General features: G+C 57.2%; 34 protein-coding genes across 34 annotated transcripts; 14 read left to right on the top strand and 20 right to left on the bottom strand.

The window, feature by feature from the left end:
• Window positions 1-989: 989 nt before the first annotated feature.
• Window positions 990-4442, bottom strand: E0L32_011658 (uncharacterized protein; the record flags this gene model as incomplete). The annotated part of the gene is made up of 1 exon (XM_031134411.1): window positions 990-4442. The coding sequence occupies one exon, from the start codon at window positions 4440-4442 to the stop codon at window positions 990-992; it is 3453 nt and encodes a 1150-aa protein (XP_031000184.1).
• A 4179-nt stretch (window positions 4443-8621) lies between these two features.
• Window positions 8622-10514, top strand: E0L32_011657 (uncharacterized protein; the record flags this gene model as incomplete). The annotated part of the gene is made up of 1 exon (XM_031134410.1): window positions 8622-10514. The coding sequence occupies one exon, from the start codon at window positions 8622-8624 to the stop codon at window positions 10512-10514; it is 1893 nt and encodes a 630-aa protein (XP_031000183.1).
• Window positions 10515-11486: 972 nt separating this feature from the next.
• E0L32_011656 (uncharacterized protein) lies at window positions 11487-18470 on the bottom strand (the record flags this gene model as incomplete). The annotated part of the gene is made up of 4 exons (XM_031134409.1): window positions 11487-12761; window positions 12826-16902; window positions 17534-18165; window positions 18230-18470. 4 exons carry the CDS (start codon window positions 18468-18470, stop codon window positions 11487-11489), a joined length of 6225 nt encoding a protein of 2074 aa, XP_031000182.1.
• Window positions 18471-21517: 3047 nt separating this feature from the next.
• On the top strand, window positions 21518-23295 carry E0L32_011655 (uncharacterized protein; the record flags this gene model as incomplete). The annotated part of the gene is made up of 4 exons (XM_031134408.1): window positions 21518-21618; window positions 21663-21675; window positions 21849-21928; window positions 21999-23295. The coding sequence occupies 4 exons, from the start codon at window positions 21518-21520 to the stop codon at window positions 23293-23295; spliced, it is 1491 nt and encodes a 496-aa protein (XP_031000181.1).
• A 1503-nt stretch (window positions 23296-24798) lies between these two features.
• On the bottom strand, window positions 24799-25611 carry E0L32_011654 (uncharacterized protein; the record flags this gene model as incomplete). Its single annotated transcript, XM_031134407.1, has 2 exons — window positions 24799-25283; window positions 25377-25611. 2 exons carry the CDS (start codon window positions 25609-25611, stop codon window positions 24799-24801), a joined length of 720 nt encoding a protein of 239 aa, XP_031000180.1.
• A 5441-nt stretch (window positions 25612-31052) lies between these two features.
• Window positions 31053-32422, top strand: E0L32_011653 (uncharacterized protein; the record flags this gene model as incomplete). Its single annotated transcript, XM_031134406.1, has 2 exons — window positions 31053-31899; window positions 31950-32422. 2 exons carry the CDS (start codon window positions 31053-31055, stop codon window positions 32420-32422), a joined length of 1320 nt encoding a protein of 439 aa, XP_031000179.1.
• A 264-nt stretch (window positions 32423-32686) lies between these two features.
• On the bottom strand, window positions 32687-35183 carry E0L32_011652 (uncharacterized protein; the record flags this gene model as incomplete). Its single annotated transcript, XM_031134405.1, has 6 exons — window positions 32687-32815; window positions 32893-32998; window positions 33051-33309; window positions 33402-34765; window positions 34858-35027; window positions 35082-35183. 6 exons carry the CDS (start codon window positions 35181-35183, stop codon window positions 32687-32689), a joined length of 2130 nt encoding a protein of 709 aa, XP_031000178.1.
• A 665-nt stretch (window positions 35184-35848) lies between these two features.
• On the bottom strand, window positions 35849-36645 carry E0L32_011651 (uncharacterized protein; the record flags this gene model as incomplete). Its single annotated transcript, XM_031134404.1, has 3 exons — window positions 35849-36127; window positions 36234-36425; window positions 36520-36645. The coding sequence occupies 3 exons, from the start codon at window positions 36643-36645 to the stop codon at window positions 35849-35851; spliced, it is 597 nt and encodes a 198-aa protein (XP_031000177.1).
• A 557-nt stretch (window positions 36646-37202) lies between these two features.
• On the bottom strand, window positions 37203-38883 carry E0L32_011650 (uncharacterized protein; the record flags this gene model as incomplete). Its single annotated transcript, XM_031134402.1, has 5 exons — window positions 37203-37289; window positions 37361-38326; window positions 38390-38554; window positions 38623-38713; window positions 38780-38883. 5 exons carry the CDS (start codon window positions 38881-38883, stop codon window positions 37203-37205), a joined length of 1413 nt encoding a protein of 470 aa, XP_031000176.1.
• A 944-nt stretch (window positions 38884-39827) lies between these two features.
• On the bottom strand, window positions 39828-40599 carry E0L32_011649 (uncharacterized protein; the record flags this gene model as incomplete). Its single annotated transcript, XM_031134401.1, has 3 exons — window positions 39828-40043; window positions 40118-40426; window positions 40543-40599. The coding sequence occupies 3 exons, from the start codon at window positions 40597-40599 to the stop codon at window positions 39828-39830; spliced, it is 582 nt and encodes a 193-aa protein (XP_031000175.1).
• A 1377-nt stretch (window positions 40600-41976) lies between these two features.
• On the top strand, window positions 41977-42843 carry E0L32_011648 (uncharacterized protein; the record flags this gene model as incomplete). Its single annotated transcript, XM_031134400.1, has 3 exons — window positions 41977-42029; window positions 42123-42334; window positions 42416-42843. The coding sequence occupies 3 exons, from the start codon at window positions 41977-41979 to the stop codon at window positions 42841-42843; spliced, it is 693 nt and encodes a 230-aa protein (XP_031000174.1).
• A 174-nt stretch (window positions 42844-43017) lies between these two features.
• On the bottom strand, window positions 43018-43758 carry E0L32_011647 (uncharacterized protein; the record flags this gene model as incomplete). The annotated part of the gene is made up of 3 exons (XM_031134399.1): window positions 43018-43452; window positions 43590-43665; window positions 43727-43758. 3 exons carry the CDS (start codon window positions 43756-43758, stop codon window positions 43018-43020), a joined length of 543 nt encoding a protein of 180 aa, XP_031000173.1.
• Window positions 43759-44465: 707 nt separating this feature from the next.
• On the top strand, window positions 44466-45399 carry E0L32_011646 (uncharacterized protein; the record flags this gene model as incomplete). Its single annotated transcript, XM_031134398.1, has 3 exons — window positions 44466-44534; window positions 44575-45197; window positions 45282-45399. The coding sequence occupies 3 exons, from the start codon at window positions 44466-44468 to the stop codon at window positions 45397-45399; spliced, it is 810 nt and encodes a 269-aa protein (XP_031000172.1).
• A 273-nt stretch (window positions 45400-45672) lies between these two features.
• Window positions 45673-47248, bottom strand: E0L32_011645 (uncharacterized protein; the record flags this gene model as incomplete). The annotated part of the gene is made up of 3 exons (XM_031134397.1): window positions 45673-46400; window positions 46487-46703; window positions 46955-47248. The coding sequence occupies 3 exons, from the start codon at window positions 47246-47248 to the stop codon at window positions 45673-45675; spliced, it is 1239 nt and encodes a 412-aa protein (XP_031000171.1).
• Window positions 47249-47836: 588 nt separating this feature from the next.
• E0L32_011644 (uncharacterized protein) lies at window positions 47837-49507 on the bottom strand (the record flags this gene model as incomplete). Its single annotated transcript, XM_031134396.1, has 2 exons — window positions 47837-48942; window positions 49009-49507. 2 exons carry the CDS (start codon window positions 49505-49507, stop codon window positions 47837-47839), a joined length of 1605 nt encoding a protein of 534 aa, XP_031000170.1.
• A 732-nt stretch (window positions 49508-50239) lies between these two features.
• E0L32_011643 (uncharacterized protein) lies at window positions 50240-51647 on the bottom strand (the record flags this gene model as incomplete). The annotated part of the gene is made up of 3 exons (XM_031134395.1): window positions 50240-51436; window positions 51498-51557; window positions 51609-51647. The coding sequence occupies 3 exons, from the start codon at window positions 51645-51647 to the stop codon at window positions 50240-50242; spliced, it is 1296 nt and encodes a 431-aa protein (XP_031000169.1).
• A 694-nt stretch (window positions 51648-52341) lies between these two features.
• E0L32_011642 (uncharacterized protein) lies at window positions 52342-52644 on the top strand (the record flags this gene model as incomplete). Its single annotated transcript, XM_031134394.1, has 1 exon — window positions 52342-52644. The coding sequence occupies one exon, from the start codon at window positions 52342-52344 to the stop codon at window positions 52642-52644; it is 303 nt and encodes a 100-aa protein (XP_031000168.1).
• A 1495-nt stretch (window positions 52645-54139) lies between these two features.
• E0L32_011641 (uncharacterized protein) lies at window positions 54140-60623 on the bottom strand (the record flags this gene model as incomplete). The annotated part of the gene is made up of 5 exons (XM_031134393.1): window positions 54140-55345; window positions 55404-56792; window positions 57385-57815; window positions 57876-59198; window positions 59258-60623. 5 exons carry the CDS (start codon window positions 60621-60623, stop codon window positions 54140-54142), a joined length of 5715 nt encoding a protein of 1904 aa, XP_031000167.1.
• A 1909-nt stretch (window positions 60624-62532) lies between these two features.
• On the top strand, window positions 62533-64419 carry E0L32_011640 (uncharacterized protein; the record flags this gene model as incomplete). Its single annotated transcript, XM_031134391.1, has 2 exons — window positions 62533-62796; window positions 62851-64419. The coding sequence occupies 2 exons, from the start codon at window positions 62533-62535 to the stop codon at window positions 64417-64419; spliced, it is 1833 nt and encodes a 610-aa protein (XP_031000166.1).
• Window positions 64420-65308: 889 nt separating this feature from the next.
• E0L32_011639 (uncharacterized protein) lies at window positions 65309-65791 on the top strand (the record flags this gene model as incomplete). The annotated part of the gene is made up of 2 exons (XM_031134390.1): window positions 65309-65488; window positions 65597-65791. 2 exons carry the CDS (start codon window positions 65309-65311, stop codon window positions 65789-65791), a joined length of 375 nt encoding a protein of 124 aa, XP_031000165.1.
• Window positions 65792-66011: 220 nt separating this feature from the next.
• On the bottom strand, window positions 66012-67151 carry E0L32_011638 (uncharacterized protein; the record flags this gene model as incomplete). The annotated part of the gene is made up of 1 exon (XM_031134389.1): window positions 66012-67151. The coding sequence occupies one exon, from the start codon at window positions 67149-67151 to the stop codon at window positions 66012-66014; it is 1140 nt and encodes a 379-aa protein (XP_031000164.1).
• Window positions 67152-67959: 808 nt separating this feature from the next.
• On the top strand, window positions 67960-69246 carry E0L32_011637 (uncharacterized protein; the record flags this gene model as incomplete). The annotated part of the gene is made up of 1 exon (XM_031134388.1): window positions 67960-69246. The coding sequence occupies one exon, from the start codon at window positions 67960-67962 to the stop codon at window positions 69244-69246; it is 1287 nt and encodes a 428-aa protein (XP_031000163.1).
• Window positions 69247-69981: 735 nt separating this feature from the next.
• Window positions 69982-70330, bottom strand: E0L32_011636 (uncharacterized protein; the record flags this gene model as incomplete). The annotated part of the gene is made up of 3 exons (XM_031134387.1): window positions 69982-70068; window positions 70170-70224; window positions 70320-70330. The coding sequence occupies 3 exons, from the start codon at window positions 70328-70330 to the stop codon at window positions 69982-69984; spliced, it is 153 nt and encodes a 50-aa protein (XP_031000162.1).
• A 636-nt stretch (window positions 70331-70966) lies between these two features.
• Window positions 70967-72014, bottom strand: E0L32_011635 (uncharacterized protein; the record flags this gene model as incomplete). The annotated part of the gene is made up of 3 exons (XM_031134386.1): window positions 70967-71290; window positions 71349-71704; window positions 71774-72014. 3 exons carry the CDS (start codon window positions 72012-72014, stop codon window positions 70967-70969), a joined length of 921 nt encoding a protein of 306 aa, XP_031000161.1.
• Window positions 72015-72660: 646 nt separating this feature from the next.
• Window positions 72661-73680, top strand: E0L32_011634 (uncharacterized protein; the record flags this gene model as incomplete). The annotated part of the gene is made up of 3 exons (XM_031134385.1): window positions 72661-72712; window positions 72768-72893; window positions 72968-73680. 3 exons carry the CDS (start codon window positions 72661-72663, stop codon window positions 73678-73680), a joined length of 891 nt encoding a protein of 296 aa, XP_031000160.1.
• A 594-nt stretch (window positions 73681-74274) lies between these two features.
• On the bottom strand, window positions 74275-76476 carry E0L32_011633 (uncharacterized protein; the record flags this gene model as incomplete). Its single annotated transcript, XM_031134384.1, has 1 exon — window positions 74275-76476. The coding sequence occupies one exon, from the start codon at window positions 76474-76476 to the stop codon at window positions 74275-74277; it is 2202 nt and encodes a 733-aa protein (XP_031000159.1).
• Window positions 76477-78270: 1794 nt separating this feature from the next.
• Window positions 78271-78987, top strand: E0L32_011632 (uncharacterized protein; the record flags this gene model as incomplete). The annotated part of the gene is made up of 3 exons (XM_031134383.1): window positions 78271-78309; window positions 78443-78767; window positions 78848-78987. The coding sequence occupies 3 exons, from the start codon at window positions 78271-78273 to the stop codon at window positions 78985-78987; spliced, it is 504 nt and encodes a 167-aa protein (XP_031000158.1).
• Window positions 78988-79458: 471 nt separating this feature from the next.
• E0L32_011631 (uncharacterized protein) lies at window positions 79459-80897 on the bottom strand (the record flags this gene model as incomplete). The annotated part of the gene is made up of 4 exons (XM_031134382.1): window positions 79459-80002; window positions 80076-80187; window positions 80247-80614; window positions 80671-80897. 4 exons carry the CDS (start codon window positions 80895-80897, stop codon window positions 79459-79461), a joined length of 1251 nt encoding a protein of 416 aa, XP_031000157.1.
• A 1477-nt stretch (window positions 80898-82374) lies between these two features.
• E0L32_011630 (uncharacterized protein) lies at window positions 82375-83714 on the top strand (the record flags this gene model as incomplete). Its single annotated transcript, XM_031134380.1, has 2 exons — window positions 82375-82629; window positions 82728-83714. 2 exons carry the CDS (start codon window positions 82375-82377, stop codon window positions 83712-83714), a joined length of 1242 nt encoding a protein of 413 aa, XP_031000156.1.
• Window positions 83715-83978: 264 nt separating this feature from the next.
• E0L32_011629 (uncharacterized protein) lies at window positions 83979-85457 on the top strand (the record flags this gene model as incomplete). The annotated part of the gene is made up of 3 exons (XM_031134379.1): window positions 83979-84036; window positions 84107-84218; window positions 84269-85457. 3 exons carry the CDS (start codon window positions 83979-83981, stop codon window positions 85455-85457), a joined length of 1359 nt encoding a protein of 452 aa, XP_031000155.1.
• A 1410-nt stretch (window positions 85458-86867) lies between these two features.
• Window positions 86868-87533, bottom strand: E0L32_011628 (uncharacterized protein; the record flags this gene model as incomplete). Its single annotated transcript, XM_031134378.1, has 1 exon — window positions 86868-87533. The coding sequence occupies one exon, from the start codon at window positions 87531-87533 to the stop codon at window positions 86868-86870; it is 666 nt and encodes a 221-aa protein (XP_031000154.1).
• Window positions 87534-91252: 3719 nt separating this feature from the next.
• E0L32_011627 (uncharacterized protein) lies at window positions 91253-93753 on the bottom strand (the record flags this gene model as incomplete). The annotated part of the gene is made up of 5 exons (XM_031134377.1): window positions 91253-92080; window positions 92145-93030; window positions 93085-93215; window positions 93278-93651; window positions 93714-93753. The coding sequence occupies 5 exons, from the start codon at window positions 93751-93753 to the stop codon at window positions 91253-91255; spliced, it is 2259 nt and encodes a 752-aa protein (XP_031000153.1).
• Window positions 93754-94215: 462 nt separating this feature from the next.
• On the bottom strand, window positions 94216-97451 carry E0L32_011626 (uncharacterized protein; the record flags this gene model as incomplete). Its single annotated transcript, XM_031134376.1, has 2 exons — window positions 94216-96576; window positions 97347-97451. The coding sequence occupies 2 exons, from the start codon at window positions 97449-97451 to the stop codon at window positions 94216-94218; spliced, it is 2466 nt and encodes an 821-aa protein (XP_031000152.1).
• Window positions 97452-97913: 462 nt separating this feature from the next.
• Window positions 97914-102259, top strand: E0L32_011625 (uncharacterized protein; the record flags this gene model as incomplete). Its single annotated transcript, XM_031134375.1, has 7 exons — window positions 97914-97928; window positions 98025-98264; window positions 98345-98380; window positions 98455-98796; window positions 98858-98958; window positions 99033-99137; window positions 100390-102259. Coding segments are annotated over 7 exons (2709 nt in total), but the record flags the coding sequence as incomplete, so codon positions are not given.

The following is a 102259-nucleotide window of genomic DNA, read 5'->3' as shown; positions in this document are numbered from 1 at the left end:
CGAGGAGAGGGTGCAAAAGAAGACTTGGACGGCGAGGTCGGGTGCGGTCTTGTCTTCTACTATTCTTATATATATATATATATATATGTATCTATATTGTATATATATCTATATATAATACCCCAAGAGGCCTGTGGCGTTTCGGTGCTTTGCTAGGTAGCTCCCAATATAAGCCTCTATCTGGCGACCCTGCGAACAACATGTAGAGGGAGACGGGGTGTCCGTGGAGTAGTAGCATGTGCTGCTGTAATGGTGTCGTAGTCATTGACATATATACCCTTGGATAGTCTCCTAAAGAAGCGAGTTACATCTGTACCGACTCGGGAAATTGAAGTTTATAGAGCAATAATATTCTTCCAAGATTGATTCGCTGGGGGTATTCATGTTCCTACAACTAACACTCCACGGCAGAGCAGAGTAGTACGAATAACAAAAGTAAAAAGAGTTGGCCCAGAAGCCCTCCATGTCTTCCGCACCTGCCCTCCTGTTTCCTACCCATTCATTCCTCTTGGGCCTGCCGATATGCCCAATGATCCTGGAGAAACCTTTCCTCCTCCACCCGCATACACAGCAGAATATGACAGCAAGGAGAAGTCGGCTTCGGTAGCGACGTCACAATCTATGTGGATCAAGAGAAGACATTAGAGAATGATAACAAGCAACTATCATTGATGGATGGTATAAAAGAAACAGTGCAGCGCTTGTCGCTATCAGGTAGAATAAACAAAGTAGAAACGCCAGGTCATGCGTGATACGAGTGCCAGACAGGACAAGAGGCTGCAATAAGAGGGGGCTGTACGCATATTTGCGACAGACAAATTCAAGCACGTCGTGTATTGGCCCGTCGTAAAGACAATAATCCCGAGATTGGAAAAAAGAGGACGAGGAAGCGACAGTCATGAAGATGAAAGGACACGAGGTCATAGCCGACATGACGTAAAAGCAGCCAACACGGGCGTTTCACTCTTGATAAAAGGTCATCATGGGCATCAGCCCCGCCAGCGCGGCCTATTATCCTTGGCCTTGGAGTCCCCTGCAAGCGAGGCACTGCCAGTCGTCCTGCGCATAGCCATCCGAGCACCAGCGATTGCCTGTGGCGACTCTCTGCCCGCAACACTGCTCTCTCGGGACGCACGAGGCGTGGGGAGCATGCTGCTCCTCCTCGACGATGCCATCGAGCTCGCTGGCCGCGGTGTCATGCCACCGGTTGCTGCTTGGTTCGGCCTCGGGGGCTGTAATGATGCTCGCCGATTGCTTAGGGAGGACATAGAGGATTGGTTGGTGAGGCGAGGAGCAGGTTTGCTAGATGCAAGACCCTGCTGGGAATAGGGGCCGGGTGTAGAGGAGATACGGTCGCGGAAGGAAGGGAGGCGGTTGGTAGCGGTGCTGTGTGGCAGTTTGGTGATGGGTGCAGGACTCTTGGAAGGAGTGCCTTCCGGGATCGGAGAGGATGAGCTGGCGCGGCCCAGGGGGCTGCGCATAGGCAACTTTGAGGATCCCGCCGAGGTTGGAGTGAGGGCGGACGTTGTTCGGGTGACGGTTGGCGTATTCCTGGCGTAAGGGCTGGGTGATGTAAGGGTAAGGGGTTTGAAGTTGTGCCCTGTGTCGATGCCGACCGTGGAGGTGTTCCAACGAGGGCGGTTGTTGAGAGCCGACGTTGGTCGAGGGATATTGCGGGCGCCGGTCGGCGTTGCGGAACCCTCTCTATTCGGGATGGACGTGCCGGGCATCGTCGACAGGCGAGAGACAGGCTTCCGCGGCAGATGAGAGCCGGGTGGGCCCGTCGCCGAGACGCTCCTTCGAGCCGTCGCTGGCTGAGGTAGATGGCTGTGGACGCTCGAGGAGCGGCGCTTTGCCTTGTTTGTGGGTGTCGCGACATCTATGCCCAGGCTCGACATAATGATCGAGGACGGCGGCGAGCTCTGCGGCGTCTCTTGGCCGCTCGCAAGGGTCGAACGGTCGTTCGATAGCATACTTGATATCGAATCGCGCAGCTGCTGGCCCTTGTCGGCTTGCACTTCCTCAAGAACAATATCGAGCTCAGCCATGCGCTGCTTGAGCTCGTCCCATTTGGCTTGCGTCTCGGCATGCACCCGCAGGATCTCGCCGTTGACCGTAAACCGCTCCTTGACACCCTTGTCGATGATGTTCAGGATCCGCTCCATGGCGGGCGCGTAATGGACCTTCTTGGCCTCGTAGCTCTCGATCTTCTTGGCCATCATGGGCTGGTTGGTCAGGTGCATGCCCGAGTCCACGGCTTCCCGGAGCTTGACCGTGCTGCGCTCGACAGACTCGTAGAGCTTCTGGGCCTGCCTGCCGGCGTTGCGGAAGACGGCCACCCATCGGTCCTCGCCGAGCTCCTTGCGCAGGGATTCGGCATCCTTTTGCAGCTTTTGGTAACTCGCGTCAAGCCCTGTCCGGCGCATATCCAGCTCTTCGCATGCGGTGGGAAATGATTTTTCGGCCCGAGCTTCGAAAACCGATAACCTCATGGGCAGGAAGTCCAGCGAAGCCCTCAACGGCTGCATACGGGCGAATAGTGCCAACAGGCTGGCGTCGTCCTGGGTGACGGTCGGCGTGCCTGGCGAGCTGGGGCTCACAGGGAAGGGCGGCAGACTAAACCGCGGGTTTGCTTGCAGCTTGACCGCGGGCGGAGGGGTCTCCTCGACGATGGTCTCCAGGTCGCCGATGTCCACTCCATCGCCAGTGCCGAGGGCGAGCACGGACTTGTGCCGCCGCTCCTCCATTTCGAAGACTAGCCTGCTAAGTTCGTCCATTTCGTTCTGTATCTCCCCCAAGACCACGTTCCAAAGCTCTTCCCACTCCATGGCAATCTCTACTTGCACCTTGACAGTCTGCAGGGTTTCTCGGATATTGGCCCATTCCGTCACAATTGCCTCCATCTGGACAACGGCCTGATTCAAATCATCGGTCGATACGCTGGCGATGTCACCTCGTAGCTGAAGCTCCTCTATAGCCCCGACGTAGACGTTGATCAACTCCTCGAACCGAGTGATGGCGCTCTCGACCTCCTCGAGGCCTTCGCGGCCACCAGCGGCAGCCCATTCCACATCGTCCTCACAGTCGAGCCCGCTGATTACTTCAGAGGCTTTGTGAATCCATATACGGATCTGGTCGGCAGCTCCTATCAATGCCCTCGCCGCAGCCTGTGCCGTGGGGATGGCCGAGACCTTGCTCGACAGCGACTCGGCATCGGGGAGTTGCAAGGACGTCAGCTGGGCTATTTGGTTGGCCAGTGAAGCTCTGGAGATGGTGTAGATGGAGCCGGCCCTCTGCAGCCCCAACGGATTGAAGTATATGGGTGCGTCTTGGCTGAAATCGAGCACACCGCCCGGTGTGCCTGTGCCGGGTGTGGAGGGGAGAGGGGGAGAGTCCTTGGGAGGGAGGGGAGGCGGAGGTAGGTCAGAAGACGAGGAAGCGGATGGGAGGCGGGAATCGCGGTCGAGGTGTTGTTGCCGCGTGTCTAACTGGACTTTGGTGCCGTTTCCATTGGTGTGGTCCGGCAGCCGATATTTGTTTGTGTCCATTTCCAACGGCGGAGCGGTCTCGATGACGGGGAGAAAGTCAGACGTCGTGCTGGCGACAGTGTCGGTCGCTTCTTCGACAGCGGCCGAGGCTTGCTTCCCGTCGCTTTCGTGGTTGGCGTTTTCCGACCTGCTGGAACCTCGCAGGCTGGCGACGGAAGGGATGCGGGCGATGGCACCCTTCCAAGGGCGCCCACGCCGCTCGACGACAGGATCTGCGGAGCCGGCCAGGTGCTTCTGGTCAAACTCTCGTAATTGGTCCTCGGGCAGGCGGCCGACGCGTTCGTGCGAGTGGTGAGCACTGGGAGGCGGGGAGGACGACTTTCGGGACGCGCCGAAGCCTAGCGCTTTGAGCCGGGCGGCGAGTCCAGGAGAGGGTTTGCGATGACTAGGGCGGGAAGGAGAGCGAGAATTGCCTCGTGATGTGGCAGAGAAGTCGTCGGCGGGGCCGAGCTGGGCGGAGGTCGAAGAGGAAAAGGAAGAGCGGAGTCTGTTGCTGCTGGTGCGTCTGGAGAGGTGGTTATTATTGTTGTTGTTGGTGTGGTGAATGGCGGTGGTATTCTGGTTCTGGTTCTGGCCGCGCTGGTTTTGGTGGTCGTGGCTAGCGTCGCCAGAATTCAGGGTTTGGCTGTGGATGTGGGTGTGCGAGGAGTGAGAGTGGAGGGTGTCAAAGGAGAGCTGGGCCAGGTCGGTGGGCAGATCAGCAAAGGTTAGCACGGTCGACGACGCGGGTTCCAGATGGCCATTTTGGCGGGATTGCTGGAACTCTTCAGGCTGGACTCGGTCCTGTTGCTGAGATGTGGTGAAGTTGGTGGTGTGCTGCTGGGTGGAGGAAGCATTGGCTGGAAATTGGCTGGCCTCGCTCCTGCCAGAGACAGCAGTCACCGGGCCGCTCATTTACCCCAGACAGCACGGGTGAAGTGCCGCCGGCTACGAGCGCGCGAGAGGGCGAGAGAAAGGGGTGCGGCGGCGGCGGTGAATGAATGGATGTCCTGTCCGCGAGCGCCCGAGAAGTGAATGTCCACAGCGTTACGCGCGCACTCTAAAAGTCGCCTGCCTGCTTCATGGACGCAATCCTATCCAAGCATGCTTGCATACGTGCACAGGCAGCAAGATAGTTAGTTATGGGATAGGCAGTGAATGGCGATCCACTGGCAAGTCGGTGCCGCCTTTTTTCGTGTCCCTCGTGGGCGCAGACAGAAGCAGCTCCCCCTGTGAAGCTCGCAGTAGCTCTGCAGGCTTCCTGGCCAGGTGGATGCGATTCAACGCACCGTCGGATCCCTCCAGGGCTGGCTGTGGGGCGTGCTGCGCCGGGATTGCTGGCTGGCTTTTGCAGAGGATTGACAGAGCGATGTTGGGTATGGGAAATGTCTGTGTGCAGCTCTGCTCTGCTAGGTATGCAATGTGTTTCGAGGCGAGAAGGCTGGGAAGTAGAAAGTGCTCCAGAAATAGGGCTTTTTGATCCGATTGCCGAGAAGATCCAGCTATGACACGAACCATTGAGCCAAGGAAAGTAAAGGAGTGGAAAAAGGAACGAAGAAAATAAAAAAAAAGAGACGATCGAGGGCTAGAGTACGAAGTACGAAGTCTGGCGGGCAGCGAGGCAAGGGCGGGCAGCTTAGACTGGCGTAATTTAGATTGGCCTGGTCTCCCTGCGAGTTTGGTCCGCTCAACTTGTTCGCCTCGTGCATCCGTCACGGAGCACATCAATTGACCAATTGACCAATTGACCTCGTTCTTCTTCCTTCTCGGAAGATACTCCGTACTTGTAGTCAGGTAGGTTGGAATGCGGGCGGACGGGCAGGGATGAGACAGGCTCTTTGGCTGGTTGCCGTGAGTTTAGTTGGTCGTCGTCGAGGGCCAATTTCCAGAGCTGTGCCTTGACCCCCCCCGTCTTTCCCGTGCGTCTCGTTGCCTTTGTTACGTACAAAGGCTCACGTCTCTTGGGCTCCTCACTCCACCACAGGCCGGGAGAAGAAGAAAAGGGCCCTGGGAGATGCCGCGTGTGCTCTTTCAACGCCGTCCAGGTCAGGCTCTGCAGAGTTGCGATTCCAGGCGTGAAAAGGGAAAGGATTCGAGCTGAGTACTTGGAGGTAGTTATGTTTCTTGGTGAAACACATGTTGAACACTTTCCATACAGCAGCATCCACCAAAAGCAGTGCCCAATGCAACAGTCCTCGACGCCACTCCCCTCACTGTCACGTACCACTCACGGTATTACACACTCTCCGGCTCGGGAACGTTGGTGTCCAACGTGGCACTGATCCATGATCCATCGCCATGCTGTGGCGCCCTGCACTACCAGGTGTGCCGCAAGATGTGATCGAGGCAAATTACTTGTACGGAGTATCTACTTGTACAAGTAGCTGCAGCCCCTGGTGCCTTGCGTATCACCTCCAAAGTAGTTAACTAGTTGTACGTACATCTCTCCCGAACCCGAATCCCCTTTTCTTGGCATTCGACGCCCTGTCAGCCGGATCCCCTTCTCCAGCAAGTGACAGGTTGAGCAAGTTCGCAAGGGCAGCAAATCGTTCGTATCACAATCACAGGCCGACGGTCGTCTTCCAGGACCCAGCGTAGAATGGTTCCACGCGGGTTCTTGCAGTGGAGGTTGGCAGGGATCGCGGACAGGGTTGTGGGCTCGGGGTCAATAACTCGGTAATTAAGCCAAGGTTCAGTTGCGAAGCTCTTCTGCCAGCCCCGCCTGCTCAGACCAAGTCTGTCCAGACCATCCATTCTGGTTGCAACCGCACTTGACGTTTAACGAGATAAGGTCACAGTGGTGCCGCTGCTCGACGTGCTAGCCTTGCTAGTCCGCCACACCGAATGGGGTCTCCCTCGATCCTTGGGTCACACCCACGTTACCTACATACTTTACTCCGTACGGAGTAAGCTCTATTGCGAAAAGGGGAAAAAGAAAACGCTCCTGTCTGTGCTTTGCGGGCGCCGGGCGCGCGGCGCACGGGGATCGAACCGACCAGATCGCTGGTAGCGAGGGGGGGGGGAAAGTAAAGAGGATGGAAACAACAACGACATCGACGACGACGACAACAACACCCATTGCTATGTGTTGATAGGTGCGGAGCTACCCCTAACTAGCGGAGGGAGAAGGACAGGTAGGAATCTCTGCCGTCATTCTTGTAACTACTGTAAGCGAGCTTTTGTTCTCTCTGGACGGTCTGGGGGTTGCACATCATCATCAAAGGTGCCGCAATCAAGCGCGGACGGGCACCCCAAGGAAGGAAAGGCGTAATTGACGATGCACCCAGGGTCAAGGCCACGTTTTTGGGGGAATCTTTCCCATCTTCAAGGCTTGGTCCAAGCCTTGCTTGAAACAGAAACACTTTCCAAGCTGTCGACGAGGCACACATGTGTCAAGTCTGGAAGCGCATGGATCCGACAGATGGCTCTAACAGTATCGAAACACACACCGTTGCCCCGCCTTGGAACGTCAATGCAACGCATCTAGAACGCTTCTATAGCGTCTGTAGGAGGAATAAATGCTGGTCAGGGTCAAGCGAAGCTTCGATTGTTCGGGATGCAAACCTGCACGGCGGCCCGTCTTGCTTGATTGATTGCTTCCTTGGCTTGGGCGCTGCTGCAGTGAATATTGGATATGCATGCAGGTACTGCGTTGTTGGGGAGAGAGCCTTTTAGCTGCCGTTCCATCTCCACTCACACCCGTCGCAGGATGGGGTTTTGGTGGCGGCGAACCGTCCGAACTACCTAGGTAGTCGCCCTCCCACTCTCGAGCTTCAGTCCAATAGGTGAGTCGCAAGTAGGTACCAAAACTGCACTCTTACGTAGTTAATTGCCAACTTACACGCGGCACGCGTTGTCGCGTCTCGACTAATCAGCTTCATGAATTATTAAATTAAACAAAGTGCATCTTTGTTGGAGCGCACCGCACCTTCAACCCCGTCGAGCCCACAGTCAAAGAACGAATGCTGCTGAGGAAGTCCAAGGCAATAGTTACCTTCCCGAGACGAGAGGTCGGTGGTGGAAAAACGTTTCATCTCCAATGCTTGGAAAGTCGAAAAAGGGAGTCTGAGATCAAGTGTCAAGTCAACAATGCAAAGATGTTGAGCGTGTCTCCCGGGTGACAGCAGTCGCTCATGGTGGGAAAGGTGGCATTCGGGATACTCGGTTGGAAGGGGCAAACACTTGTGAAACATGCGCTATGCAGTAGTGAGATTACAGAAGCCGAAGTGCCAATGGACTGCATTCTTTAGTGGAGTGGACCTTCTGTACCGGCCGCAACTAGTGACAGTAGCAGCCTCTAGTACCTGACAGCATGGGCCCAACGACTCTGATCTGATCTTCCTCATTTCATTCCTGTGAAAATCAACAAGTCAGAATAAGTATGGAGGCAGATTAGGTACTAGCTACAGATTTCTCTTCCTTATGAAGAACAAGACCAGACCATAGACCACATCATGCAAAGTATTCAAAACAAGCAAAGGTGCGGGGAGCGGGCAGCCGTTCAGTAAGTGGCCATGCCGGCCGTCAAAGCACTCCAGACAAAGTAAAGGAGGTCAGTCCTCCACGGGTCACATGAATCCACGGAGTAGTTGGCGATGATTTCCTCTGTCAGCACCGCTTCTGGCTCTCATGGCAAACCCCAATTCTTGCAAAGCCTTGTTACTTCGTACACGTACCTACAAACACACGTCCAGCCCTTTTGCTGCAGCTCAAGGGAGCCAAAACCCCACACGCAGGCCGGGGTCTCCTCCCCATCACCACCAGTCGGAAGCTGGCAAATGGCATCTGGCAACCTCCACTGTTGCAGCAGCCAAAACACCCCTGGCAACACTCTCGACTTCCAGACACTCCGGCCCCAGAAGTGATTGTTCCGACAACACGGGCCCGTGCTGCTGCTGCTGCTGTTGATCTTCCTCATCTCTGCCTGCCACATCGTGCATCTTCTGCCCGCCCTCGAAGCTGCTGTGCGGCTCTGCAACTCGAACTGCTCGGACAACCAAACATCACATCATATAAGTGCACACTGCCAGATAATCACTAATCAAAACCCCGCTCGCTTCACCCACCGATACACTACGAGAGCGATACTCGACGATGGCTACCTCGCATGACGATGCGCCGCTGGGCCTGCGAGCCTCCTCGCCGGGCCCGGACGTCGTGCCTACCCCCGCCATCGGTGCATCTGGGGACATGGCGCGCTGCCTGTCCACCGCCTCCTCCATGTCCCACGGCTCCGCCACCACAGACGCCTCCCACGCCCGGGAATCCCTCGGCAGCGACAGCTCCGGCTTCAGCCGCCACTCCTCTGCCAGCTTCGCCGCCGCCGGTTCCTCAGCTACCTCCCGTCGCGACCCGAGCCACCGGCTGTCCGCCATGAGCACCATGAGCACCATGAGCGTCGACCGCCCCGTCAAGAGGAGGGGATACATGCGGCCGCAGCCCACCGACTTCGCCGCCAGCGCCCGCTCCCGCGAGAGCGTCCTCAGCCTCGGCAGCATCGCCCACCTGCAGTACTACTTTGCGCGGACGGGCCTGCTCGACGGCAAGGGCGGCCAGCTCGCCCGCAAGAGGCAGCAAAAGGCGCAGACCCTGGACCTGTCGCAGCTCGACACGTCCAGCTTCCTCGGCGCCAAGAGCATGGGCTCCGACGTCGACTCGTCGTACGCCTCCATGGGCAGCAGCCCGGACCTCGTGGCGCACGGATTCGGGGGCAGCAACGGGCTGGTCGAGTCTCCGATCCAGGAGGAGCAGCCGGACGACGAGTGGTACGTGGACGACTTTGAGGAGCCAGACCCCAACATGCTGCCGCCCACGGCGAGCACGTACAATTACCGGGAGAAGCCGCTCCCCAAGCCCCCGTCAATAGAAGAGCTCAAGGCGGACCTCCGGAGCGCGCTCGACGCAGCGAGCAAGGCAGTCGAGAGCACCAAACACGCCGCGACGCCCCCAGACAGCCCGGTCACGCCGGCGATCCAGACCACAGACGGCCAGAATAACAAGCCGCTGGGCACCACCTGGTACGAGGTGCAGGGGATGCACATCCTCGACGTCATGACGCTCGCCATCCGCGCCGCCAAGATGTACTACACCTCGCACGAGCACCCGGACCGCCTCGACGCCATCAAGCCGGAGAAGGAGGTCCGCGCCGAGCTCCTCTCCGTCATGGACGTGCTCAAGCGCATGGCCACCCGCCTCTTCGGCGGCGGCATGCGGCCCGACGAGGTGCGCACCATGGAGTCCTGGATCGCGGGGCTGTACGACATGCTGCGGCGGGAGGAGGAGCTCGAGGCGGCCGAGAAGGCCGAGCGCGCCTCGTGGACGTGGCTGCACGACGACCAGTGGCCCGCCGGCACGGGCCGCGACCACGAGCGCGAGTACGCCTTCATCCTCTCCATGTTCGCCGAGGAGGGCCCGGCTCCCGCCCCCTCGACGACCACCTCTACTACTTCTACAGGTGGTGCCACCACCACCGCCGCCGCCGCCTCCGCCGCCGCGACCCCGGCCGCCGACGAGCTGCCGCCGCCCTGGACCCCGCTCGACCGGGACCGGTACGCCGGGCCGACGCCCTTCCTGCGCTACATGCAGAGCGGCGTGCGCCTCGTGCAGCTGCACAACGCCGCCGTGCGCAAGTCGCGCCGGCGCTTCGGCGCCATCCCGAGCTACCACACCGACACGCAGAAGCCGTACCGCTGCGCCGAGAACCTGCGCTACTGGGTCAAGGCCGCCGAGCTGCGCTGGGAGGTGCTGCTGCGCGTCGACGCCCTCGGCGTCGGCACCCTGGCCGCCGCCGCCGAGGAGGGGAGGCGCGCCTCGTCCAGGTCGTCTCCGGCCCCGGCGGCGGGTGGCTCCCATGACGATAATGACCCGGCTACCGCTGCCGCCGCTGCCGCCACCGCCCACGCGGCGCTGTACGCCGAGTTCGAGGACGCGATCCTCAAGTGGTGCCGGCGCGTGCGGGAGGAAATCGCCGGCGACGTGCGGGACTAGGACGTCCCGTGGCTGCTTTGGCGCGACATGACCTCGCTGGGTGACGGTGCGTGGTGGTGAATGGGGCACCCCGATTGTTGGGGACTCTACGCGTATGACTTGGATAACATTGAGAGAGGTGTGCAAGCCTTTCTTCGGTTCTTTTTCTTTTTTGGGCGGTCTGGTGGAGAGTGTGCCATGTCATGTCATGCAGACATGGACAGCCCGGAGCGGGAGATAAAAAAAACATAGGAGGCACACAGAAAGAGACACGAGAGAAGAGGGACACGAGGATCACGACTTTGACGTTGCTACACATACACACACTCATACAGATATCGACACACCCGCACGCATCTGCATTTGCTTTACTTTCTTTTCTGGCTTATTTCGGAGTTTTCATGGAGGCATCGCCCATTCTTTCTTTTTTCATCACGCCTCCCCTTATCTGACTTTTCATTCCTCCCCAGGCCATACTCAGCCATCAACGTCGCTGGGATGTTTTTTCGTCAAGGACGTCTCGTCCATGAATACTAGTTTAACATATTAGTTCTCTTGAAACGATATACCCCCCCGTTTAGCATACTCTTTTCTACTTTAGGAGGAAGAATTCATTTACAATTCATATTCATATTCTCTCCCATTCCGTTATGCTTGCCATTGTCTAATAAGAGATAGATTGATGCGTCCCAAGCCAAGCAACAAGAGAATAGCCACGCCCGCCAATGTATGCACGTGTCAAGTTTCGTGATAAATGATATAAACAGAAGTTGAGCACAGGGAGAGGTAGTGTGCACACGCATCTTCCCTCCCCAATATACTCATGCCAACCCATAACGAACAAACTCCGTTCCGTGACCCATTCAATGCAAAGTTAACAAGATGAGAAGCGCCTCTTCGCTATGGCGGAGCTTTCCATCTCCTTTCTCTTGCTGCTTGTCGATCGATGACCACACTTGCCCGATGTTAGAAAAAGCGAAACCCCCTGTTCTCTCACATGGGCATCATCCCGATGCCGCTCACACCTCGCGACGCAGACGTGCCGGCGGCCCTCCCACCGCTCCTGCCACCCCTGGCCCCCCGACCAGTGCTCGCGGCGCTGCTCTTTCGAGACCCGGACGCCTTGCGCTTCGTCACGCCGCCGGCGCCGCCGCCGGAAGCAGACCGGTACGACCCACCTCCGGACCGACCGCCGCGACGTGCAAACGGCCTCTTGCCGCCTCGCCAGTTGCCGCCAGACTTGCCGTTGCCGTTGCCGCCGCCGCCAGTGCCCCCTCCAGAATTGGAGCGCGAAGGCGCGCCCTGGCTCAGCTGCGCCATCCGCTCGTGCCACTCGCGAGCCTCGCGGTCCTGCGCCGCCGACCCCGTGTTTGGAGCAAAGTACTTGGACGACTCCAGGTCATCATCGTCTTCTTCTTCGTCTTCTTCGTCATTGCCCCGACCCATCAGGTCTAGGTCGTCGTCGTCGTCGTCGAATAGCCCGTCTTCGTCTGAACTGATCAGGTCGACAATCTCCTGCATGGACACGGCAGCAGCGTCGCCGCCTCGACGAGCCCCTGCCGCTGCGGTGTTGCCGCCCCTCCTGTCTTCCGCCTCGCCCATCATCTCCCGGTAGTTGCTGTGGTATTTCTTCACCAGGGGCACAAACTTGGAGCCGAACCTGTCGATGCTCTCGAGGTTGACCTCGGGGATCTGGCGCATCTGGTCCACCGTCGTGGTCCAGCCGATGGCCATCTCGCGGAACTGCTTCTCGGTGAAGAGCACCCGCCGGAGCCCCCTCTCGTTCCTCAGGTTCTCCTCCAGCTGCTTGGCCTCCTCGACGAAAGCCAAGATGATGTCGGCGTGCACCTCGTTGATGTTGGCCTCGTCGAAGCGCGAGTCCCTCGAGATGGGCCCGCCGAGCTCGTGCAGCGTCTGCTGACGTCGCTTTGGGGGCGGCCGGCGCATTGGCGCGAAGCCGTCGTCCTCGGAGTCTTCCTCGACATCCGACACGACAAAGTTGTCCTTCTCGTATCCGTTGGCGTGGAGGGGCCCGCTTGGCTCCACGTCGCTCTCCTCGTCCTCCTCGTCCAGCAGCAGGGACCTTCCCTTTCGTTTCTTGCTCGATCCTCTGACGGGAGAGGATACGTTGGTGGACGGCGGAAGAGCCGTTGCTTTCTTGGCTCGCTTCTTCGGCTTGGCTGCTGCGGCGTCCGCGTCGCTGACAATCTTAGTAACGAGCTCGAGTTTCCGCCGCCCGGACAAGAAATCCGCAGACGTGCGCCCAAGCTAGATGGTGCTTCTATTAGTTTCTCGCACCCACTTCAGGATCAGGACAAGTGAGTCAACTTACACTAAAGTATTGGATGGCAATTCCAACAGATCTGTTGACCTTGTTTTCTTCATCCAATGCGTCTTCAGCCAAGAGGCGATAGATCATGCCGTGCACCTCGTGCTTCTTGAGCTTTTTAGCCAAGCCATGGTAGGGAGCGAGGCAGTCGAACTCGGGGCGTTTCTTGCCCATGAGGACCTCGGCACACTGCACAAGCGTCATGCGCCGGTACGCCCTGATGATCTCGAGCGCGGCAACGGCGTATTCGCTGTAGTCTTTGAGATGGAAGGTCCCGCCGTTCTTGCAGTTGTCACACGTTCCCTTGCAGTCGGCCTTGTCAAACTTCTCGCCAAAGTACCGGAGTATCTCGACGCGGCGGCAATCTCGTTTATCCTCGCAGAAGGTGACAACGCGGTTGAGCATCTCCCTCTGGCGGTCTTTCTGATCCTCACTTCCATCCGAATCCGAGATGAGATTCCGCAGAGACTTGATGTCGCCGTAGTTGAAGAAAAGAATGCATTCAGAGCGCTTGCCATCTCTGCCAGCACGGCCAGTCTCTTGGTAGTAGCCCTCGAGACTCTTGGGTAGGTAATGGTGTATGACAAAGCGAACGTCTGCCTTGTCAATGCCCATGCCAAAGGCAATAGTGGCCACGACAACTTTGAGCTTGCCGCTCTGCCAATTTCGCTGGATCTGGGCCTTGTCTACACTCTCAATCGAGGCGTGATAGTGATGCGCAGCGACGCCGTGATCCTCACGAAGCTTCTTGGCTATCGTCTCTGCCGACTTCCTCGAGAGCGTGTACACAATGCCCGTCTGGCCCGAGAATTTTGTCTTGATTAGATCGGCGATGTCCTCAATGGCCCCCTTTTCCTTCTGTCGAATTTCGTAGTAGAGATTGGGCCGGTTGAAGCTCTGCGAGAAGACTTTGCAGCCGTCGATACTCAGATTGTGTTTGATATCGACAATGACATTGGGCGTCGCCGTCGCCGTCAAGGCCATCACCGGCACCTGTGGGAACTGGCAGCGTACTTCGCCGAGCGCCTTGTAGTCTGGCCTGAAGTCGTGACCCCACTGGCTGACACAGTGCGCTTCGTCAATCACGAGTCTGGCGAGCTTCTTATTTCGGTAAAGATTCATCAGACCGTTGATAAAGGTCTTGCTCTTGTTGATCATCTCCGGGGTGACGTAGAGGAGCTGGAGAGTGTGCTCGGGGAATGGGCGCTTGAAGAGATCCAAAACGTGATTGCGGGCCTCGGACGGCATCTCGCCGTTGAAAGAGCTAGCTCTGATGTTCAGGGCCTCTAGATGGTCGACCTGGTCCTGCATCAGACTGAGCAGGGGGCTGATCACGATGGTGACTCCATGGGTTTTGCCGCTATTGACCACGGCGGGGAGTTGATAGCAGAGAGACTTGCCACCCCCCGTCGGCATGAGCACAAAGGCATCCTTGCCATCCAGAGTCGCGTTGATGGCCTCGAGCTGGTTGTGCCGAAAGCCGGACATTCTAAAGCGGTCCTTCAGTGCCCGCCGCACATCCGGAGACCACGGGTGACGCATCAGTTCCGGCGGTATAGCCGCCTTCGGCTGTGATGACGGCACCTTTCTCGCCACGCTTCGAGCACGAGGGGTGATAACTGCATTTCCGGATGTCTCGGTGAACACTGCTCGTGCTGGGTGGGCGGCTACCGTCTCCCCAGATGACTGTCTCTGCTCAAAGTCCTCGGCGAATTGAAGCATCTCGATATCGTCGCTAAAGTCGTCAAAGCATTCTTGTGGACGCGACAGCGTCTTAACAGGGCTTCGTTTACGAGCAGATGATACGCGAGCTGGCGGGAGCGGATGGGTCCGCGGCTGTGGATTATCTAAATCTGGGAAAAGGTCATCTTCGTCGAACAAGTCCGGCTCGGCTCTGGCAGGTCTGGACTGGCTCTGTCGTGACTCCCGATGGCTGCCGCTGACAGCATGAGAGGCAGACCCTCTCAGCTCTCGGGGGAACTCAGGCGACGCCGTCGGTACGTCTTCCTCCCAGGCATCGACGCTTGCCGGCGGCTGCGACCTTGGGTGGATCTGCGTCTGCAGTATAACTTGAGAGTGGCACTCAGGTATCAGAATGCTGCCTCGCTGCTGTGAGGAGTTTGGTGCTCGCTGAGACATCTGGGTTGCGAGCACCTCAGGGTGTATCTGCTCTGTGACCTCCGCCTCACTACTCCCATCCGCGAAAAAAGCAGCGTCTATACCGGCCTTCACAAGGCATCGTTGTATCGCTCTTTCCCGTTCCTGCAAGTCCAAGCCGAGCTTGTCCAAGCGCTTCTCATCCTGCTCCGTGTCGAGACCCTTCTCATAGGCCTCGGCAAGTTGACCAAGCAATGCTTCCTGCTCACCATGTAGTTCCCGGTGGGCGTTGAACTCGGTAGATAGGAGGTCCAGAGCCTCTCGTTGCTTAAGCAAGGGGTCCTTTTCCTTCTTAACTTGTTCGCGTCGTTGAGCAGGCCATTTTTCCCGCAGGGACCTCAGGTAGTCGGCATTATTCTTCGACAAAGCGGCGTCCACGACCCTTCGCCTCCGCTGTATGACCGAAGGATTCGATAAAAACAGATCCATGTCCAGGGTGACACCATCTGTATGGGAACTCGGGACGGACCCGTATGAGTTCGAAGTGGGCGCTGCGGTCTCGCACGGCTCATCGAGATCCATGTTTCCGTCTTCCATCATGGATAAGATCTCATGGTCCACATTTGAGCCCGTTTCCCTTGTTCCATATTGTTTCTTGGTTGGTGTATCGGCAGCAAGAACGACGTTGCCGTGGTCATCCGCGGGGTTTGTTTCGTCCTTGCCAGAACCCGGATGAGACTGACAGGTAACAAAAGAGGCGTTGCGCGTAGGTGGAGTAAGGAACTCGTCTTCAGAATCTTGAATTATTTGGCTTTGGCCGGATTTGCGGTGCAACCTGCGTTCCCGTTGCGGTACGTTACCGCTGGCTTGGTCCATCAATTCTTTGGTTTGTATCTGCGAATTGATCTTGCGACCTGATCCTGCACAGATGTCGCGAGAGCTCCTTCGCGGCGGAGTTGTCGCGAATGGTTCCCTTGGAGTAGCATCTGGTATAGCTTCTGTATGGCCAATCGGTCGCTTTGAAGGACTCCGTCTCTCTATAACAGTGTTTTGTGAGGATATGGGCGGAGGCACTGTTCTTGGTGAGGGTGCCTTCGAACTGTGGCGCGAAATCTTTGCCGGAGGGGAGTCCAGGTCAACGAGGTCGTGCACATCGGGAAACTCGTCGTCGTCCAGCTCGTCGAATTTGGCAGGTGTCCTACTGAGATCATTGCTCTTCCTTTTCTTCCCCCTGCCAGAAAGAACATCGGTTCGTACCGCGGACCCTCGGGGCTTCGGCGTCTCCTTGACCTGTACCCTGCCTGATGGAGAGAGTCCGATAATGTCGTCAGAGGTCAAGTCTACCGACTCGTACTCGTCATCTAGGTCTAGGTGAGCCCGTGACACCGGTGTCTTCAATTTCCTAGACCCAGGCGTCACAGCCGCCGGCCTCGGGGTAGACGCTGAAACTCGAGCCCTCGCATCTTCACCACCGAGCGATGCGGAGTAGGCCTGTTGCAGCGGGCCAACGCCTTTGGTCGATGCGGGCGTAGGGAGCGGGGCCTGGGCCTGTGATTGTTGCTTGACGACAAGCGACGGCTTCTTAGACTTCGTACTGGATGTAAGCCTGGCCATCTCCTCCACCCTCGTTGCTACCTGTGGGATCCCGACTGGATTTCTCGGCCCATTAGGAACGGCAGATGGTAGCCTACCCTCTGGGATCGGTGGTCGTGGAGTTGGTCTGCCGGAGGTATCAGAGGGCTGCGTTATGGCCGGCGTCAGGTAAATCTCCGAATTTGGATTGCTCTGATCTCGGTGTGCGGTAGGCAGGGAGGGGCCCTTCGGCGCAGAGAGCTCGACGTTTCGTAATAACCAGGAAAGGTGGTCGCCGAGGTTGTTTCGAGTCATGAATCCAGGGTGGAACGAGCGTTCCACAGCTCGTCCATGTGCATTGAAAGGGTTGGGGTTGTGACGAGTGCTGTGAGTGAAGGCCTTTGGCGATATCTGGAATCGCTTGTGTTATGGCGGGCCGAGCTCGTCGGTGCAAGTCGCGTCGCCGCCTAGAGTGGGATCGCGTCCCTGGGAAAACGCCACACGTCTCGCTGGAAGCTCGTGGCGCCAGGTCACGCGACCCACCAACGACAGCCACAAAGCCAACCTTGGAACCAACTGTGGCTGACCCGTCTCCAACATCGACAATACAGGTATTCTGTATTTCTATCCCCCAAGCACGGAGCAGAATGTCATCAGCTCCTGTTGGATATACTACCGGGATTTATCAAAAATACAACTGAGAAAGATATTAGCCATATGTTCCATCCTCTCATTCTATCATAGCAAGTGGGTCTCGGCCGGCCAGCCAAGCCAGACGGATTACCACATCATAGGCATATCAAAGTCTACAGAAACTACCCGCAATATACCGCGATGAGGATTAATATTATTCTAGTCTATTTCCCTTTTTATTACCTGGACCTTATACTCTAAGTTTTCTCCAAGTCCAAACCTTTGGACGTAATTTCAATACTCCGGCTCCCTAAGATGCGCTCCAAAACCAATCAGAAAACAAGTCGTTACTTGCCCGGATCCGGGGCTTATATCACGGTCCTCAAGTCGTTATCCTCCATCCTCAAACCTCCCCAGCCTGTGGCTTCTTGGGCTTTTCAGCAGGAGTGAAAAAGTACATGATGGTGACGAGCATTTTGCCAGCGGCGGACACCATGAGGGCGGCAGCGGAGCCTACCCGCTTCCAGATGAGCGCACCAAGGAGTGACCCCACGATGAGAGCCAAGAGGAACATGACCCGCCTGTTGCGGGGTCTATTCTTGAGGCCGAGGATGTTTGGATCAATGACCAGATCGACTAGAGCGGCAGTGGCCATGGCTGTCGAGATTTCGGTCATGGCTAGGGAACGCGACTGCACGACCTGGCTCCCGGCAGCGAATGCCAAGAGGCCAATGACGGCCAGGGTGATCCCGCCCTGCAGCTCAACGCCGTACCGGTACTGGATCGCTCCCGCGCCAAAGACAAGTGCGGTCTGGACAAAGTTGCAAAAGATCAGCCACAGCCGGCACCGAGGGCCGATAACGTGGCTGAGCTGCCCGGTAAGCCATCCCGCGCCAAGAAACAGGCCTAGGGCCATCCCGATATTGGCAGTTATGAACATCTCGCCGTTTAACTCGGGCAGCACAATGGCTAGTGTCAGGAAGACGGTGTTGCCGGTCTGGTTGGAGGCGAAACAGTGATAGTCTGGGAAGGAGATGGCGTCTGCGCGGATGCGTTATAGGATTAGCGACGCCGTGCTGGAAAGATGTCAAGACAAGGGACGAACCTTGGAGACCAGTGCAAAAGGTCAAAATGATCAGCTGGAGTTCAGCAAACCCTGAGGGTCGAATTGGCTCGGTAAGGCGATACCATATGCCCTGCCATCGCGTCGGGTTCTTCGGCCGAGCAGAAACCTGCGAGTTTCTTCTCTGGCGTGCAGCTCGAACGTTTTGTTCTGGTAGAGGCAACTCATACTCCGAGTCGCTTCTTGATGAGCTCCTCGTGTCTTCGTGTACGGCGCTGTCCATGGTGACGGGATTAGAAGTTCCTTCCATGACGCTTGAGCTGTCGAAGCGGTCTTTTGGAATACAGGATACAAGCAATCACATTGACAAGCGATGATGGTGAAGATCCGGAAGAGGGCCAAGCATTGTGGCGGCAGGAGGCCAAGACACTTAAGAGCTGCCAAGGATACGGACTGCCGATGCCGAAGCGATCACCTCCCTGCTGGCGCCTGGGCATCGATGAGGCAGAGTTTTCGTTCCTTTTCTTGGGCCGTGATGGCACTCCACTCCGACACCCGGCATCGCCACCGGGATCCCCCGGCAGCGAGATTGCAACCCCTTGACAAGGTCAGCTACGGCCCAATCTCACAGGGTCGTGAAATTAAATTTACTGCGAGCATTGGCTCAACCCTGGCCATCATTCTCGATGCTGAAGAAGGTTTTCATGTTAGCTGACCTTGTAGGCGGACAAACGCAGAGCGGGTGTCGATTTGCGGTAAACATTAGTGCAAAGCCGGAGGACCCAGCTCTTCGGTCCGGCCAGGTGGAGGGAGATCCGGCATTCGGGACTAGCGCCGTCAACCCCAGCCCGTCCTCCACGGAGACCGACAGCCGCCGAGTGCCGTGGGCCACACCAAACATGGGGATGGATGACATTGAGGAGCTGAGAGCAAGGCCTCTGGGTTAGGGGAGTTGCATCAACGTGATTGATATACAGACCTTAAATGGTAGATTCTCAGATTCTGCCAAGAAATGTCCTGGTCGAACCCCAATGGAAGGTCAACCGGGAAGCAATACTAAGCAACGCCGAGCAACACAACGCGCACTGAAAACTACTAATGTTCTTCACAAAGCGCTCTTGATGCTGCAGCATGTTCCATATCCTGGCACGTTGGGCATCAACTGGCCGAGATTACATGCTGCAGAGAAACGATGAACAGCTACGTCACTGCTGGCCGGGGGAAGAAGGTTGCCAGGCCCGGCTCGCGGCGGCCGCTTGTTTCTGGATGCCGTTTATCCCCAGCTCCATCACTCCATCACATCGCACTGTGAAACTCTCACGAGAGCGCCGGCGGACACCGTGGTGCCAGGGCATCGAAGAGGTACTCAGATCAGTCAGTAATTCGTACTGTGGCCCGGATTGGTCTGGGTTTCCTTTTTCATGGCTCCCTCTTCCGGCGACCCAAGCCATTCTTACTCCGTAAACACATCCTAATGGAACTACATACTTGCGTTGGGGGCCCGCAAGCTTATTCTTGCGGCTCTGGTACTCGGCGGTCTATTTTCAGGGCTGCTTAAGATGATCTCGGCTGGCTCTCCACACGTGCAGTCCGCTCCGTCTGCTGGTGATTGGTCACAGGCCAGCCAGTCGTTATCGTGCAGCCTATCGGTGCCTTGCAGATCCAACCTCCAACAAACAAGGAGTCAATGGGCGTCAATCTCAAGAGCCTTCTACCCTCATCATGCAGGCAGAGGCATGCCAGAAAATCTGCTATAGCGGTGAGGCAATCCCGCGGTCCATGCAGATGGCATGTTCGCGTTTGTGTCAAGCATCACTTGAAGCCTTCCCGTCGCCCCTAGCGTGCCTCGCTACTCTACAGGCTGGAAAACCAAAGGGGCTTCACGGCTTGCGGGCCAATCCCGCGCTGGCGCCCAACTCGACACCAAATACTGAGAAGTACAAGATAGACCATTCCTCAGTCCAGAAACACTTCCTGAGCAGAGAAGGGCATTGCTGACCATATATCAAGCATTCCGTACTGCGCATCGCTCGGATTGATGCCATTGGGAGGCAGGAGGCAGGCTCTTATCTCTGCCTCTGCTCCGCGGCCCCACTTTCTCTGCCCTTGATATCTTGATATCAGGCCCTATCAAGATACCACACCTTCCGACCTCTGTGTCAGACATTGCCGAAGATAAGGGGCGTCTCTGTCCATTCAGTGCCCGTCTCTTTATCACCAATCCCGTCAACACGCACCCAATCACGAAGCTCGCATTGATGAGAATCTTGGTGTGGCCTACGCAATATTATCCACCTCCCTGTTCCCCAGAACTCCAGGAATGCTGGACATACTGGACATGCTGGACTGCCTGGTACCTCTGGAACAGATATAGGAATACTGCCATTCCCGGCCTTATTATACAGCAGCAGCATATCCACTGCCTCCTTGGGCCTTGAGACGGATGGTCAGTTAAAGGGCGGGATTGGAACAAGTGTTCATTGCCATTGCCATTGCGACTTTTTCCGTCACTTTGTAGACATTGGGTCGTGGTGTTCTACCTACACGCGCCCAAAGGGAGTGACATTCCCCAAGGATCCCATCATCGGCGACAATGTTCGTCTCATTGTGACTGCGACCGGCACCAGAGGTCCTCGGCTACAAACTGGTGGACTGCATCACGGTACATGTTCACGATCTCGTATCCTTCCGTCTCACATAAGACGCGGCGGCAGAAATTCACTCGGTGATTCAAACGTACAGTCCATATATATCGCCAATAAACGCGGGCATCTCAAGTGAAGAGATCCCGCGTCGAGGGCTTGACCACTGGGCGTGTGGGCGACAGCTGACGTCTCGCTGATAAGCTCCCGCTTTCGGGTCTTTCGTCGACTTGGCTTTGCCGCTACTGCTACCGTCTTATCGGAGATCGACAAGTCCTGTGCGTGCCCCTGGTCCGTCCCGAACAAAACTCGCGGGTATCTCGTCCCACCTCAACCCACGTTCGAGGCGCTTGAACCATTCTTATCCCAGGTCCCGTCCTCCACTTCTTTTCCTAGCCTCTTCACTCTCTAGATAGGCCCCCGCCAAGAGACGTCTTTCAGACGTGGTAGTACAGATGTCGTCGTCCTCGGAGATGCTGAATCCAGATTGGGACTCTACCTTTTGGGACTGTGACGCCTAGTCGACATGGTGTATTTAACTCTATGCGAGAAGAGTTGAGTGGCAGCCTTGGATCAGCCTGAAGTCTCGTACCAAGCTGTCGTCAACCTGGGAATTATTGCCCTCAGACACTCATCCTGGTCTGCAACATTGTCACACTTAGTCCAAAGGTCTCGAATAGTCAGCAAGATGGGCTCCAGCTTTCGGTTCTCGGACCTGTATAGGGCTCCAGACATCAACCCCATCAACCGCAAGGCCCACTCGATCCCCTTCCTCAACCCCATTAATATGTATGGGAGGGTGTTCTTCTTCTCTTGGATTAGTTTCATGATAGCGTTTTGGGGCTGGTATACCTTTCCCCCACTGGCAAGTGATCCCGTATCCAGCACCTGCTCCCCCATATTCATTGGCTTGCCCTCGCATTCACCTGCTGTCAACCTGTATCCACTATTATCACCGATATACACCATCAGCCATCTGGTGTTTCGTGTCGATGTCAGAGAGCTAACTGTCTTTGTAGTTAACAACGACGATCAAGGCAGACTTGAAGCTCACAACTGAACAAGTCGCCAACTCCAACATTGTCTCGCTCTGTGCCACGTAAGTTCAGTCGTGCGTGTTACTCTTGAAAAGCTAGCAAGACACTGACACCTTCTCTCTTGTGGTGCAGCCTCCTCATTCGCGCTGTAGCAGGACCCCTGTGCGATCAGTTCGGCCCCCGAATCGTCTTTGCCGGAACGTTACTCGTCGGTGCCATCCCCCTGGGCCTTGCTCCTCTTGTCCAGAATGCGACGGGGCTATATGTGAGCCGATTCTTCATCGGCATCCTGGGCGGCAGCTTCGTCCCGTGCCAAGTATGGACCACTGCCTTCTTCGACAAGAACGTGGTCGGCACTGCCAATGCCCTCACGGGCGGCTTCGGTAATGCCGGCGGCGGCATCACCTACTTTATCATGCCCGCCGTCTTTGACTCCCTCGTGCACAGCATGGGGTACACCGCCGACAAGGCGTGGAGGGTAACCTTCGTCGTGCCCCTGATCATGGTCCTGGTCATTGGCATCGGCCTGCTGCTGCTGTGCCCCGACACGCCCACGGGCAAGTGGAAGGACAGGTTCCTCCGCGCCGAGCAGAACCTGCACTCGCACGGCGTGGACTTCGCCGACAGCGCCGACAACGTCGTCACGGTGCCGGGCCTCATAACGGACCGGGCCCCGTCGGACCGCGAGAAGAGCCCCGAGCAGGACGAGACGTCTGTCAAGATGCCCGCCGACCACGAGGTCGCCATCTCCCGGTCGGAGATGCTCGAGACGGCCAAGGGGGAGATCGTGGTCAAGCCGACGGGCAGGGAGACCTGGATGGTGGCCACGTCGGCCCAGACCTGGTTCCACATCGTCACGTACGTGTGCTCCTTTGGCGGCGAGCTGGCCATCAACTCGGTCCTGAGCTCCTACTACCTCAAGAACTTCCCGCGGCTGGGCCAGACCGGGGCCGCCAACTGGGCCGCCATGTTCGGCTTCCTCAACTTCGCCACGCGGCCGCTGGGCGGCCTCGTCGGCGACCTGCTGTACAACCGCGGCGGGCGCAACCTGTGGCTCAAGAAGGGCTGGGTCACGGCCTGCGGCCTGCTGGCGGGCGCCATGCTCGTCGTCATCGGGCGCCTCGACCCGCGCGACGAGGCGACCATGTTCGGCCTCGTCGCCCTCATGGCCGTCTTCCTCGAGGCCGGCAACGGCGCCAACTTTGCCCTCGTGCCGCACGTGCACCCCTTCGCCAACGGCATCGTCTCCGGGCTCACGGGCGCGGGCGGCAACCTCGGCGGCGTCGTCTTCGCCGTCATCTTCCGCTTCATGGACGGCGGGAGCAACTACGCCAAGGCGCTGTGGGTCATGGGCGTCATGCACATCGGCCTGAACCTCGCCGTGTGCTGGATCCCGCCCATCCCCAAGGGCCAGGTCGGCGGGCACTGATCTGGCTGTTGTTCGGGGGAGGAAAGCTGAGGACGGCTTGCACTGGCCGGGAAGGATGCTGCACAGAGGGAGGCAAACGAACGACCTCGGGCCTGTGTGATTTGCGGTGCTACGCTCAGATAATGGTAATCGCGGGGGTGGAAATCACAGGATGATTCGGAACAAAAGAGCAATCAAAAGCTTGCAGTGGCACATCACCGGGAGAAAGGAACAGGATGGCGTTTGGGATACCAAATAACTCGTATTGAGATTTTTGATGAGGATATTTAGATCGGACTTGGGATGAGACAATGAAAAATAATTATTCCCCCATGGTTTTGGAAAGCATTGTACCGACCTGATGCATACGTTAGGCACGATTCAAAGAGATTGAACCAAGCAATCAACCTTGCGATGCAGATATTGATAACATCGGGGGTGCGCGTGTCGAGGTCCCCGGTTTGGTGGCACCGGCGGCGTGGGGTCGCGGACCCGGGCATCGGCCCAGCTCAGCTCGGAAACAAAAAAAAGGCCTGAAGCGGTCCGGAAGGAGGCCACGCGGCCCCATCAATTTCTACCATTCCGTCGTCGACCCGGTCCCGCTGTCAGAAAGACGCGGGTCGGAGGCGCGGGTTGCAGTAACGCCGCATTCCCATGCTTGCACCGCACAAGACCCAGCCGCGTGGCTCTCTCTGACAAAGGTGGGTGGTACAGCGGCCCAAGACGGGCCAAAAGTCGAAAGGAAGGAAAGACATGGACAGAAGAACCCCCCATCTGTGCTCTTGGTAGTGGTGCAGCCAACAATGATTACTGGTTCTGGGGTCAAATTGGGTTCCGTAGATGTGATTCGTTTGGATACACGGTCTGCACAGTACAGTACATACATGCATGTTGGACACTTAGTCAACCCCTCCACCCTCCCTCTGCCCAGGGAAATGATCAACAGGCACCATCAAGCGAAAGGCAAGAAGATGGTGTACAAGTAGAATCAAGCTTCTCCGTTCCCCACCAAACAAGAAATAGAAATGTAGGGCTGAGCGATGATCAGCAAAAAAAAACAAGATCATGATTATGGTGCGTGAGCAAGGAAAAAGAAAGCAAGGATTTACTTTGTTACGTTTAATCTCACGTCACATTGCATTGCAGATCCCACATGCGGCTCCGGACCGCAGCAAGATCAAAAGTAGAACTGTGCGGCCATGTTTGCAGATTACAAAATAGTTAATTTGGTATGGATGCGATGCAATTCCCTCAATGTTATGACACCAGATGGTCCCTTGATACCGAGAAAGAAAACGGTGGCAGCACATATTCATCAAAAAAAGTTTGCGCCTCCAGTCCCGGCGAAATGGGGGACACACACACACACAAGCACCCAAAAAAGCTCTTTTTTCCTCCAAATTTTACCATCCAACATGGTTATGGAGAAACGAAAAAGTGACCCCATGATTTGATGCAATACCAACCCGTAAAAAGCAAGACGACACACCTCTACTCATCCAGAGCCGGCTGGCTGGCGACAGTTTACAGAGCAAAGACGGCAGCGGCGACACCGGCGAACAGGGCCAGAGAGCCGGCGGCGACGCGGCCGGCGCCGTTGGTGGGAATGGTGCTGGGCTTGGAGGTGCCCGAGGCGCTCGTGCCGGCGGACGTCTGGGTGGCGAGGGTGGTCTTGGCGCCGGTAGTCACGGTCGAGTTGCTGACAGAGGTGGTCTTGACGACGGTGGTGCTGGGGGCAGCAGACGACGAGGACGAGGACGACGCGGACGAGGTGGTGGACATGGTGGTGCTGGCGCTGCTGCTGGTCGCGGAGCTGGAGGCGGAGGACGAGCCGGTGGCCGAGCTGCTGCCGGAGGAGCTGGCGACGCCGCCGGTGATCTGGAAGGGCTGGGAGAACTGGAAGATGGACTGGTCGGACTCGTAGACGAACTTGAGGCCGTAGGTCTTGGCAGAGCCCAGGGACTTGCCGACAGCCCACGAGTACTTGCCGGCGGCGTTGTCAACACCAGCTATTCATGAGATGTGGTTAGTCCCATTGTCCGGATATGTTTATGTTCAAACGATGGCTGGTGGGTTTGCGCCGAAAGCGGTCTTCTACTTACTGGCAACGGTGTCGACGACCTGCAGAGTGCTGGGGTCGTTGCCGCCGAGCAGGGAGATGGAGACCTTGCCCGAGTACTTGGCGGGGGCGGTCCAGGTCACGACGTAGGTCGAGCCGGCGGCGACGTTCTCGTTCTTCTCCGGCTTGCTGACCGAGTCGAAGTCGGCGGTCGGGTTCTGGGCCAGCGCGGAGCTGACAAAGGCCAGGATGGCAGCGGCGGAGACGGCGAAACGCATTTTTGCTGAGTTGGTCGAGAGGATCGGCGAGTCGTACAAAGTATGCGATGCGGTGTTGATGCTGGGGCGAGAGGTCCGGAAAGCTGGTAGCAGAACGGTGGTGGGGTGGTGGTGGGAAAAGAGAGTGACTATATGTAAAAAATGAGCGAATGCAGACTGCGAGGCAGACACGCGAGCTGAGAGAGCGACTGTGGTTAGAGAATGAATGGAATGGAGTGTGAGCGGGAATGAGAAGAGAAGAGGTCGTGAGAGAGAGGAATGTGAGGGAGAAAAAGGCGTGGGAGCGAGGTACCATCAGTCGGCCAAAGTGGAATGGCGTCGCTGAGCAAAGCCTCCCCCGCCAGGGGGGGCGGAGAAGAGGCTGCCTGGCGCCGTGCCAGACCAGAGCTGGCCCTGGTTTGCCGTACTTCCACTTGACTCCTTAGTACACGCGCCGTTTGGTCTTTGATCACATCGAGTAAGGCGGTTTACGGGGGGGGTTGGCCGTGACGGCGTCCTCCGGGCCAGATTCTTGTTCATACGACAGACCAGCAGCTTGGCACTCTTGTTGTTCTTGCTCGCACTAGCCATTGCGCCATCCTACCTGTACAGAGCTGCAGAGTACAAGTACCGCGCAGGCAGACCGATGCCTATTCTTGGATTTCTTGGATACTTCAGGCCGTGCTTGGCTACCAGTCTTACCTAAGGTATATGGCTGGCTGAGTTGATTGTCTGACCTCCCGGCGCGAAGGACCGTCTTGCTCTCAACAGGCTATCGCGGCACTTCCGTCTGACAACCAGACAGCTTGCACTGCACCCTTTCTTCTTTCTCAGCTCGCCTGCTGTTGGAATTGACGGACTGTCGTGGGCGATGGTGAGACGAGTCCCATCAAGGTGCCGCCTGTGAGAGGCAAACTTGCCCCTGTGCGTGCGAGTCTGGTCACGGCCGTTTCTCGACCCCTCAAAGCCCTCCTACATGGCAAAATAAAAAAAAGGAAATGAGCCGGTTGTTGGCGTCGATCTGATTTGGCCGGGGCAGGGCCATCCCTGGTAGTCGAGACGCGCCGGTGGGTAAGATGGAGCCCCTTTTTACTTTACTTGTACAAGTGCGTAACTTGCACAAGTCGAGAGCCAGGCACCAAACAGCAGAGAGAAACTCTCAGGGGCCGCAGGGCTGAAGCTAAACCTGATCGGATTCGCGGATAGCACCCAGTCGAGGCGCAGCAGTCCTTTTGGCTTTTCCCACCCCGCGAGCCCGTCTCATTGATTGGTTTGATCCTGGCCACCCTTCAATTTCACTCAGCCGTCGGAGTTAGCTTTAGCAGCTTTTTAGGTACACACTCTTCAGGAACGGACCATCAAGAGGTCCCTTGTCAGCGCTCTTGGCGCTTGGACTCTAGTGCTTATTCTCCTTGCTTGTTTGGGGACCCGCCGCATGCAGTGCAATTTTCACAATGTACTCCGTATGTGTCGCCCGACTCCGGTGGAAAGGTTCGAGTTGAGCCTGTCATTAATTCTGCAATGCAATGCCTGTTGCCTGTCCCGCAGAGCCTGCAAGTTGCTTTGAGCTATCCATGGATGCCACGACAGCGGTCGTCTATTGTAGCAGCGCCCGGGGTTCTGCGCATTCGCAAAGAAGTAAGAGCAAGACCAGAGGTAGGTACGTAGGTCGGTAGGTAGCTATGTCGCCGATCCGGCCTCTTATGTGTATATCAACACAATCCCACACCGCGCGCTCGCCGTCATCCGTCGCCGCGATGGATGTGCGTCCAGTGCTCGCCCGCGCTCCATGCGGCTGCGAAGAGCTGACGTCCTGCTGGAATGTGGCAATTCGCTAGCGGTTTCGTCCTCGCAAGTCATGACATGCCAGCGCTGGCTCCCGTGGCCGTGGCCGTGGCGTGCCGGCAACGAGCAAGCCACGCGATCCACTGAGACCTTCTGTTTCTAAAAATGCATCCAGCAGCAAAGCAAGAAGACGGACGCGGACGCTCCCAATTTCGCTAATGCTTCATTCTCGACAAACATCTTGTTTCTGTGCTGGCATGTCACGGTCTTGGTGGCACCCCTGTGGGCCCAAATCTGCAGGGAATCGGACCCCCCTTTTTCTCCTTCTTGTGTAACGTACGTATGTGCCTTAGGTATGCTCGTTAGGTACCTAGTACGACTGCGCAAGTGCCAAGTTGACAGCATACCATGCGTTGCCAATCTCTAGGTACTTGTAGTTTGGATATGCAATGCCTACACCTCAATGACGAACGAGCGACGGCAGACGGACAATGCGGAGTTGTGACACAACTCATACTTCCAAGCTCGCTGCATGATTAATTGCATGTTGCAGGGACGTTGAGGCATTACGTATGAGCGAGGCATACCGCCCAAGACGTCGAGGTTACACAAAGACGACTCCTTAATAAATCGGCCCAGCATGCACCACGCTGTGCTCCGGCTTCCACCGGGGAACTGAAGCCGACCCCCTTTCCCACATTCTCCATTGGTAACAATGGGCACACCGACACCCATGAACGCCCAGGACCCTGTCTGCCTCTCTCCACTCCCCATGTCTGTACTTGTACAGTTCGCCCATAAACAGGTTACAATGTGGTCCTTTTGCAGAGGACTGATGGGTTAGCAGCGGGAGTCATGGAGAATAGAACACACGGAGAGTTATGAAGTACGGAGCAGTGTCGCACGCGGGCCGTTACGTTTTAGACTCGAGGGTCCTGTATCGCGTTCGTTGTCGGTTCCAGAGCCTCAGTCCGCCATTTACGTCGTGCCCATCACACAAGTTCGCCCGGCTCACAAGAACCACAGAAGGACAACATGAGCCACCCTACAACGACTCTTGTATGCGTACTCTGTTGCACAGCCCGGCGTCACACAAGAGACCAGAAGCAAAGGGACGATATGTAGCGGACAAGATCAGATTTCGATTCATAGAGCTCTGCTAATCGCAGATATAAATCCCCCACCCGATTGTCCACCCTTGCCAGTTCCTGTTGGTTTACCAATATACCGTTGACACTATGTACCTGTGCCTAAGAGGAGACACAAGTGACAAGATTGTTTTGGCGATCGAGAGTAGAGCCTTCGAGAATAGCACAACATGTGGTGTAGCTATCCCCAGGGAGACGTGACCAGCCCAACTCAGGAGAGGTTAAAAACACTCCCACAATTCCAAGCGTTAGACCCACGCAACCACGCCGCCGTCCAGGCTCCGCGAGGAGCACAGTATGAACGGCTGCGGTGACGGGCATATCGTGGGTCAGTGGTTCCTCGGCCTAGTCCGAGATGCTGGCTCCGGAGCAAAGTCGCTCTGCCGCGTTTTGTCGCTTCGTGTGGAGTCTTGCCCATGTTGCCGAAGCGACTTGTCCCAGGCATGTCCGCTTACTATCACGCTTACTCTCCTTCAGAAAACCACCCGCTTGGCAGTCCTGCGACACCCAACAGGCTGCGAAGGCCGGCAACTAACAGAGAACCTTGTTCGCAACCCGCCGCCTGCCGCCCACTGACGATAAAGTCAATGGTGGACGCTCTCGATCCACCAACCGCCACATCCTGTCGGACCGTCTGGGTGCGCCAAAAGGCGTCCAGGCTGTCCTGCACAGCAACATAAGCTGCTGTGCGCCGAATATGAACACTGTTGCCCGTCCTGAACCGATAAAGGACGTGCGATAGCAATTGGGATTCCATGCCACATGATACACGCTCCAATAGTACCCTGTGGCGATGAAATCCCTCCCTGGTAGTCTAGCGAGCCGCAAGACATCACAGGGTCAAAGCGGGGATTGCCAGGCCCGCTCGGCCTAGACCTCGACAAGAGCAGAGTCTCCTGGAGGTCTAGTGTCACTGAGAAATGTCACAGTATCCCGAAAATCCGGGATGGGAACACAGTAGTCGTATAGTCGTACATTGTTGCCGTCAAGACTTCTAATGATCCGAGAAGCCGACCAATGCCTTGGGTCACATCAGCATGGCAATCGAGCAACTGTGAAGGTGGGACAACTTACATAGACGCCGTGCATGTGTATGCTACCTTCTAGAAGAAGCAACCATACACTCGTGAAGACATTCATAACGCATGATACACTTCACAGCATTCGTTGAACAGCATGAATCCGCCGCAATGAATGCCCGTGGGCCTTTTAACGTCCTGCCCAGGACGAGGCTCCGCTGAAGGCGCACTCGGAGCGAACCAAGGTCTTGTTTGGAGCGACGTGTCTGCGAGGGAGGTCGACGACAGGGGTCTGTTGATGGACAAGAAGGCTTTGGATGTCTGATCGTGATGACACGGACCGAACAAGGCTCTCATGCTGCATGAGCCAACGAATGCTCGGTAGAGTCTCGAGTTTGGGGTGGTTGCGGGGAGGGGGGAAGTATCGATTTCGCGCCAATGGAGGCAAATCTGGCTGGCAGATGAAGGTGCTCAGCCCATGGCAAGCCGACACCAGGCTCGGCACCAGGTTTCATGGCGAGACCGAGGCACAGCCATGATGGAGGAGATGATCGTGAGACGACAGGCGATGCAGCACAGAAAACGAAGAGTGTGGCAGACTCAGAGAAGTCGAGCTTGATGGAATGAAGAAAACGAAATCAAACAGATGGGGGAGGGCAGACATCCTCTGCTTTATACTTGAGTCGGACTCGTATGGGAAACGAACACAAGGTTTCAGGCCGGGAAGGTCCCCCGGCCACATACCCAACCTCTTTCCTTGACTTGATAGGGTGTTGTCAGCTGGATAGCGGGGTTGGTGGGGAGTGGTCCTGCTTGTTTGACCACCTCTGCCTGCTGAGACAAGCACAGCACATTACATCACAAGAAGCAACATCCCAGTTCCTCAGGCAGTTGCAGAGTTGGCTACGCAAGAGGAAACGTGTAGGATGCAGGGGCCCGCCCGGACAGCAAGCCCTCTGCGGAGTAAGGTAGTCCGAGGGTAAGTAAGATTGTGTAATCGAGGCCAGGACGAGGCGGTCAAAATGGCCGAGAAAGCCGCCCCGTGCTTGCTTGTCAGACCAACCTGTGAATACGACGGAGACAGACGCAGATCGTGGGTTCTTCCCTCCCTCTGCAAGTGCAAGCACGCCTCTCCCTTGGCAGATTAGAACGAGTGATGACTCCCAGTGCTCGTTGCCGTTCTCTCTCATTTATTGGCCTTGTTCAAGCAGGAAGGAGCACCGTAGCCCGTGGCCAACCGTCATGGGAAAGTGACCTTTCACGCAGGCAACGGCCCCCAGGCAAGTGCGTGCTCTCGGAGAGCTACCTGCCTCAAAAAGTCGGGATGGAGGCAGGCCGGCCACCTGCCCAAAGGTCAGACCTCCTGCTTACATGTGGCGTTCCGATCTGCAGTGACTATCAATTCAACTCACCGCTTGTTGCCTCTTTCTGATTCCGAGTGATGCGGTGAAGCTGTAACAAACACCAATCATCAACTCAACACCCCTGTCACGCTTGCCTGATCTGCACCATGCCTCCCACGACTCGGGGTTCCAGGACGGCCAGCCCGGCGCCATCCGCAGCAAGCTCGCTGAACCTGAGCGAGGGCGCCGTCAGCGCCCTGATTGCCACCAAGATCCTCGAGCGCAAAGCCCGTTTCGACGCCGAGGCTAGCAGGGATGTCACAGAAAAGCGCCTGCAGCAATACTCCCAGGAGCTCGAAGTGTTCCGCAATGAGGCTGGCCAGCACCGTGACACCCTGCAGACCGCGTCAAAGGACCTTGCTGCCCGGCTCGAGGCTGTCCAGTCCTCGCTGGCCAAGTACCAGGCCCAGACGGATCTCGAGCTGTCGCAGCTGGACCAGAGGCTTGATGACGAGGTCGCCAGGGTCGAGAAACAAATATCCAGCCTCTCGCGGAACCTCAATGCTGACCATGAGACACTCCGCAGCGAGATAGAGAGCTTCAGTGGCAGGCTTCAGCAACCTACGGAAGACCCTTCTTCTACTAGCCTAACGGCCCTGTCAGACAAACTTGCAGGCCTGTCAGTCCGACTAGATGCAGAGTCTAGTCGAGTTCACAGTTTGGCCGAAGATGTTGGCTGTTCCCGGCAGTCACTCGAGGTGGTCACCGCTGACCTGACCCGAGCTGTCGCCGCAGCACAGGCAAACAGCACGACAGCCCTCGAGAGACTCAGCCAGCAGCTGACCGACGAGCTCGCACAGCTCGACAAGAGTGTTGCCGCTCAAGAGCAGAAGTCGGCCTCCTTCACCCCCGAGATGTGCATGTTTGTCGCCGAGCTTTTCGCTCGCAAGGATGACATACTGTCTCTCCTGAATCGTTCAGAGACATACCCTTCGCCTTGTCCTGATATACTAGGTAAGTCTCCCCTCGCCTGCCAAGCGTATGACCCCCTGACAAAATCATAGACGTCGCCGAGGGTGCCGCAATACCCCTTGACACGAGCTCTTCCACCGCCTCAGATCCAGGAGAAGGAGACAAAAACTGTGAGGGTGCGATCGAATCACCAAATACGTCACCATTCCCCGAGGCCAGCCTGCAACATGACCACCGACCTACCGGTGCAGGTAAGCCCCAGGTTTCAGCACGGTTCATGGCAGTAGGAGAACTCCTCCAGAAGCACAATACTTCCTACCGCAGTGATGCGCCGAAATCCGAAGTCGTGTTCGTATGGAATTTCCTGCGAAGCATTACGGACATACCATGGATGCGCTTCATTCAAAAGACGTTACTGGAGGACCACCCCGACTTGGTCTATCGGGCGAAAAAGGCAGGGCGTGCGGCCCACGACGTCTCGCTTCGCAACGGTTTCACTTGGGCGAAGCTCTGCGAAAGCATGGCGAAGATAGATATGAACAATATCCCCGAGCATCTTAGATGAGGGGGGGGGGGGGGCATAAGCGTACGGCGTGGGGCTGCGAGGGAAGCGATCTTGGCTTGGATTAGCTACACGAGCTGGATAGAGCTGCGTCACATCAGCAAAGATCTTGCTTGACATGTTTATTAGGCGTTTGGACGAAGGGACAAGGGCTGTAAATACAGGCAGGCAAGAATGACGGGTGAGAGAAGCAAAGGTCGAATAGCTGGAGTTTATCCCCTAGACCTCGCGCGTGAGGCCGGTATATACAGATAGCCACTTGATCCACTATATCTTCATGCTGCCTGTCTTCTCAACGACACTCGCGCACTCATCCCCTTCTGCGGAAGCATAGCGGTTGATCCAGTCCAGCACTTCCTTATGCCACACCAAGGAGTTCTCGGGCTTCAGCACCCACTGTTCCATGAGAAAAAAACAGGCGGTCAGCACTCCCCAATCGTAGAAAGCCCATGTGGCCGAAGGGGATTACTTACATGGTTCTCGTCCGGGAAGGTCAAGAACTTGCTCGGCACGCCCCGGCTCTGCAGGACGTTGAACGCCGCCAGACCTTCGGTGATGGGCAGGCGGTAGTCGAGGTCGCTATGGATGGTCTATTCCACCACGAGGAGGTAGCCATACGGTCAGTTCTCACAGAACGTTGAGAGATGATACTGCAACAGGAGCAGGAGGAGCAGGGTGAATACGGACCAACTGCGGCGTCGCCCACTCGCCCGTGAACCGCGACGGGTCCCATTTCTCGTACGTGGCGCGGTTGTCCCAGAGGGTGCCGCCAAAGTCGTGCAGGGGGAAGAAGAGCTCCTCGGAGCAGTACTGGTTGAGTCCGCAAAAGACGCCGTCGTGGCAGACGAGGGCCTTGAACTTGCGGCCGAGCGGGTGGCCCTGGATCCAGTCTGTTGCAAGTGAGAAAAGAAGAAAGCGCATCCCCGGTTAGTCCCGACCCTTTTGTTTGACCTAGCATTTTACAGAGCGCTTTGGAACTTACTGATCATGTATCCGCCATAGGAGGCGCCCAGCGCCACAGCGCGGTTCATGTCGACGTACGGCATGTGCGTGCCGATGTACTCGAAGCAGTTCACCAGGTCGTTGTACGGCTTGCCGCCCCAGTCCTCCTTGATGCCGTTCTGCAGCGCCATGCCGTACCCGCTGCTGCCCGTCGGGTTGGGCGTCACGACCACGTAGCCCTGCTCGGCAAAGATGGCCGGGTTCCACCGGGTGCTCCAGCTGTCTCCCCAGGCGCCCTGGGGCCCTCCGTGGATGAGGAACGCCAGCGGGTATTTCTTGGATTCGTCAAAGTTGGACGGCTTCATGACGAGGGCGTGCACCTTGTAGTCCCCGGCGCCCTTGCACCAAAAGTCGGAGCACTGCTTCTTGGACAGCCCAAAGGACTTGCCCTGCTTGGAGCTGGAAGAGATGAGGGTGAGGGATTGGTCGCGAGGGTCCAGAACAGAGTACGAAGAGTTGTCTACGAGAGAACTGGTCGTCACGAAGAGCTTGCGGCTCTTGGGGCTCAGGAGCTTGAAGTCGGTGACACTGCCAGCGCCCAATATCTTGGTCGGCGGCTCTTTCGCATCTGCCGGGGAGCTCGGCACCTTCCAGAGCGCATTGGTGCCCTCGAACTCGGCCGTGATATAGAGCTCTTTCCCGTCGTGGCTCCAGGCGATGCCGTCAGGCTTGTAATCCCATCCGCCTTCGCCATCCTCGGTCTCGAAGAACTCTTGGACGTTGCTCAGATCCTCGACGTCGGGGATGACGAGCAGGCGTGTCTTGTCAGACTCGTACTGAATGCTGCGCATCCTGGTGAACGCGATACTCTTGCCATCAGGCGAAAAGGTTGGGTTCTGAGAATAGCCCTGCAGCTTGCCCGTCTTGACCTGCTGCGGCTTGGGCGGCTTGCTCTCCGTGAAGCTCTTGAGGGGCACGTAGTAGAGGTCCGTCTTGGTGTGTGTCGCCTCGTTGATATGCGGATCTTTGGCAACAAAGGCAATGCCACTCGCGCAGATGTCAAAGTCTCCCGAGCCTCCGAAGGGCGGAACGGGGCACTCTAGGCCGGTTCCGGGATGCGCGTTGACCAGGCCGGGCTCGGCCAGGACCGTCTTGCCATTCTGCAGCTCCAGGGAGCCGTACCACACGGCCTGCTTGTTCTTACCAACCCATGCATCCCAGTGGCGGACAAATAGGGAAGTGTAGACCTTGGCTGAGCTATGAGGCTTCTCCTCGGCCTCGGAATCGAACATCTTTCCCTCCGGTGTGGTCAGCACGGAGCAAGCCAGGGCGACTGTCTTGTCAGATAGTCGCTTGGCTTTGAGGTTGGAGATGCTACCCCGAAAGGTCTTGATTTCCTTGACACTGCCCTGGCGTTAGAAACACATGGTAGAACACTGATTAGGGAAGGGTCTGCGAACTCGGAGCCAGGCTTCGAGGCGTCGGCCACCATCAACGTGGTGGTGCCCTTGTCGCCATTCTTGAGAAAGATGAAGCGGTCTTCGGTGATCCACGTCGGCTCGCTGTAAGCCGGATTCTCATAGAGAAGAGTGGACTGGCCAGTCTTGGCATCAAGGTACCGGATCTGGGACGTCTTGCGGTGCTCCTCAAAAGAGTAGGTTGTGACCTAGACGGAGCGTGAGCGACCACTGGCGACTACAAGCAGAGTAAGCATGCTCACCGTATACAGAATCTTCTCGCCAGTGCAATTGGGAGCTCCGGCAGATCTGCGGGGAGCGGAGAGAAGCACTTTCGGCGTAAACTTCGCTGCCATCAACGTCATGGTGGCGGCTTGACAAGTCTGGAATATGAGTGTGGAAGGGGTTGAAGCTCTGGGAGCTGGGTGAGAGACAAAGATGGGACGTGGCGACCAGCACTGCAAGCCGTGAACAAGATGGTGGCTTGTTTTAAAGAGCTCGCGGAGACGGGAGTGGCATCTGGGAGCAAATGACATGTCATGAAGGACAGGCGGGTGGTCGGGTGGTAAGCGCTCAAGCTTGTTAGTCCGCCGCCGCGATTGAGCAATCACATGGACGGCAGAGCCAGAGGAGGGTAGGCAGGTAGCTACCCGGTAGGCACTAAGGCAGTTCCTGATGCAGGTACCCCGCATCCCCAAACACACCCTGAGCTCCAAATGGATGCGCTATGGATCCTCCCTAGGTAGCACTGGTGGACGCTGGAATTGGTCGGAGCTCGGGATTCATCCAGACAGGAAGGCAGCACGAGGTATGGTATCAAAGGTGTGGCTCTGTTTGCCTTGAATAACACTTCATAATGTACGATTCCCGGTGATCCTAACGCCGCGCTTCCCATCGTCATGATGTTCTTGTGACTGTCAATACGCACCGCCCGAACGACAAATCCGCCACGCCCAAAGTAAAACGCCGAGAATATGCATATGGCCATCGCCAGACCGGACTCTCTTCCCCTTGTCGCCCAGGTGGTGCTCTATGATTTCTTCACAGCGCCAAAGTTGGTCCGCACCTTCTTCGTCTCCCTCGTGTCCGTCTCGCTATCGTCCACCCCGTCGGCGGCGGCGGCGGCGGCTGCCGCACCCTTCTTCTTCTTCTTGCTGGCGCCGGCCTTGGAATTGGCGCCGCCGGTGGCCGAGGTGGGCGTCGGGTGGTTCGAGCCCGTGTCCTTACCAAAGCTCGCCGACTGCGGCGTGGGCGCGTGCGACCCGGGCGCTGAATTGATCGACCCTGGTGTTTGCGCGGCGTCTGGTTGCTGGAATTGAGAGAGACGGCTGTCAATGATGTTTTCTTCTTTGGGCGGGGAGGGACCGAGAACATGGGTGCATTGAAGGCAAACCGTCCGCCTATGAAACACATACATTGGTGGCGTTGTAGGATATACTCGATCTTGAAAACACCCGGTTCGCCTCGGTGGTTCCCGTCTTGCGCCTCTGTGCCGCCGCACTGGTGGTTCCTTTCGTATAGTTGTCAAAACCTGTGATGATGTTGCCGTTGATTGTATTCTCGAGGTATTCGGTCTCCTTCTGCAGGATGGCGTCTTCGCGCTGAGCCTGATAACGAAACACATGATCAGCACGTATGACCAAGAAGCTGCTGCTTCAAGGCAGAGAGAACCAGCGAGATGCCGCCAAAAAGCGAACCTACCAGGGTGCGCTCAAGCTGCCGCTTCTTGTTCAGAAGTTCCTTGAGTTGCTGCCTCGACTTTTCGTAGAAGGGGAGCCCCGGCGCATCGCCGTTCGTCGTCGGATGGGGAGCCACATTCTCCGCCATGTTGTTGTCCAGGCCCTTGGATTACCCTCAAAGTGGTGAAAGGCACAATCTCGCGATGGGGATGGACGGACAAAGTTCAACCCACGCGCAGCGTTCCTGGATGCGCATCACTTTGAACCATCGCTTAGTCATATTGCCAAGTCCCGCACGTGACCACCCCCAAAAGCACCTACCCGACCACACAGGTCGGAGACGGATAGTACAACTCTCTCAGGCATTTATTCATGTACCGATCAGAAGAATACTGTCGGGTTGCAGTTTCATTCATTAATTTGCGGCTTGCTGTGATTTGTTCCTAGTGAACATCCGTTGTTGCCGAATCCATTTAGTGATAGTCCAGTATGATGATTAGCTTGACATGATCAAGTGGTCAAGCGACATCGCAACCCATAGCCCGTAGGCTTCAAAGTGGTAATCGCCTTAGCAAGAAGAGGCGTATTTCCCTGGTCCTGCCATATGCAGCCTGGGAACCGATAAAGCACTGGGGCCCCGCTAGAGAGCCAAATATCATGAATAAAGCTTCAGCCGACTGTTAGCTTCAAACGTCGTCGCCATGTCTAACTCTGCGAGGATCTCATCTTGATGATTTGCTCTCTCAATTCCTTCTCTCGTCGCTCGCTGGCCTCGCGGTCGGTAGTCTTGGCCTAAAGGAGGAAAAGTTCCGAGGTCAGCCCCCGCCCAAGATATCTGTCTCTCCCATGTCGGCGCGACGTACCTTTTCGGGGGATGGATTCGGTGGCTCGGGGCCGCGTGGCGGGACTCTGCCTTCAGGGGAGGCAACATCAGCTGATCTGTCTCGCGATCTTGAGTATGAAGATACAGAAGAGGTATTAATTCTTGGCTGGCCGCGGCGGCCTCGGTTGCCCCTTCCGCGGAAGCGCCCGCGACTCGAGCTTCTGCTATCGGCTCGACGCCGTCGCGCACTTCGGCCGTCGTCCGACGCATAAGACGGACTGCGACCACGGCGGGCATCTCGATCATCACGGCGGTCTCCATCGGGCGAAGCGCTCCTGCTGTCCTCGCGGCGTCTGTGTCCTTGAGGTCGGGGTGATCGGCTGAGAGATCGCGATGCCCGGTCGGAGTCGGAATAAGACGGAGACCTGCTCAGACGGCGGCGTCGATCGGCTGATCGGCTCCGAGATACAAGCTGGCGCTGTCGCTTAGGTAGCGGAGAGCCTTGATTCGAAGCAGAGGGTGAACGAGAAGGGCGGCGTCTGTCGGTGCGATTGGGTGACCGAGACCGCTTACGACCTCCACGGTCGCTGGCCGAAGATCGCGGATCGGGGCTCCTCCGCCTACGAGGAGAGGGAGAGCGATCGGATCCAGCGCTATTAGCACGAGACGGTGTTCCCGAGGAAGCAGACGAGGACCGGGTTCGAGAGCGCCCACGCCTGCCACCACCACCACCACGACCACCTCGTCCAGCGCGCGGCGTATACGTGTCTCGTCGAGAGCCGTGGTAGTTGTCACGATCACCAAAACCACGACCACGGGGGCCAGGCGATCGCGAGCGGTTGCGTCCACGGCCAAAGCCACCGCGACGATTCTCAAAGTCCCGGTCACCACGTCGACCTCCACCGCGCCACGAGTCGCCGCCTCGATGACCGCCTCGACCTCGGTCGCGCCGATCGAACTCTTCGCGTCGCTTGCGGGCATCTTCTGCTGCCTTCTCGGCCTCGATCTAGATTAGATTCTGTTAGATTGGTGTTTGTGTGACGTGCTTTGTGGGGTCCATAGGACCAACCTTCTCTTGGATGAGTTCTTGCTTCTTCGCCTCGAGCAGCTCCCTAGGAATGCCCTGAGGACTAGCCTGCGCACTCAGACAGAGATTCCATAGCTCTTTGCAGAAGGCCGGGGTCTCTTTTTCAAGGAAGCCGGTCAATTGAATTTGCAGGGCTTTGATATCGGGCTGTAGTGCCTTGTCAGTCTGATTGTCCGATGGCGCTGGTCACCTTCCCGAGGTGTTTTTCGACTCACATATCTGGCATTCTCAATCAGGTTGAAGCAGAGCTCGACGACAACGTCATCATCGTTGCCCAGGATCTCGGGGATCTTGCTCGCAATCCATCTGTGCCGTTGGTCAGAACGCGACAGGGGCAGAAGTGTTGGGTGGGGAGTCGGGTCGGGTGCCTACTTCTTGAGAACTTGCAGGTTCACCTTCTGCATGTCCACCTTTTGATTGAACTCGGGCGGGAACTTTGTGCTCCTAAGGAGCTTCGCGTCTACACCGGTGGCCATGACGAGACGTCCGGAGCTTGCGCGTGCAGCTCTGCTGGGAGATCTCAAGACCAAAAAGTGTGAACGCCCGATTTTGGAAAAGAAGTGACATCAGATTTGGCGAGAGTCCAGTTGGACGCGGATAAAATGTATGGAGTTTCGCGCTAGTCCTGAAGACGCTAAGGTGCCCAGCCGTGCCAGGACAGTGACGCTAAACAAGTGCTCTGTTTGCTGGGCTGACAGCTCAAAAGCGTGCTCTTCAAGGGGGGTCCGCCCAGTGTCTTCATCTCTTATGTGCACAGCAAACTCCTGGGCGGGAGAGAACCAAATGTGCCTGGGCTTCTTGCTTCAGCTGGCTTTGGGCTGACCAGCAGTCCCTTTCCTAGGAGCGGTGATTGGGCATGGGAGCAACGCTTATCTTGTCTCGTTCGTCATGTCAGAATATGGGCCGCAAACTAAGGGTGGGCAACTGGTGGATGCATCTGCTAGGGCCCGCGACACAGACCTTGGATGATCTCTTTTCAAATTCTGGGTCGGATGCTGTGCTACCGTCCGAGAAGGTCCTTGTATGAAGAGAGAGAGAGAAACAGGTCAGAAATAAACAAAGCATCTGGCTGTCTTCCCACAATCATGCCTTCGCAGTGCAAAGAACATGTTCATGTCCTGCCTTGCACTGGCTATGATATGACGATAAAACATTTGCCAGGTGCCATGGAGATCTCTCACAAAAGGTGCAATGCGCTGAAACAATAGAATAAGGATGTTGTAATATCGCAAATAGATATAAATATCTGAGCAGGCATATTGCCCTCAACCCGCAGAAATCCTACATGTACTTTTGCCCTTGAACGCCCATAACTCCTCATGAATCATTTGAGCCATAACGCCTCCGCTCTACCTCATCCCGTCCACTGTATCTCGATTATAGTCATACATGAGCCGTGCTCGCGAGGGCGAGAAGGTATTCAGGAGGCTCTCGGGAAGGTGTATCGCGAATGTCGAGCGTCCATGTGGTCACGCCGTTCCATGCTGGCCGTCTGCTGTTGCTGTTGCTGCTTGGCCGCCATGGCAGCGACCTGCTCCCGCGCCCGCATCAGGCTGGTGTTGTCTTGCTGCTTCAGCTTCGCTCGGATCTCGTACAGTGCCATGAAGGCCGAGGCTCGATCGACATCGCTATCAGGCTATACCACCAGGAAAAAAGTAAGAGTTTAGCTGGACCGCGCGGAGTACTATACACTCTGTTGGCAAGGCGTACCTCTGAGTCCCCCCTTCTGGGCGTGCCTGGAATAGAGCCCTGGGCCGAGTTTGTCCGTGTCAGGGGAGGACTGAGCAGTCTACGCCCGAAGTTGTCGAATTTGGCGGGAGAGGCGGTGCGGTTTACGGCTGCGGATGCGGAGGCTACGCGCTGGTGGTGCCGATTCTCGTGCGTCTTGGGCATCACGGGCGCTGTCGTCGTCGTCGTGGTCATAGAAGTAGTTGATGTTGTTGTCGTCGTGGTCCCGTTTGCGCTCTGGTGCGTCACCGTCTTGTTGACGTTGACAAGGGCGGCCGCGGCCTCTGGCTCCTGTGATGACGTCGTAGGTTAGCCCAGCTCGCCCTGAATCGGCCATCACGAGAAGCCCGCTGTTTCTGGGCAACTCGGCGACACTGTGCAAGGGGAAAACATCGCCGGCAACATACGGCTGCGTTCAAGTCGCTGAGGTCAGCTAGCATCTGCGCCAGCTGAATCGTCTCCATCTTTGGTGGTTTTGTGCTCTACTTTGCAGAGGGCCTGTGTCTACATTCGCGATCATGTATGGAAGAGTCCAGGCAGGTCGACGGTTCCACAAGGGCCAGCCAGCTATGTTAATTGTAATCGGTAGAGAGTTTTGGCTATTTCGCAAGAAGTCGATGATGTGGGAGGGAGGGAAGGCGAAAAAAGAACAGACAACCGGCAGGGAGGGCAGCGCAGGTTTTTGGTGCAAAGGCGCATGGATCGAAAGGACAGGCTGCGCATAATCCGCATCCATGGGATCCTGTTTGCGGGGGAAGCTACCCACTAAAAGATGACACTAAGCGCCATCAAATGACAAAGATAACCCCCCCGTGCCCCCGGACGGGCGGGGGGATGAGCAGCCTGATCGTACTGCTTCAGAGGGTGGGTGACGGCATGGCGCAAAGGGCTGGTTGCTTTGGCGTGTACTCTAGTGGTCCTCTGCCGCTGCAGGGTACTCGAAAACACCCCCACCAGGCCAGCACGCTAGGGATGAGATGGGCAGTCGCTCGAGTGAGCCTGGTTCTCCCTTGGTACCGGCAGCCTTGCCGGTACGGCAGCGGGACCGGGGGGGATCAATGGGACTTGGACAAGACCTAAAAAGGCACAGCCATACCCGCCTCCCACCGCCAATGTGTTGCTGTGTGTTTGGTGTGTTTGCGGGTTTTAGCCTCTCGCGCTTTTCTCCCTTTTCCCCATTGCGAGTTCCAGACTCTTGAGCCTGCATCCGATCACACTGTGACCTGCCTGTTTCTGCAGACCCCAACTTTGGAGCCCCTCCACCCATTCTCGTCCGTCGTGCTTTATCTCACCTCTTGTTTCATTCGCCCGCTTTGCTCAAGCTTCACCCCAGCCGAGCCGTTGTCTTTCCCCCACAGGTCGACAAGCGATAGGTCAGCAAGCATCGCCAACAGCTCTTACATACCGGATATACCTAACCCGCCTTGCCCGCTTACAAACTTTTACCTCCGTGCAGACTGTAGTGTCACTTGTGGTAAGTCGGCTGCAACAGAGAACCACCCAGCGCTGTTTATGTGGTTCAACCTACCTATATTTATCTGGTTGTTATTGTTATTCTGGGGGACATCACTACGTAGCGCACGGTCGGTCATCTCAACCGGCCACTGCTTGCCGGTATCGGTGAAAAAACGTCCGGATTGGCCTAGCCATCGGCCTTGGCTTCCGTGCTGCTGGCTGACGCCCCCGCGTTTTTGTTTCGGGCTCATTTTTTCCAGTGCATCCTCCGCAATATGCATGGTATTATTATTTATATGTATTGGGACTAGCTGACACCTCGCCTCCCTTCCAGAAAAAAAGAGACTCTGGGCAGTATGAACGTTTTCCGCCGGCAGTTATCGACGATGGCCTCCTTGAAGCAGGCGAGCAAGGTCGTCTGCATTGGCCGCAACTATGCGTAGGTGACGCTCTCAAACCCCCCAGTGTCTCATCTGTGATTGTTGGCGCATTGCCATTGGTTTGCCGTGATGCTGACTGGCTGAGCTGACAGGGACCATGTGGCTGAGCTGAACAACACGCGCCCCAAGCAGCCCTTTTTCTTCCTGAAGCCCCCCTCATCTATCGTGCTCCCTGGCGCCGGGCCATGCATCCGTCCCAAGGGCGTGGACATGCACTATGAGGTCGAGCTCGCCCTCATCATGGGCAAGCAGGTCAAGGACCTGAAGCCTGATGACGAGCAGGGTGCCCTGGACGCCATCGAGAGTAAGTTTGATACTGGCTCCCAGCCCGTCCCGGCGTAAATATTGTCGACCATGCTGACATCCCGTCCCTTTGGTGTGTAAGACTACGCCCTGGCCATCGACATGACGGCCAGAAACATCCAGAACGAGGCCAAGAAGAAGGGACTCCCGTGGGATATCGCCAAGGGCTTCGACACCTTCCTGCCCATGAGCAACATCATCCCCAAGTCGGCCATCCCGGACCCGCACAACGTGGAGCTCTACCTGACTGTCAACGGCGAGGTCCACCAGCAGGATTCCACAGAGCTGCTGCTGTTCCGCATCCCGCGCATCCTGAGCGACATCTCCAGGGTCATGACCCTCGAGAAGGGCGACATTGTCCTGACCGGCACGCCCAAGGGCGTCGGTCCCGTGGTGCCCGGCGATGTCATGCGCGCCGGTCTGAGGGTGAACGGCAAGGAGCTCGATGAGGCCAAGATTGAGATCCCCGTCGAGGAATCCAAGGGCGCCTACGAGTTCTCCGAGACGTAAAAGAAGAAGAGAGAAGGAACAACATGATGCATAAAACTACAGTACGCTCGCATCAGCTAGGAGTGCTTTTTTATATACAGTTGTAGATATCTCTTTTTGATAGCAGAAAAAAAAATACCAATCTCATCATTCGTCTCTTTTCGTCTCCCTTGCTACTCATCCCGTTGGCGCTGCTCATGCCGCATTGGGATCAGTGATAGATCCGGGCTTCGGACACCAGTCCACCAGCTCGCCGCACTTCTTGCAGGTCCGCAGGTCGTTGTCGGACTTGAAGTCCTCGACGGCCGACTTGATCTGGGTGCCCAGATCCGTGCAGTGGAAGGCGGCCTCGTGGACGAGGTTCTTGCAGTTTTGGCAATACCAGCGCATGCGGTCGAGGGACCCGTCGGGCCGCCGCTGCTCGAGGACGATGCCGACCGTGTTGGCGAACCGGACGGGGTTGTGCGGGGTGTTGCCGGGCAGGAGGAACATGTCGCCCTCCCGGATGACGATGTCTCTGAACTCGCCGTCGTCGATCACCTTGAGCAGCATGGCGCCCTTGTGCTGGTAGAACCACTCGGGCGTCTGGTTGACGTGGTAGTCTGTCCTGGCGTTGGGCCCGCCGACGATCTTTTGTGTGGCTGGAGTGTGAGCCGAAGAATAGAGCGGGCAACCCAATAACAACAACAAGGAACAGAGCATGGCTGCACAGCTTTGCTCGTCCCCCGTGCTTATTGGCAGCCACACGGTAGCAGGGGGGGACATACCATTACGGAGACGTCTTCATTGTAGATGCAGTAGTTGTTGATTGGGGGTTGCAAGAGGTGCCCGTTTTCCTCCAGCCTATGATTGACTTTAGTTGTCGATGATCCATGGTTGCCCCAAGAGCAACGATGAGACTCACCACTTGGGAATATTAACTGGTGGCGCAAGCATCGTGGTTCGTGTGACAAAGCAAAGTCTTGAGTCGCAAGTTCGCAATGAGCAGGAGACTAATGTCCAACTTGAGCCAGGCCAGGCTCTAGACTAGTAACGCTGGAATAGGACTCTTCAGATCGAACACGTATTGATTTTGATGTATGGATGTAAGGTAAATTGGACAAGGCTACCCGTTGTTCCCGTCGACTGACTAATTCTTCAACAGAGTCATCAGAGAATGAAACCGATAGCGGACTCCTTCGCGGCGTTCCTTATGACCCCGCTATCGCTTGTCTTCAAATCGAACCATCATCCACTGAGCAAGTTTGGATGAGCTGCAGCCACGGTGCGGTGTGGCGCTAACTACTACCTTAGTCCTCTGTCCTCCAGGCTCCAGCTAAGCTCTAGGTACCTAGACAGGCCAGTCCGAGGGTTGCACCCAAGCTCCCGCGACACGACACCTCCTCAGCCCCTCGACAAGCACCTGAGACAGGTTAATAAACTTGCTCACTCGCAATTTCGTCAGGCAACTTGCGAGAGCTTCCTTATTCTCTCTTCCCGGACACCCCTCTCTCTCTTTTCTTGCAAGTCTTCTGTTTAGTTTTAAGCTGCAATCCATAATTTCTACTATATAGCGCGCGTGGCCAGTCGCTTCGTTCCCGGACTTCCAAGCTTCATCCCACAGCACAGCCAGGTGAAGCATGGATCACGCACATCATGCCGGCATGGACCATAGTGGCATGGACCACGGCGGCCACGGCGGCGGCGACATGCCCGACATGTGCAATATGAACGTAAGAGCTCTTGACCCTCTGACTCTTGGCGCAAGTCAAGAGTCAGTCGCGCGCATATGCGACGCGCACAAAGTGCAAAAAGCTGATCATGCATTCATCCCCGCCTCGGGCGCAGATGCTCTTCACCTGGGACACCAACAACCTCTGCATCGTGTTCCGCCAGTGGCACATCCGCAGCACCGCCGGCCTCGTCTTCTCCCTCATTGCCGTCATCGCCATCGGGGCCGGCTACGAGGCCCTGCGCGAGGCCATCCGCCGGTACGAGCACCGCCTAAATTCGAGGGCAGATGCCGCGCCACGTAAGTATACAGTCCCTCTGTACCTTGACCGTTTTCTGGGTCTCTCTGCCTGTGCGCCTATCCTCCTGTGTGTGTGTGTGCCATGGCTCTCACCGGGCTTTTGCTTCATCGTCCCCGTTTCTCTACATCCCTCTCTCGAACCCATCTGCCAAGCGTGTGGGAAAACCCCATGGTTTGCTAGAGAGCGCGGAAAAAGAGCGGTTGCTAAGATTGAGACCCGAGGCCCCGTCGCTACCGAGTCTGATGATACTGAGACCACGCCCTTCCTTTGGACAGGACGAGACCGCCCCGAGGTCACGAAGCGAGCCCACCTGATCAAGGCCGTGCTCTACGGGATCCAGAACTTTTACGCCTTCATGATTATGTGAGTTGCCCCTCGGCCGGTGGGTGGTACTGGCAAGATGCGAAGGGGGGGTTTGTGTGGGTGCTAAGACAAGAATCGCATCAGGCTTATTTTCATGACCTACAATGGCTGGGTCATGATTTCCGTCTCTATGGGTGCTTTTGTAGGCTATCTGCTCTTTGGCGGCTCCACGCCGGCTACCAAGGAGACTGCCTGCCACTGAGTGTTGCCCAGCCGGGATTCAAACAGGATATGCCTGGCAAGATTGGGTAAATGCTTTGGATATCAAAGAGCTTCGAATTTCTGCTCTTATAGTAACCCGTGAGAACTTGCTTGCTCACGGTCGGGCTCGTGCCACTATCTCCTCTAGAGAGAGATGTATGTATGCATATATATATATATATAACTGTTGCCACGTCGCGACTCCAGGATGATGATGATGAGTTCCCAAAATATACAAGATCTACATCCCCGCACACACACACACACACACCGTCTACATCTTGCTCGCCGCCTCCTTGAGGTCCGCCTGCGTGAGCTCGCTGCCGGCCTTCTTCTTCTCGCCGAGCCGGCCCATGCGGTGCAGGCCCTCGATCATGCGCTCGTCGCCGAGGTGCGAGTTGTGCTCGAACTCGGGCTCGCGGCCGTAGGCCAGCCGCGCCGCGTCGACGAGCATGCGCGCCGTCATGCCCCAGACCATGTACCGGCCCGCGTCCTCCTGCTCCTCCTCGAGGTGCTCGGCGATGGCCGCGAGCCCGCCCTCGCGCACCCGCGGCTTGGTCACGCGCTGGTTGTGCACGGGCACGAAGAAGTAGTGCAGCCGCCAGGGCTCCTCGTGCCAGTTCATCCACGACCCCTTGTACCACTCGCCCTTGGGCAGCGGCGGCGGGCTCTCCTGCGGGCTCTCGCTGTCTCCGCCGCCGCCGCCGCCGCCGCCCGCCGGCAGCACCTCGTCCGTGGCGAGGAGGAAGTTGTGGAAGGGCGCCGAGAAGACGGCGGCGACCTCCTTGGCGTCGAGGCGCGGCATGAGCGCCTCCTCGACGGTCGGGCCCGAGGGGTCCGGCGACGAGTGGAGGAAGGCGACGCAGGGCCGCACGACGAGCTCCGTCTTGGCGAGGTTGAAGGGCAGGTAGCAGAGGTGCTCTATCCGGAAGGGCTTGGGCAGCTTTGCGTCGTCGATCGGGAGCCCGATCTCCTCCCATGCTTCGCGCCGGGCGATTTGGTCTGTTTTTTTCCGCGTAGGGGAGTCAGCATATATACATATATACATAGTAGTTTGCTTGGGTGCTGGGGAGGATGCAACGACTTACAAGGTGTCTCCTCGAGCGAGTCCGCCTTGCCGCCGGGGAACGCCGCGTGCCCCGAGTAACTCCGCAGGCTGGCCGCCCGCATCGTGATGACGACCCTCAGATCTCCTTTCCTATCCGCGTAGAGCAGGACGAGCACGGCGGCCCTCCGGCTCAGCGGCAGCTGGTCCCATAGCGGGAACTCGGGCGGCCGGAACGAGCGCAGGCGTTGGACGGCAGCCTTTGACCTCATAAGTATGCGATTCATGGCTCGTTGTAATTGAGGGGGGCCACCCCGCGTTATAGCGGATGCGGCGCAATCGGTAATGTGTAAGGGGCGGGTATGGAAACCAAAATGTGGTACAATGAGGAGGGGAGGGTAGTAGAAATAAACAAGAAGGCACGCCCTGGCCAGACCAGACTGGCACACTGGCAAAAGGCAATAAAATAATAGTACGGAGGGGGGACAGGAAGGGCTATTCAGGTACTGACCGCCGATGTCGCGTTTAGCGGGGCCATGGTTGTCGCATCCCAGTAGTAAGAGCCTTCGGTGTCGTCTTCGTCCTCTGCAGTGGTGGCGGTGGTGTTGGAGATATCAGCAGCAGCAGCAGCAGCGGCAGCGGCAGCGGCGGTGACGTCGAGGTCGAGCTCCGCAGCGGCGCCGGTCGGCTCAGAGGCAGAAGCGGCGGCGGCGTCACGGACGCAGTCGGTGATCAGGGCGACTTCCTGAGGGTCAGGTCCGACAGGCTCGGGGGTGCAGTCCTGACCTGTAGGCTCCGTGCTCATGGTGTTGTGCAGAGGAGAGGGAACGTTCCACGTAAAAAGAGGTAACTAAGGTAGATCGGCCGACGCATAAGTTGGTACTGGAGGAGGGGGGGGATTGGGCCTACGAAGTACACACACGCCCGTCCCGTCATCCAGGCGTGCGGAGCTCGTTCGGTGTGGGGTACTCGAGGAACCCAGAAGCTTACCTCGGGTGTGGGGAAGAAGAGCTACTCCTCGTGCTAATATTCAGCCATGGCTACAATCAGTACACGGCATTGCTCGGCATTGGATGGTGCTTTCGGGATTACTCATCCCAATCTTGCGGAACGGATGTGATGACGATCAATGTACTTCGAGCGCTTCAGGTACCTCAGTTCCAGCGCATTTCTATATTAGATACCAGCCACCTGAAAGCCGCTTGTGGTGATCCAGTGCAGTCTATGAAGGCACCGAAGATGCAATTTGCGCCCGTTCGAGCTGTCCCAGCCTGGTTAGAACCACGAGGTATCAAACCGTGGCACCCGTAGAATAGCTACCTAGGTATTCTCCGTCCCGGAGGTGACCCTAGCCACTCCCTTGCAGCAGGAGGCCGCAAGTGTCCAGACCATGTCATAGCGGGAACTCATCATCGCTTTCCACCTCTGACAACACCGACGACTCGTCGGTGTCACTTCCCCTGTCCCTGAGCACAACATCGGCAATGTCTTCGTTCACGAGCTCGCCCACGGTGCAGCTGTCGAACAGGATGTTCCTGGCCTCGTCCCTGCCCACATCCATGTCTTCCATGATGAGGTGCACGGCCAGCTCCGGCACCATGACCGTCTGCACGTAGCTAGTATATCCCCTGGCCGAGACAAGACTGTCCTCCACGGCCCTTTTCCGCAGCAGTGATGAAAAGTCCTTGACGATACTCTCGGACATGACCCGTAGCCCGCGGGGACCGTAGTAGCCCGGCGTCATCTTGTCGTCCGACTTTTTGAGCGTCCGGCCCTTGCCCTGCCTGACCTTGTCGTCAAGTGCATCGCGGAAGTAGCACTTTTCGCCCTCGAGAACGCCCTTGAGGAACTGGTGATGGCTAGCTATCCTGCGATCAAAGGTGCTCCAGTCGATATCGGGATAGCCCTTGGATACCCAAGTCTCACGGGCCTCCTTCTTGCGGTGCAGAGCGCAGAACCTCATCTGCTGGTCGATGTTCATCCGTGCTTGTTTCGAGAATTGCTTGAGCAGCGCCCCGTCCACCGGCTTGCTGCACATGGGGCACACTGACTCCGGGACCGTGGTCTCCGCTGGCTCTGTCGATTCAGGGCCCATTGCCTCGTCCGAGTCCTTCTCTTTTGCGCTGAGCTCGTCTATCGGCTCTTCGAGATCCATAGTTATATCTTCAGGTATGATGAAGACCGCTTTTTGTGATACACCAGCATCCATGTCATCAACATCGAGGGCAGTCAGCTGACCCGGTTGCTTCTTCCGCTTCTGCAGCATCTTCTTTCTAGGCAAAGCCTCCTTAGAGCTATCCTCGCTAGACAAGACGATGGCAGCAGTGGGCATTTTGAAGGCCTTCACAGGTGAGGGTGACACCATGGGTCGACGGCGTGCCCCATCATGCTTGATGAACGTCTTTCTGGGCGACAGATCATCTGGTGTGGCTGCCCGAGGCACCTTGAACTTCGACTTGGGCTCCTTAGGCCCTTCCCGTCGACCCTGGCTTGACTGGGCTATAAGTCGAGCATACTAGTTAGTCGGTTCGTTCGGCAGAGGTATCCATGGGAATGGCGACATACAGCTCGAGTACTTCTTTTCACCATACCGCGATCGAGCTCCTTTGCTTTGGCTCTTGAAAGGTTCATCCTCCAGATGGCTTCCAAGACTGGATTGTGGTGTGGTAGCAGGCTTCGTTTTCTTTGAAGGTCGGGAAGGCTCGCTCAGCTCATCCTGGTCCTCATACGATGGGCTACCTCGTTTCCTGTTCCCATCTTTGAAGGATGCAGCTGATCTCTGTACACCGCTGCTTCGTTCCTTCCCGCCGCCGACCCTGGATGGTGCCGTTGCAGGGCGGCCTCTAGACTTGCTCATGAAGTTTGTTGAAGTGATGTTTCCACGACCAGCAAGTCCAGCATCTGAAGAGTCGGACGCATTCTTCTCCTGAGCCTCATCTGAGCTACTGCTTTCAGGAGGCGCATCTATCGGACGGACTTCAGATTTACGGTTGCGATATGTCGACAGCAGTGAGGGGCCGTTCGCATTCTTGCTCAGACCAACCCTACGGCCGGAGGTAGACATGGCGAAGTCCAGGCTGGGATCGGACTTGGGGCGCTTCTCATTCCGGGTCGATGGCTGCACCGAGCACCGTGCTCACTGCGTTATGTGAGGTCACTGCGATGGCAGCCTTGGACTCATAGGTCAACCAGCGTCCTGCATTGACTGGGACTGAGATCATGAGTGAATGGGGAGCACAATGAAGGGCGTTTGTGTGCAGTGGTCGCTTGAAGTGTCGATTTTAAGGTGCGACGCGTGCCAGCAGTGACATCGCTTAGCGCGTTCCGGGTGTTAGCTTTTGAAGTAGCAGCGAGGTGGGTCGTCCACTTCGGCCCCTAAAATAGTGCCTGCATCAAAGTGGTTTATGCACTGACCAAGCGAGATCATATGCGATTCGCCCTGATCGAGCTTTATCAAGCTCAATTGAACTGACGATGAGTTGAGCCTTGAGTGGAAGTGGAAATAGCTGGCATTCAGATTCATCGATAGGCTAGCAAAGAAAAGCACTTGACATCATCAGGACTCTCAGGCAAGGCAGCGGAGTGACCAGTACGAAGTAATGACACCTCTCTCCATGAGCTTCCTTCCAGCGTTCTTTATCTGCCTTATTGGCTTCTTACACAGCATCTCGGCCTCTCAAATCAAGCATACAGCTCACACTAAGTACGGAGAAGCCAGGGGTATCTATTGCGTAATCTATCAATCTCAAGGCGCACCTTCAGATCTGCACATGCACCAGGCAGCGACAGGCGGCGTTCAAGAGAGCTTTGCGATCTTCTGCTCCAAATCCTTGACCCACCCTTCCATGACCTTCATGTTGCCGCCCATGGTTTGTTCTCCCGACTTGATCGCCTCTTCGATCTTGCCGAGGCCTTCCCTCCACTGTTTGATATCCGTAGCCATCTCGCTCTGCTGCTTCTCAATGCGGTCCAAGAAGTCGCTCGCGGTGGCAGCGTCGGCATGGATAGCACGCAGAGACCGCAGCCTATCCAGCAGAGGCGGCAGAAGTGGCGTCAGGTTCTCTATCGTAGGCAGTGTGCCGTAGAGCGCGTTGATCTTGGCCGTCTGTTCCGAGTCCTCGCCCTCTACGGGGGCTGCCCCGCCGGCCGATGCCAGAGCGTCCTGGGCAGCTTTGGCCGACTTCCTCGCCTTGTCCAGCTGCTCTGCCTCTTGGATCAGGGCCCGCACACGACGGCTGATAGTGTCCAAAGACGCGGTGGAAGTGTCGCTCAAGGTCCACACTTGTTTCTGCAGCGTTTCCAAGGTGGGCATGATTGCACGTGGCAACCCGTTCGAGTCCGCCTCAAGCATGGTAGAAGACCCGATGCCGATTGACTTCTCTAGTAACACGAGGCGGCGGTCAAAGTCGGCCGCTTTTGCAAGTGCGTGGCTCTGCTCATACGAGGCGGCATAGGTGACAGTGTAGGTGGCCGAGTCACCGGCGACGGGCACCTGTTGCGTGCTGGCTTTTTCTCCGGGCAGAGCCGAGATGCTTCTTATAGTGTGATGTGCAGCGCTTCCATCTGGAAGCTTCGAGATCTCGCTCAACGCCACGCTGAGCGAGTCCAACTCCAGGTCCTGCGCAGCCGCTTCGTCGGGTTGCTTCTTCTCGGCTGCCGCCCTCTGCTTGCCGTACTCCTCCCGAGCTTCCTCTATTTCCCGTCTGAGCCTTGCGACCTTGCGCGCCAGGCTCTCGGCATCGTCCTCGTCGCTCAAGTCTCCCAGCTCGATCTGCGTGCCGTCCTCCAGCACCCGCTGCCGCCTGCTGGACGTCTTATACGACTTGCGTTTGCCGTTGACCCGGTCTGAGAAGTCGACGTCGGAGGCGTCGACATCGGCCGGTAGAAACCGAGATCTGGCTTGATCTATACGCAGGCGCGTCCGCGAAATACCTGCGGCGTCATCCTCATCGTCGTCGAAGTCGTTGTCCGATACCGACTGACCTGTGGTCGTCTGGAGAGCACCATTAGCCACGACAATGGCTCACAGGCGCATATCACCAGCAGGAACTTACAGGCACAGTTGATATGTCGTCTGTCAATTCGGGGGTCTCGTAGATGTCAGGTGCCGTGTCCTAGTCAGGTGTAAGCTGCTACTCGGGTCGCCAAGGTCATGGTAAACGGACCAAGTCAGGCAGTGCGGAATACTTTCTGTTGAGAGCCATGGTTCGAGTATGCAGGAAGCTCACCAAGGCTAATTGCGAGGCTTGAAAGTAGATATCTCAAATGAACAGCGCGCCAGTCGTTCAAGATCCGTTCCTGGGGTTTGCCTTGAGTTGCCAGCAGAAGAGCGAAGCTCGATACAGCCCCTGGACCTTCAAAGGGCTCGTGCTTCGGGCATTGAGATCCACAGGTGGTACGCGACCTGGAGCTGCTCCATTAGCGGCGCAACGCGTCCACGGGTCTTCAAAATTAGCGGCTTTAGTTGCTGTAGCTCTCGAGTGCTCCGCTGGAGCACGACTGACCGTACATGTAATGGACAAAAGTCGGTCAAATCATGCGCCGAGCGCCGGGCAGATTTGGGAAGCTAAAAAAAAAACGTCAATAAATTCTTCCACTGACCATTCATTCTTCAATCAAAATTTCTCTACTCAATCACCATTGAAGTGGCTTCATGTTGTACAGCAACTCCTCGCCAGCTGGTCCAAAAGGTAAGCTCCAATTCAACCACACGCACCTCCTTTGTATTTCAACACGATTGTATGATGCATCTAATAGCATGTATTACCTGAAACTCTTTGATGTTCTCATTATCACCAAGATCTCTGACAATCAACTCAACACACTCTTTCGCTGCTTCATGACTGCTCGATCAAGACCAAGGTTGCTAACAGTCGAAGCTATGCTAGGTACCACGCCATGACTACTGCACCCAAGGCCCCCGAGGGCCACTTTACCATTCTCTACTTTGCAAGCGCGGGCTCCTACACCAAGAAGGAGCACGAGGCGCTCCAGGCCCCGTTGCCGCTCAAGCAGCTCTTCAGCACCCTTGAGGGGCGCTATCCAGGCATGAAGCACAAAGTACTCGGCTCTTGCCTGGTCACTGTCAACCTGGACTACGTCGATGTTCCCAGTGAGAGTGCTCCGGCCACGGGCGATGAAGACGTCGTGATCAAAGAGGGCGACGAGGTCGCAATCATCCCGCCCGTGAGCTCTGGCTGAAACGTTTTCTGCTGTGCTCTAAGAGCTCGCTGCTTGATTGCTGTGCATGCTATAATGGTACATTCCTACCGCTGTGATTCAAACGCAAAGACAAACAACAAAAGAGGCCTTCATCCCGCCAGCAACGGGGCCTGTTCAGGATCTTCAGGGTCCTCTGGCTGGATGGGCCTTCGTAGCCACCTCACTGGCCTCCAAGAGCGCCAGTCACCCGGATGGATTCTCCACCAGCCTGGTCTAGCTCGGTTCAGCTGTAATACCTTGACGATGCCTGCAGAGCAGAGGGCGACCAGTAAGATGAGGATGACGGTGGAGAGGAAGGAGACCAGCCCGGTAAAGAAGGTGATTGACGAGCTGTGACAGCCAAAGGGCCGAGTACGGAGCTCCCAGCGCTCCGAATTCGACGGGCAGATGTTTTCAAAGGCTGGTGCAAGCAGCTGGACTCCGTATTTGTTTGGGACACAAGCCGACGTCTGTTGGCCGTGTCAGCAAGAACTTCAATAGTCAAGACAATGCCAGTCAGACTGCTTCTTACATATGGACACCAGCTACATCGGTCCTGGTGCAGGCAGCCGGAGCACTCTTGATGCCCCCAACAGCGACGAAAGTGCTCGTCGGCGTCCTCCTCGGTCGAGTTCATGATCTCGTCTGGCGGTTGGGGAACGTGAAGTCTGGAGAGCTCCAGCAGAATGTCATCCTATCCCTCTTCGGCCGGCCCGAGATCCATACCCCGTCTGACGGTGTGGCGGTAAATATGGGATCAGAATGAGTTGTAGTAGTAGTAGTAGTAGTAGTACTATGTTGGAGTATGAGCTGTATTTGAGAGCGGGGTTTGGGTTGAGTGTTTCACGTCAGCTCTCCAAATCATGGTAAGTTGGAGCTAGGAGTGTGCTGAATTTATACACGCTCCTCAGAACCTGCACAAGCTCTTCACAGCAACGCGATTGCTTCAAGGTTTCTGTATATCAGGAGCTCCCAAAGTCACGGGAGAAGGAGGTCTTTCTCTTTTAGCATTGACGTGCTGGCTTCAAGGAAAGACCTGTCGAGCGAGCGCAAGGATCAAAAGTCGTCTCGACAACACGTGCTCTGATGCTCATGTACGATGGGCTTGAACATCGGTTTTCTTTTCCGGTTGAGCAGTACATTCCGTGTCAAGGTTCTGATCACTGGATCAAAGGAGGAGTCTTGTGGCCCAGTCTATGCCTTCCATGGCTCATGTTTCATTGTGGAAAGCAAGATAGAATAACAGGCCGCCTAGGAAAGGTATCCTTCCGGACGACAATCTTGCACAGAAGGGCCCCATGACAAGCCCGCTGAGAGAATGAGAATTCATAACTTGTCATATTTAACATGTCTCATGATGAAACGACATGACTTTTTCGACCTGTGCCCTCCCGGAAGTATCTATCTATAAGTAATCAAACAGCTGTGCTTACCCCTTAGCTGTTGTAAAGACATTCTCTCTCATCATGCAGATGTCGTCTGACAGCTTTTCCGTCTAGTCTCGAACCAGCGTCCTCGCCTTCCTCCTCTCCTCCTCGGTGATGTGCCACACCATCCCGTCGTCGTCGTCGGCGCTCTCGCCAGCGAGCTCCTCCCACTCGTCCTCCTCCATGTTGGCCACCATGAGCACCTGCGACGTGCGCGCAAAGAGCTCGCGCACGCCGTACCTCTCGCGCGCGACCGTGGCCACGACGCCGTTGAAGTCGCGCTCCATGCGGATCGCGCCGTAGGCGCTGGTGCGCCCGCCGTAGCTCCACACGCGCTTCTCGAGCACGCGGGCCAGGTGCCGGGCCGTCAGGTCGAGCAGTGTCGCGAAGGTGGAGGGCGTGGCCAGGCGCGCGATGGGCCGCATGAGGGCGTCCCAGCCGTGCTCGAAGCGCCGGGGCACCTGCTCGAGCAGCTGCTCCTCGTCGCCGTCAAAGTTCTGCGCCGCCAGCTCGGCGAGCTCGTCCTCGGCGAGGGAGTAGTCCGCGTCGCGAAACGTCTCCTGCAGGACGGGCCGGAGGCGCGCGCGGATGACGTTGTTGAAGAGGGCGGTGAGGCCGTCGTTGAGGAGCTCGGTCGTCTTGGCCTGGAAGCTGGTGTTGAGGTTGTTGAGCCAGGACGTCACGAGCGCGATGTCCTGCTCAAAGGGGAAGAACTCCTTGAGGGGCGAAGTGCTGATGTCGGGGAGGGTCGGCTGGTCAGGCGAGACACCCAGTCGGCCGGAGATGATGCGGGATAGGTACTCGTTGGCCATGTCGAGGGTGTTGTTGAGCACGATGAAGCCAATGACCTTGTCTTCTGGGGGCAGACCGTCCCGGACTACTGGCTTGGGATAATACTCGTCACGCATCTTCTTTTGGATCATGACGACAAAGTCCGAGCTCAGGATCCTGCCGATGGCCGGGATAATAGAGGCGACAACGTCTCTCTGGCATGTTGAAAGAGACTTCCTGATGACGGCACTGACAATGTACATGACGTCGTCAACGGCTGAGATGATGTAGGGAGGGTTGCTGTCGATTGGTCTGGACATGGTCAGGGAGAGGCCACTGGGCATCTCGTCCAGCTGGAAAGCCTTCTCGACCGATCTTCTAAAGTAGAATGCCATCATCGATTCATAGGGGGCAATGAGCTTTGTAGCCACCTTGCGGTGCAGATTCGATTTGGTAATCAGGGATGGTATGCCATAGGCGGCGTCAGCCGAAGCATCAGGGTCCTGTGGCGTCATGTCAGTCACCAAATCCGCGCTCAGGGAGGTGATGCTAGTGCCTGACCTTGCATTTGCTCGCTAGGAATCGGGTGTACAGCGCCCATTTACCCAGCATGGCGGCGATCTCATTCAGGAGACCGTCCACTTCCTTCATATTGACGCCTTCATCCTCGCTATCACGAGGCTTATCCGCTCCGCCCCCTAGAGCGGGCGAGTTCACTCTCGACGTGCCGAGCGGACCTCTATGCTGCGATACGAAGCTCTGTACGAGGAAGGAGAAGGGGTAACTCCGGACGTCAGTGATCTTTCTCTCGACAGCGCGCTCGTCGCTCCACGAGTCCAGAATGATGCCGCCCTGGACGTCGGCCTCCATCTGCAGGCGCTCGATGACCTTGATGATCTTGCCCGAGCCGTAGTGCCTCTCGACCAGGCCGCCGTGGGCATCGACGATGCGCGCAATGTGCTCGAACAATCTCGTGAGGGCGTTGGCGTAAAAGAAGCCGTCCTTGCGTGTCTGGCCGGCGAGCGTAGAGTTCTCCTTGAGCACCGCCCTCGCCTCTCCCGCGACGCCCTGGCAGACGTAGCGCCCGTAGACGTCGAGGCCGACGTCGCCCCTGCCGATCAGCGGGAACAGCTTGAAGAAGCGCGTGACCTTGGCCCCGTCGCCCTCCTTGGCAGCCTTTTCAAACTCGCGCAGGAACAGCCCGCACAGGCTCTCCCTGGCCTCCTCGAGCGTCTCCGAGGGCGCGTCGGGGATTTCGACGGTGGGCACCACGGCGTTGGCGAAGCCGCTCCTGACGATCTCGTCCGGTATCCTCGACGCGCGGGCGATGTAGCCCGCCGCGGCCTCCCAGTCCTGCGGCGCGCCCATGCTGCCCACCACGCCGGCGACGCAGGCCTTGAGCTCGGCGACCTGCTCCACCACCCGCAGCGTCTCCTCGACGCGCGACTTCTCGAGGTCGAGCGCGCGCACGCTCGACGAGAGCCGACCGGCCGTGTCGGCGGCCGAGGCGAGCATCGTGTTGGAGATGCCGCGGGTCACGATGACCTGCGACCCGAGCGCGGCGCGCAGCGAGTCGAGCCGCAGCAGGTCGCGGTTGAGGTCGGCGTGGGAGGCCCGGAGCCCGTCGAGGCGGGCTGTCAGCTCATCTTCGTGGGCGTGCAGGGCCGCGAGGGCGGCACGGACATCGGACGTCGAGGTCGCGGAGTGAAGGGCGCTGGCAGGGTCCGCGGCGGCGGGAGAAGACGCGGCAGCACCGATGGGCTTCAGCGCAGGGTCTGATTTGTTGCCCGGCATTTTCGAAGGGGAAGCGGCAGCGGTGGAGGAGACGCCATTGGGGAGGGCAGACATTGGAGTGGCGGCCTGTCCTGGTGGCGGCGCATAGCTCCTCGAGTGCCTTTGCCGGTGGAGGTCGTGACCAGGAGGTATGATCGAATTGGTGAGTAATTGTACCTAGTGAGGTTCGTCGTCGTCCAAAAAGTGAGGCTTGGGATGATTGCTACGTAGCCCCTCAGCCCGCCGCCAGTGGAGTGGACTGGAGCTCCAAGGCGGGTCCCCGAGTTTCTAGGGGCCAGACTTGCTTTAGCTCCACTGAGCTTTGGATTGGTGGAGGTCTTCGGGCAGCTTCAGTGGGTTCCATTCCATCATCACCGTATTAGTGCGGCGGTCATGGAACATCCAACTGTCAGCTTGGAGTTGCAAAGAAATTGACAATAGACTTCATCTACACTGGTACTTCATACCTACTTGTTGGACGTATGGTGTATGTGTGCGTTTGACTTTTCCAGATAAAAGTCCCATGTAATTCTACAGAGACACTGAATGGAAATATGTACATCTAGTCGTGGCATCTCGAAACATAGTAAAATGACATCCTGCATGCGGGCGTCGTGTACATCTGTATAGCCATGACAGCACATGCCCGCCCCGAGACCGTCTATACCGCCGAGCTGTAGTTGCTTCCCATCCTCCTTCCCCCGTACTTGTACCACTTCCGGAACTCGTCCGCCCAGAACACCGTGCTGCACAGAACGACCAGGCTCACCAAGTCAAAGAACCCAAGGGCCTCGGTCTGGAAGACCTCTTGCAATAAAGGAAAGTAGATGACGAGCAGCTGGCCGATAAGGCTCAGAGAGACGGCCCAGTTGAAGAGTTTGTTGTCAAAGAGTCCAACCTCTCCCCGCAGCACAGACTTGGATTCGGAGCGGCAGGCCAGCGCGTTGAACATGTCAAAAAGGACGAAACAGGTAAACGTCATAGTCGTGTCACGACGAGTGACCTCGCGGTCCTCGAGCATCTCGTGCGTGTACACCATCATGGTGCCGAACATGACAATGAAGGCAGACTGCATGACACGCATAACGAGAGCTCGAGTCAACACGGGATCGTTACGCTTTCGAGGCGGCCGGTTCATTACGTCCTTGTCCACTGCTTCGACACCTAGAGACTGGGCTGGAGGGCCATCCATGATGATATCTGGGAACAGAGATTTAGTACTTCAAAGCTATATTTGGAAGGGGGTGCATGGTGACTTACTGATCCAGAGAATCTGCATGGCGTTTAGGGGCGACTTGAATCCAAGACACGTGCAGAGCAGGACGAGGGAGAGTCCGGCAGCACTTGTGCTCAGTTGGAATGTCAAGAAGTTCTGGATGTTGTTGAAGATGCCCTTGCCCTCTTCGATAGCATGCAGAATGGTAGAGAAGTCGTCGTCGGTCAGGATCATGTCCGCGGCCTCCTTGGCCACATCGGTGCCGTGCCGGCCCATTGCGATGCCAATGTCTGCCTTCTTGAGCGCGGGGGCGTCGTTGACTCCGTCGCCCGTCATGGCGACAATATCGCCTCGAGACTGGAGGGCGCGGATAATCTTCATCTTGTGGTCCGGGTTGGTGCGCGCAAAGATAGTGGTCGTCTGCATGGCCTGGGCGAGGTCTTCCTCAGACATGTCGTCGACCTCGTCGCCGCGGAGCACAGGCCTCACGCTGGCTTGGTTGCCGGCGTGCTCTCTGGGCGTGGCGATGGACATGCCGAGTTGTCGGCCGATGGCGACGGCAGTCGTCTCTGCATCGCCTGTGATCATGATCACTTTGACCCCGCCACGCATGAGCTTCCGGATGGAGCGACCCACGCCCGGCCTGGGAGGATCGCTCATGCCGACCAGCCCGGCAAAAGTGAGGCCCTTGTACAGATCGTCGTGGGCGTCGGCACCGGGCGTGCTGCTTCGAGTGGTCGGCGTGGCACTGCCCTTCGCGCGGGCGGAACGCGCAACTGGGCCACTGGCGAAAGCAAGCACACGCAGCCCGACGGACGCCATCCTTTCAGCCGCATCCAGGGCCTCTTTGCGGCGGTTAGAGTCCATAACAAATTCGCGGCCATCTCCATTGATGTATGTGTCGCAGAGGCCAATGACTCTATCGAGCGCCCCTTTGACATAGGCAAAATCCCGCTCGCCTTTGGAACCTTCGCTGCCAATGGTCACCCCCATATATTTCCGTTCAGAGCTGAAAGGAGTCTCGTTCGTACGAGGCCCAACCGAGTCGCGCACATCATGCTCCTTGAATCTGTCCAGGAGATCTAGCATGGCGACATCGGTCGGCTGTCCGACCCAGCGTGTGTAGCCAAAGTTGGTCTCGTCACGGCCTTGGGTCGATGCCAAGACGCTCCTTGCAGCTGCCCCGTTCTCGGTGTATTTGTGAGCCAGGCGAGCGTTGTTTGCAATGTTGCCAATGCGAAGTATTCTCAGAGTGGCAGGGTCTGGCGACGCTTCTGTGAACTCGTCGTCCGAGTCAACGTCGGCAGATTGATCACGGCCAAAGTACCACATCTTCGTTGTAGTCATATGATTCATCGTCAAGGTGCCTGTATTATCCGGTTAGCAAGCACGTGAATGGAGCAAGGAGAAGACCATAAAGACAAACCTGTCTTGTCTGTGCAAACCACATTGACAGAGCCGAGTGTCTCCACCTTGGGCATCTTGCGAACGATAGCATTGCGTCTCGCCATGCGATGGACACCCAGGGCCAAGGTGACAGTAACGATGATGGGCAGGCCCTCGGGAATTGCGGCGACGGCGAGCGAGATGGAGATGGTGAAGATATCGAGGAAGGCCTTGCCTTGCAACCACCCAACCATGGATATCAGACCAATGACAACGAAGGAGAATTTACTCAGCTGAGCGCCGAGATCGTCCATGGTCAGTTGCAGGGGAGAGCGGGGGCTCTCGGTGCCGGAGACGCTGAGGGAGATGGTGCCGAAGAGGGTATTGCCGCCCGTAGCATAGACAATGCCTTGACCATGTCCCGACTTGACCAAGGTGCCCATGTAGACAATGTTTTTAGCGTCTTGAGAGGCATCACTCCCATTTTGTGCGCCTTCTTGGCCGGGCTGGGATGCAAACGAGGGATTTGGAAGCTGAAGTGTCGATGCGCCAGGGCCGGCTGGGAAAAGCATGTTCCGCGACCGGGCATCGCTGGTGATGCGGACCGGCTCATTTTCTCCAGTAAGATTTGAAGCATCAATTGTCAAGTCCACGGCCTTGGTGACTCGTATGTCAGCCGGTATACGGTCCCCCGTAGTGAACAGCACCAGATCTCCAGGGACGAGAGTCGCGGCCATGACCTTGGCAGACGACGCCTCGAGCACTTCTTCAGGCGGGGCGCCGTCCAGCGACCCGACCGAATCTTCCAGACCTCCTTTGTCTTCAGCGCCGTGGGGCCAGTGATTGGGAGTTCGGGTGCCCAGCGGCCCCTTGGAGGAGGGCTGGCTCCGGATCAGATGCGCATGGTCGGGAACGAGATGGTTCAGGGCCTCGATCGATTTCTCTGAGCGATACTCTTGCACAAAGCCGACGGTGACGACGATCGTGACGGCGACAGTTATACTCACGGCATCATCCACGTTTCCAAGCAGTATAGACGCGCCAGCCGATGCCAGCAGGAGAAGAATGAGTGGCTCCTTGAACTGGCCGAGGAAGCGCAGCCACAGGGGTTCCGGCTCCTCATGGGGGATCTCGTTTGGTCCATCGCGCAGTCTGTTCAGTCCTTCACTCGGCGAGAGCCCGTACTTCAGCGAGGTCTGCAGCTTGGCAGCTGTTTCGGCCGGGGTCAGGAAGGAGTATTCGTCTGCCATGCTCCTAGACTGGGCAGACGATGTTCTCATGTGGCGTGGCGAGGGAGATCGGCGGCCATCGCTGTCCTCGCCGAAAGGTGTCGATACCCTCGGGGCACCAGGGTTATGCGTTGGGAGCAGAGACGCCCCATAGGCACTGTCGGGATTTCGCTCCATCTTTATCGAGTTGACAAAGATCAAGGGAGGGACATCAGCTCGATAGGAGCTCTAGACCTGCTGAATTGTCAGCAACCGGGCCTCGCACACAGGCTAGCGAACCAATCGGTTACCTATATGCAAGTTTTCTTTCGAGAAGGCATCGGGGCAGTATGGTTGTGGGCGATCGAGGACGTGATCGTGTGACAGGCCTGGGTTGCTGCTCTTAGACCGAGGGCAGGAGGTGCGGAGCTGTCCGGATGCAAGACTGGGGGCCAGGTCTGCGGTAGTCGATGATCTATCTACAGAAGCATGGAAATCGCAAAGGTTCTAGTTCCGTCGAATTGGAAACCTGCGCGGGGTTTGCTGGTGTAGCGAGATGTGTCTTTTGAGGTGGTGTATTCGAAAAGTGCTAGGGCAAGGAAGCTTTGCGAGAGAACTGGACAGGAGGTCGAGAGTTTGGGAAGACGTGTACAGAGCAAGGTTTGGCGTGTCTAGGCGTTCCTGCAGGGGTGCGTGAGGCTGAACTAGGGTGCCGTTAAAAAAAGTTGGGGTCTAGCACGGTTTGACGATACCCCATCCGGCCATACAGTTACCCATTGGACGGATCAAATCGCCATTTGGCACACCAAACTCGCCCAAAGCGGTCGTGACAGGCATCGCGTCGCAATAGGCTCACAGAAATATTCATTGGCCGCCCAGCTTCAACAAAAATCGATGGACCATAGAAATTCTTGGAAATATACATTAGATCTGATAAACCCGTCGTAGGGAAGAGCGGCATGAGTCTGCAAACCCTGGAGGCCTGATCGGACTGCAATCAGTGAGGGCTCAGTAAATGACACGACGATGCACTTCACTCAAATGGAATACAACTGTTCGACTTCTCATGGGGAGAAAAAAGAAAAGCAAAGCGCCTGGAGATGCATCTCTCATATGATGCATGATGCCCTGTCTTCTGGCAGCTGCACGACGCTCGAGTCTCGCAACAAATGAAAGCATTTGTGAAAGCACTTGTTACAAGTTCAGTTGTCCTGGGAGCCAAGGAACATTGTCCGCATTTTGAGACTGGAAGAGCGAATTAGCTAACTAACTCTCGAGGTACTGCCAAAGTCTCCCCGAGTGGACATCACGTGCATCGAGGACCCAGTTTTGGCTGGAAAGCTGAGAGACGAAATCGAGTGGCTGGCGCGTTTCTCGGAGTCGAGTCTGGCAGGCTTTGGCTGCTGCCAGGTACTCGAAAGGTACCTGCAACCACAGGAGCCCCACCCGTCCCAGCCACTCAAATTTACCTGGAAAAATGGGCCAAAAAGCACGGTGATGGTCCTGGGGGTTGGCTGGCCTGACTGGCATTTTTGCACAATGCCACAGCCCCATATCTACCTCTCTGTACTTGTCCCTGGCACCCAAAAGTCTCCCCATATTCCACAACCACACACGTTCCTGCCACACAACTTTCTCCCTCCCCCTCCACTTCTTCTCTCCCGCTCGCTCGCTCGCTCGCTCGCACTCCTCGACTTCTCATTTCTCTCTTCTCCCTCCCAACTCTCCCGCATCGACCTGTCTCGCTCTCTAACGCATTCTTTGCTGTCGCAGTTGGCTTAAGCATCATCTTAGACAGGACGCGATTGATTTCCGTCCGATTTGCGTTCATATTATGCGACGCTAGCTGGTGGAGTCTGCATTCTGTTATTGACGCGACCAGCCACCCTCGCCCAAACAACGCGCCCTCACCACCCCCCCTTGTTTACTCCCGCCGCCATCCGCTTCGCTGCTCGACCCCCGTCGCGCCCTCTCCAGCTCTACCTATAGCTGCATTGCACCTTGATACAAAGCTTGCTCGTCCTTCCCGACCTACCTAGCACACTGCCGCCGACCAAGAGAACAGAGCAAGGCCGTCGTCGCTGTTGACGTCGCCGCCCCCGGCGCCATGTTCTACTCGGAGACTCTTCTCTCAAAGACCGGGCCGCTGGCCCGGGTCTGGCTCTCTGCCAACCTCGAGCGCAAGCTCTCCAAGACTCACATCCTGCAGTCCAATCTGCAGGACAGCGTCGAGGCCATCATCACCCCGAACCAGGCCCCGATGGCGCTTCGACTCAGTGGCCAGCTGCTGCTCGGCGTCGTCCGGATCTACAGCCGCAAGGCGCGATACCTGCTAGACGATTGCAACGAGGCTTTGGTTAAGATTAAGATGGTATGCAGTCACCGGCCCTTCCTCTCGTTGACGATCTGACTGACAAAACCGCAGGCTTTCCGATCAAGCGGGAACAACGATATCCCCGCAAATCTGCACATGCCCAACAAGGAGTCACTCATGCTCCCAGACCGCATCACCGCTTACGATAACCTGGATTTGATGCCACCTCCTGATGCAAATTTCCTTCTATCTCAGATCGACGATGTCACCGCGACGCCCCTGGGCCGGAAGGGCCGGGTCAGCAACCGTGACATCAACCTGCAAGAGGACTTCAACAATTCTCAGTTCTTGCAAGAAGGATTCGGCAAGGACGACGAGATGGCCCTGGCCAACATGGACGATCTAGATCTGGAACTGGATTTTGGTATGGATCTTGACGAGGGACCCAGTGTGGAAATGGGTCGAGACGCGCCTGCCGTGGAAGACGACATCTTCAGCGAACTGGATATGCACCCACGCGGCAAGGATCGCGACACCACCCTCAACGCTGATTTTGGGGACGACGGTGTTCGCATCGCAGACGGAGACGACCTTCAGATGGGCGATGCCGACTTCCAATTCGACCTGGGCGAGCAGTCCGTCCTTCCGGGTGCGCTACCGGACCTGTCCCGAGCTCGCATCTCTGAGTCGCCTTTGTCCGATATCGACGACCAGGCTGCTCAGAATTTGGAGCAGGAAGTGACACGGTACGGTGACCTGTACGAGCCCGAAGACGAGACCGAGCACACCGTCGTTCGACGCGCCACCCAACGCGCCAAGAAGCGCAAGATTCTGCAGGCCGATGAGGAGACGATGCTGTCGAGCACGCACATCCGCGAGCAGCAGGCCAAGCATGACAACATCCTCAAGCCTCAATCCTTCCTCCCGCGTGACCCCTACGTGCTGGCCCTGGCGGAGATGCACAAGTCGGGCGGCTTTGTATCGAGCATCATGCTTGACGGCCGCAGCGCCGGCTGGGCTCCGGAACTGAAGGGTCTTATATCACTCGAGGCCATCCAGAAGCCGAATGACCTCAAGAGGAAACGAGATAGCGGTATTGCCGATATGGACAGCGACCAGGATCAGGCCATCAAGTCGCCTCGCCTTAACATTGGCGAGGATGACGGCTTCATGATGGACGGCGCAGACTTCGGCAACCAGACATTCGCCAATGACGAGTCGGTTCGTGCGGAGGCTGACCGTACCCTTGAGGACGGCACCGTGATGCCCGCTTTCGACGACACTGTCGCCCCTCATGTGCACCCTGCCGACAGCGGTCCTGTCTCGCTCGGCACGAAGCACGCCGTTCACATCCTTCGGGACCTGTTTGGCCCCGAGGCTGCCACAAACGCCGACAAGCGCAAGAAGACCTCTGTTGTTTTCCAGGAGCTTCTGCCCGAGGAGAGGACAACCAAGGCCGATGCCACCAAGATGTTTTTCGAATGCCTCGTGCTCGCCACCAAGGATGCTATCAAGGTTGAGCAGCCCGAGGGCTCTCTCGGCGGTCCCATCCGTGTCCGCGGCAAGAGAGGTCTCTGGGGCGCCTGGGCGGAACGCGAGGCCGGCGGAGAGATCAGCACGCAGGACGAGCCCGAACCGGCGATTGCGGCGGGCTCTGCGGCTGTGGCCGTCGAGGCGTGATTGACTTGCTCACGCCAACCTCGTTACGAGTAAAGGAACGATCAGCATCATTTCTCCCTTTGGGAATGGCATTGGCAGGCACAGGTTTTAATTGGGTGTACTTTCTTCATGTTTGGTTCTTGGTCTTGTCATGCAGACCAGGTGGCGTTTGGCGTCGAAGATACCATATTATGTTCGTGTTTCGAAGAGTTCATGAGGGAGGCTATGGTATTCAAAACTTAGGTGCGCGATTGAGGTTCTGACTCCGGTGGTTTTAGATGGGCGCGTTGGCCGAGGCGACAATGGAGTAGGGGACACAATGGAAGGACGGCAAGGTGTATCTTCTTTTTCACTCTTCCAAAGAGATGACAGGCTGTAGGATACGGTTACCATTGTATTTAGCACATTGCGCAAGATTACATTAAGCCGGCTCGAGCAGGGCCATCGTTGATTTCAAGCGAGATCACCCAATAGTCTCACCAAATGTGAAATCGCCTCCTGTTTATGACCCCTTTTCCAACACGGTACACTGGCTGTAGCCTGCAGCTCGCAATGCTACAAATGATCCTATGTTTGACTTGTTTGACTTGACAGGGAGAAATGATCGGTTGGACTGATTGACCAATCTCCCAAACTTTGACAATGGAAGCTCCCTGCTCCTTCGTCAGGCAGCACTTTTGAGCTGCAATAGCTACCCCGCCAACCCCACTGATATCACCTATCCCCTGCGGTAGGTCCTGTCAACTGAAGGCAACAATCAAACAACAACTCACGGCTATATCTTCTCCGGACCGACCGTGACAGTCCTTTTTCTCCAACACTCTGGATCTCCCTCCAAGCAATCCAGCGAACAAAAGCAAGATCCTCGCCACAAATATCTTTGCCATTCAGACGAGAACAAGACGACACCATGCCCGCGCCGAGCGAACTCGCCATCGCGACCAAGGCGGTCGAGCGCCTCACCAAGGAGGAGCGCTACTACCAGTCCGAGCTGGTCAGGCAGCAGGAGCGCGTGCAGAAGCTCGAGGAGGAGATCAAGAAGGGCGGCGCGGACCTCGACCCCAACGCCGAGTTCATCCTGCGACAGGAGGTAAGCCGTGTGGATACTCATCACTCTGCTTTGCAGATTGCTCCGGAGGAGGGAGGGGCAGGGAATTTGAAGGAAGGAACCGTTCGCTAATGCGACTGCGTGGTATAGAAACAAGCAGCAGATGAGACCGTCGCCATCTTCACTCCGCTCAAAGAGCGCACCGAGGCGGCAGTGACCAAGCTGGAGGAGCAGTTGGCGATGAGCGAGAGCAGCGGATCGGCCGCCGACGATGAGCTCACGGCCGCGAGGGAGGCCCTGAAGAAGGGACAGCAAGCGGTCCAGAAGGATAAGGAGGAGTCATAAAGGGTTTTGGGGATGACGGCGCTGCTATGCGGTGCGGCCTGCCAGGAAAAAGAAAAAAGTCAACAGGAAAAGGAGTGTCGGCTCTATCACGGGCATGCAGCCGAATTGCGATGAGTCTGGAGCGTGTATGATATGCTATTAAGGAGCACTTTGTAGTTGCTACGCCTGCTTCTAGAGGTACAAATTTTACAGGCAGATGAACTCGCCAAACAACACGATCTCATGTGGTGTCCATCTTCTCCCCAGCCTCGTCGCCCTCTACAGTGATGCGAGGTGTGTCGGCTGCCTGCTGCGGTGTCCCGATCGCGCGAGACGAGTCCTCCATGTCCACATCTGTTCCCTCAGCCTCCTTGGGCGTCTCTCCCGCATCGACTACCCTCGTAGACGGAGCGGCGCTAGGCGCCCGGCTCTCTCTTGAGAATGACTCGCCCTGCTGGGGATCCTTGAGGCTCTCATCCGGGCCCGGGGTCTCCCGTGCCGGGGTCTGACCGCCGAGCGTAGAGCTCGGGCGCGGCGTACTGGCATCGGCCGCATCCAGACCAGGAACAAGCTTCGGCAGGGCGCCACTGTCGGGCTTGGGCGTGGCGTTGCCGCTGGAGATGCCAGGCCGCGGCGTGGCGCCCTCGTTCTCGGCCTCGGCGCCGCCGGCCTCGCCCTCGTCGTCCATGCCCTCCCTGCGCTCGACCTCCTCCTTCTCGTCGCGGATGAGGCGCCGTAGGCGCATGCTCTCGTCCATGATCCGGCTGAACTGCTCCTTGCGCTCCCGCGCCGTCTCGACGTACGTCCCGCTCTCCTCCTCGAGCTGCGCGCACTCCTCCTGCAGCTTCCGCAGCGCCGCCTCCTGCACGTTGCGCGGCCGCAGCTTGGGGTCCTTGGTGATCTGGCCCGCGAGCTCGTCGAACTTCTTGCGCTGCTCGAGCGTGGCGCGCGCCTCGTCGAGCTGCGCGCGCAGCTGGCCCGTCCTGTCGCGGACGCGGTCGCACTCGTCCATGATGCGGACCTTGTCGTCGTTGTACCGCGCGCGCTCGCGCTCGTTGGAGGACAGGAGGAACTGGAAGCGCGTGATGGCGCTCTCCATGGCGGCGAAGTCGAGCATGACGTCCTCGCGGAACTTGGACAGCTCCTCGGGGCTCCTGAGCAGGTCGGGGAGCTCGTCGGCTGCGGCGGCGGCCTCGCCGGCACCCTGATTGGCGGCGTCGGGCGGCGGGGTGGCCAACTGGCGCGCCCTCGCGGACGTCAGGGTGTGGAGGGACGCGAGTCTCTTAGATATGCGCTTGAACGGCTTCTCTTCGACGTTGAGGAGGCGGATCTTGAAGATCTCCTCCTCTTCTTGGGCGGGCAGCAGGTGATAGGAGGCCATGTTGGCGCGGGCCGTGTCGCGTTGTGCGCTTGTCAGCGAACCTTGGGATGGAGGAGGGCCCTGGCTGGTGGTTGAATATGAGTTGAGCAGTCAAATTATTATTGCATTGTGGTTGCTAGTTTGATTGTTTTGAGGAGGAACAAAGCGGACCGTAACTCACTGGGTCGTCTGGGCAGGATTGATGTCGTCTCTGAATGTGGAACCTTTGCCTTTATCTTATCGCTGATTGCGCTGGTGCTTGAGCTGATTTGCGCCTGAGAGCACAATGCACCAGACCTCGAGCTCATCTAACTACTGTCGCGCTGTATCCAGAGATCTGGTATACCGATTCATTGATGACTTTCCATCATCACCTGCACAGCCAGCCACGACTATTTTCCGCTATTCTGCACGTGAATCCATTATATAACGATTATTTCTGGCCTTTGCTCTTCTTATTGTTGCGCTATGTTGAATAATTCTGGGCAAATTTGTTGGATCTGCCACCCATCTATTGTCGCTGGGCTCGTTGCCTATTGACAAGGCCGCATCAATGGTTTAAAGAGTGCAAAAGTCCATTGTCCCCAACCGCTATTCATAATCTTTTCAGAAATTCGTGCCCTCAAACTCATAAAAGGGACCGACTGTTCTCGCCCTTGCAACTTGTTCTGTTCTTTTTTCAACCACATCTTTCTCTTTCTCACTGGGTTTATCTCTCTCTTTCATCTGCCCATCTCTGCCAAGGATAGAATTGAGACATCCTGCTTCACAAGCACAACCCATAGTCAACTTCTCTCTCTTTCTCCTGCAAGCCAAGAGCCTGACAAAGATGGACTCCTCAACCACCAAGAGGATCGGCCCCGCGTCTCTCCAGGCAATGTGTCTCAAAGCAGCCATGAGAAACGTGCGGCACGTCTGGGACTTTGGCAATCTTCCCATCGAGCTGATCCGCCCGATACTGGCCAAGGTCTCCAACGCTGAGCAACTGCATCACCTCGAGATGAGTTCGCCCGAGATCGCAGACGAGACTGCGGCAATCTGGCACGAGCTTCTCAAGAAGAAGTTCATGTTCCTCTACCAGCAGGAGGAACCCACACCAGGCCTCAACTATTACGAAGTGTATCGGAGCCTCGACACGATCCACAAGAAGCGGGACGCCGAGGCCACGGCCGAACTCAAGGCAAGGTTCTCCGCTCACGAGAAGGAGAAGGACGACAAGACCGTTTCCATCGTCAGCCAGGCCAACCTCCCCCGACTGCCAGGCCGTCGTCGCCGTGGCTTTGGCTTTGGCACCACTGGCAGCAGCGCGCCTGCCAAGACGGGCGGAGGCCGCATCATGCAGCAGGTTCGCCAGGAGGTTCGCAACTACCAGAAGACGACCAAGCTCGTCACGGCGACCGGCTCACTGCCCGTCAAGGCCGGCCAGATCAAGGAGGCGCCCAAGGCCATGATCAACGACCAGCGCATCGCCCAGAACCCAGCCATCAAGATCCAGGCCCCGAAGCCTAAGAAGCCTCGGACCGAGCGGGACGAGAAGGAATCCCGGCTCTTGGCAATCAAGAACAAGACAGCCCGCAAGTCCTCCGAGCCTGCTGAGAAGCCTTATGACGGCCTAGAGGACCTGTTTGGCGAGCCGGAGGAGCTCGCTCGCTCCAAGAAGAGGAGCCGCGACGACCTGGACGACCTTGCGGAGCGCATCGTCAGCTACGGAGCGAAGCGCGCCCGGGTCGAGCTGACCCCCGAAGACCTCGATCAGCCCCCGCCGAAGCCGAAGAAGGGCCTTACTAGGGCTCCCAGGCCGAGGCTGTCTCCGGACCGATCCCCAGCCGCCAAGAAGTCGACCGGCCTGCTCTCCAACAAGCACGGCGCAACTCCCCAGCCCGCTCTGCGCCGAAGCTCGGCAGCCACAGGAAGCGGCAGCACCACCTCGACCACTGCAGCACCGCCGAAGCAGAGTGCTGACACATCGACCGCCCGGAAGCCTGCGGCGGCATCACCGTCAGGTTCGCCGACCAGGTCCCCGCCTCCGGGTCTGAGGGCGGCTGCGGCAGGCACTCCGCGGAAGAAGAAGCCTGTGGACATCTTCATGCGGCCGAAGAAGAAGGTTGTGCGATAAGTTCCCAGGAACGGTTATGCTGGGCCGTGGGTTGGTTGGTTGGGTCATGGGAGGAGCGTTTACACTTGATGATATGAATACGATACCCCTTTTCCGATTGCGTCTATACCGAAGGAGGCAATGCTGGTTTGTGAAATAGAAAGTCATACTAGACAAGAGAGCCACATCATGCATGTGGTGTTGAAATATAAGGAAATCTCTGGGCAAGTCTGTGATATTCCAACTCTGGTGACATTTAAAGGCACGTCATGTCGCCAAAAGGAAAAAAAGAGGTCCATGTATTGCTAATAGCCTGTCACTATGCCGCTGACATGCCAATGGAGTCTACCAAACGTGACTCTTCCCAGTAACCCTGTCTATGGTTGCAGACCTCTGGTGGATTTGACCCTGGTGACGTGCCACGATGTCCTCACAGCACGCTGTTGCTGGAGCTGGCAAGACAACCCCAGGGCTGTAGAACGATTCTTCTCTAGGTCGCTTAATCAATCATATGGTAATCCGTTTCTCCCGCCGCAAGTCCCTGCCGTGGTGTATTCCTCTTCGCGCATGATCCGGTCCCTCCAGCCATGATGCCCTTTAGAAAGCGCCTCCTCGGAGCGCCAGGACCAAGTGCAGAGTAGCGCCTCCCTCGAGTTGGTATTCTGCCGCCGTCTTATCGTCGACCCTAACGTTGCGAACGAAGTTTGTCAGCATGGGATTTCCCCCCCTGGGCGAAAAAAGACAAGGAGAATGTCCTCACATCTGCTTTCCTCCGTAGATCAGCCGCTGCTGGACGGGCGGGATGCCCTCCTTCTCCTCGACCTTCTCCTTGATCTGCGAGACCTGTTGTATACGCCAGTTCGGCATGAGTATTGTGATCTCTCCTGGTGGGAAAGAGGAGTGCAGGGCCTCCTTGTTTGGGGAAACCGCAGCGCTTGGCGCACCTTGTAGTCATGCTCGATGTCGAGCTCGATCTCCTTGCCGGTCAGGGTTCGGACTCTGCAGTAGTAAGAACACAAGTGGTTAGAAAAGGCCTCTCGTAGACGAAGAATATGGGGTGACCGGGTCCGATCAAAAGGCCGAGAAGCACGCACTTGATTAACATGATGGCGGATGGAGCTGTGCGCCGCAGGTGGTCGGGAACTGCTCAGGACTGCAAAGAGCGTAACGATTCTGCGCTTCTTCTCACTTCGACGAAACTCTAAAGCGAGTGAAACTTCGAAGCACGAGCAGAGAAGGAAAGTCGGCAAGGAACTGCTGGTATGGAAGATATGGGCTGCGTTTGGCGTGAGCGAGGTTGAGAAGCCGTTGGTCTGTCTGCCTACAAGGTAGATTTATTGAGGGGTGGTGGGGCAGCGTCACGACGGCGGCGCGGATCTGATGGTGATGCGCGCCCCGGCCCTTACACTTCACTGCCTGCCGCTATGCCGGCATTAGTAATTAAGTACTAACATCCATTCAATCATGTGGAAATCGTGAGTGATGTATAAATAAATCGATGCTCTTGTGCTTGCTACATGGCCAACGTTTCATAACCAGCAAGATGGCTCATTCATTTCTCCCTGTTATCCGCGTACGAGAAAGAAGATTGGAGGATGAAGATGCCGCCCAAGAAAGACGACTGGTGTGGTCGTTGATTTTTGATTATCACTATTTTACACAAAGAGCTCGGTAGCCCTTCATATACTAGACGTACAGTGGAGATGTCCCGATTCCTAATCACATGAATACACGCTCGTGCTTATTTCTTCTCGTCTTTTGGCTCAAAGACGTTCAGACCCAGTCCCTCGGCATCGAGCAGCAGCCTGTTTCTGCCGCCGGCATCCTGCATCACCTGCGCAATCGCCCGGGCATTTTCCAGCTTCTTCAGCTCGACGTAGGCCTTGTTCTTCTTGATCGCATCGCCGATGAGCTCCGCAGAGCGAGCCTCACCCTGGGCCTTGACAACCATGGCCTGCTTCTCCTGCCGGGCCTTGTCAACAACGAAGGCGGCACGCTGCGCCTCTTGCTGAGCAACCTGCTTAGCCTCAACGGCAGCGGTGAACTCGGGAGAGAAAGCGAGGTGCTGTCAATTTGGTCAGTCACATTGCATACCGGATTTAGGCGCATGCGAATAAACATACCGTCAGGGAAACATCGTCCAGCAGGATGTTGAAGCGGGCGGCGCGTTTGGACAGATTCTCGCGCACTAGCCTGGCGACCATCTCACGCTGGGTGATCAACTGGCTGGCATTGAACTGCGCCACGACGCTCTTGAGGACCTCATTGACGATAGAAGGCAGAACACGCTCGTCGTAATCTGAGCCGAGCGTCCGGTAGATCTGGGGAAGAGCCTGGACCTCAGGTCGGGAGAGGACACGGCAGGTGATGTTGACCATCTGCAAGTCCTTGGTGCCGGTCAGGGAGGACACATTTCTGGGCTTCGCTCGCACATCGTAGACAATCGGCGTCTCGAACCAGGGGACCATGAAGTGGGTTCCTGCGTCGTCAAGAGTTAGCATCACATCAGGAGACACCCTCAACCATCGATTCACCCTTCAAGACGAACCTTCACTATAGATCTCCTTGCTCACACCACTTAACCTGCGGTACTTAATTGCTCTGTGACCACCGTCGACGTTGAAGAGGGCGTTCTGGAAGAAGTAGAGACCGCCTCCGAGCAGCACCAGGCCACTGAGCGCACCGCCAATGCGAGGTCCTGGAGGCATGCCGCCGCCTCCGCGGCCACCGGTCTGAGCCACCTGCTGCAGACGGCGGAGGTACTCGTTCATCGGATTGCGATCACCCATCTTCACTGAGATCTAGGCACGCAACGGGATATGGTAACCGAGGCCTCGTGTCAGCTCGTGGTTGACGGGATTGGAGCTGGGTAAAGCTTTGGTATCCACCAGTGCCTCGATGAACATTGCGAAGCTTCCGTGGTGGTCAAGATTATGGGCGGGTCACCAGTCACGTGGAGCCGCTCGTCCATTAGCTAAGCGCCTTGAAAGCTGGGGCAGGCGGGACCCACCGTCCTTGCCTGGTCCGGCAGCAAGCTTAAGATCCCTGCCCTTTTCTTTGATTGTAGGTACATGTGCGATAACTACATTCATGTTCTTGCCTGGCTGACCTGCCACGCTCTTCACACCTTCAACCCAACTCTGGTGCTCACGATTGACCTAGATCCCTCTCAAAGATTACTGGACTTCATTCATACTTGGTCCAATTTCGCGATACCGAGACGACTACAAGACGAAAGATTATATTCCTTTCCGAGCCAGGGCAGCCACAGCTGAAGCTCAACCACGATACGATATCGAGGGACGGATCGCAGCAGTCAGTGTCGCAGACTGCAAGGCCAACCCCTTTACCTGCCCTCTCTAAGGCGACCTTTACGAAAGGGGCACCGCCGACTCGAACCCTCCATCCATCACTCCTCTCCCTCCAAACCTCACAATGTCGACAAAACCGCCGTCAAAGGTAGTCTTTGTGGGAAATATTCCCTATGGTAAGCTTGGAAACTCCCCCAATTTTCGCAGGGAGCTGTACTGACTATTGTCCAGGACTCTCCGAAGAACAGATTAGCGACATTTTCAGCGGTGCCGGACGGGTGCTCAACTTCCGCCTGGTGTATGATCGCGAGACTGGCAGGCCCAAGGGTTTCGGGTTTGCAGAATATCCAGATGCCGGTATGTTTCCGCGGCTGCATATTTCTCCGATCAGCCATACCAAGATTTACTGACATGCTTGCTTGCCTCGATAGACTCGGCAGCGTCTGCCGTACGAAACCTCAACGACCACGAGATCATGGGCCGCAAACTACGGGTAGACTTCTCTAACGAAGGAGGAAGCGGTGGCGACGACGGCGCGGCGGGTTACACGGGCTCGGGCCATGCCAACATGTCAGATCAGAACGGCTATGCGCCGCCGCCAGCAGCGGCAGCGTTACCCCCTCTCCCCCAGGGCAAGGACCTCCCGCCGGGAGCCAGCGCGACGGACGAAATCTCGCGCATCTTGCGCACTCTCCCACCAATGCAACTCCTCGACATCCTATCGCAGATGAAGGCACTCTCAACGACAGATCCCGCGCGGGCCACCGAGCTGCTGAACCAGGCCCCTCAGCTCGCATACGCCGTGTTCCAGGCCCTCCTCCTCATGGAGCTCGTCTCCCCAGAAGCGATCCACTCCGTTCTCGACAGCTCCGCCGCTCCTCCCCCGCCTCAAGCCGCGCCCGCAGTGTACGGCTATCCCCCTGCTGCGACCGGCACTCCGCCAGTAGGTGGTGCATACGCACCCGCTCCGGTTGCTGCGGCGCCACCTGCTCAGCCGGCACAAGACCCAGACGCCTTGATCAAGCAGGTTCTCGAGCTGCCTCAGGCTGTTGTTGACCAGTTACCCGAAGCCGAACGGGCACAGGTCATGGCCCTGAGGACGACCTACGCCGCGCAGTACCCGCAATATGCTCAGCGGAGGTGAGAATAGCCGTTTACGGGACAGGGGCTAAGCCCAAGCAATGGCATTGGCATTGATGAGACAACAATGCCGAGGACGGGCAAAAGCCCTGTTATTGATGGGAAGAATGGTAATCGACGATCTTGGCGTTGGGCGTCGGCATCTGCATGGGATTTGGATCTAGACGAGAAATTACGTTCGACAGAAACGTAAAACTGCACTCAACGACACATTACATAGCCCAGAGCGTATTGTGCAATTTCCACCTCTCGACACTCCCCATCGGACCTGTCTAAGTGGATTTGTAGAATAGATCAAAGTAATGATGAACAAATAGCTACTGCAGTGATCTGCTCGTGTGTATGATTCCTATGCTAAACGCCCGGTGCCATGCATGTATCTCTCCAACTCTACCGTGACGTATATCTAGCTCCTCCGACCGCTTTGACGCGTGGAAAGTTCCTTTCAAGCCTTGAGAATAGAAAACCACATGTCTGCAAATGTACGCTTTCCCCCCTCTTTAAGGGTTACCAAAATCTTTTTGAAACAACACAAAAACTTGCATCAAAAAATTTGTCCTCCAAAAGAAAGAGACCAGAAAAGTTCCACCAATCTACCTTAGACAATCTTGTACACCCTCTTGGCGATGGCGTAGCACGCGAGCCCAAAGCACAGCAGGCCGGCCGTGATGGCCCAGAACCACTTGAGGTCGCCCTCCCACTCCTGGCCGGGGACCCAGACGTTCATGCCCCAGAGGCCGGTGATGATGTTCATGGGCAGGACGATGGTGCCCAGGACGGTGAGGCGGCCGAGCACGTCGGCCGTCTGCTCCTGGCGCTCGTTCATGCGGATGTTGATCTGGGCGAGGTAGTTGCCGTGGGAGCGGGCCAGGATCTTCTCGTAGTGCGACAGGTTGGCCGTCATGGTGACGATGTGGTCCTGGATGTCGCCGAGGTAGAGGCCGATCTCGGACCGGGGCGCCACCTCCCAGTGCTCGTTGCAGCGCTTGGCGAAGCCCTTGATCACGTCGGCCTTGTTGCCGAGCAGCCGGTACAGCATCATGACCTTCTTGCGGCAGTCGCCCACGCGCCGGAGCATGTCGGCGCCCGACTCGGGGGCCGACGACGACTCGCCCGCGCCGTCGGAGCGCTTCTCGCTGTCCTTCTTGTTGTGGTCCGACGACGCCGGGTCCGAGGACGAGTGCAGGCGGAGGATGGCGTCGTCGATGTCGTCGACCTCCTCTTCGATGTTCTGTATCAGCGGCACAAACACGTCGGTGATGTCGTCGATGATGGCGTACGAGATCCAGTCCGCCGACAGGATCATGTAGTCGCGCAGCTGGCGCACGCGGCGCCGCACATTGGCCGGGTGCGGCGTCATGGAGAAGTGAAAGCTGATGACGCCTTCGCGGAAGACCACGACGTAGACATTGACCGGCTCCAGAAAGTTCTCGCTGCTCTGGTCCTGGTCAAAAGACCGGTAGTTGACCAGGTAGTAGTGCCTGAAAAGCTCGACCTTCTCTCGCGCTTCCTGCATCATGATATCCTCGGCGGTGAGAGGGTGGATGCCAAACGCCTTGGAGAGGACCTTCATCTCCGCCTCTGTGGGACTCAGGACATCTAGCCACCAGACCGGTCGCTCACCATATCGGGTCGGCTTCTCGGGTTTCTCGGGTTGCTCGTGGAGGGTGGCCTTCTCCGTCGCGGGAGATTTGACCGAGCCTGGCGTAGCGGTGCCAGATGTCTTTTGCGACGTCTTGGAAGTCTCCCCTTCTTTGGTCGGTGACATGTGGCCCTCCTTCAGAGTTTCGGAGTTGTGGTGTAACTGACCGAGCAGAGAGGACTGACGGGTCGGCACCTTGGTCTCGCCATTCCTCAGGCTGTCTATGCTGCGATAATGTAAAGCGGCATCGGGGCCGAGCTCCTCCTCCTCGTCATCAGACGAATCCGACAAGATTGGCGGGTCGGGGAGAAACAGTTCCTTAAAGCTGCCTCCCGGCTGCACCAGCTCGGATATGGTCTGGCTATGGATCGTGCTCTGAAACTCCTCGTTGAAGTAGGTGAAGCGGTAGGGGGCGTCCTCTTCGGCACGGTACCACCCCTTGTGCACCGGCCTGAGTCGGCCGTTGATCAGCTGCGGTTCCGTAATCTTCTTGGCGCGCCGCTCGTCGCTCCTGCCTTCCTTTTCAAGCCTGCTCCACTCGTCCAGAATTCCGAGATCGGGCCACCTACCGCGACGCCGTCTTCCGCGGCCGCCGCGATAGACAGCACCGTCGCGGACATTGGCCTCGTCGTCGCCCAACTCCGATAGGCCTTCCTGGGGGAAGCACACATCTTCCTCCGCCTGCAGGGCAATGGTATGCCGCCTCTGAATGGGCGAGATGTGCGGAGAGTGGTCCGACTCTCCCAGATCGCCGCGAGAGTCGAGCCTGCGGGGCGAGCCCTCGGGAGCGATCTCGTCCCTGAGCAGAGCATCGCCAAAGTTCAGCCCGCTTCTCTCGGTGGGCCGCATTGGCGGGCTGCCGGGCACAGAAGGGGGGTAGTTCACATTGTAGCTCTCGCTTTGGGGGAAGAAGGGTCTGAGATGCTTCCTCCGGCTGCTGGACCGGCTCGAGTCTCGCTGGCTCTGTGGCCTGCTCCTCCGGTGCTCACTGGATCCATAGCCACCGGTGGCAAATGCGCTATCTCCCTTCAGCCGTCCGGAGCTCGAGAGCAAGGGAGCATCCTCATCGAAATGATCGTCTTCGTCGTCGTCCCCAGCGCTGTCACCGCCTTGCACAGTCTGCAGCCTGCTGCTGGTGAATTGGAAGGAGGATGACATGTTCGGGGCAACGGACGGTCGACGGGGTCGTATGAATGGTTGCTGTTCTCTGCAGTCCACGGACCGGTCAGCTCTGCTTCAGGGGCCAAGTTCATGCATGGGGTGATGCCGTACCTATGGTCTAGTAATACCTCGCTGTCGATACTGGTATTGCTGAAACTTCGTCCATGCATCCGATAAAACTCTTGGCGAGCGGCATCGAGAGCCGGATCCTGGATCGTGTCCTCATCGTGCGGTACGTCGTCCTGGGAGATGGCGAACGACTTTCTCCTGGACCGCTTCTTCTTCCCTCCTCGATGGTTCTTCCTCTTACGAGGGGCCCGGCTCGACTGTCCCGCCTGAGACGGCGCGTTGGAGCTCTGGGCGGTCGTCTCGCCTTCCAAGACCCTGCTGTCCATATCGCTATTGGAAGAGCGAGTGCTCTTTATTTGTCGTGCGTGTTTTCTGGTCGACAATCACCCACCTGGCCGGGTGATCCGCTGCAAGCTGAGGCCGTTTTGGGTGTTGGACAGCGGAGCCAGGCAAGGCTTGCGCCTTCAAAGATCGGGGAGAGACGCAACAACACAGATTCCTGCCACGGCCAGATAGCCTCTGACTAGATGCGAGATGCGAGATTCAGGGTATCATCCACAGTATTTGGCTGCCAATTCGGCAGCCCTGGAGCCGAAGTGAAGTCGCGAGAGCGATGTTGGCGCGGCCTCGGTGCTGTCGGAGGGAGTGATGCGGGGATGCAATTGGTCAATCGAACCTTGGAGTCGACCCGTTTGTGTCCGAGAGCTGCGGGGAAATAGATCCAGCATGAACGAGTGATGCTTTCGCTACAGGTCAATGATGAAGGTTCGTAGGAGAAGAGTTGAGGTCTTCCGAGTCACGGCTCTCTGTCTCGTCCGCTGGTGCCTGTGTGTGGCGAGAGGTTGGAGATGGTCTGGGGGAGCAATTTGGTGATGTCAGCGCCTACATAGGTAGGTATATGAGCAGTTCCTGAGAGAGATAGCGGCAAATGTTTTAACTTTGTTGGGCTTAGGACCCACGGCTACGCTAAGACATGGATAGCACGGGCTATTCAGCTCCAGCTAGGTATCCGCGAGCTCTACAAGTACGATGCTCAGAATGACTCTAATTATTTCAGAATTTATGCTTATCGTGATGTCGCCAGCTAAAGCGGGAACTATGCTCGTCCAGCCCAAACGACTTTACCACTTGCGTGGGAAACAGTCGGGGTCTCGATGCATGGGGCGTCACTTGTCAGCTCACTCGGTGAAATGATTCCAATTGAGCTCGTCTTTGGATGATATCACTCATATTCAAATAAGGCAAAAAAGAACGAGAGAGAGAGAGAGACGTTCCGCTAATGTGAGCTTGGTTTGTGCAATGCTGCCAACGCTTATATCTCAGTAAGCACCGTGGAATCTGGGGGTAATGTCTATTGTGCTGGTCCCCATCTTTCGCAATGATGCAATGCTCAATGTACAAGACATGTTTGCGATGCATCATCTAGCAACTCGAGGTCCTCCGTGACGGTGCCCTGGTGGATCTGGCCCGGTCCATACCTGCTTAACTCACATGTCCGAATTCGACCGGCCTTTCGCCCGGCCTATAAGGGCGCCACTTCTGCCGGTTTCCAGCCAGGAAGAGGGGCAGTTGAACAACAAACACCATCTCATCTATCTCACTTGAAAGCGTCCAAGCATACAGCCCTGGCACTTTCCAATTACCTTTTTTCAGAAGCACCAACACCGTCTGTTAGACTGTCAAGCGAAAAGAAAGAAGAACCCTCGCTCCGTCTCCTTCACGATGGGCTTCCCCAAGCTAACCCCCGCTTTCACGGCTCATGTATGATACCTACTTGTTAATGAACCTTCCCCCATTCACCATCCCAACAACCACGCTTCTCAAAACTGCTTTCGCTATGACCGGGCCCGGGCCTTGACTTACGCGCAGCTCTTTCCGCACACAACGCGAACAGGTCGTCATCGACGCCCCCTCGCCCGTCGGCTCCACCAAGGCCGCGGGGCTCGTCCACGTCCCCTTCATCCCCGGGCTCGGCACCTTCAAGTCCGAGCCGTCCTACGCGCTCCAGCTCGACGGCCAGATCGAGCACGGCGCCGACTACATCACCGTCGACCCCAACGGCACGCGGGCCCGCCTCGACGTCAACAGCCTCGTCAGGGACAAGGCCACCGGCGCCTTCGTCCGCGTCAACTACCAGGGCGTCATCGACCTCACCAGCCCCGCCGGCAAGGTCCTCGGCGGTGCGGCCGATGCCAAGACGACCGACTTCGGAGATGCTTGTAAGTCGTTCGCATTCCCACTCTCCTCGCTCAAGTAATCCACCAGAGAGGATGTTGACACGGCTGGGCAACCACCATAGTCACCTCCTGGCAGCTGCAGTCGGGAGACGAGAAGCTCAAGGCCCTCGAGGATAAGGTCTTCGTGGGCGCCGGCAGGTTCATCCTCGAGCAGGGCAAGCCCGTCATTGTCGAGTACAAGATCAGCGAGGTCACGGTTTAGATGTTCCCTCACCTTTGCGTAGCAGGCCGGTCGATGACGGTGGGCCGTGTTTGCATGTATGGACTTGCACGTTTCAACCTCGTCCACCAAGAACGAAGTGCACATCGGCTCACACGACTCAATAATTCAAATCACGCCTTTCCATGTACCTTTGATTTTAATGCAATGTCTCTAGACCTTGACAAGATGAACACAAAACGCCGCCTCTCATGCTCTTGCGGAGCCTGCCTGCTCCGCTATGCCGGTGAACATAATTGCAAACGCAGTAAATCAAGGCCCGGCTTCTATGCAACCCCCCCCCCGCCTTGCTCTTGCTTGGACATTTCCATGGTCGACACAGTCCCTTCTTCAGATATCCTCCGTCGACAAATGGGACGGTCCGCATTTCCATATCCTACGCACATGATTGTCCGATCTTCCGTTCTGTCCAACCGTTGACTCTCGTAAAAGCATGAGCGTCATCTGCATTCTCTAAGAAGCTCCACCTAGCTGGAGAAGCAACTCGCCAGCTCGCAGGTTGGCATACTCATAGGCCTTGGAGCCTTGAGGAAAGGTGCCATTGGCGGCCCACAGGTCGATCAGGGGTTGCAGAGGCTCCAGCTCGTGCGGCTTCAGCATGTCGAGAGCCGTCGCCGTGAGAACGAAATGACTGAAGCAACTGTTGAGCTGCTTCTCGAGGTTGAGGTGGTAGAAAGGCTCGACAAAGTGGGCCCAGTACAGATGGGCATAGACACGAAACATCTGGCGGAAGATGGTCTGGCAGACGTCGACAAAGTTCTCGGGGAAACCGCTGCGCTTGCCAACCCACTCTCGCTCGGTCTGGCTCGTCAGCTGCGATAGGGGAGTCGTGGTGATGCTGGGGTTGTGTGCAAAGGAGACACCAGACGCCTCTGTGGGGAAGATCTTTGTGTCATCGATCTTGCCAGAGATCCACCGTTGCATCAGGGTCATGTACTCCATAGCAGGAAGCTCAACGGGCTCGCGGCGAGAATTCAGCCACGTGAAAGAATGATTACTGTCGACATGAGCATGTTAGCCGAGTGCGAAAACCGGCACGGCAACTCCACAGGCGGAAAGGGGCAACCTACGCTCCAGCAGACATTCGTGGGCAAGTGCTGGCATTGCAGATGGAGGTTCCGTCATCCTCCTTCTCGTGAAGCACGCGGACAAAATTCCAGAGATTTCGATAATGTTCAACAACTGGAAGCGTCCCGTCAGCTCGCGACGTCCCGTCGAATCTTGTGGGATGGAGTACATACCGTGGTGCGCTATCCATTCGCCCTGCTCAACCGTCTTGGGGCGCGCGCTCAAGGTCATGAAGTTACCCTTCACAATGTGCTTGGCGTAATTGGGATTGAGCCACATGGGCAGGGGAGAGGGCAGGTGGTAGGAGGCGAGAATGTCGGCGCCGCTGGACATTGCGCCGCTCGACTCGTCCATGCCGATGGTCTGAGCAAGCGAGGGGGAGTTTGGGAGGGGAGGTAGCTTTGCCGAAAGGTTGATCGATGACTGGCTGCCTTGCGAGTGGCTGGTCGGAACAGGCGAGGGCGCGCCGGAGGTGGAAGAGGTGGGACTCTTGGTCTGGCCACCCGAAGACTTGGAAGAGGTGCCGCGGAAGCGGGCATTGCTTGGAGAGCATTAGCATGGCGGCTGCTGAGCAGGGCAATCGAGCCACTGGAGCACAGAAGGTGCAGGTGGCGGAGATGGTGGCGGGTGATGGACCATGCGAGCCACTTGACATAATGCAGCACCTCCACGAGCCGGCAGAGCATGACGTAGGGATAGATGAACTCGAACTTGAGCATGAGGTCCATGAAGCAGCGGACAAGGTCGTCCCGCATTAACCACATGGTAGGATACCACCAGTCGTCGCTGACAGCGTGTCCGGTCGTGAGAAATCTGATCAACATTGCCGCCAAGAAGGAAATCTCGTGAGCAACACGAGCTGTATCCCGCGTTCTCTGTATACGCCGACGGCGGCTCAGCACGAACCAGACAAGCGTCACGAAGATCTCCAGGAGCTGGAGAAGCACCTCCTGCCTCGAAGGGTCCTAACCATCGAGGAAATCCATTGTGTTCGAGGACGTCCGGTGCTTCGACTCTGGCCTTTGGTGATGTTGTGGCTGTCAAAGAGGTGACAGGACACTTGAAGGCAGGATCCCGCTGTTTTGAGGACTGGAGCAGGCGGCCAAAGCTCTTGACCCAGGACCCGCTTGGGCTCAACCCCTCGTCTTGTGGGAAGCCATCGCGATGCCCGCAACGACACAATATGGGAACCCAGCTTGTAGCCACCCGCCAGCCTGGCCGGCTTGAGTCTTGACTGTTGCAACTCTGCAAGTTGTAAAGTAACAAAAAGGGATTCAGTGCAGCGCTCAGAGTGCATAAGTTTGAATATTGCTGCTGTTTGGTTGAATGAATGAAAGGGTGGTATGTATATATATAGAGGGGAGGGATGAGTCGCGTGAGGAATATGACAACTCACATGCCCGAAAAGAGGTTCGACATATTGTCAATCGAACCTGACAGTCTTGCAGAGAGAGGGGGGAATGAGACGTGAAAAAGGTACCAATGTACCACCGACGGCGCGCTCACTCCTTCTTCAGAACAAAGAATGGCGGAGAGGGCGTGGAATCCAGGGTTGCAGATGTCGGCGTAGCAGAGTTCCTACTCTCATCCGAGGGTCGGCAAGGGGCGCAGGCACAAAGCAATGTTGTGTTGATGGGCGCCTCAAATAGGGGGTTCTGGAAGGTCGGTTTATTAGATGTGTGAGGCGTCAATCCCTTGGCTCTCCTCTCCCTCTTTGCCTCGTGGGGGGGGGAGTTTCACACACCGCGCCTGACACTATGGCGCTAGGGCCAAAGGGGCAAGTTAAGCGAGAAAGCCTTGGTCACGGCGTATCTTATCGCTGTAACTATTGTACAAGTAATAAGTACCTACTGTAGGTAGGCTGGGTAATTCAATTCCACTCAGCGGTGAAGCATCCATTGTTCCATTGGAGCTCTCACTTTACTTGAAAAAATGGTTGCCTCATGTTCCGGGCTGTATTATTCTTGAAAAGGGACCTCATTCATAGTTTTGATTCACTCGAGTACTATAGTTCCTTGGATTCGTAGGGTGACAATAGATAACAAGCAACAATGGGTTGATTTAGTATCTGCACATCAGGCCTGAGGCGCTACTCTGGGCTGGTGGTTGAGCTGCAAGGGCGCCAATTGAGAGCTCCAGCCACGCCAACTGAATTTCTGTTTTCGTCTTTGACACCTCCAGCTTCCCTGCAAACAGCCTCGCCTTGCGCACCCTTCCTCTCCACCACACCACGCTCCTTGCCAGCTATCCTGCGTCCAAAGCATTCCGACGCGTACAAAAAACTACAAATACGCAACAGCCATGTCGGACTCGGAAGAGCTCATTGACCCTCTTGACGAGAGCGGCGACGATCTCTTCGGCGACAACGACGTCGATCAGCCCTCGGACCAGGAGCGTGCTGCTAGCGACCACGGCCTCGGCCTCGATTCAGACCAGGAGGATGAAGAGCGTTATGGCGATGAGGACGGCCGTCGGTCTCAGCCCGAGACCAAGACCAAGCTGGTGATGGGAGTGCATATGTTCCGGCACCGCACGCCCAAGTCCAAGGATGGAAATGTGAGTGTCATGCCGCCAGCCGCGAGATTGAAATGCAGGCGCATTAGCAAGACCGACGCGCAACTTGGAATTGCCTCTTTACTGACTGATACCGCTAGCTCACCTCGCTTCGCGTGCCCAACTTTCTCAAATGGAACCCGCAAGAGTACAAGGCCGACACCTACGAGCCTTCCAAATTCGACCTGGAAAACTCGCTGGAGAAGAACCCCCGGCCTGTCGTCAGGTTCCGCAAGGACCCCGAGACGGGCGAACTGCAAAGCAACGCAGTCGTTTACAAGTGGAGCGACGGATCGGTGACTCTGGCTGTCGGCGACGAGCAGTACGAGATCCAGACCAAGTCCCTCGCGCCGCCCAGCGACAAGCCCTACCAGGAGCTCCAAGACGCTCACTACTACGCCGCGGCAGCACAGCTTTCTAGCAATTCTCTGCTGATCGTCGGCCACGTCACTGAGCAGTACACAGTCCGCCCCAACAAGGAGATCCAGGACGATGCCCTCAAGCGCCTGACGGACAGGCTAGCCGAAGCCTCGCGCAGCTCCGAGGGCGACATGATCATCCGCACGACGCAGGACCCCGAGCTGCAGAAGAAACAGGCCGAGCTCGCAGAGAAGGAGCGGGAGCGCGCGAGGCGCCGTCGGGAGAACGCTGCGGCGCGCATGGATGGGGCCAGGGGCTACAACCGAGGTGCGCTGTCTATCGGTGACCTGGAAGGCCGCCGTGCGCCGGGCGCGGGCCGGAAGCGCGGTGCACCCGGCGCACCGCGGCAGAAGCGACGGCGTCCCGAGTATGATTCGGACGACGACCTGCCGCAAGGCGCGAGGCGCCAAGACGACTACGATATGGCCGACGACTTCATCGCGCCCAGCGACGAGGAGGTGTCTGAGGGCGTAGACGACGAGGAAGAGGAGGACCTTCTCGACGACGATGACGAGGATGAGGCACCGCGGACCAAGCGGCAAAAGACGGCAGAGGCGGACGACGAGGATGCCGAGGCGGACATGGATGACGACGTCGGCCCCAGCGCGCATGATTCGTCGCGCAGGAACCGCAGGCACATCATCGATGACGATGAGGATGAGGAATAAGGTTCTGGAAGGAGAGGTTACAAGGGAGGGAACGAGATCAAAGGGCCATCTCTACAAGGCGTTCTGGCGCGCTTTTGCATAATTCTGTACTGTATTTTGCACCTTGGTGAGTAGTTCAAGAAATGACAGGTAGATGCAGCAAATGACCACAATTTGAATGAGTGTTCGCCGTCCAAGCTGTTGCCTTCTCATTACCCCTCGGCCCGTGATAGAGTGAATATCACTGATCATTTGAGATCTCAGCAAACATCAGTCTTTATGACGATGGAGTTCACAAGTCAAGTCCTTCTCTTCCCCCCGGAACGCCTAGAATCATATCAATGTGAGCAGCAGACTATTATTTATATTTGTTCAACCAACTGGGACAAGTCAATTCAGCGTCTCTAACTCAGCACCCACAAAGACGAGTATCTCGGAAGAACACAGCAAGTCCTACGCAGAGAAGAGGTTTATCGAGCTCAGAGAGCACAAGCTATGCCGTAGTGTCAAAAAGACTCTTGACAGGTACCGATGGCCTTGGACGTGCCCTCATGTCATACTATGCACACCCCCAGCAAACCTCTCCAACAGCCCGAGGTCAAAGGCGGCAGCCATGGCCCGGTACCCGGCCGGGTTCAGGTGCAAGTGGTCCCCGGTGTCGTACTCGGGCCGCAGCCTGGCCCCGTCCGCCGGGTCCCGCACCGCCGCGTCAAAGTCGACGACGGCGTCGAACCGCCCGGCCTCGCGGATCCACGCGTTGACCCGCTGCCGCGCGGCCTCCCGCTCGGGCGTCCCGTACGCCTGCCCCTCGCCCGTGAACGGCGTGATCGTCGCCCCGAACACGGCCATCCCGCGCCCGTGCAGCCGCGTGACGACCTGCTCGTACGCGCCGACCAGCCCGTCCGCCACGCGCTCCTGGGCCGCGGCCGTCGAGCCCGCCGTGCCCATGTCGTTGACGCCCTCGAACACGAGCGCCCACGCGGCGCCGCTGCGCCCCACGACGTCCCGCCCGATGCGGCCCAGCGCGTTGGGCCCCAGGCCGTCGGCCAGCACGCGGTTGCCGCCCGCCGCCTCGTTGACCACGGCGACGGCGGCGCCCGCGCCCCGCAGGCGCGCCTGCAGCGCGTCGGTCCACCGGTCGTTGCCGTTGGTCGTGCTGCCGCGCCCGTCGGTGATGCTGTCGCCCACGGCGACCAGGGCCGCCGCGGCGCGCGGCAGCCACGCCTCGACGGAGGCGAGCAAGTACCAGTGGTCCGCGCGGCCGGCGCCGGGGAGCGCCGCGAGGTCCGGCGCGTCGAGGCCGTTGCCCGGCGCCATGTGGCTGGTCGTGCGGCTGCCGGGGTGGCCCGTGACGGCGTTGGTGGCCTGCCCGCGCGCGAGGTAGATCGTCACCGCCAGGTCGGACTGGGCCTCGAGCGGGAGGTCGAGCGGGTCCGAGATGGCCAGGGCGCCGTTGGGGACGGTGAACGAGGCGGAGGAGCCGCCGGAGAATGTGACGGGGCGGGACGAGCCGGGGACGATGGCGCTGGAGCCCGAGGCGGAGCCGTTGACCGAGCCCGAGCCCGGAGCCGGTATGGCTACCGAGACGGCGGTGATGGGCAGGTCGGAGCCGCCGAAGGCGTTGCTGATCCGGAGCCGTATGGTCTTGGCAGCCAGGCCGACCCGCACCGTCTGGCGGAGCGTGGCGTTTTGAAAGACGACGCCCGTTTGGTTCTATTGGAGAATGATGTCAGGTTTCGACTTGTGTGTACGACATATATATGACACTCTCACTTACAAAAGGAGCTGGCGGCAGGTTCGCCGGCTCGACCAGCTGGGGCATCGTGCCCCAGATATCGACCCATCGATGAGTGCCACATTTCGAGCCCGTACTCCCATCTACCGCTGAAGGTAGATTGACCAATGTAATACTCGCAACAGCAAGCTTTCTCAATAGTGCCCACATGGTTGCTGTTTGGCAAACGGGAGCTGGGACAGGATGATCTGTCGAGCAGGCCGATATAGTCCATGACTTCAGCTTGAAGAACCGCCAAGGAATCCTGTATATAAGAGCAATTGACTCCCCATTTTGTCAACTTGAGGAACTGGTCCATGTCTCTACGTAGAATGCATGCCACCTCCTCACTTGGTGAGGGGTGGTTCCGGTAACCCGGGTTGGCGTGGCATCGTGCCAAGGATAATCAGGCTAAAGGGCAGCATCGCCAGCTATCCCCATCTGAAAGTGCGGAGTTGGAGAGTGGTGAACGGGTCGGATTTTGAGAAGGGCCACCAATAATTTCCCTTTTCGACTCGACGGCCGAAGATCCCATGGCTAGTCGAGGAAGGTTCGTGACAAGTTTGTCAAGGCACATTTGTCATCTGGACTGCCTTTAGGCAAATGTGTTATGAAAACACTAGTTACACACGTAAAGATGGCTAGGATAAAGATAAAACAATATTAAAAAGGAAGCCCAAAGAAAAGAGGAAAGGACAGGAACCAATAGAAGTAGAAGAAAAGGATTATCCACTGACAAGGACTTGGCTTACACGATCTCATATAAGTAGTGGATAACCCTTGAGAGAATGGGCTGTGATGAAAGAATCGTGGATGACGACGAGCCACCACAGTGCTCAAGAAGTCGCTACCCAATCAGGTCGACACACCTAGAATTTGGCACTGATCCTGGCGTTCAAATTGGGAGTTTATGGGAGAGGTGAAGTGATGTCTCAATCAAGGCAGATGGGGGTATATTGATGATGACAAGAGCAAGCATAACTAACAGACTCAGAGACCTATTATACGAATACATGGATGAATGAAAGATGGGGGACATATGTATGACGTTTACAAAGAATTTCCCATGAAGAGACAATGAAATGCCCGTAGTAAGGAGACATCCCCAAGAGCGTGTTTTAGCCAACCGTCACGCCAGACAAGCATTACGAAAGGATAACAAAAATCAAAAAGGACGCCGTTCGGTATCCAGCCATCCATCAGCTACCAATGCCCGTTGACTCGCAAAATCATTATATGCAGGAAGAAAAAAAGCAGGGAGGAGGTGTCCAATCGTGGGCGACATTGCGTCCCGGTTCCGGAAAGCAACAAATGAGGTCCAGGAACACGGCTGGGAAAACCCCCACGGGCCAGGCCGACAATAGGCGGCAGTTGCCGGCCGGGGGTTTGCTTACCTACCCTCAAAGGATGTCCAGCACCAGCTCACGCTGGACCGGGGTGCTGCCGAACTGCACCCCCACGTCCCGCACCATGATGGGGATCTCGTCTGCAGCCTGGACTGGGACAGCGTTGCTGCCGAAGCTGGCATCGCTAAAGTTGGACCTGGACCTGGGCCCGGCCCGGGTGCCTGTGACAGTGGCAGTGGCAGATTGGGCACCGCTCCTGTACAGCAGGCCGGGCGCCGTCCCCAGCCAGCGGACGATATCGCCATTGCTGTCGCAGGCGGGGCAGACGAGGCCGTGGAGGTCGAGCATCGACATGGTAAGGTCCGTGTGGCGCGGAGAGCTTGGGGTGTCTCGGAGCTGCTGCAGCCTCGCCCTGCTCGCCTCTCCGTCGCTGCCGGTGGCCAGCGTGTTGGGCTCGGTGTCCGGGTGTGACTTGTTCGAGTCCTCAGTCGCAGGGTCCGAGTCAAGCGGAAGCTCGGCCTCGCGGAGGGACAGGATGCTGAAGCGAGAGACGGTGGCGGCGTCCGAGGCCTCGTCGGCGGAAGCGGCTGCTGCTTGGACAGAGGAGAGGTTGGCGGCTTTGTGCTGGGGAGGTCTGGTGCGGGAGAAGACGTCTTCGACAAAGTCCCACTCGTCCTTCTCGGGGAGGTCATGAAAGGAGACTTTCTTTGAGCTGGCCATTGTGGGGTGTTGAAGAAGTAGGGGGGGATAGAGGTATAGTCGAGGTGTAATCTTTCCACGAGCGTAATAGATGTTAGAACGGCAGGCAGAGCGAGGCGGGAAGCGGAAGGAGGGCGTAGAGCAGAGCAGAAACATACAAATCTATTTGGCGAGGCAAGAGAAGAAAGTACAATGCGTTGAACGGGAAGACACAGGGGGGGAGGGTTCAAAAGGCAACAGGCAGATCGAAGCAGGGATAGGTCAATCTGGCTGTTAAGGTGCAAGCTTGGCCTTGAAGGAATGAGAGTGAGGGTAGAAACGAGGAAGGACTCGGGTTGAAGCAACAGGAGGAAACACAGAGCTTTTAAGACTTGTGAAGATTGCCAGAGCTCAAGCCACGATGGGCAACACACAGGAATTACGGTGTCGCTGTCGGGCTGCATGTGTGGCAGAGCTGCCACCCATGCAAGCCAGACATCATTACTTCTCCTTGGGAACTACCTAGTACCTTACCTCCCTCCATTGGTACCTTGTCTAGTCGAGGACTGGAGCACTGCAGAAATGTGGTGTCTGGCGGGTACCTTGCAAGCTTGCCTTGTACATGCTGCCCGAGGTGTCGCGCGAGACCAGTCAAGAGTCGGGGGTTTCGTGGAGTTAGGCACTCTGGGTCGGGGACGGAACCCGGGGCCTGTGTACGACACATAACCAGATACTATGATGTGTGTTACATGGATACTACCCTGCTGGGTACATCAGCAAATCGGGTGGCATTGCCGCTGCACAGCAGCGAGACTCTGGGGTCGGTGAGGCCAGCATTGCGTCCTGGGCTGTCGTTGTCTGGGCTGACCGAGAGCACCCGAAGGTCGAAGGTCAGCGAGAGAGGTTGATTCGGATGCAGATGATCTATCAGGTCAAGGAACCCCAGACCGCTGTGGGCATTGCAGGGCTGTCATTGCTCGCTTGTAATGAGCGGTGGACAAGCCCGGTGAGGGAGGGGCCGAGGAGGACCGAAAGCTGGCTTGAGGTAGTGATAGACGGGCAAGCCTAGAAAACAAAACGGCGCCGGAAAGCTGCTGCGCCATTCCACCGTTCGCAGCTGACGGGATCCGCTTGGACTCCGTGTGAGTTGGTAACCACCGTACCTGGGACATATGCCGGAGCACAGATATGTGTACTGGACCTACGAGAGCCACTCGAGGGAGTACTCAATGGACCCGGGCGGAATGTCCTGCAGGACTCGTAAGTAAACAATATACCTAGGTAGTTAGGTTGCGGCGTTTTTGAGCTGTCACGGGGTTTGAAAGGTTTGCCATGGATGGGGGTCCATGTAGATTCATACATCAACAACTTCCAGGTTGTAAGCATCGATGATTCAGTCCTGTAAATCCCGTATTTACTGGGTACAAGTAGTTACGGAGTAGTCGTTAGCGGATCGCACCGATCCATGTCATTGAAGGACGACGAAGTGGAGGATGGAGGCCCTGGCTCCAGCGGGTCCCCGCCCTGCAGTACCCACCTCCAGGGCTGTTTCCACCACACCATTAGGTAGTTACCTACCCCAAACATGTTGAATCGAATCAATCAATGTCAATCTACTTTACCTAGCTAGGTATGCAAGGTCGGCATGTACGCCAACGGATATTGCATGCAATCTGGCACCTGTGGCCATGCACCGAGATGCTTCTGCAGTGTTTGGCAAGTGACTCCAAACGTGGTGCCCCTTGACTGGCAATTTGCTTTGGCAGTCCTCGAATCGGATCGGATCTCAGCAACTGATCTGCTCCCCCAAAAGCTTGGCCGGGTTCCAAATACCGACGATGGTTGCTGTGTCTGAACCAGTTGCCCAGTTTCTACGCAAACGAGGATCCGCGTCAAAGCCCCCCCTCCCTGCCTGAGGAGAACTAATAGAGATTCACCGTAAAGTGCAGGGCGAATGACGCACCCCCCCCTTGCTGGCCGCTGTAGCGAATCCCACACCTGTGATGATGAGGGGGGCCCAAGAGGTGAGCGACTTACGGAGTAACCGTGCTGGCTTACCTGGAGATTGGGGTAAAAAAAAAAACAGCGCAATGATCAGCCCGTGTTCTGCCGGCCAGCCGCCCCAAACCAGTTCGCAAGCCTCACATTTTCGACAAAGTGTTCCCCGCATCGGGCTGCTTCTTCACCTCGATTTCCCTCAATTGGGATTGAACCGGGTCGAGGACAAGCCAATAGAGTCAGGCTGTCGAGAACGATGGAGAAGAAAGGAGGAGGCTTTTTTTTCTTCAACTTACGTACCAATGCCCTGCCATTGATGAGCGTGAAATCCACTATGGCGTAATCAACCCTGCCAGGCCGCATCATGTGCATCTCCAAACTTCACACGTCCTTGTCCTTCCCTGCTCGATCGAAGGTCTTTTGAGTCATCTTGTCCTGTCCTCAGTGGACCGGATCGACTCCACTGCATCCCCGGCTTTTTTTTTTTTGGTTTTTTTTGGAGAACCCACCTGGGCACCCCCCAGAGCTTCTGGAAGAATTCGCTGCCAGGGGCCCCTGGACTCCACTGTATCCGCTGACCCCTAGCCCCTGCTTAGCGGTGCTTAGGTGGCCTCTTCGTCAGCCCCATCCACCACTACCTACTAGACTACCTACCTACTATACTTTAACTGGCATATACATATTTAGGTAACTACCTCTCTAGAATAATATCGCCAACTGCGTCTCCAAGGGTCACCGACCAAATGAGCGTTCAGCCCGCACCCATATGGCCGCAGGCTCTCCTATCAAAGGCATCCGGATCACGGTCCGCGGGACGGACGGCACAGCAAGGCCTGCAACATCGACCGACCAGGTCTCCCGTGAAACATTAGTTTTGGTCGCCCGAAAGTACTCGAATGAATGTCAACCGACCACACAGAAGTCATAACTCGCTATCTAACTATGTACACTGTGCTGTGCCACACACACTTCACGCCCAACATCGGACGGCGAAGCCCTCCCTCCCTGTAAGGTTGGTCCGATGTTCCTGACCCCCCTAGATCTTCGCCGGGCGCCTGCCTGCCGGACTACTTGCCCCGGCCCGGGGGGGAGGGGGTCGCACAGTTAATGAATGCCTTTGGGTATATCTCAAACGTGGCGGTGAGATGAACACGCGATCTCGTGCAGCACTACACGAGCCTCAAACCCTCGAGATAGGCCGCCTCGTGCGATGTGTGTCCCCGGGTCATTCCCCGGTCGCACCAACTCTCACATTGAACACAGGGGGGGGGGACACCAGTCTACAACCTCCAGTCCCCCTTCACAGCACCCACCACATGTATATGGCGTTTGCATCGGGAGGAACCACCCCCCTGTGGAGGTGCCGTGGAACACCGGGCATGCAAAGGAGCCGACCATAAGCACGAGCTGCATCGGACGCAAAAGTAGGACTCCCCGCATGCCCCCCCAGCACGCACAGATTATGTTCGTGCCCCTTACGCGGGCAGGGGCTTGTGACCGGGACGCAAAAGCAAGCGCATATGCCAATAATCTGCACATTTGTTCATTCTTCTTTCTTCCTCGTGTAACTTGGGGGGGCTATCCGGAATATTCCCGCGACAAACCACCAGTGGCGCACACAAAAGTTGTTGTTGTTGTTGTTGTGCTCCCATGTATACTTGGTTGGTTGGCCCGGATCTCTTCCGCCCATCCCTGCCTGCGCTATAACGTACTCCGTATATACCGATATCCAAAAAAAAAAAAAAAACTTGGCTTTCGTTCTCTCAACCACCAGCGCCTGCGGGGACGTACGTCTTGCCCTTCTTGCCCCGGGCGGCGCCGCCCCTGTCCCTCTTGGCGACCGGCGTCCTGGGCGCCACCCCCGCCCCCTGCGGTCGCCGCTCCCCGTTGCTCTCCGAGGGCGGCGACCTGGCCGCGAGATCCTTCATCACCTCCTTACGGCGCCTCTCCGTCTCCAGCGCCTGGTCGACGGCGCTCTCGAGCTCGAGCTCGATCGAGCAGCGGACCTTGAGCGCCGCGATGGCCGGCCACACGCTCATCTCCCCCTTCCGGATCCAGTACTGCAGCGTGTCGGGCGCGGGCGCGTCCAGGAGCCTGGCAAAGTCCGACGTCGCCAGCTGCGGGACCAGCGTCATGCTCTCCTTGGGCACCGTCTCGTCCAGCAGCAGCCTGCGGATCGACGGCGGCATGAGCCCCATCATGTCCAGCTGCGTCATCCTGAGCTTGACGAACCGCACAGAGAACCCCGTGATCCCGTTCTTCAGGTTGGTCAGCCGGTACTTCCACCCGCCCCAGATGGTCTGGTCCCGCGTCGACGACGGCCCGTGCATGTCCGACTGTAGGAACGGGATCATGTACGGGCGCGCCTGGCTGATGATGTAATGGTTGACATTGAAGTACTCGCTGAGCCGCTGGAGCGGCGAGTTGCGCCCTTGGTAGGAAGCTTGCGTCCAGTGGCGGAACCTGACCTCTGCGGCCGGGGCCCAGGGCTCCACTACACCCTTTTGATTCTTGCAGAGCAACTTCGTCTGGTTGGCGCCGTACCAAGCAGCATCGATGGCGTTGGATGCCACGGCAGCCGTCCACACCAACTGCAGACCCACGGTGGTTAGAAAACGACGGGACACCCGGGAGAGGGTTATAAGAACGACGTACCACGTTGGGTGTAGAGATATAGTTGAAGACACGCGGGATGCCCGCCTTGTCGCCAGTGGCTACGGTGATGTTGAGCACCCGGCCGCTCAGGTTGAACGCCTCCTCAAAGGTCAAATCACCACAGTTGTCCCGGACACATTGCTCCAGGACGCGAATGTCCAAAAAGTGCCCGTCTCGCCAGAAGCGGGAGACGCGGCGCTTGAGGGTGGCAAACCTCGTGCTGAAGTTTTGCTTCAGCGGTGAGTTGTAGCCCAGATGGAGGGCCGGCCCGGAGAAGGCGGTGAGGTTGATCTTCTCCCTGTCCCCGTCGAACACGGCCGGCAGATCCTCGTCGGCATGGATCCCGACGAGTGCCGCGATCAGCGCTCCGGTACCGGTGCCGGTGATGATCCGGGGCAGGAGGCCGCACTGGAACAGCGCCTTGGCAACGCCGAGGTGGCAGAGGCCAAAGATAGAACCCCCCTGCATCACGAGCGTGCTGACGCCAAAGGCCTGACGGAGCTGCTTAGTCGTGTCGAGCTTTTCCTGCTGGGTGATCAGGGGCGCTTTCGAAGCCATGACCCTCTTTGCCAGCGCGTCGCTGGCAAAGACGGCATACGCGGCCTTGGCCACCTGCTGCTGGTCGTTGGGGGTCGTCGGGAGCGACCCGAGGTCGGCAATGGCCTCCACCATTCGCTGTATGTAGTTCTCAATCAGGTGCTTGGTGCCCTGGTATGAATGGTTGTACAACTCGGGGTTAGTAATGCCGCCTAGATTCCGGACAAGGCCGGACCGGATCACCTCGATCAAGGCGTTGATGTCTTCCTTGACGAGGGCATCGTCCAGGGAATGAATGCGCTCGTGGATGATCTTGTAGTTGTAGCCACTTGACTGATCATTCAGCCGCCTGCACAGTCCCGTCAGCTCGGTCGCCAGGTGAGCCTCAAGGGCCATATCCTACCATTCCGAATTGTTCAGCCAGCTATCCAGAGCCTCGGCCGCAAGTTCCCATTCCTCGAAACTTTGCGCATCGTGCAGTTTACGTAGCAAGGACCTCTCCTCCGTCACCGGATAGAACCAGTCCTTGAGTATCTACTCGTTTTTCAGTACAGACTCTTGCTGGGGCTCCGCGGGAAGCAGCACATGCGACATACCTTGACCCAGCAGAGGGCTCCGTAGATGAACGCGACTGCGAGGCAGCACAAGAGCTCGAGCAGCCAAACAAACATAGCGCCACTCGCCAAGGGACTTGAAAGATATGGAAAAAAAAAGACCCTTCCAAAGAAGATAACTCGTTGTATCAAGATGGATAAGGTGACCGTCTTTGAGGACGTCGAAAGGCAAACACGCCCCGGAAGCGCTGGAGGATGAGGTGAGCCGCAGAAGTTCAGCGCAGTCTCGCACTCTTGGGCGTCATGATCAGCAGCTGTGGGGGCTGCGACGCTCGAGGACAGTCGAAGCTTCTCGGAACGGTCATGCATGTGAAGTTTGGTTGCGACCGGTGGTAATTTCAGGTTGTGGGCGGGAGCTACATGAAGTATGTACTTGAGTAAGTTTACGACGCATGCCTGCCAGACGCGGGAGACGTACGTGGGAGAGATTGAAAGCATGTGAAAGTTGCTGTTCCCATGGCGCTGGTTCTGGTGGGGCGAAACTCTGGCGCGTTCCAGTTCAGCCCCGATCTACTTTGTTACATGTGTGCGGTGCATCTCGCAGCTCGCCCCCAGAACAAGATCCGGAACAAGACCTGCCAACGGGTGCCCCAAGAACGATCTCCAATCTACTGTTGATGTTCTAAAATTGGCAAATATAGCACTCTTTACCTTGGAGAAGCCCTGGCAACCCGGTTGAGAAGGTCGAAGGGCATCTTTTACGGATAGGATTAGACTGGCTCTTTTGAGCTGGCTGAATGCATGCCATCCGTTCCTAAACCGCCTGGGAACCAACGATAATCGTGACGAAGCCGTCTATTAATTCAACACTCTACAAAACAATGTTGCCCCAGTATGAGAGAGTGGGGCGAGAGAAGCCCATCTACTATATACATTACGTTTATCCAGAGCTTCGCAGCGGAAGCTTCATCGCGCCCCTATTAGATATACTGCGACCCAGGTGTCCTTCTTTGCCTTTCTGCCTCCTGTCCGAGGTCGTCAAACACGGTCAGATCCGCCAAGAACCGCCGCAGCCGCAAGCCGGTCCTGCTCCGAATCCAGGCATCCAAGTCCTCGTCACAGGCCGCAGAGACGGCCATCTTGAGCCCCTTGAGCACGTCCCTGTCGCTGATGTCATGATCGCGGTAGCCGCGATCGCGACCGGCCGCATCTTGTCCGCGTCTTTGTGATTGCTCCTGTGGCGGCAGCATGGTTCGTGGTTCCGAAGGCTTTGGCGGCGGTGTCGGCGGCCCCCTGCGGCTGTCATTGTCCATATCATCGAGCTTTTGCACGACCGCGTCCAGGGCTCTCTCAAACGATGAGGTACCGCTAACAGCATAGCGCCAGGTGAAGGGAAGATCCAGGACTGGAGCCGACGCATTTCTTGATGGCGAAAATGGCGCCGTTACCGGCACCTGGTTCTGCTGCCTGGACTTCATGGGAGGACTAACTGCGACTGGTGGCTGCGCATTGGAGCTCTCGGCATAGAGCAGCCCGATAGTCTCGTTAGTAGGTAGTAAAGCCAGGCCTAGGGATGTCTGTGTCTGTGCATCTCTTGCGTGGCGTCTGCCCGGCTTGTTACGACCAGTCGATGTCCCATGTCGTTGAAGTTTGGCGGCGTTCTCGTCATGATAGCCTGGTGATATGACGCTGCCCGGAGGGGCTGGGAGATCTTTGTCATTGTGCTGAACTGTGCTTGCGTGCGAGGATCTTTGTGTGCCTTCGGATTTGATCGAGTGTGATGCTGTCTTGGCCCGACCCATTGATTTCTTTGGGACCGGAGGTGGCGTATCATAGACAATTGGAGAAAAGGCAAGAGGAGTCGGCCCCGATGGAGTACCATGACCAGTAGTCTCCACCTGAGAGACATCAGGTAGCTGATGGTGCTCTTCTTCCAAGACCTGTGGCAGCCGAGTGGTCTGGGCCCCTGAGCCTGGCCTGGGCTTCCTTCGGATCCAGGACATGTGTTTCTTCTTGGTAGTATCTGTTCCCCGACGTTTCGGCGGCGGCACCGGGTCAACGAGCAAGAAAGCCAAATCATCTCGAGATGCTGGTGGCAGGCCATTAGAACTCCTCGAGCTTCGGTTGGATGACGTGGATCCTCCATCAATTTGGGAACGAGGCTGAATCGCGGCCTTTTTGCGTTCGTGACGCTTGATCTTTCTCTTTTGGACACGCTTGCCCATCTGCTCAGTGGACGTGACGGACAGGCCCGCGGCTTTGAACTGCTCATGGTATGGGAGCAGCTCCTTGATCGTATGCAGAGAATTTCGAGTCTGAGTACTTGAGGAGGCGCACTGTGGTGCCTTTCCAAACGCTCCGGCGGCACGAGCATACCGTGTGAGCTCCCTGCAGAAGCGGTCCAGCGCGATCCTCTGAGATGAGGTCCGGGAAGGCAGAGAAGGGGATCGATTCTCAGGAAGCCCAGGGCTTTCGGGGGATACGAGAGAAGAGAGGCGATGTTGTTGGGACAAAGTTCTGGTTACCGATTCCCAGACAGCAGGATCAGCCATACCAAGCCGCTTGTCTCGCCTCGAAGTCCTCATGGTTCCCGGCCTCGGCGGTGCTCGAAGAGGAGTCGCGGGAAGTCGGGACACGTCTCGAGAATGTGCGATAGGCTGCGTGGGCGTCGGCACATACACTGCTCCAGACGGGTCCACCGAGCCATCCTGGGCGTCAACAAGGAGATCTGGCCGGTCTAATTCCAAGGTGGATGGATGGAAGGTCCTTTCCGTGCCGGCGGGGCGGGTCTCGACATCCAAGCAAGGACTCGCCTGGGGTGGCAAGGGTGGCGGAGGCAGCACCCCCCAGTACCGCGCCGAACCCGATCCGTGTAGAGGGGGCTGTACGCTGCGATACTGGGCAGAGATATCCGTGGGCCTGGATGAGTTGTGTCCGTCAAAGCCGAACACGGGGTCTTGCAACTGAGGGCGCCCAATCTGGCTCCGGTCCAGGCATGGATACGGACCCGAGTCCTTGGGGACGAGCAGATGCCTTGTGACGTCGCCAACCCATGACTCGACCTTGCTCGCCTTTGTCTGCGGCCTCGCATTACGCCGTCCACGACAGCCCCTCTTCTTGGGCCAGGAGACGCCGCTGGCCGAAGTGTGACTGAACGAGACGCGGACTTTGCCAGGGCGGCGGCGGCGGCGCAGGACAGTTCGCTGGCGGCTGCGTAATTTGGTCGGGGACGGGGCAGGAGCCTGCAGGGCAGCTCGGGCTGGCTGACGAGGAGAACTCTGATCGGTACCGCGCTTGGATGATCCAAGACGGATTCTGGGGAAGCGATGCGAACTTCCCTTCTAAGATAAGTTAAATGTAGGCATCGTCCATATTCCAAAAAGAAGGGGTCGACTCCAAAAAAGAAAAGAACAGCGGTCCCTCTGAAGGGGGTTTAAGATGATGGTGTAGCTGCAGACGGACCGGCCTTTTGCAAGCTGTCACATTTCTCGTGTGATGGGAGGGAGGTACAGCAAGGAAGGATGAGTGGTGAGTTGAGGTGGTGGCAAGGCTCTGCCTAACCTTGAATGGTTGAGCGAGGGTTTTCAAAGGGAAGGCATGACGATCGCTCGCCCAGGATCAATGATGACAACTAAAAGGGGGCAGGCAGTAGCGGTGGTGCTTGTTGGCGTGAACAGAGAAGTCGCATCACCGAATATCTCGAATGCCCGGAGCCGAGTAAGTCTCGAGTTGCCGTCGGCCCTTTCGCAGGAGAAACTCAATGGCGGCAAAGTCTCGCTTGTCAATCTTGATGCTCTTTTCAAATTCAGACCTAGTCCTCCCGTCAGTCTTTTGTTTCGTATTGCCGATGCTCTCTCGTCCACACCCACCTGGCAAAGGTCAAGAAATGAGCCCGCGTGGCTTCTGGCTTCTTGCGGATCTCACGGAGACACTGTCGATACAGGCCCAACACCTCCTTCTGGAGGCCAGACAGTCGCGCCATTCGCCCTGATGAAGCACGGCGTCACCGCACTGGGTCGCCAGGCGATCCAATGCAGCCGATTGACCTGAAAGAAGAATGGTTGAAGCTGCTTCGTGTGCAGTCAGATACAAATCCGGCCTATTAACACACACTACACTCCCGAGCACACCTGAACTCGGTAGTTTCAGTCTCGGGACCTGGAATATTGCCGGGCAGCAAATTCCAAAATTCGATTCGGGACGGATGATTCAGCATTGGTGCAAATGCCAATTAGTGGAGTTCTCGGTGCAAAGACACTACGGAGTACGGTAGCTATTGTCCCAAGCCGCTAACTCGTTGGGGGATTGCTCTTCAGCCTATCGTCCGCCAATCGGAGGTGCTGTGTTGACAGCTTGACGACTCCGAATAGCGAGCTTTCCCCTCCTGGTCCCCAAGTCTCCGGCGCGGACGACCCTTCCCCGCAGGGTGTGGAGAGGCTTGAAATTCTGTGTGTCGGAGGTGTTGTCCCAAGAGCGAGGTCGGCCGTCGCTGAAGCTTGAGCTCGCGTGGCCGCCTCCTCTCGGTGCAATGCCGAAACCGAAGGAAACAGTTTTGGTTCCGAATCGCGGGGATCTGGCCTTTGAGATATAATATTTACTACCAGCAGCATCACAGCGCCGACGACGAATCTCGTCGTCTCTTCCGCTCTACATGCGATTCCCAATTACGTCGAGAACCATGCCCAACTTCCAGGTGAGTATCTCCGTGCCGGTCATGACCTGCTGTCCGTGAGGCAGCAGGGGCCGTGAACCCCGACCGCTGGGCCGAGACCGGCTGACATGCTCGCAGCGTCTAGTCCGCTTCCTGGCCAAGGACGGCCGCACCTATTACGGTGACGCCATTCTCCCCCAAGGCGTGAGCGACATTTCTCAGGCCAGGCAGGCCCGCGTCATCGAGGGCGACATCTTTGGCAGACACGACGTGACAGATGCGGTCGCCGACATCCGCCTCCTGCTCGGCCCGTTGGCGCAGGAGCATGTGCGCAGCGTCCGGTGTCTCGGACTCAACTACGCCCTGCACGCTAAAGAGGTAAAGCCATGCTGTGTTCCGTGGGTGGGCGGAGCGCTCGTTAGTATGAGATGAAAGATCTAACTGCTGTTCCTCACTAGGCTGGCATGAAGATCCCCGAGTATCCGGTCCTGTTTGTAAGTGAACGCCCCCCTTTCGTGAGACGCTGGACGTCTGTGGCCTACTCGCAGGCACTGACACTATGGTATAGTACAAGCCGCCCACCGCGCTTGCTGGCCCGACTGACCCCATCCCCATCCCCGCCCTGGCCCAGAATCTGGATGGCCTCGACTACGAGTGCGAATTGGTCATTGTCATTGGCAAGAAGTGCACCAACGTGCGCGAGTCGGAGGCGCTCAGCTATGTCCTCGGCTACTCGGTCGCCAACGACGTCTCGCAGCGCGAGTGGCAGATCAAGAGGGGCGGTGGCCAGTGGTGCCTGGGCAAGGGCTTTGACGGCTGGGCTCCCTGGGGCCCTGGCATCGTGTCCAGGGACGTCATCGACCCTCAGAACCTCAAGATCTCGACGAGACTCAACGGGCAGACCGTGCAAGTGGGTTTGGGCCGTAGATGAGATCCCATGCATGAGCCTCCAGCTGACATGTGATATGCAGGAGAGCAACACGGCCGACCAGATCTTCAACGTCAAGAAGACGATTGCCTTTTTGAGCCAGGGCACGACACTGATGCCCGGCGACATCATCCTCACTGGAACGTAAGTGGGATTTCATCTCATGCTTAATATTCTCTTGTGATCAATGCTGACACTAATCTTTCCACCATCTTCAGTCCCTCAGGTGTTGGCATGGGCCGGTCCCCTCAGCTTTGGATGAAGGATGGCGATGTTGTCGAGGTTGAGCTTGAGGGTGTCGGCAAGTGCGTCAACAAGGTCGAGTATACCAGGAGGGACGCCGCCAGGCTATGATGGATGAGCGATCTGCGTGTTCAAGACCATAGATCTCCCCAATCGGGCAATGAATCACGCGTATACATGTATAACCGTCCTGGGTCCAAGGTGGACAGCAGAGCATAGCCACCCGCACTGAGTACTTTTTGGTTCCATGGTGCAGGAGTCTGCACGTAAGGACCCTTTGGTCGCGTGACAGATTGCCATTCAAGCTTTTCTGGAATGCCGTCATTCATGGTGGTTTTACTGTAAAAGATATCGCTCGCATGGATCCGCAGTCCACTGATGATCATCTCAGGTTGTTGCCATAGCCACACAACAATCCAATACCAGCAGCACTGAGCATAGGTGCGCCTAGTCTACTACTTGTCCAGGTTGTAGACTCCCAGCCTAAACCCTATCCGCAGTGTTGAACTGTCTCGAAAGTGCTCTAATGGTGGCTGAGGCGCCGAACAGAAGGTGGGGAGCTCCCTTAGCACAAACCAGCAGCTGTGCCAGAACTGCGGCTTGGCACATTCAGCTCGCCGTGCCTAAACCACACGCTACTGTCCAACCACAGCGTGTGAATCGAGCACACTCCCCGTGCCGTCAACTCCGAGCGGTGCACGCTTCGCCCCCAAGTCCGGCTTTCTCTGCCAGTCTGACCTGTCTGTCCATGGTACCGGAGCCCCTAAAAGAAGATGGTCGAAAACCACGACCAGCTCCTGAAGGGGCCCGTCGAGCTCGGTCGGCCGGTTCCAGAAGATAACATCCACTACGGAGGCGCAGACGCTGTTCTAACCCCTCCGTCTAGTATCTTTGTCCGTCCCGACCGAGGACCAAATCTGGAACAGCCTGCATCACAAGATATGCACTTTGTGGTGATCCAAGGCTGATTGCGCCGGGGGGCGATGCCGGTGGGACAGGCTTTGTATCCATGGATACCTACTCTTGAGTGAGCCTTGCCTGGCCAGCAGCTGGGTCATGACATTGGCCCATCATGTCAGGCAGTATATGATGTGGTCGTATGTGGCGCCCTGCCCTTTTGGCCATTGAGGAAGGATTTCCCATCTGTTCTCAAGTCCTAGTCTCAGATTTCCCATCCATTCATTCCATGTTCTCTTGTCCATCCCCATCCCCATCCCCATCCCCATCCCCATCCCATGCATCTCACGTACTACCGGCCGAGTGGACGGCTCACTGGCTGACAGACCTCTTCCTGCCCATACTGTTGACTGTGCTCTGCTTCCTTCAACCCAGGACCGCCACCAATCTGCTCAACGCCCTTCACCAAAAGCTGGCCGAGTGTCCGACCGTCCTCGCCGAGATGGCTAGCACCCTGGTGTCAAGCCATCCGCTGGCAGAGCAGAGACGACCCGACATGGACGATATAGACAGCTGGGTGCCTCCGCACGGCAAGGCCAAGTCCCTCGATGTGGTGCATCTCGACGAGGGCTACTCTAGCAGCATAAACTCCCTTCCCGGTCTCAGCAGAACGCGAAGCGTGCCTGGAGATGACAGCCAGGACAAAGACTCTGTACGAGACCTTGACGTAGGGCCGGTCTCTGACGACCTCGGCGAAGTGGATTGGACCCAGTACGACCCTCCAGACGCCCTGTTCGTCGTCGAGGATGTCGAGTCGGAGATTGTTTCCGAGATCGTCGGCTCGTCCATCGAAAACATTAGAAGGCAGGTGCGGATGATGCACGATGCTGTCCGCGAGGTAGAGGAGTTCGAATCAAAGGGAAAGCAAAGGGCCGAGAATGTCGGTCCACAGGCTGGCCACGGGCCCGAAACCCAGCAGCCCCCTTCGGAGTGGCAGAACGAGCCATCATTACTTACTCCCGACGTACAACCGGCCCAGGAACCGCGACGATGGTCCGGAGGCTTTGCACGGAGGCTACTCCGCCATGTCCAGGGCTCTGACAAGGGAGAAAGCAGTGCCATGGGCGCCGTGCTAGGTCTGGTCGATCGTCAGAGCCTCGAACGCCCGGCGAGCCGGGGGGATACACCCCAGACGACCCCGGGTGAGGCCAGCTCCTCGAAACCGTCATTCTTTGCCAAGCTCAAGAAGGACAAGGTCGTCGCAACAGTGTACGTCTCTCTACCCGATGCCCGCCCGCGCCCCCTTTTCAACCACATCTCAACCCCCCCCCAACTGACAAGTATCAATGCTCAAAAAAACAACAGCGAATGCGTCTCGTGCTTCGAAGACGTCCCCGTCAAGGCGTCCGTCAAGACCGTCTGCCACAGCTATTGCAAGGAGTGCTTCGCGCGCCTCGTCGAGGCGGCCCTCGACAACGAGGCCCAGTGGCCCGTCAAGTGCTGCCTCAACAACGTCCCCACGCGCACCATCACCAAGAACGTGCCGGGCGACCTGCTCAGGCGCTACGCCGCCAAGGCCGGCGAGTTCGCGACCCCGGTCGGCGACCGCCTCTACTGCCCCGCCGCCGACTGCGGCCGGTTCGTGCCGCGCTACTCCCGTTCCGGCAGCGCAGCCGCCACGGCGGCGGCGCAGTGCCCGGCCGGCCACCGCATCTGCCTGCTCTGCCGCGGCGAGGCCCACGGCGGCGGCGGCGGCGGCGGCACCGCCGCGTGCCCGGGCGACGCGGACACGCGGCTGGCCAACGACCTGGCGGCCGAGGAGGGCTGGCGGCGCTGCCCCCGGTGCGGCGTGCTCGTCGAGCACGGCGAGGCCTGCCAGCACATGACGTGCCGCTGCGGCGGCGAGTTCTGCTACGTCTGCGGCGCCGCCTGGCGCTCGTGCGCCTGCAGCATGGAGGACCTGCGCGAGCTCAAGCGGCGCGTGGCGGCGCAGCGCGTCGAGCGCGAGAGCCTCGCCTCGGAGGAGGAGCGCGGGCTGCGCGAGGCCCTCGCCCTCATCGAGCAGCTCGAGCGCGACGAGGAGGCCCGCGCCGCCGAGTACCGCGCCGAGCTCGACCGCCTGGCCGCCGAGTCGCGCCGCCTCGAGCGCAAGGAGCGCCGCCTGCGCGAGCGCGCCCGCCGCATCGCCGTGGCCAAGAAGTACCGCGGCGAGCGCGCCGCGCTCGACAGCCTGGCCTCCCGCCAGGCCCTCCTCCTGCGGCGCGGCCAAGCCGACGAGACGGCCCGGCTCGCCGCGCAGCAGGCC

This window comes from Thyridium curvatum (assembly GCF_004353045.1).
Source record: "Thyridium curvatum strain D216 chromosome Unknown NODE_112_length_102259_cov_88.592664, whole genome shotgun sequence".
Classification (NCBI taxonomy): domain Eukaryota; kingdom Fungi; phylum Ascomycota; class Sordariomycetes; order Thyridiales; family Thyridiaceae; genus Thyridium; species Thyridium curvatum.
The sequence above is the reverse complement of the archived record's forward strand: the minus strand, read 5'-3'. Positions and strand labels throughout refer to the sequence as shown.